Below are 139423 nucleotides of genomic sequence, written 5' to 3' on the forward strand. Positions count from 1 at the left end.
CCTGTCACAGCTTCTGGGACCCCAACACGTGAGTGTACAAAGACCTGTTCTCCTCAAAGTGTAAATAATACTGTAAGGAAGGGCTGATATTCATTGACCACCTACTGTGGACCAGGCGCTGCTCTGAGCACTTGACATACATTGTTTCATTCAATCCAAACCCCAATCCACTAGGTCAGTTTTATTCTTCCCATTTTACAGAGAAAGACAAGAAAGGTTAAGTCACATAGATGGAACAGGCTGATGCCAGAATGGACACCCTCAGCTTCCTCAGCCGCCCCCAGGTTGACTCCATCACCGAGGGCCAGGGTCCCAGTGCCCGCAGGCTCTAGGAGCTGCTATTTGGCTGGGGCTCCCAGGAGAAGGTGAAGCTTAATGATTTATGGGTGATTAGCTGCAAGAATGCAAACGCAGAAGACACAAACCTTTATGCCCTGGAAATCTGTCACAAGCCAACCAGTTGTTTTCCATCCCTGTGAAGCAGGAGTAATTGGAGGTCTGACAGAAGAACTTCCCAGTTACCAGAAGGAGCAGCACTCACGCACTCTTAGTTTTGTGTGAGGTATTGCCCCTGCCTTGGTCAACAGTTCGAGTCAGAGAGAGGGGCACTGGGCACAATCCCCACCAGAAGTTCCCATTCACAAGACCCCGTGGGGGCTGGGAGAGGCCCTGGGGCAGCAGCCCTGGGGTAACCAAGGGAACAAACACGGAAAACCAGGGACGTCAGTCCTTATCTGGAGCTCATTAAATGGGGAACATCAGTCAGCTGTGAAGGCTAAGATAGGGTGATAGGCACGTGGGTGGGCTGGGATGGGGCATGGGGGCAGAGGCCACCATGGAGAAGAGGTATTGGCCTCAACGACTCCACCTCCCCACCACGTGCCCAGATCCGGGATGGAAGTACCCTATAAATGCCCACAACCCAGCCTCCCCAGAGGCCTTGAGAAAGAGAGCGGTAGAGAGCGAAAGAGAGTGCCCAGAGCCTCCTGGCCCTGAGACAGCCCGGCCAGCCACGCAGGACTCCGCAGCATGTGGGAGCTCCGCTCCATAGCCTTCTCCAGGGCCGTGTTCGCAGAGTTCCTGGCCACACTCCTCTTCGTCTTCTTTGGCCTCGGCTCGGCCCTCAACTGGCCACAGGCCCTGCCCTCTGTGCTACAGATCGCCATGGCATTCGGCTTGGGTATTGGCACCCTGGTACAGGCTCTGGGCCACATAAGCGGGGCCCACATCAACCCAGCCGTGACTGTGGCCTGCCTGGTGGGCTGCCATGTCTCCTTTCTCCGAGCCACCTTCTACGTGGCTGCCCAGCTGCTGGGGGCTGTGGCCGGAGCCGCTCTGCTCCATGAGATCACGCCAGCAGACATCCGCGGGGACCTGGCTGTCAATGCTGTGAGTAGCCACTACTTTGCCATCCACAAGGGGCAGATCCTGGGGAATCCCTTGTAAGGGATGAGATGGGAGGGATGGGCTCTGGGTGAGGTGGGGAGAGAGATGGAGACAGAGGCAGAGAGACAGAGAGAGACAGAGCCTGGAGTCAGGAACATAGCCACCATAGGAGGGTCAGGATGAAAGGAGCAATGGTACCAGAGCAAAGGCAGGATGCAGACAGACTGCAGGCTTCTTCCACCCTGACCGTCGTGCAGGAAAAGCCTCATCTGGGTTTCTGTTGGACTCAATGCCTCTGTTATAGTGAGGACCAGGCTGTAACTCAGCAGGGGTTAGTGTCCCAAGCAGACATGCTTTCCAAGCTGCGGGGAGCCTTGGAGTGCTCATGACAGGGTCCTCAAGAGAGAAGAGGGGCCCAGCCTTTCTTCTGCTTTGAGGGTTTGCAGGCCCTATGGCAGGTGCTCCTTACAGGTCAGGCTCAGACACACCATAGCCCTACAAGCAGCAATGGGCATACTTCCTTCTCCAAACCCTGACAAGGTCCCCGGAGCCCATAAGCTGGCTGCTGATTACACGATACAGGTGCTAACTGGGCCCCGTGGGCCCTTCGGGAGCTGAGGGTGGTGCCACAGTCCCTTCCCCCATGTCCCACCCCCTTCCCCTCTTAGGTCTGTGTGGGCCCTGTGAATCCAAGAGACATGAGTGTGGAGGAACGACCTGTGCTCCCAACAGACCAACTCTCATTCTATACCCCCATCCTAAGCCAGGACAGCAAGTGCCTCTTTTGTGCCTCAGTCTCCAGTATTTCCTGGCCTGTTCCATCCCTGGGCCACTGGACAAGAGTCCTGATGTCTCTGACAAGTCCTGCACAATCTCTGTGGCCACCCGCGTCTCTGCACAGGTAGCCCTTCCTCATTTGTGGGACAGGGGTATCCCAGTTAGGGAACTTCTCTGTTTTGTTTTGTTTTTGAGATGGAGTCTCATTCTGTTGCCCAGGCTGGAGTGCAATGGTACAATCTCAGCTCACTGCAACCTCCACCTCAAGTCATTCGCTTGCCTCAGCCTCCCGAGTAGCTGGGATTACAGGCATGTGCCACCATACCCAGCTAATTTTTGTATTTTTAGTAGAGACAGGGTTCACCATGTTGGTAAGGCTGGTTTCGAACTCCTAACCTCAAGTGATCCACCCGTCTCCACCTCCCAAAGTGCTAGGATTACAGGTATGAGCCACCACACCAAGGCTCTGTTCTTTAAAGAGGAAAATGTGACAAGGTTGGGGGCCAGGGGCCAAGGACAGGCTAGGTGGGCAAGCAGAGGAGCGGGCTCTTTTCCTCTGAGAACAAAATTAGTTCAGTTTACAGCAAGAAGAGGTCTAGTTAGACTGAAAAAGGAACTTCCTGAGAGCATGACCAGGAAGTTCTTCTGTAATAGCAGGGCACTGGGAGTGAGAGGCCATGGGAAACATGCAGTCCTCCTCCTCCATCATTTCACAACTGACTGGGGCCCTCAGAAGAGAAAGGTCTGGGAGGACTCCTCCATGCCACTTCTCAGCATTTACCACCTTGAGGACCTGGGGAGAACCCTGCCTGGATGTAATGGGGCAGTGGTGGGACCAACTTGCCCTGAGGCTAAAGAGAGCCAGATGATCCTCAAGACCATCCCATGTGTCCTTTGAGGACACTAAGAGCCAGCCTGGCCACCAGGAATTTAATCATTGACATGCACCTGCCCTGTGCCAGGCCAGCTATCATCTCATCATTGGTACAATGCTATAAGGGAAATTCTGTGGTTCCCCCCTATTGTGAGTGGCAAATTGAGGCTCAATAGTGAATTGATCCAAGTCACAGAACCAATAAGTCATTTCCAGTACTCCCACCATCCTCCAGAATCCATTTTGTTATCCCATTTCGCAGAACGAGAAACTGAGGCCAAATTAAATAGTCTCATGGCAAGTCAGAGGCCTCTAAAGTGTCTGCTTCCAAAGCTCTTTTCACTGTCCTCTAGAGACTCTGCATTGGACAACAACAGGAGGGATTGAGGTTAGACCCTAGAGAGACCCAAGGGTTCTGACCTGATGTCTCGGACCCAGGGGTGGGGGTTCAGGGCCTGGAGAAAGAGCGTGGGAGCTGAGAGCTGTCACTGTTCCACCCAGCACGGTGCCCAGTCCCAGAAGGCAGGGCGTAGGGCACAGGGTGACAAAACCCAAGGAGAAATCCAGTGCTGGGTGTGGCCCAGTTATGAAATCACCTCTTTACTCAGCCCCGAGTTCTCTCCTTACCCAAGGCAGGGTCTGCTGAGACCATGGGCAACCTACATGGGTGTGGAGGCACTGTCCGACACAGCTCCAGGGCCCTCACCCCAACCTCCATAGGATGTGCAGGGAGCAAACCAACAGGGCAAAGCTGAGGCCTGAAAGGCAGTGGAGAATAGACAAGGGTTAGGGAAAAAGGTGTATAGTGGACTCATAGCAGAAAGGGGCACACTAGGACCATCCCCTAGACCCAAGTCCTGTCCCTGGGAGCCATTTGACCTCAGGAAGACAGACCACGGGCCTCTCATTGCACCAGGGCCTGATGGTCTAGAGAGAGGGGAAGGTCTTCCTGCTAACCAGTCCAAAGCTTCCTGAGGCCGTTGAAACCTCTTCCGTTCTTGTTCTTCAGGAAACAGAAATTCTGGATCTCAGCATCCTTTTTCTCTCACACTGAAGGATCCCAACCTCACCCCCAATCTAATGGGCTACAGAGTCAGTTTTCCTACCTCTGGCAGGGAAACCACGGGCATCCTGGGGGATCATGGGCTGCCTTTGGGCCAGGGCCCAACAAGAAGGGATCAGTTGTTCCAGCTAAGGTGTCTGGCAAGCCCAGGTGTTCTGGTTCCCAGCCCAGAGGCCCCCCTGGTGCCTTGACTGCAGGTGGACAGGAAGATGGAGCCAGAGAGGAGAGTGTGCTCAGTGTTCCCCTACCTGCCTCTTTGTCCCCAGCTCAGCAACAGCACGACAGCTGGCCAGGCGGTGACTGTGGAGCTCTTCCTGACGCTGCAGCTGGTGCTCTGCATCTTTGCCTCCACCGATGAGCGCCGTGGAGAGAACCCGGGCACCCCTGCTCTCTCCATAGGCTTCTCCGTGGCCCTGGGCCACCTCCTGGGGGTAGGTCATGGCCATAGGTTCCAGCCTCCCTGGAGGAACAGACACACAGACCACTCCAGAGACAGACACAGAGACCCCAAGAGGGACACATACACAGAACTCTCAAGAGGAACAGACACCCCAGAGGTTTGACTCCCAGATACCCCAGAGGGACAGATATCACTCCAGCCCCCAAAGAATACAGAGCTCTTTAAATAAAACGTGAAGTTAATTGTCCATCACGTGGGTTCCCTTTAGGCTGAGGTCAAGCACTGCAGTGCGGGACAAGGACTTTCTGCCCTGTCCTCACCTGCCTTCTCTCTGTGATACCCTCCTCCCACTGCAGATCCACTACACCGGCTGCTCTATGAATCCCGCCCGCTCCCTGGCTCCAGCTGTCGTCACTGGCAAATTTGATGACCACTGGGTAATGGCTGAAACCCACTGCCCTCCCCTTCCCTAAAAGCCCATTTTAGAGGGAGAACAAGAGCTGGAATAGCATGGGATTGGGGCTCAGCAGCGGTACCTCAAACCCACCACACTCCTCCTGGTCCTGGGGAGCCTTGGGTTTCACCCCTCAGATCTGATGCCAAAGACTCAGTTTCCACAACTGTGAATGAGGATGACAACAGCTTACCTCACTGGCTTCTTGGGAACAGTAAGTGAGGCTACCGGTGTAACCCAGATAATGCAGTGTCTGGCACTTAGAACTCTACAAGTGGTAGTATTTAGCACTTATCTAATGCTTAGAATGTGGTGAGCCTTGTTCTGAGTGCCTTGCAAACATTAACTCATTCAATTTTCACAACCACCCTAGGAGATAGGCATTCTTATAGTGAAAGGCACAGAGATGGTAAGTAACTTGTTGAAGTACACACAGCATCTAAGTGGTGGAATCAGGATTCACACACAGGCAGTGGCTTCAAAATTCGCACCCTTAACCTCGCACTGATAAGGCTTCCCCAGCAGCTGGCGTTGTCGTTGCTAATTACATAAATAAGCATTTCACTAGATTAATGGCGGGGAGGAGGGGTGCGGCCGCAGAGTGTGCCACCGGGGCCTGCGGGCTCCGCGTGCCGGTGTAGGCTCGGGTGCCAAGCCATTCTCTCCGCTCGCCCCCAGGTCTTCTGGATCGGACCCCTGGTGGGCGCCATCCTGGGCTCCCTCCTCTACAACTACGTGCTGTTCCCGCCAGCCAAGAGCCTGTCGGAGCGCCTGGCAGTGCTGAAGGGCCTGGAGCCGGACACAGACTGGGAGGAGCGCGAGGTGCGGCGGCGGCAGTCGGTGGAGCTGCACTCGCCGCAGAGCCTCCCACGGGGCACCAAGGCCTGAGGGCCGTCAGCGGCCTCTACGGCCCCGATGGACGCGTGTGAGGCCCGAAGCAGAAGGGCCCACCCCGTCCCTCTTCTCCCCCAGGTCTGAAGTTGGCCCCCAGCGCAGAGTAGCTGCTTCCTGTACGTGCGCGCCGAGGCCAGTGCTGTGAGCAAGCGTAGAGGAGGCTGCCGGAGGGAGCCCTGAGCCTGGCAGGCCCCCTGCCCCGAGGCTGTGAGCAGCCAGTAGTGGATCCTCCAGCCTTTTGCAGGGAACTGGGAACTTGGGGGACTGAGCTGCGGAGGGAGGCAGGTGGGTGGTAAGAGCGAAACTCTTGAGAGCCTGCACCCAGGTACCGGGTGGGGAGTGTACAGACCCCTGCCTTGGGGGTTCTGGAAAGAGTGCAACTGGTTTTATTAGTGTGCAAGTGTGTTCATCCCCGAGTTCTCCTTTGTCCTCACATGCAGGGTTGTGCATGCCCCTGAGTGTGAACAGGTTTGCCTACGTTGGTGCAAGTGTGCATGGCTGGGGAATTCTCACTTCCCCTTGCACCCCTTCCTCCCCAACCTGCAATAAATCCACTTCTGCAGTGGATAAGTGTGGGTGCCAGTCATCCTCAGGGGAAGGGAAGGAGGCCACTTTGAGAGGGCTGAAGGGAGGGCCTTGATTTCCAGCTGCAATCTGGCTTCTCCTGGAAAATGTCCCCTACCTGCAGCGCTGGGCCCCAGCGCTTTGGTGACCAAAGATTTCCTTTCTGTGGTGAGGGAGAACCTCTCCAAAGAGGAAGCAGGCATATGAGTGTGCACACCTTCACGTGTGTGTATGCTGTGTGTGCCCAGGACCCCCATCTCCAGGGGTGCCCCAGATCCAGAGATTAGCCTCCCACTTCCGCAGAGAAAACAAAAGCCCTTTGTGGGACCCGGGCCTTTGTCTTGGGAGAGGGGGAGATTTGCAACTAGACACTTCTTGAAAGGAGACACTCAGTTTCCCAAGTCAGCCCTCTTGCCCAGCACACACCTATGGCTGGCTGGGCAAGGCACTCAGGCATGCAACCATGGGCACCAGGCAACACCCCTTCATCACCCATCTCATTCTCCCCAGTCCTCGGGCAGCAGCTCCTCTGCCCCAGGAACCTCTGTTCCTTCTCTCTCTGCCTCTCCACAGCCTGTGATTCTCTGCTTCTGGCTCCTACCACTGAACAGTCATTGTGGATAGAGCAGCCTGTTGCGCTCAGGACCAGGGAAGGGAAATGACTTCTCCAGGCAGAGGCAGATCTGAGTCTAGAACCCAGGCTTCTAAATTTCTAGGCCAGTATGACTGTTCTCAAATGAGATTAACCGGGATTAAGTGAGATGACGCATGTAAAGATGCTGTGTAAACTGTAATTCTTAATACCATTAACACGCATTACTAGAATCATTTTCATTATTTCTGCTTCCTGGGGGAAGGATGCAGAAGGAGTTTGATGCTCAACATCCCTTACCTCCTTTCACTGATGGCCAAAGCAAAGGAGAGTCCTGGGAGCCTGCAAGATCCAGGCAGAAGGAGATGGGTTTGGGGCTGGCCCCATCCTGGTCCAGCCTCTTAACCTCTCCTTACCCTGCATGTGTGCCCTATCTTTTCTCCCACCTCCTTCCTCCCACCACCCAGCCCCATCCATTCTCTCCTTCCCTCTCCAGCCTGCTGTATAAGTAATATGTGGGTCATACCTTGAATCCCCCACCCTCATGCTCTCTGTGGCCTCCATGCCTTCAAGACTTCTGTCTATATCTAGCTCACACTGCACCAAGCACCCACTGTGCGCCAGGCACTGAGTCTCTAGCCTCTTTCTCCTTTCTGCTTCCATCCAAGAAAGACAGTGTATAAGGAACATCTCTGTAATTGTGTCTGATCTATGCTCTTTACTGTCTTCCTTGACCAAAGCTCTCTTTGAGGTCCAAAAAAGGCTGCCCCAGGCCATAGGTGCTATGGAGAGGACTCTCCCAAACCCCCAATAGCTAGTGACAGCCACTTGGCCTCACTACCAGAAGAGTGGGGGAGTCAGAAACCGAAGTGATCTCCACAGCTGTCCTCCTGGCACCTGAGTGTCCTTGCTCTAGAGGTTCAAAGGCAGCAAGGCAGTGAGCTATGAGCCCATCATGGATGTGTCTCAGGCACCTCGTCCCCACCCCACCTACCCCAACAAACTCCTCTAGAAGAAGCCAAGAATTTATCTCTATGTCTGTTTCACTTCTTGGATTGCATCTCCCCCAAAACTAAATATGAAATCCCTACCACTTCCAGCTTCTATTGCCCATTGGGGTCAGAGGTCAAAAAAGGATTCCAAGTGATGGAACTCCAGGAGTGAAGGGAAATTGGCAGTTCCTGGCATCTCTTGTGTACCAGCTGCTGTGCTGGGTGCCTTGCATGCAAGGGTTCATCTAATCTTCCTCAAACTTCTGATAGGTTAGGGAAGGACAAAGGCCCCCAGCCATAAAGGGTTTTGCTATTTCCAAAGCTTCCCCTTATCGTCCCCTGTGATTATCTCCCAACCCTGTGACAAAGGTAGAGCAAATATTGTTCTTCCCATTTTACAGGTTCAGAAACCAAGGCTAAGAGACTGGTCTAAAGTCTCACAGGTAGTGTATAGTGGAGCCAAGACTTGAACTCAGAGCTTTTTATGCAAAATCCCATGATTTTTCCACTGAGGCAAATCCTAGGCTCCTCCTGGGAGGCCCTTGCAGAAGCCAGAACACACGGCTGGACCTTTCCAGCCCAACCCACTGTCTTGCAGTGGACAGAGAACCTTGGCGAGGGCAGCAAGGTAGACAGGACAAAGAACGTGGGGCTGGTTTCTGCCCTTGAAGAGCACCTGGTTAGTCAGAGAACAGAGATCACTCACACCAAACCATACAGGCAGGGCAGTGTGGAGACAGGTGGACAGACCTCCAGGTCCCCAAGCTGGGCACAGAGAAGGTTGTGAGCTGTCCCATACTCCCACTTTGTGCCAAATGACGTTGCACCTGCAAATGGTGCTTCAATGTTGTTTTGTATCTTTAAGCTGTGATGTTGTATATATACGATGCCTCCTAGCTAGACTGTAAGCCCTTTGGGGACAGGGCTGCTTTCAGTTCTTAGATGGCATTCTCCTATCTACCTTCCTTCAACTGCTCTGCATATAATAAGCACTCAATAAATGCTCATTTGCCAATAAGTAGTGTTCTTCCACAACGTGGCAGTGGTCAATACAAATACAGTCCAAGGTACCAGAAGACAGGCAGAACTCCCTACCATTTCTACCCCAGCCCTCAAGTTCTCCCAGGGAACTCAGAGGTCCCCATATCAGGAGAGGAGGGGAAGGGCTCTCCCTGAGACATTCAAATTCCCCCTGCCACCAATGGGGAGACCCATCTCTCAACTAAGAAAGGTCCCGGGCATTCCTCTGGAGGTGACAGGGCAGGGCCTGAGTGCTTGAGCAAAGATAATTCCAAGCCATAATAGGAGTTTATTGTGATGACTTGGGGACAGAGGGACTCTAGTGGTTAGAGAGATGGAGGGGCCTCAGACGCAGGCCTGGGAAACAGAATCAGCTGCCCAATGTGAGTAACCTTGACAGATGAAGTCTCCTTCTTTGGCCTCACCAGGCCCACTTCTGGTGACCAAGTCTGCGTGGTGACCTGTAGTTCCTATCTCAGGTCACTGTGTGACCCTAGGCAAGTGATCTCTGAGTCTGGGTTTCTTCGTGGGTAGCTTGGAATGAAATCACACAGTGGAGGCCAATTATAATCTCTAACTTTGTAGATCATATGCTGAATCTCTAAAATGGCAAGAACAAGGTCTTGGCCTTTACAGTCCCTCATTAGCTCAAATCTTCAGGTTGGAGCTTCCCCTGGTAACCTAGCCTCTTGTGAGCACTTGTGAGCACTTGAGAGATGATGAGAAAGCAAGTGGAAGGGTGCAAACTGGAGGCAAGTTCAGCAGCGAAGGAGCCTGGCCCCCAATGATCTCTGGGGTCATCAGGGTCATTGTCCAGCCCAACCCTCAGACCCAGAAGAAAATCCTGCATACAGCTGGCATGATTGGCTGGGGACAGAGCGCTGGGACTCATGGAAGAAAGGACGAACGGACCTCTGGCCTTAAGAGGAGAGACTTGGGGGAGGAGCTGCTCCAGCAGGAAATGCCAGAACTGGGCAGGAACAATAGCGGGGTTTCTTTGGCCCTTGTTTTCTTTGGCATCTTAGCTGCCACGGAGCCCAGAGCCCACTCTTCCAAGTCCTTAGCATCCCTGCAGGCTCCTCCCCTCAGCCCTGCCTGACTGACAGGGGAGGCACCTGTTCTCTACTCCCTCTGTACCCTCCCACTGGACTCTTCCCCCAAGCTTAGCACCACACTAAACCCTCAAGGGGCTTTTAAAATTAACAGTCACAATGTAAGGAGACTTTACTAAGCCTATTCTGTGCCAAGCACTGTGCTAAGGGCTTCTCTAACACACATGGGGATGGAGGTCTTTAATGCAGCTCCTCTCCCGGGATCCTAGGGGTCTTCCCCCTCCTCTAAGCCCTGGAGAGCCCTCCAGCCTCATTCCCACATGCCCGACCTGGAGTGGGTGGGAAGAGGGAGGGGGTGGTATGGAAGGAGGTAGCAGGTCACAGAGGGGCTATAAGCTCAGAGGGAAGGGAGATGGGAACTGGAAGAAAGTGTCACCCAGACCAGGGGTAGAAAAACTTGACTTTGGGGAAACTGAAAAAGACCACATGTAAGACAGAGACATGGAAAATGAGGTAGAAACAGACAGAAACAAACAAAGGCACAGAAACTAAGAGGCAGAGGAAAGGTGAAAATAGCCAGGAGACAGAAACTGCAGGATGAGATAAATGAATAGAGAGAAAGAGACAGAGACACTAAGACAGCAAAAGGCAGGAAGGAAAAACAGAAAATGAGAAGGTGTGAGAGACACAGAGAGAGGGAGAGGTGGAAAACAGAGAGACTGAAATGAGAAAGAGACCTACGGAGAGAGACCGAGAGGAAGAGGCTGGCAGAGGTAGAGGGACAGAGACTAAAGACAGAGACAAAAAGAGAAACAAGATTTTGCAAAGACTGACTGGCAGAAACAGATTTCGAGGGGAGAGAGACCAAGACCAAGTGAGGGTTTGAAGGAGACTGAGGGGAGGTGGAGGAAGAGAAGGAGAGTCTTAGATCCGGGGTGAGGGGCTTCTAGCAGGAAGAGGGGAGACGCCAAGACCGCGCTTGGGAGGTCAGTGGTGTGCCTCTACCCTCCCTGCTCTCCCACTCCCATAGTCTCAAGGCCTCGCCTCACACCCCCCTCCCGTCAAGTCGACAAGGGGAACCCGGCCTGGGAGAGGGCGCCTCCAGGGGTCCATTGCCTAGTGCAGGTACTGCCCAGCTACAGGGCGTCGAGGATTGCAAAGCATCGGGGCAGGCTGGCACGGTGCCCACTTTTCCCAAAACGCCAGCCTTCCAAGCCCAGAAGCCCGCCCGGCCCAGGCCGGGAGCGGCCCACGACGGCCGGCCGGACCGCCTTGCAGGACCCAGCCCGGCCGCCCGCCCCCGCCGCCGGCGGTGAGGGAGGTGAGCGGCGCCGACCTGCGGGACGAGCATCACTCCGACCCAGCCGGGGGTGAGGCGGGTCAGGATGCTCCGGTCGCAGGAGGAAAAGGAGGAGCTGGACCAAAAGCCCGAAGAGAAGAAAAGGGGAAGCCCGCGCGCGGAGCGCGGTAAAGGCCGGAGGAGCTAGACGCCCGGAGGTAGGAGCTAAGCGCCGGGACCGAGCCCCGTCTCCCAGGGAGTCCGGGGCGCACTGCACCGAGGAGAGCGCGGGAGCCAACCTGGGCGCATCATGCGCGGGGTCCGGGACGCGGGGCCCGTCTACACCGCCGCCTGGGTCACGTGGCCCGGACGGGCAGGCGGCTGCCCGGCCAGGGGGGCGGGGGTCGCGCCGAGGTTGCGCTGGGCGGCGGGGAGCGGCGGGCCCGCGGCGGCCAGGAGCCTCCCAACCCGTGCGCAGCGCTGGCCCCTGAGCGTGGGAGCCGCCCCCTCCCCCCCCGCGCCGGCCCCGCGCCCGGCCCCCCGCCCCCTATATAGCGCGCCCCAGCAGGGCCCGAGCCAGGCCGCCAGCCTCGCAGTGGGCGCGGGACAGAGCGCGGCGCCACCCAGCCAGGCCCCCGTCCCCGCCGCCTCCACCTCGTCAGCCGCCTGCGACCCAACGGGCGCCCCCCGCCGCGGCCGCCGCCGCCGGGCCCCCGCGGCCACCATGAAGAAGGAGGTGTGCTCCGTGGCCTTCCTCAAGGCTGTGTTCGCCGAGTTCTTGGCCACCCTCATCTTCGTCTTCTTCGGCCTGGGCTCGGCCCTCAAGTGGCCGTCGGCGCTGCCCACCATCCTGCAGATCGCGCTGGCCTTTGGCCTGGCCATAGGCACGCTGGCCCAGGCCCTGGGACCCGTGAGCGGCGGCCACATCAACCCTGCCATCACCCTGGCCCTCTTGGTGGGCAACCAGATCTCGCTGCTCCGGGCTTTCTTCTACGTGGCGGCCCAGCTGGTGGGCGCCATTGCTGGGGCCGGCATCCTCTACGGTGTGGCACCGCTCAATGCCCGGGGCAATCTGGCCATCAACGCGGTGAGTGCCCTGGGGGGGTGGGAGTCGCGACCCTGGGGTGGGCTCAGGACCAGGCCTCTTACCTCACCTGGAAAAAGGGGTGTCATAGAGTGGTCCAGCCCACACCCTTCACCAGGAAGGCAAGAGCCTCCAGAGGCCAGGAAGGCGACTCTCCAGGCTGATGTGCGCCCCCTTCCTGCCCACCTCCTCTGCCCCTCACCACATGCTGGCCCACCCTCGTCTCTCTCCAATGCCTGCTGCCCCTCCTTTCCTGCCAGAAACTTCTGCCGCCTCCTGTCTCACCTTTGAGCGCCACCTTCCTCCTGGGCCCCTCACCTCTCCCATCTCCTCAGGGGAGCGTTTGAGTAGAACCACCAGAGAGAAGCGGGCTGTCATCCTGGCTTTGGGTGACCCTGGCCTGTCTGTGCTTCATTGTTCTCAGCCCCTCCATGGGGATGGTAGTGCCTGCCACAGCAGGTGTCAAGGGGCTCACATTTAGAAACCATAGATAGGAACCCCCTAACGTGGTGCCAGTGCAGAGCAGTCTCCGTTGAGTATTGGTTTCCGCTTTCCCCAACCTGTGCTCCTCCCCGCAACCCCACATCCCTGCCTCCCTCCCACCTCCTGCAGCCCCAGAGTCAGCCCCCAACCCCATGCAAACTGGGTTCATTAATCAAACACAGAGAAGGATTTGCTCGGCCATTGTCAAGCCGTGAGTCAGCCGCACTGGAGAGACGGGTTTAAGGTTGGCACTGGCATGGGGCCAGACACGGGCAGGAGGTGGGAATGGGGTGTGAAGCAGGCAAACTGGGCAGCTGCCCACAGGATGGAGGGTAAATGCCAGCTTATGGGGGCTGGGGGTTGGGCAGAGCCATTGATAGGACCATGTCCAGGAAAAGCTCCCCTGACACTCTGCCCTTTGGCTACAGGCCTGAGCTTCAAGCCTGTGCAAACTGTGAAATGTAGTGTTTTAACAAATGATTTCGCTGGGGTGATGTCCACGGGGCTTGGCTTCCAGGTGTCAAGCTGCTCTAAGTGTCCCTGAATGCCAAAAAGCCCTGCTCCCAGAGCCCCTGGCTATACTGCCAGAAGGTGGCCAGGGTCCTAACCCGCCATCCCCTTGCAGCTCAACAACAACACAACGCAGGGCCAGGCCATGGTGGTGGAGCTGATTCTGACCTTCCAGCTGGCACTCTGCATCTTCGCCTCCACTGACTCCCGTCGCACCAGCCCTGTGGGCTCCCCAGCCCTGTCCATTGGCCTGTCTGTCACCCTGGGCCACCTTGTCGGGGTGAGCAGTACTGACACTGGGCTGTGGTGAGGGTGGGGCAGGCACTCAAGGCAAATAATGGAGCCCCAGAGCGGAGCCCACTTCAGATTGATGAGTCCAGCAGAGTTTAAGGCCTGGATTTAGGGCTGCTGGACTCTGGCCCTACTGGGCCCCAGAATTGATCCCCCGAGAACCTCTGGGCTGAGGAAAGATGGGAGTAAGTAGGAGGTGGGATGGGACAGGAATCAAACCCAACCTCAGAGCAGAGAAGAGAAGAGGGCATAGTTAAGGGTCCATGGTTAACCGGGCAGCTGGGATCCTTGGAGGGAGGGGTTGCCAGCCCAGCAATCAGGAGACCTGAGTTTGAGACCTGGCTGAGCCCCTGGACTGCAGTGTAACCTTGGGAGAGTCCAGGTTCTGTGGGAGTGGACTGGGATGTTGCCTTTCTCTCCACCGCCCTGTCTCTATCCAGATCTACTTCACTGGCTGCTCCATGAACCCAGCACGTTCTTTTGGCCCTGCAGTGGTCATGAATCGGTTCAGCCCCGCTCACTGGGTGAGTCTGTCCCCTCCCCTGGCTCCCTGGAGATGAGGGCCTGGAGACCCAGCAGTGGCAGCTCAGAGCTCACCACAGAATCTTCTGGATTCTGTGGGCCCAGAGCTTGGGGGTGGGCCAGGGAGCGGTGGCTGAGAGAGAAAGGGGATGGGATTCAGCCACAGGGGCAGAGATGGCTTTGTATGGCCTGAACCCCTGGGGACAGGGAGTATAAGTATCTGTCCCCTTAGGGAAAAGGCTGGAGGTGCAGGGGGGCTCTGTGTCAATTCCCTTGAGGATTTGGTGTCTGTCGCTCTGGGTGTCTGTGTGCTGGTCCTCTCTGATGTTTTATTTATCTGTCCCTGTTGAGGGGGTTGGGAGAGTCTTCCTGTGGGTCTGTCCCTGTGGACAGTCTGTCTGCCCCCTCCTTTGAGAGCTCATGGTCACTCTCTCCAGGGTCTGTTTCTATCCCTATGTGGAGGGGAGAGGTGCTCTGTTCATCTCTCTCTCTGAGGACCCACGTGTCCCCTCTGAAGGTTTATTTGTTTCTCTTTCGGGTGTGGTTGGAGGGGGCCTGTCCCTCTGGGAATCTGTTTGCCTTCTTTGAGGGTCTGGGTGTCTGTGGTCCATGCCTCTTTCCCTGGGAGTGGTGTGTCAGTATATCCGTCCCCGTGGTGGGAGGAAGTCTTTCTTCCTGAAGGTCTGAAAGTCTGTGTGTCTGTCCCCTCTCAGGGTCCATGGGTCTGTCCTCTGTGGGGTGGGGGGCATCTGGTCTTCGAGGTCTAGGGCTCAACGCCCTGACTCCTGCCCTGTCTCCACCAGGTCTTCTGGGTAGGGCCCATCGTGGGGGCGGTCCTCGCTGCCATCCTCTACTTCTACCTGCTCTTCCCCAACTCCCTGAGCCTGAGTGAGCGTGTGGACATCATCAAAGGCACGTATGAGCCTGACGAGGACTGGGAGGAGCAGCGGGAGGAGCGGAAGAAGACCATGGAGCTGACTGCCCGCTGACCAGTGTCAGGCAGGGGCCAGCTCCTCAGCCCCTGAGCCAAGGGGGGAAAAAAGAAAAAGTACCTAACACAAGCTTCCTTTTTGCACAACCGGTCCTCTTGGCTGAGGAGGAGGTGCCGGTCCCCCTGGCTACACAGTTAGAGAGGGGAGAAGGAACCTATGGTGGAACTCCTGGGGTAGGGGCCAGGGGCTAGGGTCTGCTGGGGATGGGTCTCTCTGGGACAGACCTCAGAGATTGTGAACACAGTGCCAAGCTCACAGGCTGCAAGGGCCAAGCTAGAAAAGAGTGAGCCTGCAGCCTGCATCCCCCACCCCCGCTCAAGAGCCGAAGGGATCCCAGCCCCTAGGTGGGCAGTGGCAGACCCTCCCCAGAGCTCCTTAGGAAGAAGACAGACTGGTTCATTGAATGCTGCCTTATTTATTTCTAGTGAGGATGCATGCGTGGGGCTGCTGGTGTTTGGAGTGGGGGCTACCCAATAAATCTCTGATAACTCACGTTCCGCCTCTGTCTGTCCCCAGAGTGCCTTGAGACACTCTGGCCCATTGCTTCTCCTCTTTGTCATCCCACATGCTCCACCACGATCTCCATGGGATACCAGGGGACCCCAGGACAAGTGCTCTGTGGGAAGAAAGGGAGGCTGAGGCCATGGGAGGCCCAGAGAATCAGAGAGATGGGAACAGAGCAGGGAGAGACCGAGAGAGAGAAGACCGAATATCAAAATAGAGCTAGAGGCCAGGAAGGAGGGGTCCTCACTGCAGTCACCCTCCACCCCTCCCCCTCAGCCATGTCAAGTCCCTGCCACTTGAGGAGGGTTTGGCTGGCACTTGAGGGGAGTGCCAGGGTGTGACAGGCAGGGTGGAGGAGGAGTGAGCCAACCGCAGCCCCTCGAGATGGCAAGGGGGTGACCAGCCAGGTTCCATCACAGCCCTGGGCTCCTTTCTCTGCACTTTGACGTTTCAAAAAGGTGCCCTCCTGGGAGCCTGTGCCCAGAGGGAGCAGCTCCCCGATCCCCCCAAAAGCCACATGTGGCCCAGCCCCCTTTTCCAGGGCTTCTCTCTCATGCCTCGGCCCACCAGTGTCCCCACCGTCCTCTCCTCTGGGCCTGAGCTCTGCCCTAGCCTGCTGTTGTCCCACTGTCACTGACACTCCTTGGGTAATCTCCTTAAACTCTCAGAGCCTCCATCTCTTCATCTGTAAAATGGGGATAAAATATCACTTTCCTCACAAGATAGTTGTGGGGACTGGATGAGGCCATGAGATGCCCGGGACCGGTCAGCTTTCTGTGAGGAAAAGGCGGAGGTCATGCAGTGAACAGCTCCGCACAGAGCCCAGCCCGGAGTCAGTAACTACCCGAATTCCAATCTGGCCGCGGAACTTGGGGCAAAATAAGCTCTCTGAGCTTTAAGGACCTTCTCTGCAAAACAGGGGTGCTTTTCCCGACCTCACGTGCTGTCGTGAGGAGAAAATGAGAATGAGACCATGCCTGGAGGTAAAACGCTTGTACAAACGGTCAGGCGCCTTGGAGTGAGTGCTCAGTAAAGTGGTGTGAATAGACACCCACACGTACCTGCCTAGTCTGGGGCCCCAGCCACATACTTCTGCCCTCCTGGGGGTGTCTGGGCCTAAGCACCTGTCCAGCGGGGCCAGGAGATGGACTGAGAAGGGATGGGGGAAACCGTAGATCTTGGCCATTGAGAGGCAGTCCCAGGCGCTGGGGTGAGGAGCGGCAGACACCCAACCTCCTCCACACTTAAAGTCTAAGCATCTACAAGTGAGAGGTCAGCCACTCATGCCCGCCCCATAGGCTTACAGTAAACACCACGTGGTAGTGCATGAGAACCCCGAGAGCCCAGGGAAGGAGCAGCCCCCCACCCACCGTGTCCCTTCCCACTTCTTCCAACCTGCCCCAGGCTGGGGGAGCCGGGCTGCAAGAGCCAGCTCTGGCCAGTAGGGGGAGACGTCGTCCACCGAATCCACAGGGTGGCGCTTCCTCGTCCACAAGTCCTGGGTCTGGGTTCTAGCCAGATGGGGGTGGGGTGGAGGACACAGGGAGTCCCTCATGCTTGAGTCCCCTGGAGCCACCTTGAGGCAGCCTATCCCAATGCACCCCCGCCTCACTATCCGGGTGAGGCGCAGAAGAGAGGGGGGCCCTTCCCCGCTCAGTCTTCAGGAGACTAAGGTACAGACACAGCCATGACCAGGAGGCTGGGCTTTTCCACCAGCCCAATGGGGACCACGGCAGGGTGGACAGTGGACCCTTGGGAGACAGACCCGCGGGGGTGGGCGAGGCACCCAGTCAGAGGGGGCTACCGGCCCTGAGCTTCCTGCAGGTTGCCTCGCCTGGCCCTCGAACAAGTGTCCAGCTAGGGGCTTGGGGCTGACAAGTGCCGTGGTTGGGGCGGTGTGGCCAGCAGGGGTCGCTGTGTCTGCGTGTCGGATCTTGCAGGCGCGACAGGTCTGCCGGCTCACAAACTCCCGTGCACACGCGCGCACGCACACACCCCACACAGACCGGGGCTCGCGGCCACACACTGACCTTCGGTCGTGCCTGAGGGCTGCATCTTCTGGGTGTGAGCATCTCCTTCCCTCTGCACGCTCACTCGAGTGTGCAAAGCCACATCAGCCCTCCTCCAGCATTCGCTCACAGGGCCACCGCAGGCCCACACCTATGAGCCTGGCTCCAAGGGTTCTCAGAGGCACACCTGCGCGCCGTCCAACACAAGCACACACAGGCCCCGTCACCTCTGCTGCACCTAAAGACGGAACCTGGGGAGAGTCTGGATTCTCCTGTGGGAGGCTCCTTTCCCTTTTCTCCTCCTATTCCTCTCCCCAGGGGCTACCAGTTCTCACCAGCTGGGAGGTGAACAAGGTGATATGGGGAGAGATGGAAGAGGACCCGGAGGAGAGGGGGAGAGCGGACAGAGGGGGCTGGTTGTTGAGATGGGTGGACAGGAGGAAGGACGGCTGGGAGGACCAGGTCTCTCCGCTCCTCTTGGCCTCAGCTTCCTCCTCCGTCACGTGTGGATGAGGACATCAGACCTCCTGACCTTTCCAGGTGTTGTGGGGATCGGTGAGATGAGGCACGGGAAGCCACCTTGAATTCCCTCCCCATCAGTTTGTGTTCTCCCTCCTCTTCTCTCCCGGTACCTTCCTCCTTCCCCTCCCCTTCACCCCCCTTACTTTCCCCAATCTCTGGTAGGACCTCAGTCAGAGCTGCATTGACAGGCAGCCCTAGGCAGCCAGATATGGAACCTCGGCAAAAGGTTTTTGAGCATGAGTGAGCTTAAAGCTTGGCACTAGAGCCCAGTGCTGGCTGGGTCTGGGCAGGTGCTGTCTAGGACAGGAAGCCAGGCCTGGAGCAAGCCCTGGTCAATGCCCACCTGGCCTCAGGAGGTAAAGGACCTTGTCCCAGGCCCGGCAGAGGTCAGGAGACTCAGCCCTGGGCTAGCTGGGGACAAGGGCTGCTGCTGCACTTAGCGCTTTCAGGCTCCAGGGCCCAGGGCAGGTGCTGAGGTGCCTGTCTTGGAGCGGCCTTGCAGCCCCGTCCCCACAGCTGTCTCACAGCAGGGGGCGGGGAAGTTACAATCCTAATCATTCACATTTTCTGACTCGGAGACCCTCTCCTAGGTATCAGCACATTTACTCCTAACTACACACAGGAAGGAGGGCATTATTAGCATCATCCCCATTGTATAAATGAGGATCTTGAGGTTAAGCAACTGCTTAGGGTGCAATAAACATGGCAGTGTTCACAGTCCTTTCACTGGCCTCATCAGCAGCTCTCAGGTCAGCGTTACTGCCACTTGGCGCCCATTTAACAAGGGCAGAAACTGAGGCTAGGTCAGATGAAAGGACTGGTAAGTGCCTGTCCACCAAGCCCTCTACTGGCCCTGCTTGAGGTGAGGGAAGCAGACAAGTGCCCTTGAACTACCCTGGGACAGCCCCCAGCCAGGGAACCTTCTGTGCCAGGGAGGAACAGTGCCCACGCTGCCCCCACAGCCATGCCCTGTCATCCCCTGAACGTTTATTGAATGACTCCTCTATGCCAGCCAGGGATGGAAGTCTGCTGGAACAGTGGAGGCATTGAGGAGGCAGAGGCTACAACAGCCCCTGGCTTTGCTCAAGTCCTGCTTCTCTAAGAAGCTTGCCCTGATTCTGCTGGAGAGGGAAATCAGGGCAGGCTTCACAGAAGAACTGCACTTGAGCAAAGTCTTGAGAGACAAAAAGGAGAGGCATCCAAACTCCATAGCAAAGGGCTCGTTCTGGGGAACTATGTCTGGTCTGTTTGGAGTAAAGGGTGCAGGGTGGGCAGTGGGAGGGGAGGCTTCCTTGCATGTTAAACATGGGTATTCAGACCTGATTCTGAGGCAATGGGGAGCCATTGAAAGCTTTTGAGCAGAGGAGTAACGTGATGAGCTTTGCATTTTGGAAGGATCTCTCTGACAGTGAGTGGAAAGGAGAGTGGTGTGGAAGGGCACAGATATGTAGTGTAGTCTGAGAGCTCAGGAAGGAGGTTAATGCAGTCATCCTGGAGAGATGATAAGGGCTGCACTGGGCCAGTGGCAAGTGGGGATGGAAAGAGCTGTGAGAAAGAGCTACCAGGAACCTGGTACCAGGAACCTGTTTGCTGCGGGCTGGGGGAGGGGGAAGCATCAGATGATTCCTGTGTTCTGGCCTGGGCAACTGAGTGACAGTGGGGTGAGGAGAAGCAGGCCGGAGGGTCCAGTGAAAGGTGAGTGGGTCTGGTGTTCAGGAGAAAGATCTGGGCCAGAGGCAGTGTTGAGAGTCGACAGTATCTGCAGGGTGTGGAAGTCACAGGTGGGAACAGGGCTGCCCAGGCACATTCATCAGGAGTGAGGGGCCATTGGCCAGGAGTAGACAAGGCCTGGGCTTAAGGATCAGCAGAAGAGGAGCCAGCCACGGAGGCAGAGATGCCCTCACACAGGTGGGAGGACAGCCAGGAGATGTGCCTCAAAGGCAGGGAAAAAGGCGTCAGGAAGGAGATGGTCGGCAGCCACAGTGGGCTGGAGAGGAAATCATGCTGGCCTCTGCCAGAGCGGTTTCAGTAGCCGGGGGCTGGGAGCTGTTGTGCAGTTGATATGTGACTGGAACCTTGACTCCAAACCATGACCTTCCACTGCTCCGCGACTACGCAGGCACATTTATAGGGAAGAAGTCAAGAGAAGGGGAAGCCTGAAAGCCACAGGTGAGACTGGGAATGGCCAAGAGAGGGTCCCAGTCATTCAAAGGGAGCCAGAAGTCCAAGGAGGGTTCCCCGACCCCAAATTGTACACCAGAGAAGGGCTGCCTCTACTTCAAGGCCACAGGGCAGCTGGCAAGGACACGGGGCGGCTGCAGGTGAGTTTGACTGGGAGGGAGGATGGGAAGAAGTCTGGCCTGGTAGCTTGGCTTTCTAGGTAGGGTGGGAGGCAAGGGTGGGTGCTCTGCTGAGAGAAAGCCAGAGTGAGCCGAGTACTTGAAGAGAGTGGGGGAGGTTTAAAGAATGGGGGGAGAGCTGTGGAAGGATTGCTGAGCAGAGCTGCGATCCCTACTGGGGCCAGAGACCATGAACTTGTCATGGCAGTAGTCCGCACGGCTGGGCGAGTTTCTCCAGCAGTGCTCAGTAGCGCAGATGGAGGGCAGAAAGGCATGGAAGAGGATGAGAACAGAGACACGCAGCAGGGACGGGGTGGAGAGGACAGGGAGCCAGGACCATGGGGTGCTGGCAAGAGCCTGCTCAGGGTAAGATGGCCAGGAGTTCCCTGGAGAGGACAGGGTGAAGTCGAGACAGCAGGGAGAACAGAAGGGAATGAGTGAGGGATGTTACTGGGACTCAGACAGGGATCGGGAGGAACAGAGCCTGTGGTCCAGAGTTGAGATGTTTCTCTGGACGATATCAGAGGGATCAGTCCCCGGTGGGGGAAGGTATGAGTATGAGGCTGAAATGGAGCAGACATAGTCATCTGCCCTGGGAAGTCAAGAAGTTTTGTTCATTCATTTATTCATTCATTCAACAAATATTTCTTGGGCATTTACTATGCCAATCTCTGTGCAAGACACTACATGCAGGGGTGAACAAAACTTGGTTCCTGCCCCGCAAAGGCCTTCCTGCCTTGCCTCACTGGGGAGACACATTCACACCATGACAGCACCCTGTGGTGACTGCAGTGTAGGAGAACGCTTAGGTGTGGTGGGAGCACGCAGAAGGGTCCCCACCCAGGAAAGGACCAAGCGATGTCAAAGCTAAACCTTTGGGATGGGAGTTACCCAAGCAAAGGGAGTGCAAGGGATCTCCAAGAAGAGGAGAGAACTTTCTCCAAGCAGAGGCCAGCAAGGGTGTGCATTTGGTGAAACCAGAGGGTAACGGAATGGGGAGAGGTGAGGTAGAGCTGCAGGGTCCCTGAAGGCAGGCACAGAGCTTCCAAAGGGATGGGAGGCTTGGAAAGGATTTTAGCAGGGGAGCAGCATGATCAGATTTGCATTTTAGCACTTGGGCTGCAGTATGGAAAATTGATTGGAACGGAGCAAGGGAGCAGACAGAGAGACTGGTTAAAGGCTGCAGGGCAGCAGGAGTGGCAAAAAGAGGGCACAGTCAGGAGATATTTAGGATTCAAAATCAGCAGGACTTGATGCTTTTCCTGGATGGGGGAAGGAGGGAGAAAAGGGTCAAGGATGCTTCCCAGATGCCACCAGCTGAGCTGGAGAAAACAAGAGGAGAACATGGGGGTTGAGGGTGGGGGTACCAGGAGACAGGAGGATCACATCTGAAGACAGGCTGCATTTGAGGAGCCTGAGAACAACCAGGGTACATCTGTGGGCAGGTAGATATGCCAGGGATGAGGTCAGGACACCCAGCTGTGGTTAAGAGGGGAAGACTGTTATTTCAGTAGCTTGGCAGACTCTTCTTAGGGAAGAACACTTTTGTTTGAGAAAATACCTTGCTATCTGCTAGGGTTAAAAGGGGAAAGCCTAGGGCATGGGTGACCGTAGGGCCAGTGTAGCCACAAAAAAATGGTTAAGCTGCCTTGTGTGAGAAAGGAGTAAAATCTGTTTGGCTCCTGAGAGGAGGAGAGCAGAGAGGGAGGGGCTGAGAAGGGAGGGGAGCGCCGGGGAGGACAGGGAGGCAGGAGGAAGTGAGTGAAGGGCCAGTGGAAATTCCCACCGGTGGACAGCAGAGGTGCCCATGGCCTTGTGATCTGATGTGGTTTGAGTTGCTGTGGAATAAACCCCTTCTCCACCTGCCCCTCTGCAACCCCACAGGCCGCAGTGTCCACAGTGTCCTTGGTAAAGTGGACTCTATTCACATTTGCATTCTGTGAGTGCGGGTATAGGTGGGAGTGGAGGAGAGGATTTACTTTCTGGGTTTACAGGCATGGTGTGGTGTCAGCCCATTTGGAAGCAAAGCCTAGATATGGAGGGGGCCAGACGAACAGGACCTGGGAATGCACAGGACCCCCTGAAGCAGGCCGGGGATCTGAGTGATCTTGCTGTATCTAAGCTGACGTTGGAACATAAACAGTCTGAAATCCCATGACCCCCGCTGCCCTGAACCTGCGACCCTCAGGCCAGACCTTGGACTGTCTACAACACGAGTCAGGCCCAACCTGCCCTGGAAATCGTCCTAGGAGGTTCCAGCTCAGTGCCCAGAGACAGCCCCCACATCCCACCCCATCAGGTAAGCGCAGGCTGGAGCAGGCATATGAGCAACACCCCTCATTCCACCCCTCTACACACGCATAACCCCATCTGCCTGCTCCCTGCCAGTCTGACCAGCCCATTCCTGGGGACAAGAGCGTGGTGGAGGAGCTGCAGGTGGGGGCCAGAGAAGCCTCCACAGAGAGCAAAAGCCAAGGTCAGCCAGAGACAGGAGACCAGAAGAGACAAAGGAGATCAGAGACCAGAGGAAGGACAAGAGGCCTCAGAGCAAAGCAAGGAACAGCCAAGGCACCAGGACATGGATGCAGTGGATCCAGGGGGATGTGGCTGGGCCAACGTGTTGGCATGCAGGCTTTGGAGAGCCATCAGCAGGGCGCTGTTTGCAGAGTTCCTGGCCACGGGGCTGTATGTGTTCTTTGGCGTGGGCTCTGTCATGCGCTGGCCCACAGCACTTCCCTCCGTGCTGCAGATTGCCATCACCTTCAACCTGGTCACCGCCATGGCTGTGCAGGTCACCTGGAAGGCCAGTGGGGCCCACGCCAACCCCGCCGTGACGCTGGCCTTCCTCGTAGGCTCCCACATCTCTCTGCCCCGTGCTGTGGCCTATGTGGCTGCCCAGCTGGTGGGGGCCACGGTGGGGGCTGCTCTGCTTTATGGAGTCATGCCAGGAGACATCCGAGAGACCCTTGGGATCAACGTGGTAGGTGCAGGGAGGGGCACCTGGAGGGCCAGGAGGTGGGAATGTGCACAGGTGGTGCAGGCGGAGGCAGGACAGAGGCGAGGGAGCAGAGGAGGAAACAAGTCAGCTGCAGGCTCCACATCCCCCCAGGCTGGGCCCCAGGACCCAGAGGACTGAGACTTTGACCTCAGTCTAGGCAGAATAGAAATGGGATAGCGGCACGAAGAACAGGTGGAGAAGGAAGAAGCCACATAAAGGAGAAGGAATAGAAGGACCAGGCATTTAAGGGTAGACGCGGCCAAGGGAGTGTGGGGACTGTGGGCAGAGAGAAAGCCTGAGAGAAAGCAAAATAAGCTTTCTGCATCTTCGCCTTGACTTTGGGGAGCACTTTCAAGGGGAGAGAGGACTTCATTTTTCTCCCAGACTCCACCCACGTCCTCTGCTCTCCAATTGCTCCCAAGTTCTTCCCTCCACCTCAAGGCCTGCCTCACTCCCCCCTTCCCCATTTCCTAACCATCTGTGTTCCACCTTCTTCCCTCAAATCTCCTTCCACACCTGCTGCCAGTCTGCTCTCAAGCAAGCCTCCTGAACCACTGGCCCCAACCAACCCACTGGTGGGGTGGGAGGACTGCCACTCACTTCTACAGGGAGCAAGGGTCCACAGCAGATATGGACTCCTCTGCACAGACCTCCTGAAGTCCTGAAGCTGGGCGGCAGTGAGGTGTCACCCACTTCCAGCTGAGGAGACCAGGCCCAGTGGCAGGGGTTTCTCTGCCTGTCCGTGGGCAGAGCCCACGTCTAGTCCAGAGTAACTCCCTCTGCCCAGGTCCGGAACAGTGTTTCAACTGGCCAGGCGGTGGCAGTGGAGCTGCTTCTGACCCTGCAGCTGGTGCTCTGTGTCTTCGCTTCCACTGACAGCCGTCAGACATCGGGCTCCCCGGCCACCATGATTGGGATCTCTGTGGCACTGGGCCACCTCATTGGGGTAAGGAGCAGAGGGGACACTGTGCACATGCACATACCGGGTCCGTCCCTGGGGAAACTGTGGAGCCCTGAAGGCTAGACAGTGTCCCTCCCTGAGCCCCTCGTGCCTTGGAGCCAAAGTGGTACCCCCTGCACTCTAGGCCCAGGATGTGGCACTACAGAGGCTGTGGCTGCGGCTAAGGCTCTGAACCAGGACTGAGAAATGGTTCCCTCTCAGGCCTGCCTTAAACCTTCTCCCACCCTGACCCTGTACTTGCTCCCCAGATCCACTTCACTGGCTGCTCCATGAACCCGGCCCGCTCCTTCGGCCCTGCTGTCATCATTGGGAAGTTCACAGTCCACTGGGTGAGCCCCTCTGCCAGCAGCCCTGGGGAAGGGAGAGAGCCTGAGCTGGCGATAGATGGTGGGTTTCACTCGCAGCAGGTCCACACAGACGGGGTGATGGGGGCCCAAGACCTTTCTGAGCCTGAAGTGCAGCCTTCCCTAAGCTCAGAAGGCCAGGGTGAGTGTCCTGGCTGGGACTTCCATTCTTTTCAGCTTCAGTCGCCCGGGATACCCAGTAGACTGGCAAGAAATGGGCCAGGGCAGGAGCTGCAGCCTTGGCCCAGACTTTTAAGTCCTGGCTGTTTCCTTATTCACTTTCTCCAGCTGGACCAATTTTCAAACTTGGATAAAGATAAAGACAAACAGAAATAGACACACACCAGCAGAGACAGAAACAGCAATAGCCAGGACTCATGGCTAAAATGGGGGAAGCGAGAGGAAAGAGGCGGGGGTGGGTAAGGAGACTGGCCCCAGGCCCCAGCCATGGCTGCAGAGCCTGGGCTCAGCCCCAGGGAGGGCAGGGAGAGCAAGGGGCAAGGTCCCCTTACGTTGTGGGCTTGGGAAGCATGACTTGTGGTTCTCAAATTTAGCACCTTACAGACAGTTGAGGGAGACCTGGGAGATCAAGTTGGCACTAGGGAAGCAGGCAGCGGTCCCAGAGCCACCCTGTGGTCCTGATGGTTCCTGGGTGAGGTGACGACATCCTTCTCCTCAGGTCTTCTGGGTGGGGCCCCTGATAGGAGCCCTCCTGGCCTCACTAATCTACAACTTCATCCTGTTCCCCGACACCAAGACCCTGGCCCAGCGGCTGGCTATCCTCACAGGCACTGCAGAAGTGGGGACAGGGACAGGGACAGGGGCAGGGGCGGAACCCCCGAAGAAGGAATCCCAACCCAGTTCGGGAGCCGTGGAGATGGAGAGTGTGTGAAACAGCCGAGGCCTGGCTGCACCCTTGGGCTTCCTGCCTTGCAGGGCCTGCATGGAGGTTCTCCCTGGGGGTGGTGGGAGGGGGAGGCTTGACCTCTTGTCCTGACCAGGTGGGCCGGAGGGGACAAGCCCTGTCCCTGGCATTACATTTCTAGGTAGAATCTGGGAGTGAATTTGTCCCATTCCCTCTCCATAGGGCTTCCGTGCCTCTCAGTGGGACAGAACAGAGGAAGGCAGGGGACTTAGGACCGCCCTCCCCTCCTCTCACCCATTGGACCCTGTGGGAGTCCTGAACCCCCAGATGCTCGAGTCTTGGGGGAGAAAGGAATGGGAGCCCAGACAGCCACTCTGCTTAGACATTGGAGCTATAGGGACCTCAGGGAACCCCAACTTCGTACCCACCCAGGAAACCCTTGGTCCTGAGGGGACAGGCTCTTCTGGAGGAATCAGGCCCTGGGACAGCCTCTGAGCTTCTGGGGGGATTTCTCTGCCCTTGGGTGTGATTTTGGGGGCTATATTTCCTCCTTCAGACTGGGGGCTTCCTGAGGACAGAGACTGCTCTACCAATAGATCTTTATTTGTTTGTTCTGAGACAGAATCTTGATCTGTCGCCCAGGCTGGAGTACAGTGGTGTGATCTCGGCTCACTGCAACCTCTACCTCCCGGGTTCAAGGGATTCTCCTGCCTCAGCCTCCCAAGCAACTGGGATTACAGGCGCCTGCCACCATGCCCAGCTAATTTTTTGTATTTTTAGTAGACATGGGGTTTCGCCATGTTGGCAGGCTGGTCTTGAACTCCTGACCTCAGGCGATCTGCCCACCTCGGCCTCCCGAAGTGCTGGGATTACAGGCGTGAGCCATCACGCCTGTCTTCTCCCAATAGGTGTTTATTCCTCACTCCTCCAAATGCTCTGGAGAGGGCCCCACCCTTGAGAACAGCTGACACAGAGAACATTTTCTCAGGCTGGTAGAGGGGTGGGATAGAGGAAGGGAGGTTTGAGCCAGGCAGGCCTTTCCCAGGGAAGCCTCCTCCCAGGTGCTTGCCCCAGCTGCCACCCCACAGCCCACTCTCAGGCAGGAACAATCCTTAGAGGGAAGTGCCCATCTAGCCATTGACTCATGACCTGGGTCAAAGAAGCCATCTCCAGCCTCTCTGTCAGCATTACAGGATCCCCAAAAAGCTGTTGAATAAGCCCTAAGGGTGGTAGGAATCCAGGAGGGACCCAGGAAACTGAGATTTGAGATTCAGTGCCTCTGAAAGACTACCAAAGTCTCAATTGGTTTAATATTTAAAGGCTGCTATAGATTTATTCTGCCCACAACTTGGGGGTCCTATCTGGATCTCGGCTTCTCCAGCTGTAAAGTGGACACAATCCTCCTCCAGGCACTGCTGTGAAATCAAGAAATTGGAAAATACTTTTTGGAAGTTAAAATGCTAGAAAAACAACCCCAATAAATGATGATGATTGTTACTGTTACTGTAATTATTGGGTTTGAAGACAATTGCTGTTGGTAATGAGAGGGAGGAGGGAAAAAGACAGTAAGATGACTGAGAGAGAAGGAGGAGAGACTGGGTTTTCTCTCACATCATTGGATCTACTTAACCAAGGACCTGTCTCCTCTTCTCTGGGTCTGCTGACCTTGGGTCTTTGTGGGTGTGAGGGGCTGTGGGAGGGCCCTGGAATGAAGAGGCGAGCCAATAAAATCAGTTCTTATCTCTATGACGCCCATCACCACAGTACCCTAAGATGCAGCAGCCAAATTCATATAGAAGATGGGGGCCTGGCAGCCAGGCACGGTGGCTCACTCCTGTAATCCCAGCACTTTGGGAGGCTGGGGGGGGGTGAGATCACGAGGTCAGGAGATCGAGACCATCCTGGCCAACATGGTGAAACCCTGTCCCTACTAAAATATAAAAAATTAGCCAGGCATGGTGGCACGTGACTGTAGTCCCAGCTACTTGGGAGGCTGAGGCAGGGGAATCACTTGAACCCGGAAGGCAGAGGTTTCAGTGAGCCGAGATCATGCCGCTGCACTCCAGCCTGGTGACAGAACAAGACTCTGTCTCACAAAAAAAAAAAAAAAAAAAAAGATGGGTCCTGGCCTGGTGCAGTGGCTCCCACCTGTAATCCTAACACTTTGGGAGGCCAAAGTGGGAGGATTGCTTGAGGCCAGGAGTTCGAGACCAGCCTAGACAACATGGCAAAACCCTGCCTCTACAAAAAATTAAAAACAGCCAGGTGTGGCGGCTCACACCTGTAATCACCAACACGTTGGGTGGCCCAAGCAGGAGGATTGCTTAAAGCCAGGAGTTTGAGACCATCCTGGGCGGCATAGCGAAACTCCATCTCTATTATTTAAAATGAAAAATTAAACTATAATACAAACAAAAGATAGATCCTTTTTAATGATATCTCCTGAGGGACTGGGGATGGGGAAAAGGCTGCCTAAGTCTTCCAAGGGCAGCGTGACAGGCCCAGCCTGTGACCAGTGCAGTAGCTGAATCCCTGGTGCTCATGGCCCCCGTAGCTGTGCTCAGCATTCTGTAATATCAATGCAGATGCTACTCATATCTCTCCAAGCTGGGCCCCACTCATCCGTGTTCACAATCTCTCAGAGCCCAAGGCTGCCTATGTCCTTTTATGAGCAGGGAGAGCTGGGCGTCTGTATGTATGCATGTATGAGAGCGTATGTGTACACGGAGGACATGATTGACTTGCTCAAGGTCAGCCAGTTCAGGAGCACAAACACTTAAGGTCTCCCCACTCCCAGTTTAGAATCTTCCAAAACAGAGCTCCTGGGGGGCTCATACAAGCTGCAGCCCCAGGAAGGAAGGAAACAGGAACTGGAGGGTTGAAGGGGATGGGGGTGTGGAGCTCCTACTGTAGGCTCTTAAGCTCCTTGACAAATGATCACTGCTTTTTGTCCCCAGAGCCAAGCACACACTGGGTGCTCAATATAAGTTTGATAAATGAATAAGGCTGGGCAGCTGGGGAGGAGGGGAGGCAGTAATAGATCAAGAGGAGAAAATTTCAGGAGTTACAGTTCCAGATAAGCCAGTATGACAGCAGCTGAGAAGCCTATGCTTCCAGGTTTGGCTGGGGAGAGGGTGCATCGCCAGATATTTGCTGTTCCACCCACAATTTCAGAGCAGGCTTCACAACGTCTGTCCCAGAAACTTACAGGTCAAAATATGAGGGGTTGCCTGAAGAGAAAGTCGAGGGGCTATTTTCACTAACAGTTCTTCAAAGCAGTTCTCTGTCAGGACAGAGCAGGAGGAAACAAGGTTCCTGAGAAGTGGGGAATTAGGTTAGCCTCTGAAGAGCATCCAAGGTTAGATGTGGAAATAAGTAACCAAAGGTTCGCTTCCCCTTCTCTGGAGCCCTTTAATAGGACAGCAGGCCATCTGTTTGAATGAGGGAAGGGCTGGCCTTTGGAGAGCTGAATCTCAGTGGCTCCAGCTGGGGGAAGCAGGCTTCATTGGCATAGCCCCTGGGCCTGGGTGGGGGCAGGGGACGTGGGGAGGACAGAGACCCAACCAGGCCAGCCCTTGGTGTGCATTCCCTTCCTCCTGTTTGTCACGGAAGTTTTTAATTAATGGTGTGTAATCTGATCTGACCCTTCTCCCTGCTGAGCACTGCCTTCAATCAGTGGAGCCATCTGCAATTGCAATTCATAATTCTCCCAAAAGGGAGGGGGACTCAGGCCGGGTGCCTTGGTGATTAATACAATTAGCCTTTTATGTTGATGATTGTCTTAGCAGGAGCAGATGATGCTGCGCTGGGAGTCTGGGCGGTCGCCTCCCGATTGGCTGGCGGGAAGCCCCTCTCCACTTCCCACCCCCACTGCTCATCTTCAACCTACTCCCTCCAGATATAAAGAGGACAGGCCTCATCTGGGGCCATACTGTGCAAGGGGGAAAAGGCCAGGAAGGGGTCAGGCTCTGAGCCACATTTGGTCTCCTAGGACTGAAGGAATAGCAGAGTCACACCATGATCTGGGCGCTTTTACATTCCAAAGAAAATAACTTTCACCTAAAGGATTGTGCAGACCAAAGTTAAAAAAAAAACAAAACTGCATAAACGTAGACTAGGGGTTAACAGAGTTTAAATATAGGCTCAGGCACTTAGCAGCTGTGTGAACTTGGGCAAGTTACTTAACGATCCTGAGCCTCACTTTCCTCATCTGGAGGATGGAGTACAGTCAAAAGGGAGCTGGAAGAACTACATGAGATATGTGTGTGTTTCGCACCATGCCTGACGTGCAGTCAGATCTCAATCGGTGGTAGCTATTTTTACCACCATCATCATCGTGGTAGATTGCATTCTGTCTTCCATAAGTTCAGCTACTTCCCCTGCAGTTTCTAATGAAGCCTGGGCTATTACTAAAGAAGGGATCACATCCTTCCCATAACCCAGGCTTAGCGTGAGCTGAGGGGGGACGAGAGGAGAGAGTGTATGTGTGTATTTGGAGGAAAGGGGGAATGACAGAAGAGGGGTCAAGAATTAAAACATCAGAATTAAACACAAGAAAGAGGCCGGGCTCTGTGGTTCACAACTGTAATCCCAGCACTTTGGGAGGCCAAGGTGGGTGGATCACTTGAGGTCAGGAGTTTGAGACCAGCCTGACCTACAAGGTGAAACCCCATCTCTACTAAAAATACAAAAATTAACCGGGCGTGGTGGCACACGCCTGTAATCCCAGCTACTTGGGAGGCTGAGGCAGGAGAATTGCCTGAACCTTGGAGGCAGAGGTTGCAGTGAGTTGAGATCATACCACTGCACTCCAGCCTGGGCGACAGAGCAAGACTCAGTCTCAAAAAAAAAAAAAAAAAAAAAAAAAAAAAAGAGGAGAGTGAGAAATAAGGGCCTATCATAACGGAGAAGTGGAGCACTGAAGTGATCACACTGGGAGAGTTGGGAGACTCCGGGAATGGGGGTAAGAAGTCTGGGTGGAGTGGAAAAGAGGTGAAAAGAAGCAGAGCTTTGAAGATTTGGAATTTCACATGAAAGCTAAGTAAACAAAAAGGGAGCTGACATCAGAGCTGAGAGTTAAATGGGTAACACAGACCAAAATCACTGTGATCGATAATGAGGTCAAGTGATCTGAAACAAGCAGATCTGGGTTTTGATGGGAGACTCTACCAGGTCAGGGAAGGGGATCAACTCAGTCCCTCTGGCCCCACAGTGCTGTTTTCTGTGACCCGGAGCAACACCTGGGAGTGCAGGAAACAGACCCAAGGAGAAGAGAGCTCAATGCTTATACTGAGAGGGATTTTAACCTACAGCTTAGTGCAGGCCCTCTCAATGTCAGAGAGGAAGATGGGGAGGGAAGAAGGGAGGGAAGAAGTTAAGGGCTAATCAAGATGAAGCATCCGGCCAAGCTGTGACCTCTCTGGGCAGCTGTGGCAGGGGGTCAGCTCAGCCAAGATCTGTAATCACTTCTCACGGAGAGGCAGCTACACTACAGCGCAGTCATGTATTTAGCAAAAGCTGGGGAGGCAAAGCATGGTTAGTGAATGGGGTTTATGGGAGTGGGGAGTCCAATAGCACTAATTAATAGGCTGCAGTTAATTAGCGGAAAAGGGGGAAATGAAAAACAATGTTTCAGAGCTCTGATTAAAACCCATAAAGGGGCAGCTATTGCCAGAGCTGCAGGTGGAGGAGGCCAGAGACAGACGCAGGGACAAATAACTCCCGCTCCACCCCCATGGACAGATGAAACAAGCTCTAGCCAGGCCAGGGTGTGGCAGGCCAGGTCTCACTAACGCAGGCCTCCATAACAACTGTTTCGGTACTCACTGAGTGGTTAAATATTAAAAGCTAAGAGAGGCAGTGCCCTTATACAAAGGCTGGAATATAACAAAAGGCCGCCAAGAGTTTTGCCTAGGTTGCTGGGAGTGGTGGCTCACACCTGTAATCCCAACACTTTGGGAACCCGAGGCGGGCGGATCACGAGGTCAGGAGATCGAGACCATCCTGGCTAACATGGTGAAACCCCATCTCTACTAAAAATACAAAAAATTAGCCAGGCATGGTGGCGGGCGCCTGTAATCCCAGTTACTTGGGAGGCTGAGGCAGGAGACTCGTTTGAACCTGGGAGGCAGAGGTTTCGGTTAGCTGAGATCGCACCACTGCACTCCAGGCTGGGCAACAAGAGCGAAACCCCGTCTCAAAAAGAAAAAAAAAGAGTTTTGCCTAGGCCTTTCCTAGGCCTTAAAGCATGACAAAATAACGAAGGAATTCTTAACAGGACCTGTTTAGGATTAAACAAGTTCATTGGGGGTCTGAAGGAACTCCCCAAACCTCCATGATTTAGCAGGAGAGAAGGGTAATCACCCCATCACCTGAACCCATTTAGATTAAGTAAATTTACTGAGGTTCCGGAGGAAGGTCTTCAGGACTCAGATCCCAGTTGTAGATTAAAAGAAGTTATGTCTTTAGATGAATGCACACTTACAGACAGACATCTAGCTTAGAAGGTATATAAGTTGTGGAAAATTTTGTAATTTTGAGTCGGTATGGTGACAATTTCCAGGCCTTCTCCCCGTAACCGGTTACAGAAAACTCCCTTCTCTCCCAGTTCACCTGCGTCTCATTATTGGGCCACGAAAATAAGCATCCCAACCCTGGGTTTGATCCGGGAACAAGGGCCCAGCCTGTAGTGAGGGAAGAGGCCAGGATGGCAGTTAGGGGCGTTTGGTTCTGAAGCAGCAGGCTGGAGGGGCTTCTCTGTCTGGAAATACGCTCTGTCCCTCCCTAGCTGCCTGGCACAGCCCGAGTCCTAGCTCTCATGTCAGGACCTTAAAGCTCTGTGAGCTCCCCCAGCACTCTGCACCACCTCTATCCTGGCACTGAACACTTGACTTCATAGTTATTCAAACATCTGCCTCTAACAGGAATATCTCCTTAAACAAAATGATATATGTTTAGTCTACTTCTAATTTCAGGGCAATATATTCCTTATCTTTACTATCTGTCCTATGAGACAGGCTTCCTTTTTCCCCCAAATCATGGCCTTTCAGTTTCAAAAGAGGAAAGACCTTCCTCTGATATTCTAGACTTGATGAGTAAGATGGTCAAAGGATTGCAGCATACATTCCCAAAACCCAGCCAAAACAGAATGTCTAAAACCTCTCATCTCTCATGTGTTAAAGCAGCCTGGCATCCCCCAGGATGTACTGTTATTTTGGTCAGGTCATCACTGATTCACAGTGGCTTTCCCCTGATGGCTCTGGGGTCATGACTGGGTCCAATCTTGATGCTGCCCCACACATTGCTTGTCTGCTTCTTCATGCTATGTGTCTTGGACTGAGACTTGATTTCTCTGCTTTTCCTATACTGTAACTTCCTTTCAGACCAGGGGGAACTTCCTGTTTTAATCTCTCTTTGACCACAGCAAAGTCGCTGTTTTCTTGGCCTGCACAGCTAGTCCGTCCAACAGTCTATCTCACGTGAATAGCTAACACTTCCAACCCAAATAACATTGATTACAAGATACACTACTATATCATGAGCTACTGAGAAACACTGCATTATATTAGTAAGATGCCATTGATTGTAAGATGTCCCAATTCTCAGAGATATTAACAATATTTTCTAAACTGCATCTTTTCAATCAATGAAATGATCATTTCTTGGCTCTTTTTTTTGAGACAGCATTTCACTCTTGTTGCCGAGGCTGGAGTGCAATGGTGCAATCTTGGCTCACCGCAACCTCTGTCTCCCAGGTTCAAGTGATTCTCCTGCCTCAGCCTCCCAAGTAGCTGGGATTACAGGCACATGCCACCACGCCCGGCTGATTTTGTATTTTTGATAGAGACGGGGTTTCTCCATGTTGGTCAGGCTGGTCTTGAACTCCCGATCTCAGGTGATTCGCCTGCCTTGGCCTCCCAAAGTGCTGGGATTACAGGTGTGAGCCACTGTGCCCGGCCTAAATCTTGGCTCTTTACATCGGGTTTTAATGAAAAGAGGAATGGAAGGCTGAAGTGAGGACCATTTTAGGTGTCTTCCTCCTCCCAGGGGAATGGATACATTGCCCCCATACGCTCTCAACTCTGCACATCTGTTGCTGTACCAGCTTTTAAATACCCAGGCCACCCCTCACAGTGAATGTCTCCTCTCCCTCAGTGCCAGGGAGTCCACTGAAGAGAAGCCAGCCCCCTTTTTTCACAGAGGCAAAACAAACACAAATCACACCAAGCTGGGACCACAGTTTTAAGGAGATAGAGCCTCGCACTCGAGCACCATTTATCCAACCACTTCCCACCCCACTGGGTCATTTTCCCCCGAGCCTCCAGAGCAGTGTCATGAGAAGATGCAGAGATTAGTCATTTCCTCCTAATCGGGCTAAGACAGCTCCGCTAAGCTGCCGACTGCAGGCGATTCCCGTTAAAGCAAAGCAGCTGGAAAGGGCTTAGCCCTTTAATGCCAGCAGCTGTATCTTCACAGTGCGGCTGCTCAGCTGAGGGGCTGGACTCTGTCCAGAAGCACCAGGCGTTTAGCCCCATTCAATGTATATTAACCTAGGAGGAGAGAGCCAGCTCCCTGGGAGGAAGGGAGGTGGTTCCTTTAAGCACCTCCACCCCCGGGCTTTGCTTTCTAATGAGAAAGAAAAATCCCAGCCCCTTTGAATCTCTCTCTACCAAAATCCGGACAAACTATCATCTCACTGGCAAAAAGAGCTTTCTCTGTGGTGGGAGCAACTCAATTTTAAAAGCTAACCTAATAACAGATCCACTTGCTAGTTTTGACAACAAAAAGACTTCAGGTCACTAACCATGGAGACTCATTCTCCCTTGAGCGGGTTTTTTCCTTTGAGGTCTAAAGCAGTCTTCAGATCCCAGGTATGCATATGTGTGGACACGGCACACTGACCTCCCCTTCTTGGAGAGCACTGGGCCCTAGGGTTGATGAGGGAGAATGCTGCACAGCCCTACGGAAAGCCCTGGCGCAAAGCAGGCTGTGAAGAGAGATCACTCGAAGACTTCTTACTCAAAGCCAGATGGTGAGCATGAGACAGGGTGAGAGCTAATGCCACTCAGGGGGAAAGCTAGTAAGTTAATCCACTGACACGTTTCTAGAAGCAGGCTGATGGCTTTGGCTGAGACTTGCCTATCTTTGGCTTTGAGCATCAGAGCACACAGGATGCACAGGGGTGGCCTGGAAACAGACTGCCACCAGGAGCAACCTCAAGCACTCACACATCTCATCTTGCTCCTTCCACACAGAAAACAGCCCTACATCACCAAGCCCAGGTCTTCCACTCTCCCAGACAACCATTAGGAAATTCTGCCCCACATGCCTTCTCCAGCAGTCTGGGCCTCCCTGCTCTTTCTGGGTCATCTGCTGAGAATGCATAATGAGAATGCATACTACATCCACATACATACAGTCTTCAGTGCAATCTGCGGCTCTAGGTTGGGTGTGACTTAAAAAGTTCTTAGGATAATAGGGAGAACTCCTGCAATGTAAATGATCATCTCTTTTTACAGCCTGCTCATTTTATAGTTGCTCATTTTGCAGGACAAGATCCTTCCTTGCATGGAATGTAAATAACACTGGCTCCAAGCAAAGGCCATTTACTAGTACTTAAGAACCGAATAATACACTTACAGGCCCCACAATGCTCTCTGAAGTCTGAAATAGCAAGCACCAGGGCTAACCTTCAGACTAAGCTGTAACTCCTAGATTCTAACCCCAGGTAAGCTACACATTAGTTAGTAGGAGTTTGGGCCAAATCACCTCTCTGAATTTGTTAACTGGGATAGTATCACCTGTCCTGCCCCACCTCCCATTGAGTGAAGTGAGATCAAGTAAGATGATAAATGAAAGCGCTCTATATATGGTAAATCACCATATTAAATTCCCTAAAGACTTTATGGGGAATCAGTTCCTAATTCCATCTTCAGTGATGACCAGAGAAGATTTAACTGGTGCTTTATTATAAGTCTAAATATCCATTTACATGTGTTTGAGCCTAGCACACAGATGGTACCCAATTGTGTGAGATATGAGAGTAATGCTGCATAAAAAACAATGCAGCTAAATGAAGCCTGGCAAGAGTTATAGAGGGAGAAAGGTAGACAAAAGGAAAAATTCCTGCTTCCAACTAGGAGTCCCTGAAAAGTAGCCTCCTTCCCCATCCCACGCAATTGCAGAGGACAAAACTCCCACATGCTACAAGGTTATTCCTGGTGGCGTCAAGCTGTCTTCCACCTGACTTTGTGAACACAAACCATCAACAAATACAGCTCTGAGAACCAGTGTGTAATAAATTACTCAAGTTAGGGACCTCCTGGCCTGGCGCCTTCACTTATTTACAAAATATCCCCACTACAGGGGGCATATAAAAAAATTACCAAGTTCTTAGGTTAAGTGGCCATTCTCCAAACCCTGTTTACACTAAAAGCAGAATGGCTAACGTGCCCCAACTCTGCATGCTTGAAAGCTTTTTCCATCAGTGGCTGAAACCTGAGTCATCACCCAGACTATCGTCAAAGCACATTGATCAAGAACCTACTGTGTGAGCTGTGCCACCCTCACTTCTCACATCTGGGTATCCACACCAGCTCTTGCCCTGCCCATGCTGAAAGCCTAAGAAAAGGTGATGCACGATTGAACCCCTTGGCCTGCCAGGCATAGCAGTGGGGCCTCTAAATGCTTTTCCAACAGGAAATCATGTGTAATGTACGTGTGTGTGTATGTACCTATGTATTATTCCATTCTCACACTGCTAATAAATACATACCCAAGACTGGGTAATTTATAAAGGAGAGAGGTTTAATTGACTCACAGTTCAGCAGGGCTGGGGAGGCCTCAGGAAACTTACAATCATGGCAGAAGGGGAAGCAAAATGTCCTTCTTCAGATGGCAGCAGCAAGAAGTGCAGAGCAAAAGAGGGGGAAGCTCCTCATAAAACCATCAGATCTTGTGAGAACTTGCTATCAAGAGAACACCACGAGGGTAACTGTCCCCATGATTCAATTACCTCCCACTGGGTCCCTGCCACGACATGTGGGGATTATGGGAACTACAATTCAAGATGAGATTTGGGTGGTGACACAAACCACATCAATCTATCTGAAGCTAAATAGGTGTGCAGGTAGACCCTACCATAACAAAACAAAAACAGCAAGCCTGATACCTTTGCTCCCTGTACTCACTCGGCTCTCTTTGTCATTTTGTGCAGCCTAATAATTTAAGCATGCAAGAACTGGCTGGGCACAGTGGCTCATGCCTGTAATCCCAGCACTTTGTTGGGAGGCTGCAGCAGGAGGATCACTTAAGTCCAGGAATTTGAGACTAACCTGGGCAACATAGTGAGACCTCATCTCTATAAAAAAAATTAAAAATTAGCTGGGCATGGTGGGGCATGCCTGTTGTCCCAGCTACTTGGGAGGCATAAAATAAATAATAAAATAAAAAGAACACAAGACCACTTTCAATGCCACCGGTTCAGTTCATAACCAAAAATGACTACTTTTTTCCCCTAGTAAATCAATTGTGCACCCTAAACGTCCTCTGAACAAAACTCACATTCCTTCTTCTATCTCTGCAAGCAATGAATTCACCTTCTTAAGGAAGGCTAAGTTGTTAAACACCCAGTAATAAACTCAAATTGTTGCGGCTGAATCCAACCATGTAATGCTTGCCCAGTTAGATAAACATCAAATTCGGGAGTCTTGCATAGATCAGGGAGAATAGAGGTAAATGTCACAATTTAAAGATTCTGTTTATTAGCAAGTGTGACAGTAAAATTAAACTGCATTAAAAGAGAGGAACATCAGAAAGGGTTAGGAGTAAGAGATGGAGTGATGCCTACTCCAAAGCACTGGACCCCCTTCCACAGCCCTCACACTGAGGAGGTATAATTTAATTAAGAAGACCCTGGAAAGTCAGACTGTTCCGCAGGAAGTACTGTTAAAGAAGTTGAAGGTGGGTATATATTTCCCTTTGCTATCATCAGAATTATTTTCATGGCTAAGGTCTCTTGGCCTAGCCCAAAAACTGAGCAAATGGTTGCCAACATTTGACACACAGGACCATTTCCTTTTTCGTTAATGGACCATTGGTTCCTGCATAGGGTAGCCTTGCCTTCACTAATGTTACACAATCCATTTACTTCCTCTACATTAGTGACTTGAAATGCACCTTGGGGAGATACTACAGAACAGCAAATATGGAACCAGGCCAAGGCTAGGATTGCAAAGACATAAGAAAAGAGGTAGCATCTAGGGCAGAGTTTTAAAAAATAAGGCCTAGCCGGCATGTGTGAAAGGGGGTATGGGACCCATCCTCTGTCAATTTGCTGAGGCAGATGGGCCCTGCCGTGAAGCTGCCCCCTCCTGGGAAAAAAGCCAGTAGGTTGCCTCCTCTCTCCACAGTTACATATTAAGCCTGCAACTGTTTACGTTCAATCTCAGATACATTCTGTTCACCAGCTTCAGAGTTCCAAGTGCAGGTGCCCTCAGTTAATCATTCCAGCTCACTCCAGAGTCACTTCCAGCAGTGAAGGATGTTCTAGGCAGTCAGCCAGCCAGAGGCAATTTTTTTTTTATCTGCACCATTCTGGTCCCTAAAGACTTGTTTAAAAAGTTGTTGTTGTTATTTTTTAAGTACAGTCACACACTACATTACGTTTTGATTAACAATGCATCCCATATACAACAGTGGTCACATAAGATTATAATAACCATAGTTTTACTGTACCCTTTCTGTTTAGATACATACTTACCATGTGTTACAACTGCCTACAGTGTTCAGAACAGTCACATGCTGTACAGGTTTGTAGCCTAGGAGCAATAGGCTCTACCATATAGCCTAGGTGTGTAGTAGGTCACACCATCCAGGTTTGTGTAAGGACACTCAGGTTCACACAACAATGAAATCACGTAATGAAGCACCTCTCAATGTATCCCCGTCATTATGCAACTCATGACTGTGATTTCTTTAAACAACACAACAGGCATAGGACAACTCTACAACTCCAGTTTGGACAAAGAAAGACTGATGAGAAATGAAGAAACAAACTCCCGGTGGTGGTAAGACTGGGGTGGGTCCAGAGAGTGGGAAATGGGGATGAACAACAGAGTCAAGACACGTTGAAGGATGTAATTTTTTCTTTTTTTTTTTGAGACAGGGTCTCACACTCTGTCACCCAGGCTGGAGTGCAGTGGCACGATCTCAGCTCGCTGTAACCTCCGCCTCCCAGGCTCAATTTTCCCACATCAGCTTCCTGAGAGCTGGGATCACGGGTGTGTGCCACCACGCCCGGCTAATTTTGTATTTTTTGTAGAGACAGGGTTTGGCCATATCTCAAACTCTTGACCTCAGGTGATCCACCCATCTTGGCCTCCCAAAGTGCTGGGATTATAGGCATGAGTCACCATGCCCAGCCCCAGAAATGATTTTCTAAAAGGCATTGAAAATTACCTTCCAAGACAAGAAAACCAGCCTCATGTTCATTTTGAAAAAGCTATTTACTTTTTTTCCAAATATTATCCGAAATAGGTGTTTTACAGGTAAAGGTCAATATGAAGTCAAACATTCTATAGAAAAAAATCATTTTTACAGACATTAAGAATAATTTTAACAGAAGAAAAAGCTCACATTTATCTAGATGTGGCTATGTTCCATGGGAAAATTTCAGCATCCAAAGTGCAAAGAAAAAAATGACTGTGGCTTTTCTTACCACATAAAATATTGACAATCTTCCCTTATAGCCTACTCTTTATTGTTAGTTGGGATGCCAAAGGACATATTGACCTTTAGAAGTTGGGCTCCACTGGACAAGGTTGGGGGCATGGGGGTCAAGCATCAGAATGAATTCAATTTTATAAGAAAAACTGGCTTTGACCCCAAATGAACTCAAAGTTCAGCCAGTGGCACATTAGAGATAAATACAAGTTGTACTTTCACATTTACAAGGTTGTGCCACTCAACACTATTAAAGATCTAATCATCCAAATTAAAGCTATGCATATTCCCATCACTCGTTCTGTCCTCAATGTATCCCATTTTTATGAAAGCTCCATATTATAGCTCCGTTCATAATGGGGAATGAGAACTTCCGGTTCTTAGGAGGCACCCTAAATCCTCTGGTCTAATCCTTTATTTGCCCTGCCCTCCCACTTCCCACCCTGAGACAAGCCAATCTTATCAGATAAGTAAGGTTTCTGTCATTGTCTCATGGAAATCAGTTCTAAACGAAACTAGAGAAAGATCGTTCATTCTATGAGCAGCATTTGGCTTTAAGCCAAAGGAACAATAACCCCCTTCCCCAAAAAGAATCATAACCAATTCCATACTAACCCTTCTACCCCTGGAAAGATGTCTCATCTAAAAGCTCCCAACAACGACCAGCACAAAGTGCTGATATTATGTGACTTGAGGAGAAGGAAGGGAAGGTATACATAGTTTTAATAAAACGATCATGCACAATTAAACTTGAGTAAAAGCCTGGAGAATGCTAAAAGTAGTAATGAGTACAGGAGGCTGCAGAGCAGAGTACAGGTGTGTCCTTTCTTATAGTCAGTCAATGTTGGGAAGTAACAGGCAGATGTGACTTCACTTGAGCATTGGAGAAGCAAAAAAGTTGCCTTGTCGTCCTAGGTTAGTGGCAGACTTGCTTTTGCTCCCAAATCTACAAAAGAGAATGAACTGGACAAGTATTCTATAAAAAATGGTTGAATAAACAACTATAATATTACTTGATATGACCCACTATAAGTAGGAAACCCTAGACAACTATTTTGCAAGATACTCTTAGTCACCTACAATGAGGGCGGGGAAATAGTAAAGACTTTCAGAACCTCTTTAAAGAAGGAATCCTTATAGCTCCATGTTCCCTTTTATAAAGTCTAGTCGCTAGCTAAAATCTAATGCAATTTTTCTTTCAATAAGCTTCAATATAATAAGAAGTGTAAGAAAGCAAGTGTTTTTTATTTCCTAGGAAGGCCAATTCTGCATACCTGGGAGTGTTCTTGGTGAGGGTGGAACGGACTCTCTGTGACAGGGAACTAGATGAAGGAGTCTTGAGAAGCTGATGTTCAGGAGTGGTCACAGGTCCCAGTAAACTCACTTCAAAGTTCAGATATATTTTTAAGAAAGGTGGGAAAAAAGAAGGTATCTTTTTAGATGGCTAGTTTTAAGCTGATTACCCTCTGAAGCACTTAAGAGCTAAGGTTAGACATCTAGCAAAGTTCCAGAAATCATTTTTGTCATCATTCTGTAACATACTAGTGTATCTTTTGAACTCAATGAATAGCTGACACTTCCTGATTTAGGCCATTCTCTAACTCCACATTTCACAAATCTAACATCTAAACATCTGACTTTTAGCTATACTAGAAGAAACAATATGCTTCCTTAGAAGGAACTTGCAATAATGAAAGAATGGGTCTCCAATGACAGTGAGACTGGAGTGAAACCAGCCTATTCATATCAAATTGTTGGTTAGCAATAGAAATTGGAAAAGCCTATAAGAAATTTAAGAAATCAAGTTGGTAAAACATATCAAGATTCGTAAAAATGTTTAAGCCATTTAATTCAGTGATTCCCACTCTTGGGAATTTATCATTAAGGGAAAAGAGGATACATACATATAATATTGACTATAGCATTACTTGTAATTATGAAAAATTATAAAATAATGTTAATACCTACTAGAACATTTAAGCAAATAAGATTATATATGAGAAAAAGTTCTCACAACATGCTAAGTGAAATAAGACTGGATTATATTTAAACTATTATTATATCTTTTTTTTTTGGAGACAGAGTCTCACTGTTACCAGGCTGGAGTGCAGTGGCGCGATCTGAGCTTACTGCAAATTCCGCCTCCTGGGTTCCAGCGATTCTCGTGCCTCAGCAGCCCAGGTAGCTGGGATTACAGGCACGTGCCACCACACCCAGCTAATTTTTGTATTTTTAGTAGAGATGGGGTTTCACCATGTTGGCCAGGATGGTCTCAATCCCTTGACCTTGTGATCCGCCTGCCTCGGCTTCCCAAAGTGCTGGGACTACAGGTGTGAGTCAACATGCCCAGCCTATTATATCTATATTTAAAAAACATACATCCATATGGATAAAGAAAGGAGAACATGGAAAAGCAAAAAAAAATTACAATGGTAGAATTATACAAATTTTCCTTTAATGTTAGAATTTTCAAACAGCTCTAGCAAAGGCAGGAAGAGGGCACATGACTAAAACTAAAGAGGGAGCCAAGTCCCTGAAGAAGCACATCTTGGGCCTTACCTTTAATATCTGGTGTCTGTGGTGTTGAAAAGGCATTTGAGTTTTCAATGACATGTAGGGGGTCAATGTTCTCTTGCTCTACCATCATGAACTGACTCCAATACTCCAGGGGCAAGGAAAGCAGGCGCTCAACCACCTAAAAGCCAGCAGATCTGTTAGCAAACTTCCAAAGCCCAGGGCTTCTCGACTTTCTTTTATGTTATCACATTACACAAGTTCTCTCTCACACACACACACACACACACACACACACACACACACACACACCCTGCACCTGCCTACCTTGGGTTGACGCTTGATGTCCTGTAACATTGTTACTGGGTCTGGATTGGGCACAGCATGGGCCACTATTGTAGGGCCAAAGACTTTAGCCAGATTGGCAACATCCATTTTAGTATGTGGACTCTGAGCCACTCTAAGCAAAAGAATATTAAATTAGAAGTCTTGCTCCTTGCTTAAATGCAGACCAAAATATAAATTCTATAAGAAAACAATTCATCCCTTATACTCCCAAACACTCAACTCACATTATCTTCCCCTTGGAAAAAAATTCCCTAACTCCCAGAACAAGTTTCTGCGGTACTCACCTCTGCAAGTGAATCATGAGGAAAGCTAATGTGTCCCTGTTGGCCTGGGGCAGTTCACCAACAGCCTGGTACATGGCAGCTATGCTGTTGTCTTCATCTGTGATTTCTGTAATTGAAAAGAAAGCACCAAGAGGCCTAGACTTCTTTCCCTTGACAGCGGGCTTCCAAGTTATCGACCACAAAGTCTCATCTATACAGTAAGCTTCTGAAACTCCTGATTAGTTCATGACTACATCAGACTCTGGTTTCATTAACAAGCAGGATACTGGCCAACAGCTCAATATTAGAAGTCAGAACTTTTAAAAAATCGGCCTTTGAAGTTAGGGAAAGCAGTTGGCAACAGATGTGCTAGGAAGACAGGCATACAATTGCAGTGACTGCAATTACCAAGAAAGTATTCATTCATAAAACATATTTAAGGGCCTACGATGTGCCAGGTACAAGTGCCAAGGATAAAGGAGAATAAAGCCCTTACCTTATGTAACCTACATACTATTGGTGGAGTCAGTCAAAAAGCAAATACCTATCAGGTAGAGTCATACATAAATGAAGAAACAAGGCAGGCAAGAAGCTAGAAAGAAATGAGAGCCGTTAATCTAGATAAGGTTGTCAGAAAAGATGTTTCTGGGGACAAGGTATATGAAGAGAAATATGAAAGAAATAAAGGAGCAAACCATACAGTATCTAATGTAAGAGCATTCAGGCTGAGACAACAAATGTGAAGGCCTTACAGTAGGGAGTAAGATTGGTATAGTCTAAGAACTGAAAAAGCTCCAGCCTAACTGGAGAGGAAGGAAAGAAAGGAAGAGCACTGTGCATAATAACGTAATGAGAAAGGAAGAGGACAGGCAAAGGTGACACGCATACAGTTACCCATCCATCAAACTACTTGAGCACCTACTATATTTCAGGCACTGTACTAGGCAGGAGCTAATAAAAAGAGTAAGGTGGCCAGGAGTGGTGGCTCATGCCTGTAATCCCAGCACTTTGGGAGGCCGAGGTGGGTGGATCACCTGAGGTCAGGAGTTTGAAACCAGCCTGGCTAACATGGTGAAGTCCCGTTTCCACTAAAAATACAAAAAATTACCTGGGCGTGGTGGTGTGTGCCTGTAATCTCAGCTACTCAGGAGGTTGAGGCAGGAGAATCTCTTGAACCCAGGAGGCGGAGGTTACAGTGAACTGAGATAGTACCACTGCACTCCAGCCAGGGCAGCAGAGACACCGTCTTAAACAAACAAACAAACAAACAAACAAAAAAAAAAGAGGCCCGGCACGGTAGCTCACGCCTGTAATCGCAGCACTTTGGGAGGCTGAGGCGGGCGAATCACAGGGTCAGGAGATCGAGACCATCCTGGCTAACAGGGTGAAACCCCGTCTCTACTAAAAATACAAAAAATTAGCTGGGCGTGACGTCACACGCCTGTAATCCCAGCTACTCAGGAGGCTGAGGCAGGAGAATCGCTTGAACCTGGGAGACAGAGGTTGCAGTGAGCCTAGATCACGCCACTGACTTCAGCCTGAGCGACAGAGTGAGACTCTGTCTAAAAAAATAAAAAACAAATAAAAAAATAAAAAGAGTAAGAAAACTACTGCCGTGGAGGAATTCATATTCAAATGTTACATCTGCCCTTACCTGCTGCTTCCATAAAGGCTTTGTTTAGGCGAAAGGTCAGAAGAGGTTCTTTGAGGTTTCGAAGAAAGTCTTTTAGAAGGCTACAGATAGCATGGATATCATCCACTTTGCTGAGGAGGGGTACAGTTTTCACTCTGAGGAATTTCTCTTTCAGCTCTTTTACTGTGCGGTCACAGCCGGAGATCCTATACAGGCCTGTCTATTATCAAAATGACATTTTTATTTAAAAACCTCCTAATTAACACAAATAACAAATTCACCATCTCCTACGGTTGACTCTTACCTCAGTCAGACCTCTTTGCTCAATCTCATTTACACAATGCACAACAATGGAGGGGATCATTGGAGAAGTCTGGGACACAAAGTCTGCCAGCATTCCCTGGAAAAAAAGAGTTTTAAATTATTATTTACACCATGTAGACCAACAGATGAAGACGACATGTGAAGAACCACCTCCAATCTTATTCTCAGACTGGGACATCATGTCTACTTTTAAATTCCTATTCCCTGGCCGGGCGCGGTGGCTCAAGCCTGTAATCCCAGCACTTTGGGAGGCCGAGATGGGCGGATCACGAGGTCAGGAGATCGAGACCATCCTGGCGAACACAGTGAAACCCCGTCTCTACTAAGAAATACAAAAAATAGCCGGGCGAGATGGCGGGCGCCTGTAGTCCCAGCTACTCGGGAGGCTGAGGCCGGAGAATGGCGTGAACCCGGGAGGCGGAGCTTGCAGTGAGCTGAGATCCGGCCACTGCACTCCAGCCTGGGCTACAGAGCGAGACTCCGTCTCAAAAAAAAAAAAAAAAAAAAAAAATTTAAATTCCTATTCCCAAAGCATATATTAAAACAGAGACTATCAATTATTTTTCCTACCTCCATGCCAGGACTGATTTATTATCATACATGCCACACTTTTTTTTTTCTCTTTCACATATACCACACTCTTATGTGAACAAGGAATAAGACCACCAGCTATAACTACCTCCTTCTCATCCACTCAAGGGCAGCAGAAAAAAGCAATAATGAAGTTACAGGTATAGCCTTTAATATAAAATAATTTATTACTCTAAACGGATTTTTTTTTTCTAACAGAAGAAATCTGGAATAAGAGAAAAATAATTTTTTATACTTTCATTATCCTCAGTAAAAAAAATTACTTAACACATCTTATCACAGTTGATCATGACACAAACCTACCTGTAGGGGAGAACTCCATGGTTCTATATTAGAGTACAGAACATGTGTAAAAAAAAATGTACAGGTGGCCAGATGCGGTAGCTCACACCTGTAATCCCAGCACTGTAGGAGGCCGAGGTGGGCAGATCACCTGAGGTCAGGAGTTCGAGACCAGCCTGACCAACATGGAGAAACCCTGTCTCTACTAAAAATACAAAATCAGCCAGGCGTGGTGGCACATGCCTGTAATCCCAGGGAGACTGAGGCAGGAGAATCGCTTGAACCCAGGAGGTGGAGGTTGCGGTGAGCTGAGATTGCGCCATTGCACTCCAGCCTGGGCAACAAGAGCAAAACATCCTCTCAAAAAAAAAACAACAACCAAAAAAAGTACAGGCATGGATAAGAACTTGTAGGATTAGGGGAAAATAACATTTGATTTGCTGAAGAGTAGGTAGGAAGGTAGTCATTTTGATTCTTGCTAATGTTGCTTACATAATAAAATTTTTTTTTTTTTCGAGATAGGGTCTTGCTCTATTCCCTAGGCTGGAGTGCAGTGGTGTAATCATGGCTCACTGCAGTTTCAACCTCCCCACCTTAAGCAATAGTCCAACCTATCTCCCTGAGGAGCTATAAACACAGGCATACACCACTAATCTGGCTAACTTATTTATTTATTCTTTGTAGAGATGGAATCTTGCTTTGTTGTCCAGGCTGGTCTCAAACTCTTAGGCTCAAGTGATTTTCCTGCCTCAGCCTCCCAAAGTGCTGAGATTACAGGCATGAGCTACCATGCTCAGCAATAAATAATTTCTTTTTTTTTTTTTTTTTTGAGACGGAGTCTCGCTCTGTTGCCCGGGCTGGAGTGCAATGGCCGGATCTCAGCTCACTGCAAGCTCCGCCTCCCGGGTTCACGCCATTCTCCTGCCTCAGCCTCCCGAGTAGCTGGGACTACAGGCGCCCGCCACCTCGCCCGGCTAGTTTTTTGTATTTTTTAGTAGAGACGGGGTTTCACCATGTTAGCCAGGATGGTCTCGATCTCCTGACCTCGTGATCCGCCCGTCTCAGCCTCCCAAAGTGCTGGGATTACAGGCTTGAGCTACCGCGCCCGGCAATAAATAATTTCTTAATGGATTTAATCAGTTTGGATTAAACTGGTTAAATATTTGGAAATAAGCAACTTAATCTTGATACCCTATTATGAAGTATGTCTAACATAAAAGCAAGAATAAAAAGATAATTTTATCACAGATAAAATTATATGATAGCTGAGATTTGCTTCCAAGTAATTCATTGGACAGAGTTAGGAAGAGGCAACGACAGTATTGATAAATCAAGAACAGACATAAAGGCTGGGTGCCGTGGCTCACACCTAGAATCCCAACACTTTAAGAGGCCAAGGCAGGCAGATCACTTGAAGTCAGGAGTTCAAGACCAGCCTGGCCAACATGGCAAAACCCCATCTCTACTAAAAATACGAAAAAATTAGTTGAGCATGGTAGCACACGCCTGCAGTCCCAGCAACTTGGGAGGCTGAGGCATGAGAATCACTTGAGCCCAGGAGACAGAGGCTGCAGTGAGTCAAAGTTGCAATACCACACTCCAGCCTGGGCAACATGGAAACTCTGTCTCAAAAAAAAGAGACATTAAAAAAAGAATGGACATGGCCGGGCACGGTGGCTCATGCCTGTAGTCCCAGCACTTTGAGAGGCTGAGGTGGGCGGATCACTTCAAGTCAGGAGCTTGAGACCAGCCTGGCCAACATGGTGAAACCCCGTCTCTACTAAAAATACAACCAAAAAAAAATTAGCCGGGCATGGTGGTGGTACATGTCTGTAATTCCAGCTACTTGGGAGGCTGAGGCAAGAGAATCACTTGAGCCCAAGGGGGCAGAGGTTGCAGTGAGCTGAGATCGTGCCAGTGCACTCCAGCCTAGGCAGCAGAGGAAAAAAAAAAAAAAAAAAGAGAATGGACACAAGTTAGTAGTCATGGAAGTTAAATGATAAGAACCAGGGGTTAGTTACACTAATCTCTTTAGTTTGATATATGTCTGAAATTTTCCAAAATGGGATGAAGGGGAGGAAGGAAGGGAGAAGAGGAGGAAAGGAGAAGCAGGGAAGAGGAAAAAGGGGAGGGCAAAGAAGTTTGGTTTAGAAAGGTATTAGACAGACAAACCCAAATAGGACTCTTCAAGTAAATATCTTACAATTCTATTCATTGTTTGTGGAAAGAAATATATTTGAGATCATTAATTTTAGAACAAAAACTGATACTAAGCCTTTGAAAGGCAAATAAAGAGGCCGTAAAACAATGACGGCTCGTATAAGTCATACCTCTCCAATCTTGACAGGTGTTCCTATCAGGGTAGGAATGCAGGGAAGGGGACAGCGGTCCCGACATTCTGGATGAGAGACCACACGACAGTCTCGGCACTTCAGAGATAATTTGCCAAATTTTATTCGCTTTCCACATGGAACACAGGATTCAGGTTTAATAACCTGGGATAAAACAGAGCAGAAGAAACAGAGTGATATGAATTAGAAAATTATCATCATAATCAATTTTTTTTTTTTTTTTTTTTGAGACTGGAGTGCAGTTGTGCAATCTCAGCTCACTGCAACCTCTGCCTCCCGGGTTCAAGCGATTCTCCTGCCTCAGCCATTCAAGTAACTGGGATTACAGGTGCCCACCACTACGCCCAGCTAATCTTTTGTATTTTTAGTAGAGACAGGGTTTCACCATGTTGGCCAGGCTGGTCTTGAACTCCTGACCTTGTGATTCACCCACCTCGGCCTCCCAAAGTGCTAGGATTACAGGCGTGAGCCACTGGGCCTGGCCTTTTTCTGTCTTTTTTTGAGACAGAGTTTCACTCTTGTTGCCCAGGCTAGAGTGCAGTGGTGTGATGGAGATTGGCTCACTGCAACCTCCACCTCCCGGGTTCAAGCGATTCTCCTGCCTTAGCCTCCCAAGCAGCTGGGATTACAGGCATGCGCCACCACGCCCGGTTAATTTTTATATTGTTAGTAGAGACGGGGTTTCTCCACGTTGGTCAGGCTGGTCTTGAACTCCCGACCTCAGGTGATCCACCTGCCTCAGTCTCCCTAAGTGCTGGGATTACAGACATGAGCCACTGCTCCCAGCCATAATCAACTAACATTTACTGAGCACTTAGTATGTGCCAAAAAATTTTCTAAGCCCTTTACACATATTTACATATGTAATTCTCACAGTAATCCCATAAGATAGGTTTTGTTTTCTTCATTTTAAGATGAGGAAACAGAAGCAAAAAGAGTTTAAGTAACTCGTTTAAGGTCATCCAGCTGGAAGGCAGCAGTGTGAGGTAGTGGAAAGAACTTGTTTACAAAGAGCAGAAAACCTGGATGTTGGATGTTGGCAAGGCATGGTAGCTCATGCCTGTAATCCCAGCACTTTGGGAGGCTAAAGCGGGAGGATCACCTGAGGTCAGGAGTTCGAGACCAGCCTGGCCAACGTGGTGAAATCCCATCTCTACTAAAAGTACAAAAATTTGGCCAGGCATGGTGGCGGGCGCCTGTAATCCCAGCTACTTGGGAGGCTGAGGCAGGAGGATCATTTTAACCCAGGAGGCAGAGGTTGCAGTGAGCCGAAATCACGCCACTGCACTCCAGCCTGGGCAACAGAGTGATACTCCGTCTCAAATGAAAAAAAAGAAAAAAAGAAAACCTGGATGTTAAATGTGTCACTTACTATCATGTGGCTCAAAAATGTCAACTCCTCTGAGCCTCAGTTAATTTGCTTGGATTTTCATAAGGAAATCAAATGGTACAAAAGCAAAACATTTTGAAAATCTTAGGTGATATATTCAAGAAAAAATGTAAACATGTGTCACTAAAAAGTACTAACAATCGGCCAGGCACGGTAGCTCATGCCTGTAATCCCAGCACTTGGGGAGCTGAGGCAGGGGGAGCACTTGAGCCCAGGAGTTCGAGACCAGCCTGGGCAACATAGCAAGACCAGGTCTCTACAAAAAATTTAAAAATTAGCCGGGCATGGTGGCACACATCTGTATCCCAACTACTCAGGAGCTGAGGCGGGAGGATTGCTTGAGACTGGGAGGTTAAGGCTACAGTGAGCTATGATCACACCACTGCACTCCAGCCTGGGTGACACAGTAAGACTCTGTCTCAAAAAAAAAAAAAAAAGCACTAACAATTGCTTCAGAAAAGGTTGGTCTCTTTAATTTAGTATTACTCACAGAATGGAAAGAAACTTACCTCTGTAACCAATAGTTACTTCTGGAGAGTAAAATTGGAATGAGGAAGGAAATTTGACATTTAACTTTATAACACTAAAGTATTTAACTTTATTCCTGGTATTTATTACTTTCACAATTAAAAAATTAAAACATACCTAAAACAAAACGAACAATCACAGACTTACCGTCTTAGAAACAAAGTCATGCAGGCGCATCCCTCCATTACTCTGTGGCGTGCCCACACTGTCTGTCTCAGTTCTTGGCTCCAGCTGCCTGCTGTTCAGGGTGGAGTCACTGTTCCAAGGTTGTAAAGTACCTAGAAAACAAGCAACTTTTAAGCTTTGTTTCTTAAGTATTTTGCTGCTTCTAAATTTTAGCTCCAATTTTAATTGGGAGATAAACAGTAATCTGTCATCATAGCCAAAAGTGAGTACTAATGGCTATGTAAAAAAATAGTTTCAAGAAAAACTAAAGTTATGCAAGTGGGCTAGCAATTCAGAGGTAAAGCATGATACAAGCAGTTATCTGGTCCTCGGTATGCAGCAGTAAGAAACTACCCAATACATCCAATCCCTGCCTCAGGAGGGTTCTAAGAAACCAACTCTCCAAAATTTTACTAGCTGTTTTACACAGGCCAGTTTAGTCACAAATTCAATGGACCTGTTTTCCTTCGGCTCCTGGTCCAATATGGCACAGTCTCAATAGTGGACACAGCTTCGATGGGCCCACCATCATTGGGAACAGTCACTGTAGTTTTTGCAACTATGGATTCATTCCCCTGCAACAAAAGTAGTAATGAGAGAAAGACAAACAAAGCATCTAACTCACCTTCTACTATAGGGTATTTTGGAGCAGGTTAAAAATTCCTTAGTCTTAGCCAAGACTTAAGACCCCAGTCTGAAACTCTTTTTTTTTTTCACTCTATCGCCCAGGCTGGTGCACAGTGGCACAATCTCGGCTCACTGCAACCTCCACCTCCCAGGTTCAAGGGATTCTCCTGCCTCAGCCTCCTGAGTAGCTGTGATTACAAGCGTGTGCCACCACACCTGATTTTTTTTTTTTTTTTTTTGAGACGGAGTCTCGCGCTATCACCCAGGCTGGAGAACAGTGGCCCAATATCAGCTCACTGCAAGTTCCACCTCCCGGGTTCATGCCATTCTCCTGCCTCAGCCTCCCGAGTAGCTGGGACTACAGGCGTCCGCCACCACGCCCAGTTAATTTTTTGTAGTTTTAGTAGAGACGGGGTTTCACCGTGTTAGCCAGGATGGTCTCGATCTCCTGACCTCGTGATCCACCCGCCTCGGCCTCCTAAAGTGCTGGGATTACAGGCGTGAGCCACCGTGCCTGGCCGACTGATTTTTGTATTTTTAGTAGAGACGGGGTTTCGCCATGTTGACCAGGCTGGTCTCGAACTCCTGACCTCAGGTGATCATCCACCTGCCTAGGCCTCCCAAAGTGCAGGGATTACAGGTGTGAGCCACCACGCCCGACCTGAAACATTCTTATGTTGAAATCTCATGTTTGGCTGGGTGCAGTGGCTCATGCCTGTAATCCCAGCATTTTGGGAGGCCGAGGTGGGGAAAATCACGTGAGCCCAGCAGTTCGAGACCACCCTGGGCAGCAAGGAGAGACTCTCCCTCTACTTTAAAAAGTAAAAATAGGCCGGGCGCGGTGGCTCAAGCCTGTAATCCCAGCACTTTGGGAGGCCGAGACGGGCGGATCACGAGGTCAGGAGATCGAGACCATCCTGGCTAACACGATGAAACCCCGTCTCTACCAAAAGATACAAAAAACTAGCCGGGCGTGGTGGCGGGCACCTGTAGTCCCAGCTACTCCGGAGGCTGAGGCAGGAGAATGGCGTGAACCCGGGAGGCGGAGCTTGCAGTGAGCCGAGATCCGGCCACTGCAATCCAGCCTGGGCGACAGAGCGAGACTCCGTCTCAAAAAAAAAAAAAAAAAAAAGTAAAAATAAAGAAATCTCATACTTAAGAAGATAAACATAGGTGATGGGGGCATATATTCAAGCAACTAAGACTCACTCTGACAGTTATTTACTTAATCAGAGTAATTCCATTCACATGGATAAAGATTCTACTGCATAGAAAAACTTTAACCAAAGCCAGGCGCGGAGGCTCACGCCTGTAATCCCAGCACTTTGGGAGGCTGAGGCGGGCGGATCACCTGAGGTCAGGAGCTCAAGCCCAGCCTGACCAATATGATGAAACCCCCTGTCTACTAAAAACACAAAAATTAGCCAGGCGTGGTGGCATGCGCCTGTTATCCCAGCTACCTGGGAGGCTGAGACAAGAGAATCACTTGAACTGGGAGGCGGAGGTTACAGTGAGCCAAGATCACGCCATTGCACTCCAGCCTGGGCAACAAGAACAAAACTCTCTCAAAAAAAACAAACAAAAACTGTAACCAAACATCATCTCTCTCAAAACAATGCTGCAATACTGACTCAGAGGAGTTTTAATGCTTGGGGCCTGTAATCTCTGTTATCTTGGCCTGACTATTCTTACCTGGTCTACTGTGGAGCCAATGGAACGAGTTTTCTTTACAGGTCCAGGGGGACCATCAACAAACTGTCGGCTACTAGAGCGCTAAAAAGGAGACAAAGACCCGTAACTTTAGTGCCAAGCAGAACTGAAGCACAGAAGATAAAATTATTCCGTCAGACAACCTGGATACAGGTCCTAGGGATTAGGGCTACAGTAAATAACAAACAATGTGCTCGCTCTCTCTCTCTTTGCCTATTTCCACATGAAGAATAAGCTGTTCCAAAAGAATATGTTGTACAAAAATGCTCTCAGTGCCCTAGAAAAAATGAGCAAGCTGTGGAGAAATTTAGATGACACTACCAGAAAAAGTACAGCTGTAATCCTAACTAAGGACATGAAGTCTTGGAAACACATTAAGTACCCTAAACAAGCATACACAGATAGATCTCTATATATCCCATTATACATGCATTTCATCTGAAGCTTATATTAGAGCACAAAAGTTCTGTGTAAAAATTCATATGACAATTCAAAACAAACTTAAGTTTATCCTTTTCCACTGTACGAATGAATTGAAATGCAGCCTAAACAGTGAAATGGACAAGATCCTGTCCTAAGTTACTACTTCAAAGAGTACCAATACTGGTTGGGAGCAGTGGCTCACGCCTGTAATCCCAGCACTTTGGGAGGTCAAGGCAGGTGGATCACCTGAGGTCAGGAGTTCGAGACCAGCCTGGCCAACACGGTGAAACCCCATTTCTACTAAAAATACAAAAATTAGCTGGGCGTGGTGGCGGGCACCTGCAATCCTAGCTGCTTGGGAGGCCAAGGCAGGAGAATTGCTTGAACCCAGGAGGCGGAGGTTGCAGTCAGCCGAGATTGCGCCATTGCACTTCAGCCTGCGCAACAAGAGCAAAACTCCATCTCAAAAAAAAGAGAATAGCAATACTGTCTCCACAGCATGAATTCATTTGTACTATGTGCTTAACAATGGCTAGGGCAACATGTCAGGAATGCAGTATTATGGCAAAATTTGCAAAAATAACTCTATTAATACTATGTTTACAAAAAAGACTAAACAAACCATACATACCCTCTTTTCTCTCTTCTTCAGTTTGAAAGTCTTCACCAAAGAAGAGTCCCAATCCTGTTGACAATTACACTGTATTAATTTCTTTTTTTGGTTAGGCCTTCCCTAAACCCTGTACAAATAAATTTACAGAGAACTTTAAAGGCTTCGTCAGTCAGGCTACCTAATGTACAATTCGGGGAGAGTTAAAGAAGGGAAGGTCTCAAGTGTTTGAGCTATAGAGCTATAGTAAGTTAATGTGCTTTCTTTCAAAAATTGAAGCTATTATTATAAAATCAGGAATCAATACCACAGAGGCAAGAAAAGGTTAAAGAATCAACTTCTGCCGTGATTATTTCCGGTGGCTGATCCTTTATTTCTGATTATTTTTGTAATTAGTTTTAAAACTTACAGAATGTTAGGCACTATACTGATCGTGTTAGATGTGATTCTTGCCCCCAAGGGACTGCCATTGTCTAATCAGATACTCTGCATAATGTGGCCACTTAAAAAGTTCTACAGTTTAGGAACTTGGGCCCGAAAACATGTTCACCACTAAAGAACTATTTGTCTTTTATTGTGGTCACATTTCAATTCACCTATTTTAACTATTTGCATTCATTTTAGTAGTTACCTGTGATTTCCTTACTCCTGATTATCCCTGAAAACAGTATCTAGAAATAGCGGTATACAGCAAATAATAGCTTAGCTAAATAAATTTAACTTCCCCAATTCATGGTCCAGTAATGTAGTTACTGGTTGTTTGATTCAGCTTCAGTTACAACAAATATCATATCATACGTAGGTCTAGCTCAAAAATCAACTGATAATATGATCTAGTTTTATTATATATTCGAGACCTCCACTATATCATTCCCTATTTGAAAAAGACGATGCCTAATATTTTTATCTATAAAATGGCCATATTTTCCCTGGTCAAATACTGAATTTGAACAGAAAACTCCTAGCCACGTAATAAGTAGTTGTCACTTGTTTTGCTATATCAGAAAACCAGTCACCAAAAACATCCTGATTTGCTTTGTTTGCTAGTTTTCAGCTAGCAACAGAAAAGATGTACAAATCAATGAACTATATCAAAGACTGTATCAGGAGATGACCTTTTATGCAGAAGCATCACTATAAGTAAAAAGAAGTGTGCCGCCCCATAAAAGCAGGGCAACAAATAGTTTAACATGTTAACCATTGTTGATGAAAGCATTATATAGTGCCTAGAAACTCTAATCACACTTTTCTGGGTGAAATCCCAAAACCTTGGTTTCCTTCTAATTGTGAAGTACGACTATGCTTTCCCCAAGAACCAAACTAATTCAGAAATAAGGCACAAATCTATTTAAGAGCGGCAAATAAACGCTGCCGACATACAGTCTTGCTAATATTTTCATTACTAGCTGGGCTTTAATAAGTCAAAATATAATCAATTAGTACAAGTGGCACACAGAGATCTATTAAATGAACTCAACTCATGCCAAATTCTGAATTCTATATTCTCACTTCAGAAACTAATACAAAAGCCAGTCTCTTATAGCTCATGTGGATTTACATTTTAAATTGCTAGCTCAGAATCTGTAACACATCAGCTAATAAAATAGTAATATAAGATGTTCAGAAGAGAGGACAGGAGAGATATTTCTGGGGAAGCAGAGGTAAGAAAAGTAGGTAATTCTCAGAGATCAAATGTTTATTACCAGTGATTCATCAGTCTTGTCAAAGCTGATATCTGATAAAATGGAACCAGATTCATCAATGGTTGATAGTCTAGATCAGTGAAACAATACAATGTTAGACATAGTAGACCGTGGAATGTAAAATTCACCAACATTCAGAACAAGTCCTACTGGTCAGGTAATCAGTTAATTTCATAGCAAAATCTTCACTATAGAGACAACTACAATCTCAAACCCTGTGGTAGGCTACTTTGTATGGTTTCCACGGAGGAGTGTGTGTGCATGAGTACAGGTGCAGCACAGTTGCTTTTTCAGCAAAGACCTTATAACAGCAGTTGAAAGTTAGTCAGGGTTATGGGTGCTATTCTCTATTGAGTTTGTATTACAGGTTACTCAAAATTCACAAAATCAAGGGAATGAAGTTTAATTAGATCCCAACTATGCTAGTTTCTACAAACGAGAGTATTACCCAGCACTGACTTTTTAAGAAATTAAGCCTGTACGTCTTCTTAGTTATAAAGATTCCCCATAAAACAACCAGGCAACAAAACAAATAGCTGACCTTTCCCTACGTATTGTACTGGGGATGTTAAATTCAAAGCCTGGTTGAGACTATTTTAAACAGTGGTGCAGTGGAACCAAAATTATTGTCTCGTCTTGGCTCACAGAGGCCTTTCTAAACCAGAAGAGCTGTAAGAGCTCTCTGGAGAGTAAACACTGAAAGTATTGCTGAACTGCCACTTTCACCTTTGGGTTTCTTAGCAATGCGCAGGATTAGTTATTGATGCACAATTTAGCACCAATATCAAAATTTTATCCATGGCAAAACAACATCCTTAGGAAAGATTTAAAAATAAAATAAAATAAATAGGGACGTCCCTGTGCCTTTATTCCCCACCTACTCTTCCCCTCAAAATCTTTTTCTGCCTTTTTAAGCACACATTCTAGAAGCAGTATATTTAAGAATTCAGATAACAAGAATATCTGACAGCTGTGTTGCTTGTGATCGGATAACAACAGATGCAGTTCCTCCACCTTTTGTTCCCAGCATTGCTGCTGGATGGTTGGCCTCTGTTGAGAAAAGCCAGAGCTGATTTTTGCTCCTCGCTTAGTTGAATGCTGCCAGATGTGTCACACATGAGCATCTCTCGAATCAGCTGAATCTGTCGTTCCTACAGACCAAAGCAGAGTAAAGCATCATAACTAGCCAGGGGAGAAAGCTTCACCTCAAATTTATGGGACGGGCAGACCAGAAGACATTAAAATACAGCATTATGCAAATAGGCCTTTAGGAAGGCTGCTACACCAATAGCATATTAATTCACATCAAACCCAGATTGTGTCTCTGATTTCTGACTGGCAAAATGAACTACATCTAGAATAGCGAAGTTTCTGCTAGAAGACTTTTGGATTAACCTGGTAATCCAAGAGAAGAATAATGCAAAATGAGAGTCCCAAAATAGATTTCACATAGCAAAAACACTTTAGTGTCATTTTATCAGAACAAATATTGGCTTCTACGGATCAAAGCAGCCACCCACCTCTCTAAGTAGTGGAGCAAAATGCATTAAAATGGATACAAAGCTATAAAGCACTGGAACCAGACAATTTGAGTTTACTGAGGCATCTAACACTGTATACCAAGATGGATTAGTCCCTCCCAGTAAAGGCTTTCTTTTGCACTATGACCCATCCTGACACATAAAAATGGTAGTGTTCTGTGTCAGTCACATTGCTCAACTGGTGGAATACATCTAACCTTTTACTCTGAATTAGAGAGCGGTGATGAAAAGAGTCACAGTTGTTTTGCCTGTATGAATGACAAAGTACCAGCTACTCATATAAGGATGGATATTCCGGGTAGCACTTAAAATAAACAATGAAGGATGGCTAATATCTTGTGACAGATCAAGTATGTTAGGATCTCCCTCCCTCCCTTTTCCTCTGATTCTTTAAGTTCTCATTTGAAATCTGTCTGTTAAGTAATAGTTTCAAGTCTAAATGACAAAAACATTTAAATTTCAAATTACGAAGAACAAGATTCCTAGTCTGCAATTTCAGCTCTAATCATGGGCAAGCTGTTAAAGAACAGGTCACTTTCAGTTCTTTAATGTGGAAGAAGAAACTAGGTATATTTGGCAAGTGGAAACTGTCAGACAATGCTTTCCCCCTCCCGCATCATCACTGTTCTAGCATGGAAAACAATACACACCAGTTTTTCGCAGTCAGCCTCAGCTCTCTGTCTCCGTTTGATCTCTACGTCCACCTGATTACGTGCATGCTTCAGCTTAACGTCCAGAGCACTTCGCTCAGTCTCTGCTTTCATCAAAAGATCCTTGTATTTCCCCAGCTCATGGTCAGTCCTCTGCCACTTTTTACGGAAATCCTCAAAGTCCTTCGCCAACTGGATAAATTCTGAGGAAAGGGGGAATCTTTAATAATTCAAGCACCAAACAGTATAATTGCTCTAATAAATGAATCCTACGGTTAGCTTTATTTGAAATTCATAATTAAGGAACTAGCTGAACTATGGGCAAATACAGCTGAAAATAACCGGGTGCAGATCTTGGATATATTTATCACTCTGATGAGAACTTTGTGGGTAGCAATTCCTATTTCGATAGGCCACTTACTTTTGGCTTAGCCAGTGGCATCTGCTATGGAATATGTAACTCATTAGTCACCTGGCTCCAGATGTAACACTAACACTGAAAGCTCCTGAACAGAAGGCAATCAAAGGGGGATACCTTTGAGGCAGCTGTCACGCACCAGGACAGTTATAGCTATAAAACAAAAACAGCTTCCTTTACAGTCACGCATTGCTGCACCAGAGAGATGTTAAACAGCAGATTCAAATGTAACTGCTGTAATATGCTCCAGTAGATGTAGATTAATATTACAGATGTCTAGACCTACAATTCCGTTTGACTATATAATTATACAAATATTGATTTGAAAGTAAAAAGCCAATTTGCTTTTGCTGTTTAACACTGCCCTGAAGGGTATGTAAACATTCCAGTTGAAAAAAAAAAAAAAAGAGGAAGAGAAGAACATACTAGCTTTCGGAACATCCCTGATAGCACAATGTGAAGTCTCTTCAAATGTCTGCAAAGAGAGCATCACTTCCAAGGCAGCATCTCAAAGGAAGAAGATAACCCTGGTGGCATTCATTCTTATCTCCTGCTATTGGCAAAGCTGTTCTTCTGCAATGTATTTGCAAAAGTGCCTTACAATTTTCTACTTAACCTCCATCTATCTCTAAGGATCACTCTCCACCAACATCAAGGAAGAAGATCTCAAGGTGTACATCTGCTGCTGGTCAAACTAACCCAGTTTACAGCTGAAACTAGGCCAAATTCACACACAGTTAGCAGATTCTTAGGTAGTAAGGGCACTTTTCCCATATGAATTTAACCTAAGAGCATAGAAACAATACATAGTCCTTTTTAAACAATTTTAATAATTTGACCAAATATCGAACTTACAAATTAGGATACCAATTTGTTCCAGAGAAACCAAGTCATTAAGAAAACTTTAGTTTTTAGCAAACAACAAATTTCAGCAAAATAGGTTATTATGACCTAGTTATCTTAAACAATGCAAATATCAACAATAAAAAAAAAGTATGGCTGGGCACGGTGACTCACACCTGTAATCCCAGCACTTTGGGAGGCTGAGGCAGACGGATCACGAGATCAGGAGATCAAGACCATCCTGGCTAACATGGTGAAACCCCGTCTCTACTAAAAATACAAAAAAATTAGCCGGGCATGGTGGCGGGCGCCTGTAGTACCAGCTACTCGGGAAGCTGAGGCAGGAGAATGGCGTGAACCTGGGAGGCGGAGCTTGAAGAGAGCTGAGATCCGGCCACTGCACTCCAGCCTGGGCAACAGAGACTCCTTCTCAAAAATAAATAAATAAAGTATTACAATTCAAATAGTTTTAAGAAATAATATGTTGGGTTAGTCTGGAACATGCTACTTTTTTGTGGGTTTTTTTTTTTTAAAGAAAAAACCTATCTGTTTGCAAACTAAATACTGTACACATACACACTCAAAATATTTACCAAACTGAAAAACAATTTTGAAAATAAAAAGATTTTCATCTGACCTAATTTTGCTGGTTTGTTTGTTCTTTAGGATACTCCTTTTACTAAATTACTGCTTCAGCTTAGTTTAAGTCAGACCCAAAGCAGAACATTTACATACCTGATTAATATATTACTTTTTGTGTGTGCAAGTGAGAAATGTGGGAAAAAAAAAAAAAAGACATTACTTTTTTTTTTTTTTTTTGAGACAGTTTCACTCTTGTTGCCCAGGCAGAAGTGCAATGGCACAATCTTGGATCACTGCAATCTCCGCCTCCTGGGTTCAAGCAATTCTCCTGCCTCAGCCTCATGAGTGACTGGGATTACAGGTGTGGGCCACCATGCCCAGCTGATTTTTGTATTTTTAGTAGAGACGGGGTTTCACTATGTTGGCCAGGCTGGTCTCAAACTCCTAACCTCAGGTGATCCACCGGCCTTGGCCTCCAAAAGTGCTAGGATTACAGGCGTGAGGCACTGTGCCCGGCATACTTTTTACTTGAGACAGTCTTCCTCTGTCACCCAGACTGGAGTGCAGTAGCACAATCTCAGCTCATTGCAACGCCGCCTCCCAGGTTCAAGCAACTCTCCTGCCTCAGCCTCTTGAGTAACTGGGACTACAGGCGTACGCCACCACGCCCAGCTAATTTTTGTATTTTAACTAGAGATGGGGTTTTACCATGTTGGCTAGGCTGGTCTCAAACTCCTGACCTCAAGTGATTCACCCGCCTCAGCCTCCCAAAGTGCTAGGATTATACGCATAAGCCACCACGCCCGGCCGAAAGACACGACTTTTATGTACAATTCTACTATGAGCAAAGTTTGCTAGGATCGGGTCAGAAGGCATTTTGACTATAGATCAGAAACAATTTTGATGTTGAAGACCAATAATCATGGCACTGTTTTGGTCAGTTGGTGAATCACAATTCAGCTTGGTACTTGCCTTTCATGAAGTGCACATTAAAAGATTTATAAAATTCAGGTCGGGCATGGTGGCTCTCGCCTGTAATCCCAGCACTTTGGGAGGCTGAGGCGGGCAGATCACTTGAGGCCAGTAGTTCAAGACCAGTCTGGCCAACATGGTGAAACCCTGTCTCTACTTAAACACAAAAATTAGCTGGGCTTAGTGGTATGCGCCTGTAATCCCAACTACTCCAGGAGGCAAAGGTCGCAGTGAGCTGAGATTGTGCCACTGCACTCCAGCCTGGGCAGCAGAGTGAGATGCTGTCTCAAAAAAAAAGACTTATAAAATCCAAATTACAGTACCTCCTTTAAAAAGTTATATACACCCTAAACTATGAAGTGTACCTATGAAAAAGGAGGAAAGAGAAGGGAAATTTCCAAATTGAGGGTTATCTTTGATTTATTTAAAATTTAAAAATCAGGATTTGGTTCATAGCTCAGCAAGCAGATTTAAGTGGGTCCAGAAATCTTGATTTTTTTTTTCCGTTTACTCCCCCAGGCCTTTGAACAGGCTCTTCCATTTGTCTTCCCCACTACCCTCTCTAAGTTTCTTAAGGACAAAGACCCTATGTCTCCTTTGCTCTTTTATCTCCAGTGTTGTAACCTGCCTAACACACAGTAGACACTTGAAATATCTGTTGAACAAATGAATGAATGAAAAGCCGCTGTTCAAATTAAATTTACCAGCATCCAAGACCACCTTACCAGTTTAAACAAACTTACCTCCCACCACTATGCAATACCCACCTAGCTAAACCGGTCTGCCCCTGCCCACAGAACAGAGGCCTTCTCACTTGTGACCAAGCTATGTACTTCAAATGGAATGCCCTACCTACTCTTCTTAACATACCCATTTACCAAGTCCCATCTGGTCTGTGAATCTTTTCCTAATCAGTTTGCAACACATTAAATTTTTCTAGATTACCCAAAAGCATGTATTTTGATACTTGTACTATCTTCTGTTTCATGAGAAAAAAAATCCTGTCTCTGAAACTAAAATACCATAATCTTCTTGAAGACAGGCAATATATCATATATACTTCAGTATTTGATACTGTGCATAGTGTAGTACAAACCTAGTATGTCACTGGCACACAATAAGCACCTGATAAATGTTAAATTATACTTATTCCTAATTTATACACCAATGATATTTTTTTAAAAAGCTCAGGCAGCTTATGACAAATTAAAAATAGAACATAAAAAACTGTGTGGACTGGAGAAAACAAGACAACAAAATATACTATTAAAGTCATCTTTTTTAAAATATTAACTTTCATTCTGATCTTCCCGTAACTTGGACTTAGCTCTCTCTTTTTTTTTTTTTTTTTAAAGAGACGGCATCTCACTCTGTTGCCCAGGCTGTAGTGCAATGACATGATCTTGGCTGACTGCAACCTCCATCTCCCGGGTTCAAGTGATTCTCATCCCTCAGTCTCCCAAGTAACAGGGATTACAGGTAAACACTACCATGCCTGGCTAACTTTTTGTATTTTTAGTAGAGAAGGGGTTTCACCACGTTGGTCAGGCTGGTCTTGAACTCCTGACCAAGTGATCCGCCCGCCTTGGCCTCCCAAAGTGCTGGGAATTACAGGTGTGAGCCGCTTTGCCCGGCTCAGACTTAAGCTTTTTAAAAAACAATACATGCCGAGCATGGTGGCTCTCACTTGTAATCCCAGCACTTTGGGAGGCCAGGGCAGGTGGATCACCTGAGGTCGGGAGTTGGAGACCAGCCTGACCGACATGGAGAAACCCCATCTCTACAAAAAATACAAAATTAGCCAGGTGTGGTGGCACATGCCTAATTCAGCTACTCGGGAGGCTGAGGCAGGAGAATCACTTGAACCCAGGAGGCGGAGGTTGCGGTGAGCCGAGATTGCACCACTGCACTCCAGCCTGGGCAACAAAGAGTGAAAAACTCTGTCTCAAAAAAAAAAAAAAAAAAATCAATACAAAAAAGAGAAAGAGGAATGAAGTTAATGATGAAAGGCAAGAGTAAGGAGTCAAGGGATACTTAGGCACGCGGGGAATTCCTAATGATCTAAGGAGAGTATAGGCCAGGCACAGTGGCTCACGACTGTAATCCTAGCACTTTGCAGGGCCAAGGCAGGTGGATCACTTGAGGTCAGGAGTTCAAGACCAGCCTGGCCAACATGGTGAAACATTGCTACTAAAAATACAAAAACTAGCCGGCTTGGTGGCACGCACCTGTAATCCCAGCTAGTTGGGAGGCTGAGGCAGGAGGATCACTTGAACCCAGGAGACAGAGGTTGTAGTGAGCTGAGATCGCACCACTGCACCCCAGCCTGGGCGACAGAATGAGACTGTCTCAAAAAAAAAAAAGAAAAAGAAAAAGAAAAAGAGGACAGACACTGGGGTGGATGCATGAAGTTGATTCTAGTGTCTGAAAAACACACGGCTACTTTAGTTCCGCAAAAGCCAACATTTGCCAGGCGCACTGGCTCACACCTATAATCCCAGCACTTTGGGAGGCTAAGGTAGGAGGATCACCTGAGCCCAGGAGTTCAAGACCAGCCTGGAAAACATGGCAAGACCTTGTCTCTACAAAAAATAGAATTAAAACAAAAGTAGTGCTTACAGTAGTTTGGGAGAAAAAGTAAATAATAAAAATTCAAAATAAAATAATAAAAATAAATATAAAAATTAGCCTGTGTGGGCCAGGCATGGTGGCTCACGCCTGTAATCCTAGCACTTCGGGAAGACGAGGCGGGCAGATCATGAGGTCAGGAGATCGAGACCATCCTGGTTAATAGGGTGAAACCCCGTCTCTACTAAAAATACAAAAAATTAGCCGGGCGTGGTGGCAGGCGCCTATAGTCCCAGTCACGCAGGAGAATGGCATGAACCCGTGAGGCGGAGCTTGCAGTGAGCCAAGATTGTGCCACTGCACTCCAGCCTGGGCAACAGAGTGAGTTTCCATCTCAAAAAAAAAAAAAAAATTAGCCGGTGTGGTAGCACAAGCCTATAGTCCCAGCTACTCAGGAGGCTGAGGTAGGAGGATTGCTTGAGCTCAGGAGTTCAACGCTGCAGTAAACTATGATTGCACCACTGTACTCCAGCCTGGGCAACAGAGCAAGACCTTGTCTCCAAAAAACAAAAACTAGGCTGGGCACGGTGGTTCACACCTGTAATCCCAGCACTTTGGGAGCCAAGGTGGGTGGATCACCTGAGGTCAGGAGTTCAATACCAGCCTGGCCAACGTGATGAAACCCTTTCTCTACTAAAAATACAAAAATTAGCCAGGTATGGTGGCAGACACCTGTAACCCCAGCTACTCAGGAGGCTGAAGCAGGAAAATTGCTTGAACCTGGGAGGCAGAAGTTGTAGTGAGCCGAGATCCTGCCACTGCACTCCAACCTGGGCAACAGAGTGAGACACTGTTTCAAAAATAAATAAATAAATGAGGGCTGGGCGCGGTGGCTCATGCCTGTAATCCCAGCACTTTGGGAAGGCAAGGCAGACGGATCACCTGAGGTCAGCAGTTCGAGACCAGCCTGACCAACATGGAGAAACCCCGTCTCTACCAAAAATACAAAATTAGCCAGGCGTGGTGGCGCATGCCTGTAATCCCAGCTACTTGGGAGACTGAGGCAGGAGAATCTTTTGAACCCAGGAGGCGGAGGTTGCGGTGAGCCGAGATCGCACCATTGCACTCCAGCCTGGGCAATAAGAGTGAAACTCTTGTTTCAAAAAATAAAAATAAAAAATAAAAAAAGCCAACATTCCAAATTAGAGATTTGGAGAAGGAGGTAAAATGTACCTCTATTTTATAAGAGAAATAAATGGGAAGGTAAAAATTTGCTTATATAATAAAATCAGGATTTCTTTAAAAATAAACATTTTGGGGAGGAGATTTCTGGCATAATCATTTCCCAAAGTATTTCACAACATCTCAATTTATGCTCAAATCCTCATAGCACTCTCACAAAGAAAATAGAGATGTTTAAATTCCTATTTTATAGGTGGAGAAACAGACACAGAAATAACAGGTAAAAGCCAACACTAGTTATCAACACTCTAAACCACAGAGTCTTCCCTCTGCCCCCATATTTTATCAGTTGCCCCCTTCTATAGGTCTTATTATCACAATCTCTTCTACCCATTTCTCCCTGCTTCCATCGTCACAACTACCATTCCAGTTAGGGCTGTTATTGCCTCTTTCCTGAGCTATGACAACCATGTCATTCCTAGTCAGTCTCCCAGCATCCACCTCTAATGCAGCCTACACCTCTGCCAGGGTAATCTTCCCAAAGCACAGTTCTGATTATGTCACTCCCCCTTACTCCTATTTCCCTCAAGTCCCACACCTTCTTGCCTCCGCTCAGGCTGTCGCCTGATCTAAAATACCCCCTTTCATCTCTGCCTGTTGGGATTCTACCCTATAGCTAAAGCTCAGCTCAAACCCTTTCCCCCATAACACCATTTAGTCATCCCTTTCCCTCAATTCAAAAATGCTAAAAGCCCTGATAGGTTCTCACAAAATATTTGCTGAATGAACCTGAGTATTAAGATCTCTTATTCCACACTCTAGTCCCCACCACACTCTAAAGTAATCCATCTTCTGAGATGATGTGACCTCAAAGAGAAGCCTAATTAGTATGCCATTGTGGTTACTGAGCTGGTACCAGATGATAGGGTCATGCAGCAGCTATTAGAGACAGAAAATAGAATATTGTTTTGAAAGGCCTGTAAGTGGATAAGAGCTATTAAAAACATCAATCAATTCAAAGAAAATATTGAATGGCATAAGCAAGATACCACAGTAAGTACTATAGAAATAAAAAAAAGTTCAAGACACAGTTCTTACATTACTTTAACACCAGTAAGGCTGACTCGAGAACAACATTTACTAAATTAGGTATTAATGAAAGTCTGAAATAGGAGAGGATGGTAATACAAAGAGAAGCTGGTATAGAATAATTCCCTTAGATCACATGTCAGTACCATCAGCCCCATTTTTCTTTCTTGCTAATTTATTTCCCAGACGGTTCCTCTATTAGCACCTCCTTTTTCTCCCCAGTTCGCCACCCCATCTCAATCCTTTATTCTTTCCCCCGGGGAGATGGAGTCTCACTCTGTCACCCAGGCTTGAGTGCAGTGGCACAATCATAGTTCACTGTAGCCTCAAACTCCTGGGCTCAAGCAATCCTTCAGCCTCCTGAGTATCTGGGACCATAGGCGTGTGTCACCACACCCAGCTAATTCTTTTGTTTTTGAAATAGGGTCTCGCTCTGTCCTAGGTTGGAGTACACGAGTGTGATCTCAGCTCACTGCAACCTCCGCCTTCCCAGCGATCCTCCCACCTCAGCCTCCGAGGTAGCTGGGATCACAGGAGCATGCCACCACACCAGCTTTTTCTTTTTCTTTTTCTTTTTTTTTCTGTAGAGATGGGGTTTTTGTGGTCAGGCGCTCAAACCTGTAATCCCAGCACTTCGGGAGGAGGCTGTGGTGGGTGGATCATTTGAGGTCAGGAGTTCAAGACCAGCCCGGCCAACATGACAAAACCCCATCTCTACTAAAAATACAAAAATTAGCTGAGTGTGGTGGCGGACGCTTACAATCCCAGCTACCTGGGAGGCTGAGGCAGGACAATTGCTTGAGCCCAGAAGGTGGAGGTTGCAGTGAGCCGAGATCACGCCACTGCACTCCAACCTGGGTGACAGAGTGATATTTCATCTCAAAAAAAAAAAATAGGGCCGGGCGCGGTGGCTCAAGCCTGTAATCTCAGCACTCTGGGAGGCCGAGACGGGCGGATCACGAGGTCAGGAGATCGAGACCATCCTGGCTAATGCGGTGAAACCCCGTCTCTACTAAAAAATACAAAAAACTAGCCGGGCGAGGTGGCGGGCGCCTGTAGTCCCAGCTACTCGGGAGGCTGAGGCAGGAGAATGGCGTAAACCCGGGAGGCGGAGCTTGCAGTGAGCTGAGATCCGGCCACTGCACTCCAGCCTGGGCGACAGAGCGAGACTCCGTCTCAAAAAAAATAAAAATAAAAAAAAATAAAAAAAAAAAAAATAAAACCAGAGATGGGGTTTTGCCATGTTGCCCAGGATGGTCTCAAACTCCTGGACTCAATCGATCCACTCATCTCAGCCCTACAAAGTGCTAAGATTATAGGCATGAGCCACTATGCCCGACCGCTAATGTTTTCAGAGACAGTCTTGCTATGTTGCCCAAGCTGGTCTCAAACTCCTGGCATCAAGTGATTCTCCTGCCTCAGCCTCCTGAGTAGCTGGGATTACAGGTGCAAGCCACCAAACTTGGCTCTCAATCATTAATTACTCAGCATCAAATATATGAATTAGGTGAAAGCAGATACCTAGTATCTCCTTCAAAAAGAAATTGTGGACTGGGCCTGGTGGCTCATACCTATAATCCCAGCACTTTGGGAGGCAGAAGTGAGAGGATTGCTTGAGGCCAAGAGGTGGACACCAGCCTGGGTAAAATAGGGAGACCTTATCTCTATAAAAAATTTTGAAAAAGTAGCAGGGCATGGTGGTGCAACCTGGGAGACAGAGTGACATTCTTTAAAAAAAAAAAAAAAAGAAAAAAGAAAGAAGAAATTATGACTTTTTCCCACTTCAACTGAAAATGCTTTTATAGAACACAAAGAAAATCCAGGATAAAAAGTATAGCCAACTGCTACTCTAAAGAAAAAAGCAATATCCTAGTAAATTTTTCCCAGTTCATGGCACAGAAAATAGTGCCAACTATTCAGCAGAAAAAGAATCTTGATAATAAAAAAGCGGCCAGGCACAGTGGCTGACGCCTGTAATCCCAGCACTTTGGGAGGCCGAGGCAGGCGGATCACCTGAGGTCAGGAGTTTGAGAATAGCCTGGTTAACATGCAAAACCCTGTCTCTACTAAAAATACAAAAAATTAGCCGGGCTTGGTGGCATGTGCCTGTAATCCCTGCTACTCGAGAGGCTGAGACAGGGAATCGCTTGAACCTGGGGAGCAGAGGTTGCAGTGAGCCGCGATGTCGCCACTGCGCTCCAGCCTGGGTGACAGAGAGAGACTCCATCTCAAAAAAATAAATAAAGATAATAAAAAAGCCTGGCTAAAACCTATTAAGAGCAGCTACAGAAAAGAATTTTAGTGACCATTTAGAATGAGTGCTGTTAGGCTTTGACCACGTAAGTGACCACTGCTTTATTTTTAGGTAACCCAAATGAAAAACAACTTTAAGACTGGAAAATACTTCAGCTTTGTAAAAATCCCAAATTTGAAATCTGTTTTTCCTTTTGGACAGGCCAGCTCAGAATGACTTACGGAGTTCATTTCCTTCACTGAGAATCTCTGCCCGGCGCACAAGCTGCTCAAACAGATTCCGCATATTCAGCATCATAGTATCCATCTTTCTGCCAAGAAATCAAATATACATTAGGGGTCCTGCCTTCTCACCCACGACAGAAGATTCTATAGCAATCCAGCCATCAGTGACCAACATCTGGACTCTTCCATTTGTAACTACCATTATAAGAATCTCAAGCTAACAACAGATGTTTTGTGTGATTCTTATTATAAAAACAAACTTGGAATATTTAAGACTCATCTTAAAATTAGAAAACCATTTCAGACCTTTGAATATAACAGCCCCTCCAATCACTTTGTAGCAGAAAACAAATAGGAAAAAGCATGTCAGTTGATTACTAAGTGACTGACCAACAACAAAATGTGGTTCTTCAAGTCAAGCCTATTGATTAATATAATACTTTTGCCAGTTTATTCCTTGCGGGCCTTGAAGACCTACAATGTGACTTAAAATATCTATTTTTAATTTCATTTTTAGCTAATGCCCCGGTTGCAACTGCCTTTTAAAATGCAGGACATGGTCAGCACATTTCCTACCAACAGCACAGATGACGTCACACGAATGATTAAGTGGGAAAATCGCCAGCTCAGCAGCACAAGAATTATTTCTGTAATGCAGGGCTCTCTGCTGGGCTGCGTGGAGGAACTATGTCTAACAAATTTATACTAAGTAGAGGCAAAGGATTATGTTGTACCACATTCTGGCATCAGAGAGACAATACACCACCTTCATAGTTCGAAGGGCAAAGCAAAAATCATTTGCTACTGTGTTCTGTATAGTGAATTTCAGGCTTCGTATTTCCCCCCAAAGGCCTGCTGATACTACAGAAAAAACAGTGTCATTACAGGCAGTTATATTCCAAATAGACTTTAACTGGGAACACTTTGAGGAAATAAGATCTTCACTTAACAGTCAAGAAAGAAACACATTAACTGGATGTTATGAAAACTATCAAGGAAATGAAATAAAAAGTCAAATTTCATTAGAAATGTAATGTCCTCAGAAATACCATTAAAGGATTCTTATGTTTCTCTTAACCAATGCTTCAACATTCTAGTCCAGGTCCTTATTTCCTAAATAAAATTTTAAGAACTCTTATGAAGGGTTAGTGATTTTGCAATGTTTATAAGATTGTACCACAAGCTATGAGAGCAAGAAAAAATATATTAAAAAGCACAAAGGACAAAGATATGAACATAGGCTGGGCACGGTGGCTCACACCTATAATCCCAGCACTTTGGGAGGCCAAGGTGGGTGGATCACTTGAGGTCAGGAGTTCGAGACCAGCCTGGGCCAACATGGCGAAACCCTGTCTCTAGTAAAAACACAAAAATTAGCTGGGCACAGTGATGCGTGCCTATAATCCCAGCTACTTGGGAGGCTGAGGCAGGAGGATTGCTTGAACCTGGGAGGCAGAGGTTGCAATGAGCTGAGATGGTGCCACTGCACTCCAGCCTGGGTGCCAGAGCAAAAAAACAAAAAAGAATATATAAACATAAGATATTTTCTATTAAGTGCTGCAGAATTATTCATTTATATTCATATGATAATTGCTATAATAGAAAAAAAGTTTTCAGTTCCAAGCCTGGATGCAATATATACCTGAATCAGGGCCGGAAACCAAGATTTTCAAATGGCAAGTATCTGTTCCAAGCTACATAATCACAGCAAGCTGCTAAGCAACCAGACCAACAAATGTATTACAAAGATCTTTCTCTAAACTAAGAACAAAACTAAAAGGATAGCATTAAAACCGGCAGGAAGAGCTGTGGAATTCATAGAGACTCCATGGATTTAACAATATAACGAAATAAGCAACATACCCCAAGTGCTACAGGACAGAAATGGGCAGGACATTGGGTAGTCAATTCAAATGTTGATTTCCTTTGGCTCTCATGAGGTAAAAATGGAAGACTCTAATCAGTAGTTTTAATATAAGGTATTGCTTTCTGTCATCTCGGCACTCACTCACATATTGTGAGACTGTAAGACAGTGAGCTCAGTACCACAGCAAAACTTCTAATCTGTCCAAGAATTCAAAAAGGAAAATTTCATGGTGCTAGGATGTTGAAAACTGGTTGTTTAAAAAAAAGCTTTTTTTGCCGGGCGCGGTGGCTCTAGCCTGTAATCCCAGCACTTTGGGAGGCTGAGACGGGCGGATCACGAGGTCAGGAGATCGAGACCATCCTGGCTAACACAGTGAAACCCCGTCTCTACTAAAAATACAAAAAACTAGCCGGGCGAGGTGGCGGGCGCCTGTAGTCCCAGCTACTCGGGAGGCTGAGGCAGGAGAATGGCCTAAACCCGGGAGGCAGAGCTTGCAGTGAGCTGAGATCTGGCCACTGCACTCCAGCCCCAGCGGCAGAGCAAGACTCTGTCTCAACTTTAAGTCTTAAATTACAATATAACCTGTTCTTTTGTTCTTTTTTTTTTTTTTTTTTTTTAATTTTTTGAGACAGAGTCTTGCTCTGTCCTCCAGGCCAGAGTACACTGGCGCCACCTCAGCTCACTGCAACCTCTGCCTCCCGGGTTCAAGTGATTCTCTGGCCTCAGCCTCCTTACATTGTTCTACCCTTCCTGTTTATGTACATCAACTATCCTACTCACTGACCTACCCTATCCCACACCCTACTGACTTCCAATTTTGATTTCCCTATTTTTATCATTCTCTCAGTCGCTCAGTTCCAAACTTCAGAATCACCTCTGGTTCCTCCCTTTCCCACAGCATAATCACTAAACCTTGTGTACTCTTCTCTCATGTATCTACCATACCTACCCCCTCATCACTTGCAGCTTGTCACCACTCACTTCAATTGCGTTCCCTGCCTCCAGTCTTTCCCTCACTGCTTCAGGCAGTTGCCATTCAGATACAAACTCTTGGCACTTGAATTAAACTTTACCATATGATTCTGTCCTGTGTCCCAAGTAGACTGTAAATTTGAGGGGAAAATCCTTACATGTAGCACTTCTATATTACACACACAAGCATGTAGTATTTAATACGATGCTCACAAAAAAAATTGATATATGTTAATTCAGAGAGGAAACACACACAGATATCTGTGATGCTATGGTCAAAAGAATTTCCATTCTCCCTCAACATCAACGTGTAATATAGCTTAAAGCAAAAAGAAGAGTTAAAACAGGGAGAGGGAGCAGAAGTCCTGGGACAAGCTGGGTGTGGTGGTGTGTGCCTGTAGTCCCAGCTACTCAGGAGGCTGAGGCAGGAGGATCACTTGAGTCTAGGAGTTTGAGACCACCCTGATCATCACAAGACTCCCTTCTCTTAAAATAAATAAATAAATAAAAGTCCTGGGACAAACCTTTAGCTCTTCTATCTACCAGTAGTATAATCTTCAGTAAATCACTTAAATTCCAAGACTTATCTATGAAGTAGATAACACTTGCTCTATTTACCTCACAGAATATTATAAAAATTTTTAAATGTATAAGTTGAGAATCTTACTACCAAAATATAAGGTATCTTTTAGTTGGTATGAAGTGAGTTTCTTTTGTTTAGGTTTGGTTTTGGTCTGATAGTTGTTACTTCCATCCTAAAACAGTGATTCTCAAATCTAGGTGTTTTTTCCCCCTAGGCTGTCTCCAAATAAGGATATCACTAAATTCAGAATTTTAGACCACTTTTTAAAATAGTGCTATACAATTAGAAAGAAAAGTATCCAGTATTTACTAGGTGCTTTGAAATGATTCGGGCACTAAACTAGACACTTCACATATACTTTTTCTTTAAGTGAATTTGACTTCTTTTTGAGATGGAGTCATGCTCCGTCACCCAGGCTGGACTGCAATGGTGCCACCTTGGTTCACTGCAACTTCCGTTTTCAGGGTTCAAGTGATTCTCCTGCCTCAGCCTCCTGAGTAGCTGGGATTAGAGGTGCCTACCACCATGCCCGGCTAATTTTTTTTGTATTTTTAGTAGAGACTGAGTTTCACCATGTTGGCCAGGCTGGTCTCGAACTCCTGACCTCTAGCAATCTGCTTGCCTCTGCCTCCCAAAGTGCTGGGATTACAGGCGTGAGCCACCATGCCTGGCCTCACTAACTTAATTATCTCCATTTTACAGACAATGGGCAACTAAGGCCAGAGACCTTAAATTGACTAATAAATGTCGAGCTCTTATTGAAACCCAGGTCTGAGTCCAAAATCCATATTATCTCCAACCCAACATATAGAAGAGATGATATGTTACAAAAATACCAATTAGACCATACATGTTGCAGACCTACTCAGAGACCTCCCCCAAATCATGTCATACAAACAGCAACACATATAAAACATAAATTATAGCTGGAATCCAGACCAAGAAGAATCAAGGAAATAGCAAAATTCGACCAGGTCTGGGCTTTTAAACAAGCTATTCTAGATGAGGTTTGCTGTTTCTGAAGAGTTATTTTTTCCTCTAACATAGATTTACTTAGGGTAATCCAAAAATTGCACTAGCAGAATATAATCCTCTTCTCTTTATATGCTAGGGGACCATATATTTTTATTAACATTCTACAGAAGTGACTCTCAGGAATTATTTATAGATGACAAAAATATCTTTCTATATCAGTACTAACTCTGGTATCTCAGCCAAATTGTAACTCAAAAAGCTAAAATTTACTCACCCTATTCAACGTCAATTGAAAATAGTTGTAATTTTCCTGCTGGGTCACATTTTCACCCTCATGAATACTTGTTTATTTCCCCCCATGTATTATTTAGTCCATAGCTAGGAGATACACTAATGTGAAAGGAAACAAAAACAAAGTCATATTGTAGTACATTGCTTTTGCAGCTGTAAAACAGCTGTCACTTTCCACAACAGAGACTGCTGCCTTTCGGGAAAGCTGAAACTATCCCTGTGTGCAGCAAGAAAATCAGTTTGTGGAGCACTTTAAACCAAAAGGTGTTAGAGAATCTCAGCTGTTATTGATGGGGAGCCCCAGAGGTGGAGAAGTCACTATGTTACAGATTCCCAATCTGTAAGTATCCCTAAGGGGGCAATTTGGCAACACCATCAAAGAGTCTCAGCTGGATGTGATTGCTTTGAGCCCCCAATTTAATTTCAATCACCCAGCCAAGAGACAGATATCGTCCTTCAGAATAACAGACTATTACAGATCTTACTGCAGGGTATCCTAGGAAAAGTCTCTATCCTCTTCTTCCTCCACCTTCAAACAACATTATTAAGAGACCTATATATCAGGTTTTTTAGATGCATCAAGGGTGTTAAATACTTTAAGACAAAGCAATGAAAGGCTGCTGGAGTTTTTCAGGAAAGTGTTTTAATGAAAAACTTTCCCACAAACATTGCTAAATCTGGAGATTTCCAAGAAATCAACAATATAGATTCCTTGCTGTCAAGGAAAACCATTCTCAAAGATAATCTCAGTACTTTAAGATCCTGTCACAGGAACATATTTGAGGACAATGTGAAGACAATTCTTTTCCTGAAATGTCCAGCTTCTGCTTCACTGTATCAAAAGTCTCTAATACAACTGGTGGGCAGAAGGATTATCTTGAAACCAAATGTTCTTTATAAGCAAATCACTTGCAGAGAGTAAACAAAATGTTCTCAATCCAGCATGAATGAAGACTAAGGGAAGATTTGAATTGTGATTTTTCAGAAAATTACTATCAGTTCAGCATACTAAATACCTCTTTTTTTCCCTGTGAATTCTTCCTATTCTGGTCTTCCATCCTTCAAGGTCTAGAATAAGTCTCACCAATTCACTGAAGCCTTCCCTAACCATTTCAGTCCAAAATGATTTCCTTTATTATCTATAACATTCATTTAGCAGATACAAAAATACTGTTTATTATTAATCTTCTATGTTCAAAAAAATTAACAGTAAAACAGGCCAGGTGCAGTGGCTCACACTTGTAATCGCAGCACTTTGGGAGGCCAAGGCAGGTAGTTCACCTGAGGTTGGGAGTTCAAGACCGGCCTGACCAACATGGAGAAACCCCATCTCTACTAAAAATACAAAATTAGCCGGGTGTGGTGGTGCATGCCTGTAATCCCAGCTACTCGGGAGGCTGAGGCAGGAGAATCGCTTGAACCCGGGAGGTGGAGGTTGCGGTGACCCAAGATCACATGATTGCACTCCAGCCTGGGAAACAAGAGGGAAACTCTGTCTACCAAAAAAAAAAAAATTAATAGCAAAACAAAAATCTCACTACCCTAAACAACTATATGTACCACCTGATTTAATCTTTGTCCATTATATACTCATATTTCATGGTGTTACAATCATACATTACATATAATTTTGTGTTTTGCTTCTTTTTATCATGTTTCCATTAAGTTCTAAAGAGTTGATGAACAACTGTTTAACTATTCTCTTCTTTGGACGTTTAGGTCATTTCCAGTTTTTCACTTACCTCTGCCTGGAATCTCTTGCATGGTCATTCTCTCACCTCAAATATCTTTACTGAAATGCCACTTTCTCAGTGAGGTCTTTCCAATCATCCTATTGTAAATGGCAGCCTTTCTCTAACATTACCCTGCTTTACTTTGTTCCAAAGCACTTCTCTCCATCTAACATATTTACATATTTATTCAGTTTATTGTCTGTTTCCCCTCTAGCTTAAGTTCCAAGAAAGCAGAGATTTGTGTGTTTTCTTCCCTGATGCCTAGAACAGTACCCGACATTTGGTAAATGACTAATAAATATTTGGGGAATAAATGAATTGAGCATTCCTATGGACAATATTTTTCTTCAGGTGACTGTGTTCCTTAGAATAGATTTCCAAGACTAGGATTGCTATATTAGGGTGTAAAAACCATTATATGGCTGTTAATAGTGCCAAAATGTTTTCTAAAAGGGATGTACTAATGTACAGTACTCTCAACAGTGTATATATAGGCTTACTAGACTCACCAGTTATCTAAAGTTCTATTACCCCCAAATTAACTGCACATTCTTTAAGACCAAATAAGACTGTGTTCTACTTACACTTTGCACTTAAGAAATACCTATTGAATGAAAGTAAGCAGACCGGGTACGGTGGCTGACACCTCTAATCCCAGCACTTTGGCAGGCCAAGGCAGGCTGATCACATGAGGCCAGGAGTTCAAGACCAGCCTGGCCAACATGGTGAAACCGTATCTCCATTAGAAACAAAAAATTAGCCGGGCATGGTGGTGCACACCTGCAATTCCAGCTACTCCGGAGGCTGAGGCAGGAGAATCACTTGAACCCGGGAGGCAGAGTTTGCAGTAAGCCGAGATCGTACCACTGCACTTCAGCCTGGGCCACAGAGCAAGACTCAGTCTCAAAAAAGAAAAAAGAAAGCAAGCTAGTACAACCTTTATGGAAAACAGTATGGAGATTTCTCAAAGAACTAAAAATAGAATTATCATTCGATCCAGCAATCCCACTAATGGGTATAAGGGTAAGAAATCAGTATATCAAAAAGACTCCTGCACTCATATGTTTATCGCAGCAGAATTTACAATAGCAAAGACGGCCGGGCACGGTGGCTCAAGCCTGTAATCCCAGCACTTTGGGAGGCCGAGATGGGCGGATCACGAGGTCAGGAGATCGAGACCATGCTGGCTAACACGGTGAAACCCCGTCTCTACTAAAAAATACAAAAAATTAGCCTGGCGAGGTGGCGGGCGCCTGTAGTCCCAGCTACTCGGGAGGCTGAGGCAGGAGAATGGCGTGAACCCAGGAGGCGGAGCTTGCAGTGAGCTGAGATCCGGCCACTGCACTCCAGCCTGGGCGACAGAGCAAAACTCCGTCTCAAAAAAAAACAAAAAAACAAAAAAAAAAACAATACAATAGCAAAGACACAGTATCAACCTAAGTGTTCATCAACGGAGGACTGGATAAAGAAAATGTGATATATAAATAGACAGACATACACCACAGAATACTACTCAGCCATAAAAAAGAATGAAATCACATCTTTTGCAGCAACATGGATAGAACTGGAGGCCATTCTCCTCAGTGAAATAACTCAGAATGTCAAATACCGCATGTTCTCACTTATAAGTGGAAGCTAATCAATGGGTACACAGACATACAGAGTGGAATAATACACATTGGAGACTACAAAAGATGGGAAGGTGGAAGCGGAAGCTGAGGGTTGAAAAACTACGTATTGGGTACAATGTTCACTATTTGAGTGATGGGGACACTAAGAATCCAGACCTCACCACGACGCAATATATGCATGTAAGAAATCTGCACCTGTACCCCCTAAATATACAAATTTTTTTTTAATCCCCTCCAAAAAATAAATACCTATTGAATGATTAAGCTACAGGAAAGGTGCCTTCTCTGAACACCTACAATAACTCGGAAAGCTTATTTACCCGACACATTCGAGAGAAAGATAATGCTTAAAAAAAAGAAAAGAAAAGAAAAGAAAAAGGCTTATCTCCCCACCTACCCCCACTTTTCCTACACACACCTTTCGGCCTACGAATGAAATCCTGTGAAGAGAAATATACGTGAAAGTGCACAAGTAAGGCCTCGTTGTCACTGAGGCTAAGAATTAGGATGAGAAGGACAAGATGTCATTGCCTCGGCCTGCATCCCTAGACACACGCGACCCACTGAGGAGAGGGGCTCCACTGCAGGCTGCCCGGGTCTCTCCAACACCAGGGTGCTTCCCTTCGAAAAAGATGGGGTGTCATTCCAACCACTCTTAAACTCGTATTTGACTGAGAGACTCTTCTTCGGGATGGCTCCTGCCCCGCTCCAGCCATCACCTCAAAAAGACGCCCCCGGCTTTCCACAAAACCCGGCGCCAAGACAGAAGCCCCCTACCCTCCCAGGCTGCGTCCATTCGGCCTGCCCCGACCCCCGCCCCAGAAAAGCCCGAGTGGACAGGCTGTGGCTGCCGGCCTGTCCCGCTGTCCCGGACCCCCGCGGCGTCCACGGCTCACCACACGAACGCTCTGTTTCCTACCACAATCCAGCGCCAGACGCACTTGGTCTGGCACCCCGACTACTCACTTCAGTCAGCCTGGCCCCACCTGGGCTGCCCTTCACTTCGCTCCGCGCCTCACCCAACGGCAGAACAGCGCCGCACCGCGCCGCGCCGCCAGCTCCCGTTTGAAATCCTTCACCAACCAATCACAGAGAAATTTATTCCTCCCGCGCCGTCCCTCTACGGTGTGACGTACGCGTCAGGGACACGCAGAGGTGACGGGAACGGGAATGGGCATGCGCATTCTGACAAAGCGAAGCCAAAGATGGCCATTTTGACTAATGTCAACGGTTTGGGGTTTTTTTGCGGTGCCCTTTCCTGAAGTCATTCAGGATGCCATATTGCCTAAGGGCAAGTGGTACTTCTTAAGTGCAAATTATTCTTGGTCTCACTGTCTGCGGGACTAGGGCCCTTGGAAAAGATTAATTGAACAATGTTAAGTCTCAGTAGAATCGGAAGAATACCAGGAGTTAGAACAGCAGTTATTTTCAAGCACATTCACTGAGCTATATTATCCCTTCCATTGATGTATCCATTCAGACTTTTATTTGACACATATTAAGTGAGCCCACATCATCACAGGCACTCCACTGGTAATCGGAAAAATAAAGATGGTATGGTCTCTGCTGTCCAGTAGCTACGAATGGAGGCGATAGCTCGAGGAAACAAAAATAAATACAAAATGAAAATAAAATACTATAATTCCATTTAATAAACGTTATTTAGAACTTGGCATTGTGCTAGCACAGGAGCTTTCATGCTTTTTAAAAAATCTGGACCCACAGTGAGAAATACATTTTACATTACAACCGGGTAATGAAAACTCTGCTCATCCTTACTATATGCAACGTACTCAGAACTTACTACTCAACAACGTATGGCTACCCGCAATTTGGAAAAATACTGGCTGGAGCATACAAGAAGCGCTGTGGTTTAAAGGAAAGAGCACTTACTGTCACATTGGTCCTTAAGCTAAAAAAAAAAAAAAAAAAAAGACAGAAAGAAAGATCACAGATTTGGAGGAGGGAGATTAGGGAGATATTGGTCAAGAGATATAAAATTTCGGTTAGAGGAAAATTTAGATCTATTGTACAACACGGTGACTGTAGTTAATAACAATGTATAATACATTTGAAAAATTGCTAAGAGTAGATCTTAAATGCTCTAACCACACACCCCAAAAAAGTATGTGAGGTAATGGGTATGTTAATTTGCTTGATTTAGTCATTCCACAGTGTATACATATATCAAAACATCACCATAAATATATAAAATTGTATTTTATCAAAAAACACACCACAAATTTTGTAACCCAAAAACTTGACTCCACTTTTATTTTAGAGGCAGGGTCTGTCTTACTCTGTCACCCAGGCTGGAGTGCAGTGGCACAATCATAGCTCACTGCAAATACGAACTCCTAGGCTCAAGGGATCCTCCCTCATACCTAGGACTACAGGCACATGCTCAAGGTAATTCTGTTTGCTTGTTTATCTTTTGTAGAGAAGGATCTCACTATATTGTCTAGACTAGTCTTGAGCTCCTGGCCTTAGGTGATCCTTCCACCTGAGCCTCCCAAAGCACTGGGATTACAGGCACTAGCACTCTACCTGGCCTTGAACAATAGCAGGCATTCCACTGACCCACCCGTATTATCACTTTTTAATGCTTCTGTACTTCACTACTTCCAAGTATAAAATAGAAATAATAATCCCATCTCTATCTCACAGGTTTATTCCCAGATCAACTGAAACACAGTGTGGTACATTATCGAAGTTTATACTTGGTAAATTGTAATACAGATTATTATTAATATTATTATGAAAGGGATGAAGAAAGAAAATATGAACTGTAATTTGTTATCCCATTTAATCCTCCTAACAACCTTTCAAGGTCAGGAGCATTCACTGATTGCATTAGCCTGTGCCTCCTTAGATACCTATAATACAATGAAATAAGTACTAGGACAAAGACATGTATAAAGTGCTTTAGGAACACAGACAAGGAAGCAATTAATCCTATCTGGGGAGTGGGAGTGTTAAAAAAGCCTACGGAGACTTGATATCTGAGCTGGGTCTTGAAATGTGAATAGGAATTTACAGGAGAGAAGGGAGTGGGAAATTACTAGCAATAGGAAGATCATGTGACCTCTGAAGAATGAGGCAAGCATATATTTAATAAATACACAAGGCCAGGCGCGGTGGCTCATGCCTGTAATCCTGGCACTTTGGGAGGCTGAGGCGGGTGGATCACGAGGTCAGGAGTTTGAGACCAGCCTGGCCAACATAGTGAAACCCCATCTCTACTAAAAATACAAAAATTAGCCAGGTGTGGTGACAGATGCCTGTAATCCCAGCTACTTGGGAGGCTGAGGCAGGAAAATCGTTTGAACCCGGGAGGCAGAGGTTGCAGTGAGCCGAGATCGCGCCATTGCACTTCAGCCAGGGCAACAGGGTGTGACTCTGTCTCAAATCAATCAATCAATCAATCAATCAATCAATACACAAGAAAGCATTTATGAAGGTTTAGGCTGCGAAGGAACATTTACTTCAACTTTCAGGTGATGTTGGGGGTTCAGTGAGTATGATGCTTCTTGAGTAGCTTTGGCCTGATAATGAAAAGGAGAGACTGGCAAAGTAGGATGAGACCACACTAGGAAGGGATTGGACTTGATCCTGTAATAGACACAGCGACAAGACAATGGGACTTAGACTGACTTGACTGATTTGTCTTTGGATAGAACATACACTAAAATGGCAAGTAGGATTGTCTGGAAAGGGAAAAATGTAAAGGTAGACTATTTAGGCCAGTGGCAGTGGGGATGACAAGGAGGGGACAGGTAGGAAAGATATTTATTAAATCAATCAATGAAATGAAATGGATGTATTAAATGATCGGACCTCAGGGGTGAGAGAGAGAAGCATGAGAGTGTAGAATGCCTCAGCTTTCCCTCTTTCCCTTACACCTCAATTACTGAGTGAAACTCCTAAGTACTGATCTCTTGTGTGTGCCCACTTTTCTCCTTCCCCCTGTCACCACCCTTGCCCAATTTGGTAGTCCAACCCCAATGAAACTGTTCGCCCTCCCTTGCATTCTTTACTCTTCAAGTGATCTTTTAAAAATGCAATTATGGGCCGGGCGCGGTGGCTCACTCCTGTAATCCCAGCACTTTGGGAGGCCGAGGCGGGCAGATCACGAGGTCAAGAGATCGAGACCATTCTGGCTAACACGGTGAAACTCCGTCTCTACTAAAACTTCAAAAAATGAGCCGGGAGTGGTGGTGGGTGCCTGTAGTCCCAGCTACTCGGGAGGCTGAGGCAGGAGAATGGTGTGAATCCAGGAGGCGGAGCTTGCAGTGAGCCAAGATTGCACCACTGCACTCCAGCCTGGGCGACAGAGCGAGACTCTGACTCAAAAAAAAAAAAAAAATGCAATTTTGGCTGAGCGAGGTGGCTCACGCCTATAATCCCAGCACTTTGGGAGGCCGAGGCCTGCAGATCTCCTGTGGTCAGGAGTTCGAGACCAGCCTGTCCAACATGGTGAAAACCCATCTCTACTAAAAATACAAAAAAATTAGCCGGGCGTGCTGGCAGGCGCCTGTAATCCCAGCTACTTGGGAGGCTGAGGCAGGAGAATTGGTTGAACCTGGGAGGCAGAGGTCGCAGTGAGCTGAGATCGTGCCATTGCACCCCAGCCTGGGTGACAGAGCAAGACTCTGTCTCAAAAAATAAAAATAAAAATGCAATTATGGCTGGGCACAGTGGCTCACACTTGTAATCTCAGCACTTTGGGAGGCCAGGGCAGGCAGATCACCTGAGGTCAAGAGTTCAAGACCAGCCTGGCCAACATGGCAAAACCCTGTCTCTACTAACAACACAAAAGTTAGGCCGGACACGGTGGCTCATGCTTGTATTCCCAGCACTTTGGGAGGCCGAGGTGGGTGGATCACGAGGTCAAGAGATTGAGACCATCCTGGCCAACATGGTAAAACCCTGTCTGTACTAAAATACAAAAAATTATCCAGGCATGGCGGCGTGCGCCTGTAGTCCCAGCTACTCGCGAGGCTGAGGCAGAAGAATTCCTTGAACCTGGGTGGCAAAGGTTGCAGTAACCCGAGATTGTGCCACTGCACTCCAGCCTGGGCAACAGCGTGAGACTTCGTCTCAAAAAAAAAAAAAAAAAAATTAAAAATTAAGGTGCAATTCTACCACAGAAATGATAATTATGTGAAGTAATGCATAGCTTAATTAATGAGCTAGATTTGGCCAGACATGCTGTGGCTCACGCCTGTAATCCCAGTGCTTTGGGAGGCTGAGATGACAGGATCACTAGAGGCCAGGAGTTCAAGACCATCCTGGGCAATATATTGAGACCTCCTCACTACAAAAAACTGAAAAATTAGGCTCCTGTGCCTATGGAGTAGCCATTCATTTATTCCTTTACTTTCTTAATAAACTTGCTTTCATTTAAAACAAACAAACTAGCTGAATGTAGTGGGCTTGCCTGTAGTCCAGCTACTTGGAAGCCTGAGGCAGGAAGATCATTTGAGTCCAGGGGTTCAAGGCTGCAGTGAGCTATGACTGTACCACTGCACTTCAGCCTGAGTGACATAGCAAGATCTTGTCTCAAAAAAAAAAGAAAGAAAGAAAAGGAAAAGAAAAAGAAGCTATATTTAATCATTCCATAATATATATACAGGCCGGGCACACACGGTAGCTCATGCCTGTAATCACTTTGGGAGGTTGAGGAGGGTGGATCACTTAAGGCCAGGAGTTTGAGAACAGCCTGGCCAATATGGTGAAGCCCTGTCTCTACTAAAAATACAAAAATTAGTCAGGCGTGGTAGCACATGCCTATAATCCCAGCTACTCGGGAGGCTGAGGCAGGAGAATTGCTTGAACTCGGAAGGCAGAGGTTGCAGTAACCCGCGATCGCGCCACTGCACTCCAGACTGGGCGACAGAGTGAGACTCTGTCTCAGAAACAAAACAAAAAAAAACCATAATATATACACATTATACTTCAAAACATCATGTTGTACATGATAAATACATACAATTTTATGTCTTTTTTTTTTTTTTTTTTTTGAGATGGAGTTTTGCTCTTTCGCCCAGGCTGGAGTGCAATGGCGCGATCTCTGCTCACTGCAACCTCCGCCTCCCAGGTTCAAGAGATTCTCCTGCCTCAGCCTCCAGAGTAGCTGGGATTTCAGGCACCCGCCACCATGCCTGGCTACTTTTTCTATTTTTAGTAGAGATGGGCTTTCGCCACATTGGCCAGGCTGGTCTCAAACTTGGTGACCTCAGGTGATCCATCTGCCTTGGCCTTCCAAAGTGCTAGGATTACAGACGACACTGCGTCCAGCCAATTTTTAAAAATAAACTTGAAAAAAAAATGTTTAAAGTAAAAATGTTATTCTAATCATATATCTCCCTTACTTAAAATCCTTAATGACTTCAACTTGCCTTCTAATAAAGATCAAAATTCTGCTGTGCTCAGTGGCTCACGCCTGTGATCCCAACACTTTGGGAGGCTGAGGCGGGCGGATCACTTGAGGTCAGGAGTTCAAGACCAGCCTGGCCAACATGGCGAAACCCTGTCTCTACTAAAACTACAAAAAAATTAACCAGGCATTGTGGTGTGTGCCCATAATCCCAGCTACTCAGGAGGCTGAGGCAGGAGAATTGCTTGAACCTGGGAGGTGGAGGTTGCAGTGAGCCAAGATTGTGCCACCGCACTCCAGCCTGGGCAACAGAGCAAGACTCTATCTCAAAAAAAAAAAAAAAAAAATCCTTCACAAGGCCCTCCTGGGCTGCTTTTGCTCGCCCCTCTAGCTGCACTGCCCAACCCTCGTTTGCAGTTCCTCCGCGCACCTGGCTACCATTTCCACCTGGGGCCTTTACCCTTCCCTGTGCCCCAGCACTCTCCCAAACTTCCAGTGCCTCTTCACCAGGATAAGTTCTACTCACCCTTTAGACAGCTTAAACTTAAACGCTGATGCCTGGGTCCGTGCCTTTACTATAAACTCCCGCAGCACTGTGTTCTCTCCCTTTCATACTCCTGATTCGTTTAGTCTTCCTGGTTCTTCCAGTCACTGTTACATGGCCTTTCACAAGTCAGCTGTGGCTTGACTCGCTCATCTATAAATGGAAATAATAATAATAATACCGCACTTTGGGAGGCCAAGGTGGCTGAATCACAAGGTCAGGAGTTCAAGACCAGCCTGGCCAACATGATGAAATCCTATCTCTACTAAAAATACAAAAATTAGCTGAGCGTGGTGGCACGTGACTGTAGTCCCAGCTACTTGGGAGGCTGAGGCAGGAGAATTGCTTAACCTGGGAGGCAGAGATTGCAGTGAGCCAAGATCGTGTCACGGCACTCCAGCCTGGGTGACAGAGCGAGACTCTGTCTCAAAAATAAATAATAACAATAATAATACCTATTTCCTGGGGTTGTCAAGAGAAATAAATGAGTTATCTTTATAAAACATTTAGCACAGTTCCTGGCCCACCCTAAGCACTCTGCAGTGCCTATTTTCTCTACTAGACTATGAACTTCCAGAGAAGAAGGGATGGTACTCCTTCCATGTACTAGTCTTGCTTTTGCAGCTCCAATAAAGAGCTGTGTAATGGAGGTGAGTTAAGTTCAGTAGGACGGTGTCCCAAATAATGGATGGGGGTTGGAGACGTTGTCTCTCTCACACCTCCCTCTCCCCCAAATACCACCCACCCTTCCAATTCCTCTCAATCTCCTTCCCTGCTGCACCCGCCCCAGCGAGAAGGCAGCAAAGGAAAAGGTGAGTGTGTGTGGCATCTGGGGGCGGGGTCGCGGGTTCCTAACTCCCTTTCTTCCCAAACTGTAGCCCCCAGGGTAGGGAGGGATCCTGGGGCTGCACTTGTAACCGAAGAAGCTTGAGAGCTTTGAGAGCTGGTGCCAGAAAGCTTGGGTTCGACTCCCGGCTCTGCCACTTAGGAGAGGTGCACTCTCAGGTTATTTAATCTCTCGCGTCTGGCGAGACCGGCGCTCTGGGTGCTTCCGAGGTGCGGGAGAGGTCAGGCTGAAACGCGCCTGTTATCCCGCGCGGGGGCAGCAAGCGGGGGCGCCCGCCTCCCACCTGCTCCCCGGCGCCCTGGCACCAATGATGGGGTTGGTGCTAATAGGTGTTTGCGGGTGACCTCCCGAGGGCGCCAGTGCCCCACCGGCCCCCACCTCCCCAGGGGCAGCCGCCTGATCCGATGTCCTGACTGTCATCGTTGATCCCTGGACGCGGGCGTCCCGGGGCAGGGAGGCTCGGTTTGGTCCCTGGCTGCCACCCATCTGGCCACAGCCCGATGCGTGTCTTCATTCTCTCGCCTTCGCTGGGTTCCGCCTCCCATGGCCTTCTCACTTGCCTTCTGGAGGTCTGGCTCCCTACCTCCCATCCGGGATTATCGTTCCCCTGTGAATTACACCAAGAAGCTTTGAGCCCTTCTGCTTTCCAGGCTGTGCGCTAAGCCCAGGGTCCGGGATGGGGCGACGGGGAGTGCAAGGCCAGGGCCTGCAGAGCAGAGTGCGGAAGTTGGGACTGTGTTCTGGGGGTCTAGGGAGGGCGGGCCCACCTCTGGCTGGGACTCAAGACTGTCAAAGAAGAGACCTCTGAGTTGAGCTTTGAAGGATGAATAGGACCCCAACAGGCAGGAAGCTGGGGGCTGAAGTTGGCAGGAAGTGCTGAGAGAAATGGGGAAGTCAGTCCAGCCTGACTGGAGTGAGAGGATCTTTTGGTTGGGGGGCGGGTAAGGCTGGAAGGACTCTTTTTTTTTTTTTGAGACAGAGTCTCGCTCTGTTGCCCAGCCTGGAGTGCAGTGGTGAGATCTCAGTTTTCTGGAAACTCCACCTCCCAGGTTCAAGCAATTTTCCCACCTCAGCCTCCTGAGTAGTTGAGATTACAGGCACGCACCATCACGCCCAGCTGATTTTTGTATTTTTAGTAGAAATGGACTTTCACCATGTTGACCAGGTTGGTCTCGAACTCCTGACCTCAGGTGATCCTCCCACCTCGGCCTCCCAAAGTGCTGGGATTACAGGCCTGAGCCACCACAGCCCACCAGCTGGAAGGACTTTTGAGAGCAGAGCTGAGGTACCTTGAATGCCAGGCCAGATAAATTCAGTGTAATTCCTGAGGCGCTAGTGAGCCATTGAAAGTTTTCTTCCTATTTCTCTAAGAGAAGTGGTAAGCATAGTGGGTAGACACACAGGTCTGGAGTCATTTTGGCCCTGGGTGAAGGTCTACTTCCACCACTTACGACCTGTGTAGTGGGCAACTTAACTTCTCTGTCCCTCCATTTCCACATCTATTAAATGGGGATGATAATAATAGTGTAAAGCACTGTTGGGAGCAATAAATGAGAGAGTGTTTGCAAAACTCTTAGCACAGTGCCTGCCACATTGTAACTCCATGAGTATTACTTATAATTATTTTGCATCCCTCTGTCTTCCTCTCTGTAGAAAGTAAAAAGTTCCTCTTCAAAGTTTCCCTTCTTGTTAAAAAAAATAAATCATAAGTGTTATAAATAATAGTTTCTTTTAAAGACTAACTTCCTTTAAGCCTCCTTACTTTATGGTAATAACTCTTTGTTGGGCCCTATCCTATCCAATGTAGCTGTTAAACATGCTCACAGGCATATAGTACATTCTATGTCCTTGTACTTTAACCAAAATATTTGTGCTGGATGTGCTCACAGGCAGGTACCAGCTCGTAGCCTATGCCCCTTCCCTATTTGGCATAAGCAACTTCCTCTTTTCCTTTATCCTTCCATTACTTTCACCTATTTAGAAAAGTTTTAAACGGTTAGACAATCAGGTTTTAAATTGTGCAGTCTGGCTCCAGCCAATGGAGACAGGACACAGTAGCAGGAAAAAACTGCGTAAGGAATAAAAATTGCTTCCCTCCTTTGTTCAAATGTGCTCTCGCCATTGTTCCATCTGCGATGAGCACCCTTTCTGCAGAAAGTAAAAATGGCTTTGCTAAGAGACTTAAATTTACGTTTAAGTGCTATTTCTTTGTGGCACCGGGGAACAAGCATTTTATTTCTAAATAAGCATTTACATATAACACTCTCTGTTTCTTTCCTCTTTCTTTTGATGTTCTCTCTCTCTCATCAAAAAAAAAAAAAAAATCAAAAACAATGTTTCCCTGCCCCATGCCTAGGAATCACCCTCTCATACTCAATAAAGTATTGAACTAAATCAAACTGTAATAGACAAAGCAAGACTCTGTTTCAAAAAATACAAAACAAAACAAACCACTGACAAAACAATAACAACAAAACTCTAATAGGAACAAATAGAAACAAGTCCCCCTTTAGAAACACACCTGTGTCTCTCCTGGGTGTCCAGGCTCTGGGGAGCCCTGCTTGGAGGAGGGGGTGTAGTTACTGACATGCTGAACTCATCTCTGCTGAAGTCCAACCTCTTTAAGAACAGAGACCGCCGGGAGCGATGGCTTACGCGTGTAGTCCCAACAATTTATGAGGCCGAGGCAGGTGGATCACCTGAGGTCGGGAGTTTGAGACCAGCCTGACCAACATGGAGAAACCCTGTCTCCACTAAAAATACAAAATTAGCTGGGGGTGGTGGTGCATGCCTGTAATCCCAGCTACTCAGGAGGCTGAGGCAGGAGAATCGCTTGCACCCAGGAGGCAGAGGTTGCGGTGAGCTGAGACTGCACCATTGCACTCCAGCCTGAGCAGCAAGAGCAAAACTCCATCTCAAAAGAGAAAATAAAATAAAATAACAAAAATAGAGACCATAGGCCAGGCATGGTGGCTCACACCTGTTATTTCAGCACTTTGGGAGGCCGAGGTGGGCAGATTACCTGAGGTCAGGAGCTCGAGACCAGCCTGGCCAACATGGCGAAACTCCGTCTCTACTAAAAACACAAAAATTAGCTGGGCATGGTGGCATAAGCCTGTAATCCTAGCTACTCAGGAGGCTGAGGCAGAAAAATCGCTTGAACCTGGGGGGCGGAGGTTGCAGTGAGCCGAGATCCCCCACTGCACTTCAGCCTGGATGACAGAGCAAGACTCCGTCTCAAAAAAAAAAAAAAAAAAACAGAGACGGTAGCTTATTCACCCCAGCCTGCCTAACAATGTGTCTGATTCACAGTAAGTCCCTGTTCTACACCAGTGCTTCTCAAACCTTAGCATGCATCAGAATCCCCTGGAGAGCTTGGTAACATACAGATTGCTGGGGCCCATCATGGAGTTTCTCATTCCATCTGTCTTCCATGGGCCCCTAGGAATTTCAAACGCATTCCTAGATGATGCTGATGCTGCAGATCTGGGAACCACATTTGGAACCACCGCTCTATAACAACAGGTTGAATGGCTGTATCTAAGACGGTAAAGTGGCCTCACCGAACCCTTCCCAAACTCAGCTGGTCATCAGCATTGAAAATACAGGTCCAAAGCTGAGAATCACAAAGTGTAGGACTAAGGGATTTTCCAAAAATCATCTTCCCAGGTGTTGTGTGCAGATAGGTTTGGCATTCTACTGCCACACACAGTCCTGTACTCTGCCCACCTCAGCTAACTCCTGCCTCAAGCAAAGGCCACTGCCTGTCTGCACTTTATTCAGGACACACCTTGCTGCTCTGGGTTCAAGATGGCTGGAACTATAGAGGAATGGGCAGCCAAGAGTGACAGGAAAGTAGCTGGTTCTAAAAAGCAGACCAGAGATTTATATAAATTGTAACAAGTGCCACTTCTAACTGTTAACTCTGAAAGACAAGCTAGGAGTTAGTTCTCCCCAGTCTGACCTGGAGTCAAATTCAGCTCTCTTCCTATTCAACTTCTCTCCGTTTCTGAGTTACACTCTGCTTCTCTTACCTCCAGTGTGAAATGAAAATAACATAACCTACTTCACAGGGTTGAGCTGAAGATTACATAAGAGGTTATGGGGCCAGGCACGGTGGCTCACGCCTATAATCCCAGCACTTTGGGAGGCCAAGGCAGGCAGATCCCAGCACTTTCGAGACCAGCCTGACCAACATGGAGAACTCCTGTCTCGACTAAAAATACAAAATTAGCCAGGCACGGTAGCACATTCCTGTAATCCCACTACTCAGGAGACTGAGGCAGGAAAATCACTTGAACCCATGAGGCGGAGGTTGCGGTGAGCTGAGATCATGGCACTGCACTCAGGAGAATTGCTTGAGCCTGGGAGGCAGAGGTTGCAGTGAGCTGAGATTGCGCCACTGCCCTCCAGCTTGGGCGACAGAGCGAGACTCCATCTCAAATAAATAAATAAATAAATAAACAAATAAAAAATAGCAAAGTGACTGGGGAAAGGAACTTGGCATCCATAACCTTTTTTTTCTTTTCTTTTCTTTTCTTTTTTTTTTTGAGACGGAGTCTTGCTCCATCGCCCAGGCTGTGGTGCGATCTCAGCTCACCGCAACCTCCGCCTTCCGGGTTCAAGCGATTCTCCAGCCTCAGCCTATCAAGTAGCTGGGATTACAGGCATGCGCCACCACGCCCAGCTAATTTTTGTATTTTTAGTAGAGATGGGGTTTCATGATGTTGACCAGGCTGGTCTCAAACTCCTGACCTCGTGATTCGCCCGCCTCAGCCTCCCAAAGTGCTGGGATTACAGGCATGAGCCACCACACCCAGCCGTCACTTTGCTATTTACCAAAACTTCCATACATATTTAATTGGGTTTTCACAACAGTCATGAGGAGTAAGAAAGACATTATGATTCACTCTCATTTTGCCATTGAGAAAGCTGAGTCTCAGACAGGTTAAGTGACTTGCCTAGACGGGTGGATCACCTGAGGTCAGGAGTTCGAGACCAGCCTGACCAACATGGTGAAACTCTGTCTCTACTAAAAATACAAAATTAGCTGGGCATGAGGGCGGGCACCTGTAATCCCAGCTACTTGGGAGGCTGAGGCAAGAGAATCGCTTGAAACTGGGAGGCGGAGGTTGCAGTGAGTCAAGGCCCTGCCACTGCACTCCAGCCTGGGCAACAGAGCAAGACTCTGTCTCAAAAAAAAAAAAATTACTCGCCTAGAGGTTAAATGACTCTTTTTTTTTTTTTTTTTTTTTTGGACAGAGTCTTACTCTGTTGCTCAGGCTGGAGCGCAGTGGCGCAATCTCAGCTCACTGCAATCTCCGCCTCCTGGGTTCAAGTGATTTTCCTGCCTCAGCCTCTTGAGTAACTGGGATTACAGGCGCCCACCACTACGCCCAGCTAATTTTTTGTATTTTTAGTAGAGATGGGGTTTCACCATGTTGGCCAGGCTTGTCTCAAACTCCTAACCTTGTGATTCGCCCGCCTCAGCCTCCCAAAGTGCTGGCATTACAGGCATGAGCCACTGCGCCCAGCCGAGGTTAAATAACTCTTAACCTAGAGGTTAAATGACCTGCACAGTCTGGGTATGTAGGGGAAGGGGCTTTAAGCAGAGCTGGTTGCTCCTCTCCACTCATCCCTGTATTTGTTCGTTTGACATCTCCTTCCATAGGTCATTTTTTTATGGGCATATCTTACCTGAATCTAAGTGGTAAGGAAATAAGGTGAGGGTTCCCTGCCCCTATTGGAGACAGCCCTGTTCTGCTGCCCCCTCCTCCGAGCCCTGTCTGCTTCCTCCCTATTTAAGCCCCTGTGGTCCCTTTGACAAACATCTATCTTGAATTCAAATTCTGGCGCAACTTCTGTAGCTGTGTGAATTTTATCAGGTCTCTTCCTCTTTCTAGGCCTCATCTGTGACATAAGAAGAATATAGATCTGTGGTTCCCAAACTGTAGTAACCTTGGAGTGAACATGAGAGACTCAACCCCTGGCCTCCACAAAGACTGAGTAGCCCATCTGTGTGTAACTGACTGTGTAACTGTGTGATTGCTGGGAGATGAGATCCAAATGAGCTTTCATGATGCGATCCAGAACTCAATCATTCTATATTTTCTCAGTCAAAAGATAACAGAAGTACAACTATTCCCATATGGTCATGGTCAGGGAAATTTTTTTGGAAATAGCAAGGTTAGGCTGGGTTCTGTAAGTTACCTAGAATAATTAAAAATAAAAAATAAATTAAAAATTTAAAAGGTTGGGCGAGGCATGGTGGCTCACGTCTGTAATCTGAGCACTTTCAGAGGCTGAGGCAGGAGGATTGCTTGAGGCCAGGTGTTCCATGGCAACATAGTGAGACCCCAACACTGCAAAAAAAAAAAAAAATTACAATTATTATTATGAATTATTATTATTGAGACAGAGTCTTGCTCTGTCACCCAGGTTGAAGTGCAATGGCGGGATCTCAGCTCACTGCAACCCCTGCCTCCCGGGTTCAAGTGATTCTCCTGCCTCAGCCTCCTGAGGAGCTCAGATTACGGGCGAGTGCTACCATGCCCAGCAAATTTTGTGTTTTTAGTAGAGATGAGTTTTACCATGTTGACCAAGCTGGTCTGGAACTCCTCAGCTCAAGCGATCCGCCCGCCTCAGCCTCCCAAAGTGCTGGGATTACAGGAGTGAGCCACTGCTCCCCACTTAAGTTAAAAAATAAAAGAATAAAAAGGTTGGAAGCCTCTGGTGTAGATACTCTCTAAAGGCCTTATCAGCCACATGGGAGAAAGGGCTTTGGGCCACCAGGGGGCGCTGCAGCCCTTGTGCAACGTGGAAGCTGAGGCCCATGGTGAACAGGCTACTCTAAAGGGAGAGAGGGGTGGGGTCAAGGTTCATGGCCCAGGCTGTGTAGACCACAGTTGAGACCTGTTAGACCTAAGCACTCTGTAAGAGAGGTGTCGCTCTAGAGCTGGAGGAGGTAAGGGGCCCCAGGTGGGGTGACCTCTCCTAGGTCGGAAGCACTGGACTCACACCTGCATGGGGGCCCCTGTGGCAGCCGGTGGTCATTCCTGTCTGGTTGAACCTTGGAGGCATAGAAACAGAGAATTTCTCAAATTCCACTTCAGCTGTCCTCAGGCAAGAAGGGACTGTGAGGAGGAAAGGTTCCTAACAGGGCAGGATGACCATCCCAAGTAAGTAGCTTCCCATGAACTTCGCAAGTGCAGGGAATGGATGGAGACCTATGGAGTCAGGGAAGCTGTTCTGAAGGTGGAGCTGGGGACAATCAGAGGAGAGAAGGAAGATCATGCCAGGCAGGAAGGTCTGTCTAGAAAGGTAATAATTCTGAGATCTTTGCTGACATGCAGGGCCTGCGTTGCCCAGCAGTAGAAGGCAGCAGCTTACTGCCAGAAGGGAGGACTGGGACACAGAACCCTCCTTCCATTCCCTTCCCTCCCCTGCTGAACCCTGGGCAGAGCTCCACCCAGCTCTGCTGCTCCAGCCAGGACTTTCTCCCTGGGAGGGGCCAGAGAGCCTCAAAGGGAAAAGGCAGCTCACACCTACCCACTGCCAGAGGCTGAGGCCTTCTCCACTCATAAACCGTTAGGATCCAGAAAACTTTCTGGCCCAACCCGAAGATACACTCAGACAGAGGGATGCCCACCATGATGGGGCACAGGGACTCTACCGTCCCCTGGGAGAGACAGACAGACAGACAGACACACACACACGTATACACACGCTCAGGGCTGATTTTAGCAGAACAAATGAAGTAGGATCCAGGGCCTCTGGCCTCCCAGCTTCTCAGGCCAGAGCACTGGATTCTGCCTGCCTCACTCTTCTCTAGAGGTGCCACCCTTCCCCTTCCCAGCCAAGCCCCACTCATCTGCTCTTCCCTTCTCATGGACCCCAGCTGACTCTGAGCTGCTAATTCTTTCCCACAACCCTTCTGCCCTATCTGCCCCTCCACCCCTTGCCTGGGCTCTGGGCACGATCCCTGTCCCTCAGGCTGAGTGCCTCCCAGGACTCTTTCTCCCACCCTCCCACACCTCTGATTCTCCTACAATGCCTGTCTGAGGTTTGCCAAGTGAGTGCTTCTCAGCAGAGAAGGCCATAAGGAGAGGCAGGCAAAAGAGCAGGGCCATTCATGTTGGCAAGGCTTCCTGGGTGGCAGAGGACAGCGGGACAGGCAGGCAGGCCAGCCACTCTGGAAAGGGTGCACACACACAACCTACCCCCTTCTCAATAGGACAGTCCCCCAAGCTTGGAATTTTGGCTCCAGCATCCACCCCCACACGCCCACACACACCCAGCCTCGTCTGTTTCTCCGGGGCCCCAGGGCCTGCTTCCTTACTGCCTACCAAGCTTTTCCCATCTGCTTTCCCTGGGAAACCCTCAGTCAGGGAACACAGAGGAACTGACTTCCTCCAAATTCAAAGTATCTTCCAGCCTTCTAGAGACAGGCCATATGAAACCTGGTGCGGCTGCCCCATTTACAGCCCGAGCCCTGCTCCTCCCTCCTATCTCATTCCTCCTGCTCCCCCGTGCCTCCCTCCTGCCTCTGTGAAGCCTTCAAGGCTGGGAGGGAGGTCAGAATGGAGCCCATCCTGGCAAAATGAGAAAAGATTAGAGCAATACATTTGCTGTCAATGGCAATAAGCCTGCCTGAGCAGGGGAGGAGGAATATTTGATTTCATACTCTCCGGGGGTCTTGATGGAAGAGCACTGGCAGCCTGCAGCCCCAAGCCTGACAGAGTGAGGAGGGCTGGTCCCAGGCCCTGCCACCTGGGGACCCTGGTGTCCCAACCCTCCCATTTCTATATCGACCCCATCCTCCGCTGTCACCAGCAGGACCCAAGCTCCCTCCTCCTCCCCTCCCCTCCTTTCTCCCTCTCGACTGCCACACACGTTTCCCCGCAGCAGTTTTTCTAGCCAGTGCAGGGTGATGGAGCAGAAGGAACACTGCTCTGGGGGCTGGAGAGGAGGCCTGGGTTCTAACCCCCCTACTGCTTCCAAGTGCAGGGATTTCGTGCAAGTCACTGAGCCTCTCTAAGCCTTGGGTCAGTGCGGGTGAGGGACAGAACAAAGGCATTCAGCATCCCTAGACCCTAGCGGATGCTCAGCCACTCGCTGCTTCACTGGTCTTGGGCAACATCATTTAACCTCTCCGAGCTCTGGTGTATTCATCTATAAAATGTGGGTGACTCAAATATAAGGCCTGCGTCCTAAGGTGATAGTGAGTATCAACAAAACCGGAGATAGGAAAGTTGTAAACAATTGTGCCGAAAGCGTTGTCCTGTTACAAGACAATGGGATTCCTGGTGTGTTCCCTGGCTGAAGGCTGGGCCTGGACATGGCTCCACAGGGTTCCTTCTTGTCTTAAGATCCCAGTTCTGGGCCCTGCCCTCCCAAAGTGGGGTGAGGGCACAGTCTGTCTAGGAAAGGAGATAAGGCAATTTCTTGGACAAACAATCCTGAACTGAGGGGAGTAGCTGTCAACTCTCCTCAGACCAATGCGGAACGACATTCTGGAAGGGGAGGTTTGAGAGGTAGTTGGTCAATAGTATCTCCCTCCTAACTCCTCCTACCCTCATGTCCCCCTGTGAATGGTGCCCCCCGGAGTGGTGCAGGATGGCAGGCCTGCCTGGATGCAGAATGAGACAACTTCCACCCAGCCTCCAGTGAGTGGACATCTCCATCAGGGAGAGGAGACAGAGGAGGGAGGCTAGGGGATGGATTAATATTTATTACCAGGCTGCCATGTGCCAAGCGCCATGCAGATATAGGAAGTGTTTTCATATATCTGGCCCATACTACAGCCTGAGAAGTAGGTATAGTTGATGTGGCCATTGAATAATTGCCCGTTGTTACCAGCTGGAAGGAACTGAGACACAGGTTGGATGGATCCCATCACTCCACATTGCCTCCTATTGGAGCAGAGGGTTGGAGGCCTCAGCCCCAGGCCTGTCTCCCCATGCCTGAGCTAGAAACTGGACAGATCTTTAAATTGCTCTAAACCACAGTTTTCTCATCTGTTAAAGAGGATGGCGCAGAGAATGCTCTGGAAAGTATAGAGTCATGCACAAACTTACAATGCATTATACCTTCATATGCTTCTTTTCTGGTTCCAACCTCATCTCTCACTGCTCTCCTGCTTGGCCTTCCCTTTGGCTAGATCTCCTCACTTCATTTTTCACATGAACCATCAGGCTGACTCATGTCTTCCCCTTCCTCGTCTGCCTATCCAGATCTCTTTGATTCCCTGGATTTGAGGTCCCCTCCTCCATGAAGCCTTCCCTCCCACTCTGACACACAGTGGCAGTAAGCATAGGCTTTCTTGACTTACCATTCACTTTTTTTTTTTTTTGAGACAGAGTCTCACTCTGTTGCCCAGGCTGGAGTGCAGTGGCATGATCTCGGCTCACTGCAGCCTCCACCTCCCGGTTTCAAGTGATTTTCCTGTCTCAGCCTTCCAAGTAGCTGGGATTACAGGCACCTGCCACCATGCCTGGCTAATTTTTTTGTACTTTTAGTAGACACGGTTTTCACCACGTTGTCCAGGCTGGTCTCAAACTCCTGACTTTAAGTGATCTGCCTGCCTTGGCCTCCCAAAGTGCTGGGATCATAGGCATGAGCCACTTTTCATGAATGCGTTTTAATCTCTTAACTAGAGTCCCCAGCTGATTCTCTGAGGGCACAGACTATGTCTTTTGCCTCTTCATAACCTTGGGGCTTACATAACTGGCACATATTAGATACTAGGATGAAGTTTGCAGCTAGTGATGATGATTGTGGTCATGATGCTCATGATAGAATCCATATTTGAGTATGAAGTAGTGGTGGTGATGGCTGTGATGGCAGTTTTGTTGGTGAGTTTGAGAGCATGGTAGTGTTGGGAGTGGTGATGGTGATACTGATGGTGTGAATTTGAAGATAGCCGTGGTGATGGTGGCTGTATTAGTTACCTATTGCTGCATAACAAATTACCCCCAAAACTTAGGAGCTCAAAACAACATATATTTATCGCCTCATAGTTCACATAGGTTAGAAATTGGAGCATGGCTCAGGGCTGGGTGCCTCTGGCTCAGGGGCTCTCACAAAGCTGCTACCAAGGTGTCAGCAGGGGCTACAGCCTCATCTGTTGTCTCAACTGGAAGCAGCCTTCTTCCAAGTTCACACACATGATTATTGGCAGGATTCAGTTCATTTGAGGCTCTTGGACCTTGATGAGTGTTGGCCTGGGGTCTTCCTCAGTTCCTTGCCATGTGGGCTTCTCCATGGGGTAGCTGACAACATGGCAGCTGACTTTCCTCAGTGCAAGTGAGAGAGTAACCAAGACGGAAGCCACAGTGTTTTTGTAGCCTAATCATGAAGTGACATCCCATCACCTCTGCTGAAGTCTATTCACTAGAAGTGAGTCATTAAATACAACCCACACTCAAAGGGATAGGATTGCATGAATACAATGCAATGAAGGGCATGAATGCCAGGAGGCAGGGGTCACTGGGAGCCGTCTTAGAGGCTGCCTACCACAATGGCGATGGTGGTGATAACGACAGTAGAGAAGTTGGAGAGTGGTGATTAGATCAGGGATGCTAGGGTATTTGAGAGTGAAAGCATTGGTGGCCTATTAGAATTGAAAAGTGGTTCCTTCACACTGGATCTGAGCAGGGTATTCAGTTGGCCCGAGCCAGATGTACGAGACCCACTTTCCCCCATAATGTTCTAGTCCCATTCTAGGTCCAGGCCCACATCCATTCCCCTAGAGTCCTCGCTACCCATTGCTTTCTCTGCCAACCACTCTCACTCCAGGCTGCTCTTCTCCTTTACACAATTAATGAGCTAAGTAATGGCCAAATGGAGAGCAATTATCTCCAGTAGTCCAAGGGGGGATGGGGAAAGAGTGGTCAGAGGCCCAGAGGGGATGAAGAGGTGCTGCCAGTTTTGGGGCTGGACTGTGGTTCTTTCAACTTGGATAAAGCCATCTACCCTATTCTATACTGAACCCCATGTCCTTGGTCTACCACGACGCTGTAGACACCACCCACCCCACCATCACTTTATCTTCCCTCTCTCAGTCCTTCACATGGGGTTTAGATCAGAGATTCCCTGAGCCCAAGGGAGCCCATCCACTCTAGCCCCAGCCTCTATCTCCTACCTCTAATCTCTCCCTACTTCTGATGATCTACTATTTCTTGAAATTCCCCAACACCCTTGCTGTTTTTGTTGTTGTTGTTGTTGTTTGTTTTTTGAGACAGAGTCTTGCTGTGTTGCCCAGGCTGGGGCTGGAGTGCAGTGGTGTGATCTTGGCTCACTGCAACCTTCGCCTCCTGGATTCAAGCGATTCTTCTGCCTCAGCCTCCCAAGTAGCTGGGATTACAGGGACCCACCACCACGCCCAGCTAATTTTTGTATTTTTGGTAGAGACAGGGTTTCACCATGTTGGCCAAGCTGGTCTCAAACTCCTGACCTCAAGCGATCTGCCTGCCTCAGCCTCCCAAAGTGCTGGGATTACAGGCATGAGCCATTGGGCCTGGCCCACCCCTGTTTTTGATAAGCACAGAAAGTGGTCATCTTTTCTTTTCTTTTCCTTTTTTTTTTTTAGATGGAGTTTCGCTCTTCTTGCCCAGGCTGGAGTGCAGTGTTGCAATCTTGGCTCTCCGCAACCTCTGCCCCCAGGGTTCTAGCAATTCTCCTACCTGAGCCTCCTGACTAGCTGGGATTACAGGCACCCACCACCATGCCTGGCTAATTTTTTTGTATTTTTACTAGAGACGGGTTTTACCACGTTGGCTAGGTTGGTCTCCAACTCCCGACCTCAGGAGATTCGCCTGCCTCAGCCTCCCAAAGTGCAGGGATTACAGGCGTGAGCCACCATGCACAGCCAGGGCTCATCTTTTCTGAAGGCTTATCCCTGCAATGATCACCACAAGCCCCTAATAAGACCCCAGTGCCAGGGCTTTTAGGCCTAGCAAGCCATAATAAGGACTAATTATGTAGAAAAATCTCTTCAGGCAGCCAGGTGATAATGGGTAATACGGGGGCCAAGTTCTCTTGCAGTAGAGTCACCGGGGGAAAAGATATTAGACAAGGAGTCAAGAGAACAGGATTTTAATCCCAGTTTTGTCACTAATCATGCCTGTGATGCTCTCTGGCCTCAGTATCCTTGTCTGTTAAATGATAAAGGTGAAAGATGGATTAGACCATTTCTTTCTTTCTTTTTTTTTTTTAGACGTAGTCTCGCTCTGTCACCCAGGCTGGAGTGCACTGGTGTGATCTCGGCTCACTGCAAGCTCCACCTCCCGGGTTCACACCATTCTCCTGCCTCAGCCTCCCAAGTAGCTGGGACTACAGGTGCCCGCCACCACGCCCGGCTAATTTTTTGTATTTTTAGTAGAGACGGGGTTTCACCATGTTAGCCAGGATGGTCTCAGTCTCCTGACCTCATGATCCGCCCACCTTGGCCTCCCAAAGTGATGGGATTACAGGCATGAGCCACTGCGCCCGGCCTGGATTAGACCATTTCTAAAGACCCTGCCAGTTCCATAAACACATGCCTGTAATCCCAGCTACTCAGGAGGCTGAGGTGAGAGGATCCCTTGAGCCCAGGAGTTCAAGTCCAGCCTGGGTAACATAGAGAGACCCTGTCTCAAATACATACATAAATAAAGGGAGGAAGGAAAAAAGGTTAATACTTACATAGATAACCTTGCAATTTATACCAATTTTTTTGTTTGTTTGTTTTGTTTTTGAGATGGAGACTCGCTCTGTTGCCCAGGCTGGAGTGCAGTGGTGCGATCTTGGCTCACTGCAGCCTCTACCTCCCAAGTTCAAGTGATTCTCCTGCCTCAGCCTCCTGAGTAGCAGGAATTTACAGGCACGCACTACCACACCCAGCTAATTTTTGTATTTTTAATAGAGACAGGGTTTCACCATGTTGGTCAGGCTGGTCTCAAACTCCTGACCTCAAGTGATCCTCCTCCCTCGGCCTCCCAAAGTGCTAGGATTATAGGCATGAGCCACCGTGCCTGGCTAAAAATTTTAAGACAAATATTATACTAGAAAAAAAAATAGGTCGGGCACGATGGCTCATGCCTAAAATCCCAACACTTTACGAAGCCAAGGCAGGCAGATCACTTGAGCTCAGGAGTTCAAGACCAGCCTAGACAACAGGGCGAAAGCCCGTCTCTACAAAAAATACAAAAATTAACCAGGTGTGGTGGCATGTGCTCGTAGTTCCAGCTACTCAGGAGGCTGAGATGAAAGGATCACCTGAGTCTGGCAGGTTGAGGCTGCAGTGAACCATGATTGTGCCCCTGCACTCCAGCCTGTGTGTCAGTGTGAGATTCTATCTCACAAGAAAAAAAAGGAAAAAAGAAAGAAAAAGAAAAAAATAAACTTCTATTATTCTACTTCCCAGGAAAAGGGTGGAGGTTAAGCAGAAGGTGCTAGCTATACTAGAAGGCTGAGGACCACATGGTTGAGACAGTAGTTTCTGTTTGCAAAGGAGAGTCAAGCCTAGTCACAATAGGGTGCCTTTTTTTCTGTGCATTGTAGGAACCTAGGGCCACCCCAACCTTCTTTTTCTGTGCCTGGCCAGGCCCCAGGTACATGAACTTACAATTGCCAGCTTCCCCTCACACTCATCAATGCGTCCAGTCAGCCACCATCTGCAATTCCCCCTCAGATATTCCTTTGTTTCATCAACTGCTAAGACCAACAAACAGCCCAGGTGTGTCCCAGGAGACATCCTAACACACCCAGATGGTTCCCACCTAGCTCAGGCCTTCACCACCTTCCTCCTGGGCCTCTGTAACTATTCCCTTGCCTCCCACCCTCTTGGCTTAAGGGACATTCCTCCCCTCCTGTTTTTCTCACATGTCTTTGGTCAATCTTTCTCAGGTCCCTTTGTCTTTCAGCCTGTTACCTGCCTCCCCTTTCTGTTTACCCCTTAAATTTGGATGAAGCCCTGATGGTTTCCTCCTTGACCATCTATGTAATAGTAACATAACAAAAGTGGAAACAACTAGGACTTAATGGCGCTTATAAGGTACAAAGGACTTCACATGTGTTTTCATTTGATTCTATGAGGTAAGCTATTATCCCCCATTTAAAAGAAGTCAATGTTGCCTTCATGGAGTGTCTGAAAACTGTCATTTCCTTTTTATTTCCATTGCCACTGCCCTAATTCGAGCTCTTAATACCGCGTCTTAGACCCTTGCTTCAGCGCCCTAGCTGACAATATTGTAGGTCTTAGCGGTTGATGAGAAGGAAGGGATGTAGTTCCAGTTAACCAATTGACCAAGGGCTTTCGACTTAAGTGAACCAGACCAGGCTCCACTCAGAACAGTGGTTACGTGGTGGGCTGTGCTGTAAAGATAAGGTACTCAAAACTAGAATTATTTGGAGAAAAGATTAGGGTCACATGCACACAAAACTAAAACCTATGATTGGTCTGAGCATAAAGAGGACAATTTCTGATGAAATAGGTGAAGAGCTGCATAATGAACTCCCTGAGAGTCTCCTTGGAAGCCCCACCCTGCCAGGATTTGTGTGCCCGGTTCCCAAACCATCTCCAATCAACCCCTTCTGGAGCCTCAGCCTGTTGGAGAAGGTAAACCTGTACTCCCTAGTTTAAGTCACAAAAAAGTCCTATCTCTGAAAAGAAAAAAGAATAAAAATAAAGAACGTAATATTAGAAATATTAAACAGAGAGGGCCGGGCGCGGTGGCTCACGCCTGTAATCCCAGCACTTTGGGAGGCTGAGGCAGGTCGATCACGAGGTCAGGAGTTCAAGACCAGCCTGGCCAATATGGTGAAACCCTGTCTCTACTTAAAATACAAAAATTAGCTGGGCGTGGAGGTGTGCACCTATAATCCCAAGTACTCTGGAGGCTGAGGCAGGAGAATTGCTTGAACCCAGGAGGTGGAGGTTGCAGTGAGCCGAGATCACGCCACTGCACTCCAGCCTGGGTGACAGGGTGAGACTTCATCTCAAAAAAAAAAAAAAAAAAGAAAGAAAGAAAAGAAAAGAAATATTAAACAGATAAATTTAAATTCATAGTGGGTGGGGTTGATTTTTTTGCAATAATTGTATGTTTTGTCTGCTTTGAAAGGTGTTTAAAGCTTATAAGCAAAACTGACGCAGGAGGATTGCTTGAGGCCAGGAGTTTGGGCAATATAGCAAGACCTATATTGCTCGATTAACCTGTACTGACCGACCTGTATCGGGCAATACAGCAAGACCAACTTGGGCAATACAGCAAGACCTGGTCTCTACAAAACACACTAAAATTAGCCAAGAGTAGTGGCACAAGTCTGTAACGCTAGCTACTTGGAAGGCTGAGGAGGAAGAGGAGGATGGCTTGAGCCCAGGAGCTTGAGGCTGCAGTGAACTATGATTGTGCCACTGCACTCCAGACAGGGCAACACAGTAAGATCCTGTCTCTGAAAAAAAAAAGAAGAGGCCGGGTGCAGTGGCTTACGCCTGTAATCCCAGCACTTTGGGAGGCCGAGGTGGGCGGATCACAAGGTCAGGAGATCGAGACCACAGTGAAACCCCGTCTCTATTAAAAATACAAAAAATTAGCTGGGCGCGGTGGCGGGCGCCTGTAGTCCCAGCTACTCAGGAGGCTGAGGCAGAAGAATGGCGTGAACCCGTGAGGTGGAACTTGCAGTGAGCCGAGATTGCACCACTGCACTCCAGCCTGGGGCACAGAGCAAGACTCTGTCTCAAAAAAAAAAAAAAGAAAAAGAAAAAGAAAAAAAAAGAAGAAAGAAAATAAAAACAGATAAATTTATGAAGAGTTTGATGTTTGATTTCATTTGCAATCAGTGTTTAAATATTTGAGGAAACATAACCTGGTAAATTTGTGAGTTTTTGATTTACTGGTTGTATAAATAGTATGGGAGTATTTGGGGAATATTACTTGAATAGAGATTAATAAATTGGACATCAAAGTACAAAAAATAAATATTTTTTCCATACCCAAAAGCACCTGGGATGTTAAAGAATTTATCCTAAGCTTCCTGTCTCTGATTTCTGGGTCTTCAATTGATCCCCATTCTGTTGCTTGCATCTGTGACTCTATTTCCTTATCTATAAAATGGGATGATACTGCCTAAGAAGGTGGCTGTGAGGATTTAATAACTCCTTCTGAAGCACTTACTACAATGCCTGCACATACTTGCTAAATAAATGTTGGCTGTCTTTATTTTATCCCAATATTACCTTGATTATGCCACCTCCTGCTCAAAACCCTTTAATTACTCTCCAGTGACCCCGGGGCAAATCCAAGTTCCTTTCACTTGTGTCCTAACTTCTTCCTGCTTCCCAGCCTTGGCCCTCACTATTTATTCCCTGCCACCTCCAGCCCACCAGACAGATTAAATTCCTCCCTATGCTTCACCTGGTACCCCATCATCATCATTTCTTTCATACTATTCCTCCACCTGAAATGCCTTGCCTCCCTCCCATGCCATTATGGCCAGTGCAAACTCCTATTATCCTTCAAAACCCATCTCAAATACTACTTCTTCCAATATGCTTTCATGGTCATCTCCAACTCTCTCCTGCCTCTGAACTCTTTATTAGTACCTCTTTCCCGGCAAGCATAACATTCTTTACTGCATCAGAGCCAGTCACCTACATGTCTGGTCATCCCTGCTGACCCATAAGCTCCTTGAAGGCAGGACCCACTTCTGATTGATCTTGGGAAACACTAGGCTGCCCGGCCCAAGGCCTGGCATGTAATAGGTGCTCAGCTAACAGATGGTGGATTCTACTAGCTCTGGGTAGTTGTGTCATCTAAGCAGAAACAGCAGGAACCTGCAGGTTTCCCAGGCCACCCTCACTGACCTGTGTAGACTACGAGGGCACAGAAAACCAAGGAAGCCAGCAGTCTGCACATGCAGGGTCCACCGAGCAGATGGCAAGAAGACGGCAGAGCCAGATTCCAGCAGCATGTGGAGCTGTGTGTGCTCAGTTCATCAACATTCTCCCAGACATTTAGCCCCTCAGTCAGTCAACATTTATTTTATTTTATTTTATTTTATTTTATTTTATTTTTTGGTCTATTCTGTGCCAGGCACTGTGTGAGGTGCAGCAGACACCAGCCTGGTGTCAGTTCCCAAAGAGGTATGCCTATGTGCCCAGAGCTCCTGTGTGTGCACATACATGTGCCCACGTGCACGCCCCACACGGCCTCGAGTTCCAGCTCCCGACAAGTTGAGCCGCCTGTGAGCCGAGGCTGAGAGGGCTGCCTATTACCCTGTTTCCAAACAACTCCCCTTTCTGCGCCAGCGCCGCTGCCTCTCCCGTCTGTTTGCCCCTCGCCGCCTCCTCCCTCTGTTGGGGCTGCCGCTGATGATGAAATTTGGCTTGCAACACCCTCTTCCTCCCCTTCCTGCAGGCCTGGGAGAGGATTAAGCCGCTGGAGTCTGAAATCGGAAAGATCCCAGCTTCTGCTCCCCAGCACCTCCCCTCGCCCCCTCCCCCTCCCCGCCCATGCAAAACCAGAAAATTAATCTCCCCTTCTGCCTGTGATATGGCGGGCTGCATTACAAGCTGGGCGTCGAGATAAAGCGGGGAGCCGCGGGACGACGGCCCAGTGCCGGGGCCCCGGGTGGGGCCGGCCAGGGAGATAAGGGCCTCCCAGCCCCATGAATTATTCACCGGCGCTGCCTCCTCCGGCTCAGCGGCCGCCCTGGGCGCTGAGATTGCGCCTTCCAGAGGGGCCTGGGTAGGGTGGGAGTGGGGTCCGTGGGGAAGGATAGCAGGCTATAGAGGGGTCTTCCTATGGGGGATGGGGAGAGAGGAAGACTGTACTTAGCTGGGGGACAACTCAGAGACACAAGCGCTTTGAAGAGCCAACTGATGCAGGGGAAGAAGGTGTCCCCAGGCCCTGGGAAGCCCAGACTCAGCCAGAACCTCCGCAGATGTGCTCCTTATTTTACAACTCATTAAACGCTATTGAGAGGCTACAATTGCCAGACTCAGGCCAGGTCCCAGCACCCCAGAGCTAGAGAGCTAGTCCCACCTGAGGGCGCCCTCAATACAATGCACCTACCAAATGCGGGCTGTGTTTGGACCTGGGCGCATTCCACTCACAGGGCCTGTCTCAGCCACATTCCTCCCCCCTCCCCTCCTCTGGTAGTCAAGACAGCCGCTGCTTGCTCTGGGGGAGCACCCCGACTTGAGGGGGTACAAGAGGAGGAGAGAGGACAGATCTGCTCCCAGGCCAGCCAGAGCTCCCCAAACAGAGAAGCCAGGGCAGGTGGTGTAGGGGGAAAGTGGTGGTGTAGGGGGAAAGTGGGGGTCAATGCTAGGATAGGGAGATAACCAGGGAAGTTTCCTGCGAGAGGAAATAACCCCAGGCACTATGTGAACCTTTTGTTTCTCTCCTTTCTTGCTTATTCTCAAAGACCCAGAATTTGAAAGCAGGGAAGGGCCTTAACAGTCTCTTCCCTATCTCGAAGTCTCTATCTTTCCGCCTTCTCCCTACCTTCTCTCTCCTCTCTCCTCTCAATCTCTGTCTCCAATCCTCCCTCTCACTGCATATTGTGTGTCCATCTGCCCTTTGAAGTTCTGCCTTGGCCCCGATGTCTCCACCTCTCTTCTCACTGTATATTCTCTCTCTCTCTCTGTATATTCTCTCTCTCTCTCTCTCACTGTATATTCTCTCTCTCTCTCTCTCTCTCTCTCTGTATATTCTCTCTCTCTCTCTCTCTCTCTGTGTTTTCTCTCTCTCTCTCTCTCTTTGAGATGCAGTCTCGCTCTGTCTCCCAGGCTGGAGTGCAGTGGCACGATCTCGGCTCACTGCAAACCCCGCTTCCCGGGTTCAAGCAGTTCTCCCTGCCTTGGCCTCCTGAGTAGCTGGGATTACAGGTGCCCACTACCATGCCTGGTTAATTTTTGTATTTTAAGTAGAGATGGGGTTTCGCCATGTTGGCCAATTCCTGCCCTCAAGTGATCCACCTGCCTTAGCCTCCCAAAATGCTTGGATTACAGGCATGAGCCACTGTGCCCAGCCTATTGTCTCTTTAATGATCCCTCCCTTCTGAAGTATTGACTCCCCCAAATGATATGTTGACACACAAATTGTAATGTGTCATAGAGGGAAGGTGGCTATCTGCTGTACCCCACCCCCCTAACTGGGGAGAAAAAAGAAGGGTTCAACATGGTCCTGGATGTTCAGACAAACTGCTGAGACCCAGACAGAGGCAGCAGTATGGGAAGAGAGCCCCCCAGAGATGCACTGGCACAAGAAAGAGAGCCTGAGACACCTAGAGAGCCAGGAATGAGAGGTGCTGGGGGACAGTGAGGACCAGAGGTCACTCCTTCAGGATTGCAGAGGCAGACACCTGCCTGACAGGCAACCTGGAACCCATGGACTCCTGTAGCAGATACAGAGCCCCATGTTCATGAACCAGTGGACAAGGCACATTTGTTGAGACCCATATTCAAGTTGGAGAGGGAAAGGTGATGAATAGGAGAGGAAGAAGAGATGGAGAATGAAGAGGGGGCTAGATTAGAAGGAGGAAGTGGGGAGGAGGGAAGGGTGAGTCCCAGAAGGATGGAGAAGACAGAGACTTGAGTGGGAAAAGGGAGAAAAGTTAAGTGGAGGAGAGAGGAGATTAGAGAGAGGAATGAGAGAAAAGAGACAGGATAGCATAGGGCGGGGAGAAAGGGTGAGGATAGCAGATAAGTGTGGGAGTGGGGTAAGAGGAGCATTTGGACCAGTAAAAAGAGAAAGCAGTGGAGAAGATGAGGGTTACGGGTGGAAGGGGGGGCCGCAACGTTGAATGTGGAGGGTGGGGGAGGCTGTGTTGCTGGGTCCCGTCAGCCTTAGGTCCCCAGCCCCTTCCCAATGCGTGCTAATTAACTCCTTAATTGTCTCTGCATTTGCTGAGCTGGCAGATGAAGTGCATGCAGACAGATTGGGGCGCGTGTGATTTCATGCACGGGGGAGCGGAGAAGAGCTGCCTGGAAATCCCAGAGGGCCTTGTCCCCCCTTTACCCTCCCTCTTCACCCATCTCTGAGAGGCTGGAGGGCGCTTCTGCACCTAGAGCAGATGGGGCCATCTGCAAGGGAAGCATCCATGGGGAATTTGCCCCCATCAGCCTTTCAGGGATGATCATAATGCTTGCCACTATTGATGGAACACCCCCTACTGTTTTCAAGACACACATTGTTTCAACAGCATGGGCATTAGCTGGGTTTTATGGTTTCTGGAGAAAAGTGAGACTCAGGCTAGGTTACTTGCCCAGGACCACACAGCACTAGTGTGACAGCTGAGATTTGAACCCAGGTGAGCACAAGGCCAAAGTCCTAAGTGGGTCCTGGCTAGATGCCTCCAGCCAGCAGAGGGAGGAATATCTTCAGGCCTGTTTCCCTCTCAGTCCCTGGTGGGGATAAAGGGTACTGAGGTCTAAGGACCGCAGGGGCCAGAGAAAATGAAGCATGGAGAAGAAGCTGGGAGGATGCTGAAGGAGCCAGTATCCTCTGTCAGGACTTGGACAAGGGGTGGGTGGGCCAGAGAAGCAGAAAGAAGTAATGAGACACTAATCACAGCCCTTGGATCCCTCAAGTGTTATCTTACTGAGGCCCTGCCAACATCAACTTCCTCTTTTCCTCATCCCTGTCCCACAAACCCCTGTCAGAGTGACTGCCCCCCTGCCTCTCCCTGCTGGCAGCCCTGGCTCAGCCCTCTATTTCACTCCCGGCCCTTGCACTAGAGTCACTGCTCAACATGTTTGTCTCTCTTTTCACACTGGGCTACTTTGAGGGCAAGAACTCTGCCAATCCTCACCATGTCCACAGGGCCAATCTTGGGGCTTCATCCAGGAAAAGCCGCGGTGAAGGTTTGCTGCGATGTACAGGGTAAGGATGAGGGGATATGCGTGTGCAAGGATCCATCACTTCTCAAATGAAGAAGCAGCAACAGCATGAGGGATTTAGGTTGTATGTAAGAAAGAACTTCCTAAGACTGGGGCCTGTGACGCTATGAAACCATAATTCAGACCTATAGGTTCTGAAGAGCAAGGTTGCTCAAGATTGGCTACATGTTAAAGGCCTCAAAAAATTGGGCAATTGGCCAGGCACAGTGGCTCACGCCTGTGATCCCAGCACTTTGGGAGGCCAAGGTGGGTGGATGAGCTGAGGTTGGGAGTTCGAGACCAGCCTGGCCTACATGGTGAAACCCCAACTCTACAAAAGATACAAAAAAATTAGCCGGGCATGGTGGCGTGCGCCTGTAATACCAGCTACTCGGGAGGCTGAGGCAGAAGAACCTCTTGAACCGGGAAGGCAGAGGTTGCGGGAAGGCAGAGGGTGCAGTGAGCCGAGATCGTGCCATTGCACTCCAGCCTGGGAGACAGGGTGAAACTCTGTCTTAAAAAAAAAACAAAACACAGTTGGGTGATCTGGGCCCCAGCCCCAGAGATTCTGATTTAATTGGTCTAAAGTGGAGCCATGGCATTGCAGTGTTTGTGTTTTTTTTTTTTTTTTTTTTTTTTTTTTGTGACCGAGTCTCGCTCTGTTGTCCAGGCTGGAGTGCAGTGGCACTATCTCTGATCACTGCAACCTCTGTCTCCTGGGTTCAAGCGCTTCTCCTGCCTCAGCCTCCTGAGTAGCTGGGATTACGGGTGCGTGCCACCACGCCTGGCTGATTTTTGTATTTTCTGTTGAGATGGGGTTTCACCACGTTGGTCAGGTTGGTCTCCTGACCTAAGTGATTCACCAGCCCCGGCCTCCCAAAGTGCTGGGATTCCGGTCTCCCAAAGTGCTGGGATTGCAGGCGTGAGCCACCACACCTGGCCAGCATTGTAGTTTTATCTTATTATTTTTATTTTTTGAAATCGAGTTTCGCTCTTGTGCCCCGGCTAGAGTGCAATAGCACAATCTCGGCTCACTGTAACTTCTGTCTTTCGGGTTCAAACGATTCTCCTGCCTCAGCCTCCTGAGTAGCTGGGATTACAGGCGCTTGCCACCACGCCCAGCTAGTTTTTGCATTTTTACTAGAGACGGGTTTCACCATGTTGGCCAGGCTGGTCTCAAACTCCTGACCTCAGGTGATCCACCCTCCTCAGCCTCCCAAAGTGCTGGGATTACAGGAGTGAGCCACCGCGCCCAGCTGGCATTGCAGTTTTTAAAGCTCCCCAGGTGATTCAAATGTGCAGCCTGGGTTAAGAACCAGTGCCTTAGATTCTGCCCTGGTTTGGCTGCACTGGTGGTTTTACCACTGGATCCAAATGCTACTGCTATTGATAGTTATTTACTTATTGGGGGATTTACTAGGTACATGCCAATGTACTAAGCACTTTCCATGCATTAGCTCATGTAATCCTCAGAAAAATCCTGTGAAATATCTCTGCCTTACGGATGAGGAATATTATCTCTGCCTTACAGATGAGGAAACCGAGGCCCAGAGAAGTCAAGGGACCTGCCTATGCTAATGAATGGCAGGGCCAGGTCTGGAAGCTGATTCTCCTGATTCATACCTTCTGTCTTCCCCCAGACTCCTCCTGAGGCTGCTCCTTGGCCTCAATCAGTCCTCGCCTGCCTCCACCTCACCTCATCACCTTCCCTCCACCCCCGCTGCTCCCTCAGTAACATCCCAGGTGACTGAAGCAATTTGCAGCCATTTGAAGAGGCTCCACGTGTCAGTCAGCCTGCGAGCGTGGGGAGGTGGGGAAATTACAGATGCTCCAAGATGGTGTTCCCCTCCCCCTGAGGATATTTGGAATTCAGGAATCAGACTCTGCCTGATGCTTCCTCAGGTCTCTGGGACCCTCCCAGGTGATTTCCCACTCCCAAATGCCCCCACGAGTTGATTCTAAGTATCTGGGAGAGGGCTGCCACCCAGTGGCTGCCCGGGGGCATGGCAACCTTCCAGCACTGCCTGGTTCCGCTGAACAGCTCCCCAACCAAAGACCTGAATCCAAGATCCTCCCTTCCTTTTGGCAGCTCCGTGTCCAGTCCCCTAGTAAATGGATCTCGACCTCCCTCCTCCACAGTCTTAAGTCCACCCTCCCACTAGGGATCTCCAGACCCCTTCTCTGGTTTCCTACATGTCTACTACTCCCAATGCCTCACAACTTCTCATCCAACTTCTTTCCAATGTGCCATCCCCTTCTCATTACAGGTTCTTTCTTCCAACTTAAAGCCCGGCACCATGTCCTAGGAATACACCTCTCACTGTCCTTCTCCCAGAGTCGCACCAGCCTGCAAGTAGAGCAAAGGAGCCACTAGAGACAGAATTCTGGTCCCCCGCACCCTCCTCCTCATCATCTGACACCATCAGACCTCAACAGCCTCTGTGCTAAGAGCCCCTAATGAGCATCAGCAAATTAACAACTTCCCCTTGATTGCTCCTTCTCTGTTAATTGGATAGGGAGGGCCCCCCAAGGCCTCTCAGAGAAGAGGAGGGAGGCAGGGAAGGAGAAAGGTGAGAGCCACAGGAGCAGTCCCCAGGCCTGGGTTCTCTGCTGAGACTTCTGCTCCATCCCTGAGCATAGCTCCCTGTTCCAACCCTTCCTCACCCTGTCCCCCTCACTCCCTTTGCCCCCTTCCTTCTGTCCAAATTCCCTTGACCTCTGGCTATTTTTCCTTCCTTTTCTCTGCTCCTTCTTTGGAGATTTGGCAGTAAGGGGTTGCGACGATGCCCCCCACAAGCCCAAAGCTACAAGGATGGGATCTAAGTGGTCAAGGCTGCGTGTTGGCTGACATATGTGCACGTGTATATGTGTCACATGTAGGTGGGGAGCAGGGATAAAAGCAGGTTAGTGCTTGCCATGTGGGTCAGGCCCCCGGGATACGTGGACATCTGTTGGTGGGGGGTGTGGTTGTGAATGGTGTGCTGTGACTCTGGTCGGTATGTGTGTCTGTCTCCATATGGGCTAAGTGCTTGAATTAGTCAAGTGTGACTCCGAGTGTGTGTGTGTGTGTGTACGAGCGTGTGTGCCACCAGAGGAAGCAGCAGCAAGAGGCAAGTGCATCGATCCGAAGGAGACAGCGCGGGGAGGGGGACGCTAGGGGCAGACACCCTCCCTCCTGCGCGCACACACGCGCGCGCGCACACACACCACACACCGAGTCACACACACAAGCCATAGGGCCTCGCAGGCAGGGAGACGGCTCCGGGACTGGAGAGAGGCAGCTCCGCCGAAAGCTGCCGCGAGGAGGGGCGAGGCTGTGCGGGGAGTCCTGGCTCCCGCTCCCCGGTCCGGAGCCCCGCGTGCACACCGGCCCAGAGACAGCCTCGCAGACACTCGTAGGCGCGCACGCGCACCCTCTTCCCTCCCCCTCCCCTCCCCCTCCCCTCCCGCCGCCTCTCGGCCGGACGATGGATCCCTGCAGATCCCAGGGCTGAGAGCACCGCGCACCGCGCCGAGCCCGGGCGGACCGAGCCGAGGCGAGCGAGAGAGCGAGCTAGCGCGCGCGGGCGGGCGGACAGATCGGAGCCGAGCGGGGCCGGGCGGGCCGCTCCCTGCAGGGCTCTGCGCGGCGCGCCGCGGCGGCCCCGGGCTCCGGCCCCGGGCCATGAGCTCCTCCGCGACTCGGCGCTGAGCCCGCGACCGGTCCAGCGCCCCAGGACCCGCCGCCGGCTGCCGGCTTCCCGAAGCCCCCTCAGGTGGGTTTCTGATCCCCCTGCCTTTGGCTGCGGGGCTCCTCAGCACCCCGAAGCCAGGACTCTCCTCCCTCTGGATTTCCCTTGCTGCTGGGGCGGCTCGGTGGCTGGGGAGGGGGGCGGGGGCCGAGCAGGGGATCTGACTGCGACGAGAAGCTGGACTGGGAGGGGGGGTGCGTCCGGGGCGGGGACAGCTCGCTGTCATAGGGAACCGCGCCCCCCCTCCATACATCCACCTCGGGCAGCCCGCCACCCCCCACTCCCAACATACACACACACAGCCTGCTCTTATTTCAGAACTGGAGACACCCGCAGGTGAGGACTCAGGCTGGGCCCCTCCCCAGAGGTAGCCACCTCCCTGGGGGTTTTTTGGCCCCAGTTTAGCTCTTAGGACCACAGCCCCGTCCTGTGAATACCCATGAGCAGGAGAGGAGCTCCTTACCCCGGGGTCAGCCCATCTGGGCCAGTTTTCATCTCCAGGATGGGGTGGACATTCTTGTCCCAGAGTGACCCCACATCTGGAGGGAACTCCTGCGCCTGCCTATGGGTGCATCAGGACTTCCCCCTCAATCTTGGATGACTGTATCTGGGGTCTCCCCGGGCCTGGGAAGCTTCTCTGGGAGAGCATTTTCTTGGCCTGACCTGACCCCTGTTCCTGTGTATTTGGAGGAACCCTGGATGTGTCCCTTGGTCGGCCACCTCTGGGCTTGCAAAGCAGGGAAGTCTTCTGCCTGAGGAGTGGTGACCTCTGGAGATGAGGATTCTGGATGGGCACATGTGGAGGGGCCCCATGTGTACTTCCATCCCAGGACAATGACAGACTGTCCCTCTCCCCTCCCCCAGAATCCCCTCAACAAGGATGGAACTGAAGGCCGAGGAGGAGGAGGTGGGTGGCGTCCAGCCGGTGAGCATCCAGGCCTTCGCCAGCAGCTCCACGCTGCACGGCCTGGCCCACATCTTCTCCTACGAGCGGCTGTCTCTGAAGCGGGCATTGTGGGCCCTGTGCTTCCTGGGCTCGCTGGCTGTGCTGCTGTGTGTGTGCACGGAGCGTGTGCAGTACTACTTCCACTACCACCATGTCACCAAGCTCGACGAGGTGGCTGCCTCTCAGCTTACTTTCCCTGCTGTCACGCTGTGCAACCTCAACGAGTTCCGCTTTAGCCAAGTCTCCAAGAATGACCTGTATCATGCCGGGGAGCTTCTGGCCCTGCTCAACAACAGGTGGGTGGCTCCCACCCTCCCTCAGCTCTGCTCCTGGAGTTGTGTGAGTTCCAGTCAGGGTGTCTGCCTCCCTAACCCACCATAGAGGCCAGCCATGCCTGCCCTTCAACCCACCCCCACCCCAAAACCTGCCACTCACAGCAGAGGAGTTAGGGTGCTGCTGAGCACCCAATTAAGGACATCCAGCCTCTGATCCCAGCATAGTCCAGAACAGCTTGACCCCTACCCAGCCTGAGATATGAGACATTGTCACCCTCTCTGGAGTGAGCTTTACCCTTATTCTGGCCACTCTGTCTTGACCTTCTCGTCAGCTGGGGGATGGGCACAGACCATCTTTGAAGGGTAGAGACTATAGTATAAAAGCCACAGCCCCTGCCTTGTCTCTCTGCCCACCTTATCCATGCTTCCTCTCACCCATATACTGGGATGCCCTGCCACTGCGCAGCCACTACAGATCCTTCTGTCATTTCAGACCCATGTGGTAGATCCTCTGCATGCCCAGCTCTCCTTCCTTGCCTATACCTGGGCCTGATCCCCAGGGCTGGAGGCTGCCCCCATCACCCAAGTTGGGTGTGGGACACTGATGGCTGTACTGACCCGTGTGCCACTCACCCCCGGGCCCCAGGTATGAGATACCAGACACACAGATGGCAGACGAAAAGCAGCTGGAGATATTGCAGGACAAAGCCAACTTCCGCAGCTTCAAACCCAAACCCTTCAACATGCGTGAGTTCTATGACCGAGCTGGGCACGACATTCGAGACATGCTGCTGTCCTGCCACTTCCGGGGAGAGGTCTGCAGCGCTGAAGACTTCAAGGTGGTGAGTCCCCTGGTGTGGGGTGTGAGTCAGCCTGGCCCACAGAGGAGGAGGAGGAGACAAGGAGCAGGCTGGGCCTCTCCAGGTGCTTGCTACTCTGGGAGAGGAAGTTGTGTGTCCTGGGGTTTGCTTCTGGTAGAAGGGGAGTTTGTTCAGCATAGGGACACATTTACACTCACTGAGGGCCTGAGCCTCAGCCTTGCAGCCATGATGGCCGGAAAGAGAGCCTACAGTGCACAACACACACATATATACACAAACGTGGCCTGACATAGCCACAAACCCACCAAGCTTACCTTCTAGGCCACAGGTGTCAGAGCTGAGCAGAGAGGTGGGTAAGCTATAGCCTTGTTACTTGTAGTGAGCTCCAGGACCATCAATTGGGAGCTTGAAAGGAATGCAGGACTTTGCCACCCCACTTCCCAGACCTACTGAACCAGAATCTGCATCTAATGAGATCCTCAGGTGATTGGAGTGTACACTAAAGTTTGAGAAGCACCGTGAAGGACAAGTAAGGGAAACCTTCTCTTAAATAGCCTGACAGTAACTCCCTCTGTGCCATCTGCACCCCATACATAGACACATACACTGGTTAGGTTCCCTGCTTACCAGGAAGAGCCACAGAGCCAGGGTCTGAGGAAAGGAAGGCCATCAGGACACCCAGTCATGGCTGCCCTGGAGGCTTCCTTTGCATCTTAAAATGGAGATACCCCACAGATGTGGCTGCCTCAGGCCAGCACCTCAGGGAGGGCATAGGGAAACTGATTTTGGCATCTGATGTGCTGGGCGACCCTGGGCAAGTCACACAGATTCCTGAGGGTTAAGACCTGGACCCGGATGGCAAAGAGACCAGAGGCTCTGGAGCCATGTAGTAACAATAACACCAAATGAATGGACAATGTTCATAACTCTTTCACGTGCTTTCTAGGCTCCCCTCAATTGCCTTGATACATAATCACATTAGCTCTATTTTACAAATGCATGAACTGAGACACAGAAAGGCAGAATGATTTACCCAAGCTCACACAGTTAGTGACAGGTGACAGGTTCAGGATTAGAACTCATGTCTCCTTAAGCTGAAAATGTCCTTTACTCTTTTAATTAATATTATGGACCCTGGAGTTATTGTGTCCACTTCACATTCTTTTCCAGGACCCTTTTCTCTCCATGCCTACTCAGCTCTCAGATCCTCTCCCTTTTTCCTGCCCATTTTCTCCCTGTTTGCTTGCTTCCTCCTGCAGTATGGGAACATGAACTGTATTTGTGCAGAAAGGATGGCACCATGGTCACGTTTAGTGTTTCTTGCTGTGCAAGACTTCCCAATCTCTTTAAGCCTTGCTCTGCAGACCAGTTTCATGGGCCTTTGTCAATCCTGCTGGACAAAGTTTACCTGATCGCACTCTTTACTGAGCCAAGCTGATGGGGAGCTTAGCCAAGATGCAAGAACCACTTCCTTCCCTCTCTTACTTCTTCATAGCAGGAGAGTCTTGGATTCCCCAGAGCTCGAGACCAGAGGGTTCCCAGTCTCACAAGTGATGCTCCCAAGAGTAATAGGACTGTAGGTGAAGGTGGAAGCAAAAGTCAGAGCCCCCTCTCTCCAACACACCCAACATACAAGCAGGAGGGACCGCTGAGAAAGATGGAGAAAATGTATTTGTTTGAGTGGTTTGTAGTGTTGAATGAGGGAGGGAAGTGCTTGGCTCAATCTGAGGAGGTGCTAAGATATAAATCTGGGCACAGTTAGTCCATAGAAAGTGTTCAGTTGAGGCTCCATCTGTCCATCATGTCCAGAAAGATTCCAAATGGTGATGCTAAGATAACGTTTGGTCAATAATGGAGATGTTGAGATGTGATTGGTCCATGCCGTCTGAGGGGACCATTCTAAGTAGTCAGATGGAGATGTGATTGGCTCACAAAGTTCTGGAGCAGTCTGAGTTGTTCCTCTTACTCTGGGGAAGAGACACACAGGCTAGCACCCTGCAGCCCCAGCTGTGCCCCTTCTTGCTTCTGGGTTGTCAGGGAAGACCAGGTTTTTGCTGTTTTGCAGCCCGTATCAAAGACCTGACCCTGAATTTTGCTGGACCCGAAACTCTCACCCCTCCCTCTGCTCTCTTTAGTTGATTTCATTGCCAGCCCCTCTCCATGTCAAGAGCTCTGCCCATAGGGATGTTCCCACACAGATGGGCGTCTGGCCGGAGTCCATGTCTGACACCTCCCCACTGGAGAAGGGCCTGGCAGGCTCTCTCCTCCAGCTCCCCAGTCCTAAGGGCTCCCACACTCCTTGCCTGATGCTCCACCCTCTCCCTTCTCTCCTCAGTCTTGTGATTAACATCCTTGACATTCTCTGCTAGGCTCAGAGGTGTGTTGGGAGTGTGTCTCCAGCCCTGGACAGATGTAGCACTGACAGAAAACAGTTGTCTATAGGGTCAGGGTCTAAGGGAAACCATCTTGGCATCTTCTGCAGCCTTCAGAGCAGAGGTTCTTCACTGAGGAAAGGAGGTAGTGACGGAAGAGAGGCTTTGTGGTTAGGGCTTTGTTTGCTCTTTCAGTGGCTCAGGAAGAAGCTGCTGGGGCCCATCCAACAGGATTGCTGTGGGGATACAACCCCCCACTGTCCAAGACCTTGCTCAACACGTTTGCAAAATATAGTGTGTGGGAGCACATGTGGACTCTTTTGTAGATTTCTAAGGGCAACCCTCATCTCAACAATAAGAACCCTGTTTCTAAAGGCTGGTTGGGGGAGGCATAAGAAGACAATTCAGGGAGGCTGCTCTGGTCACTCAAAGACCCCAGCTCCCCTGATGAGGATCTGCAGTAACAGGCATATCTCCAGATGTGCTCCTGGATCCAGCTCAACCCCAGGGAGTAGTTGGTGGTCACAGAGCATTTGGCCAGGGTCCATCCCCCAGGTGTGGCTGAGTCAGCTTGGGAGGGTGGGGGTGAATATGGGGAGCCTGAGCTGAATCTGGGAGGGACTGGTTTGGAAATCTTTCAGGATTGAAGAGACAGAAGGGCAGGGCAGGGAGTATCCCCACAGCAACCTGGCTGGGAAGGTCTCAATAGCTGCCTCCTGAGCAACCATAGTGACCCAACTACAAGGCCCCCTCTTCCCGGCCACCTCCTTTTCTTCCTGGTAGGGTGCTTTGTTGCCAAGGCAACGGGGTCTGCGGCTCCTCTCTCCTGCCCCACCTTGAGGCCAGTCAGGCCAAGGCAGGGCAGGGGTTCCATGGAGGGGGGCTGGGGTGCAGCTGTCTGCTGGTGTCTGGGTGGGGGCCAGGGGAGTGAGCACAGTCGCAGCTGGTGCCAGCCTCCAGCTGCACCTTATCTGTCCCTGGCAGTGGGAGCAGCTGATGTGGCCGGAATGCTGAGCAGCAGCAAGGGGAGGGGGCTGGCAGATGGTCACCCAGTCTGCCCTATGCCACCCCCTCCTCCGCTGAGACCTAGACCCTTTGCCTAGGGGAGAGAGAAGCAGGAATTCATTTCTGGGGCCTGAAAGAGAAGGAAGAGGAGGGCAGAGAGTGGAAATGCTGGGGTGGGCATGTGGTGTGGCTCATAATCTCTCTCAGGAGGGTGAAACTGGGGGACAAGAATGCCTGGGAGGGGTCCACAAGAGTACTTCTCAGGACCCTGGATTGGAGACCAGAATCTCCCAGGGAAGAGGTGGGGTGAATGAGCACAGAAGCCTCCCCCGCAACCCACTGCAAGGTTCCGAAGGGGCCTGGGCGTCCCCTGGAGCACCTAGGGAAGTAAGATCCTGCAATGAGAGGTGGCTGTGGGTGGCTGATCCTGGGACCCAAAGTGGGGAGAGAGAGGTCATCTAAAAGCAGGAGAGCCAGGGATGGCAGCGCCTGGCAAGAGCCAGGACTAGCACGGAGCTTCTTCATCTCCAGGTTTCACCCCTCATCCCCACACCCCATGCTGCCCCATAGAAGCTCAGACCAGAAGTCCCTTGGAAGGGCCTGACCTTACTGCCAGGGTCTGCACCCTCCAGCTAGGCAGGGAGTGGAGGGGCCGCTGAGGGGAGAAGCTGCCCAGACTGCTGTGCAGAGAGGGGAAGAGGAGTCTTGGGCAGCCCCACCCAGAGGCCTGGTGGTCTTCAGGGGTGGGAAGGGGGAACATGCACAGATTGCAGAAGGATAGAAGAGGCTGACCTGGAGACAGTAACTTTGGAGGAGGGGTTCATGGGCTTCATGAACTTTGGGGGAAGGGTTCCTGCCCTAGGTGTTCATGGCTACTGCCTCCTACCTTATCCTTCTCATCTGTTCCTCCCTCCCAGAAAGTGCCTAATCTGAACACAGGCAGGTGGAGAGAGGAGACGGGAGCAGAGCCCATTGCAGTTGCAGGAATCCAGTGGGTGGGCCCTGGGTTGGGGTCTCAGATGGCTCCTTTTCCCTCTGTCTCAGACACAGATACACACAAACATCCTTCAGGTAGCCCAGTTTTCTCCCTCACCTCTTCCCCTTCTCCCCAGACCCCAGCCATTTCTGACTCCACCCCTCTCTCAGACTGGCTATCAGCTGAGAGCTACTCTAAGCTAATTGATCTCTGGGCTGCTGGCTAAAGTAATAGGGAATTCAGTAACTAAGTGCCTCTGGGGGCCAAGCCTGGAAGTGGAGGGCTGGTCTCGTGCCTTTGTCACTGCCCAGCCAGTGGAGAACTGGGGTGGCCACTGCATGCCCAGTGTGTCCTGGAGACAGAGGGGGAGGCCCACAGAGAAGCTTGGAATGTTCTGCTGTGGGTGGAGGTTGCTTCTGAGTGTGCTTCGGTTTTGTGGAAAGTAATTTCAAATCTCAGGGGATGGCAAGGGAGACAGAATATTCAGAATGAGAAGCTGGGATTAGGGGAGTGTTAAGCTCCACTGGATTCATTCCCATAGCAGACAGTGCCACTTCCGTGTGCCAGGTCCTGCACTGGGGCAGTGAAGTGCAGCATGGGAGGTTCAGGGCTGAGAGCCATGGGGGTGGTACTAAAGGAGGCCAGGTGGGGTGGGCTTCAGAACAAGGGGGAACATGCTGGGGATGAGCAGACTCTCAACATCCAAGGGGAGTCCTCTCAATCTCCCCAGCCAAACTCAGCCTCTCGGAGAACGCCAGGTTCGTAGAATGTGTTGGTGTCTCCCCAGCTAACTAAATCAACCGGCCAATTCTCTCCGGCAAGGGCCATTCTTCTGAGCCTTGGCCAGCCCCTGCCCACCCCCACCCCCAAGCTTTCCCTCACTTCTATGTTTGAGGTGGCCAATCTAGAAGCCTCTACCTTCTGACCTATGACGTCCCAGTCAGGACCCTTGGGTGCACATTCTGGGAGGCAAAGCTGGAAGGAGACAGCAAGAATGAGAAGGGGTGCCTAGCTGGGTGGAGGATGGGACTGGGCATTAGGGCTCCTGGTCTCTATTTTGGGCAAAGTTCCACCTGGCCCCACTTCTTAGCTTCTAAGCCCAATCTCCTTTAAGGAGGTTGTAAGAGTATTCTCTATCGAGGGGCAGCCCTTCCTCTGGGACTCTCTGACCAAGTGCACACTGCCCCATGTGTAATGGATGTGCAGCGCCAGCCTACCTGGACACAGGAATTGGACATCTTCCTCACAGAATATTTAAAAATGAGCATGAAGCTGCTGTGTATTCACCTTAAAGGGAAGTTCCCTTAAGGAACTGTCAGGACAGACACTCTGCCACCCCAGGCTCTCCAAGGCCACTCTCCAGGGAGAGACAGGGCCAGTTGTGATCTTTCTGAGATCCCATGAGTTCTTGGATAGAAAATGCTTTCCCACCCTTCTGCATGCCCTCTGTGTGACTGACAGTCCTGTGGGCCCAGGAGGTTGGGCTGTGCAGCTTAGTGCTTTGTGTCTCTAGTTGGTATCACACCAGTATGCCAGGCTGAGAACATCCCTGGGGGTGAGACTGCTGCAGTGGCCTTGGCCCTGGACAGCAGCTGTCTCAGACTTCCTCACAACACCCTCATCACATGTGCGCCCCAAGCGTGCAAGCACACATGTGCACCTCTGTGTGTGTCTGGGGTAGAGTGTGGATGTAGAGTGTGAAGCGGAAGCATGTGGAGGTATATGGGGGCCCATGCAGCTTGGTGTGTGTGGCTGTGGGAGAAAGCTTTTGTGCAGGCAAACCTCTGGTTGCATGCAGAGCACATACCAGCAAAATTAATCATCTCTTTCAGTTGTGCTTTGCAATTTACAGATTCCCTTTACTTTAGCTCATGTGAGCTTCATAATTCTTGTAGGTAGGAAATTGTTAACATCTTCATTGGAAAGATGAGAAAAATGAGGCTCAGAGGAGTTGTGTGACTTGCCTGAGGTCACACAGCTGGGAAATGACAGAGTGGGACCCTGACTTCAGATCTTCTGAGTCCAGGTTCTTTGTGTATGACTGTAGGAGCAGGAACGTGTTTAGAAGAGGGTGCTCTGTTGAGAAACAGTGTGGGGAGGCAGGAAGGGCAAGAAAGGGTGCAGAGAAGAGACCTTAGGAATCCTGTTCCCAAGTTGAGTAGGCCTAGTTTTTTGATGCTTCTGTCTTTTCATTGCACCATCAGGCCAAGCGCCTATCTTAGGTGAACCCACCACTGGCTTTCCCCAGGGTCACACCAGGGCAGCCAGGACCTCCCTGAGGAACTCACATACCAGGGCAGCTTAGTATTGCATTGCGTACATGCTCAACATCCTTAAATGGGCGTGCAGTGCTGCCTGGCAACCCCACTGCGTTTTCCTGGTCAACTTGCTCTCCCTGATGACTACTGCAAACTTCTCCACTCTTCTCAGTCACCCTTCCTAGCTCCTGTCACCCTCAGCAGATGACCTTGCCTCTCACTTACTTCACTGAGAAAATAGAAGCCTCAGACAAGATCTTGTCCTTCTTCTGGGTACCAAGCCCTAGAAGGGAACATTCATCTTATCTAGGATAAAGTCTCAACCTAGAATTTTCATCTTATTCCCTTCTGCCTTTTTAAGATCTTTCTCTTGCTAATTCTGTCTCTCCCTGCTCTACAGTTGGTCGCTCCTTCTCAAGTGGAACCCCATTGACAATGAAACATGCTGAAGATGCTCCTGTCTTAAAATACATAGCTGTAACGACAGCTAACATATACTGAGCACTTGCTATGTATTGGTCTTTGTGCTAAGATAAAAACTAAAACATATGTGTCTCTCAACTCCACAGCACCTGCCAGCTCCTATAGTGTCTCTGCTTCCCTTTACAAAGTTCCTAAAAGTGATGTGTTTATTTCACTGTTTTCATTTCCTCATCTCTAACTCACTTTCTGATCCAGGCTGCTTTCTTCCCCTGTCATTGCCATTCCTCCTAAATGGTTCTAGCTAAAGCCAGTGGTCACCTTCATGTTGCCAAATCCAGCAAATTTTTTTTTTTTTTTTTTTTTTTTTTTTTTTTTTTTTTTTTTTTGAGACGGAGTCTCGCTCTGTAGCCCAGGCTAGAGTGCAGTGGCCGGATCTCAGCTCACTGCAAGCTCCGCCTCCCGGGTTCAAGCCATTCTCCGGCCTCAGCCTCCCGAGTAGCTGGGACTACAGGTGCCCGCCACCTCGCCCGGCTAGTTTTTTGTATTTCTTAGTAGAGACGGGGTTTCACCGTGTTAGCCAGGATGGTCGATCTCCTGACCTCATGATCCACCCGTCTCGGCCTCCCAAAGTGCTGGGATTACAGGCTTGAGCCACCGCGCCCGGCCCAAATATTTTTTCTTTAATTCTTGATCTCTCAATAGCATTCAAAATAGTTGCCCACCACCTCTTTTTTTTTTTTGAGGCGGAGTTTTGCTCTTGTTGCTCAGGCTGGAGTGCAGTGGCACCATCTCGGCTCACTGCAACCTCCGTCTCCTGGGTTCAAGCAATTCTCCTGCCTCAGCTGCCTGAGTAGCTGGGATTACAGGCACGTGCCACCATGCGTGGCTTTTTTTTTTTTTTTTTTTTTTTTTTTGTATTTTTAGTAGAGACAGGGTTTCTTCATGTTGGTCAGGCTGGTCTCAAACTCCCGACCTCAGGTGATCCGCCTGCCTTGGCCTCCCAAAGTGCTGGGATTACAGGTGTGAGCCACTGCGCCTGGCCCCCACCACCTCTTTTTTGAACTACTCCCTTTCCTGACGATCATACTCTCTTTGTTTTCCTTCTCTGTCTACCCACTCCTCTGTCTCTTTGCCAGTTCATTTTCTTCTGCTTGGCCATTTAGTGTCATCACTACTCAAGGCTCAGTCCCAAGCTTTAATCTTCTTTTAAATCATAAGAGTACAATGCACCGTATTGTAGCTTGAAGAATTTTTACACTGGTATGTCTTACAGTGTAGTATTTTGCATATTACACTGGTATGTATTTACATTGGTGTAAAACATTTCCAGTAGCCCAGAAAGTTCCTTCAGGCTGTTTCCTAGTCAATGCTACCCCACAAGAGTTAACCACTGTTCTATCAGTATAGACTAATTTCACTCGTTCTGGAACTTCCTGGAGTATATGTATCCTCCGTACGGTGTATACTCTTTTGTGTCTGTTTGTTCTGTTTTGTTTTGCTTGTGATTATGTCTGTGAGATTTAGCCATGTTGTTGTGTGTGGCAGTGGTTGGTTCTTTTTTGATGCTATATAGTATCTCATTATATGAATATGCCACAATTGATCCATTCTACTGATGCTAGACATTTGGGTTGTTACTAGTTTTTGGCTCTTATCTATAAAGCTACTATGAACATTCTTGTTCATGTTTTTTAGTTGACATATACACTAATTTCTCCTGGGCATATGACTAGCTATGGAGCTATGGTTAAGTCATAGGGTATGATTCTGTTTAGCTTTAGTGGATACTGCCAAATCAGACCTTTTTTCTATTTTTTTTTTAACTTTATATTCTATTCTTGGGCAGTCTCATCTTCACTCATGACTTCAATTACCATCTACACACTGACAACTGCCAAATTTATGTCTCAGCCCAGCTCTCTCCTCTTAGCATCAGCTCCAGTCGCCAATTTTCCACTTAACGTCTGTACTTGGATGTCCCTAAGACTCCTCAAAACCAGCATGTGCAAAACCAAAGTCATCATCTTACCTCCCAAACTAGTTCTTTACCTGTGCGCCTGATCTAGTGAGCCACCCCACTGTTCACCCCATCATGCAAACCAGAAATCATCCCTGACACTCCATCTCCCTCACCTGCCTTGACAGGATCTGCCAATTTTGCCTCATAAACATCTCCACTCTACCCCTGTTCCAGGCCGTCCCACCACTGCATGTCTCACTGGGCCACTGCAATGGCTCCTCAACAGGCCTCCCAGCAGTCCCTCTGTATCCTTCACTCTGCAGCCATAGTTGTCTTTTCAAATCAAAGCTCTGATCACGTGAACTCCTTCCATGGGGAGTCTTTAATTATCCCTGAGCCAGAATCCTCACTGTGGCCTTTAAGACCCTGAGTGACCTGGGTTCTCCCTGCCTTCACCCACCTCCCCAGCTACGCTTGCCCCTTCTCATCTCTGTCCTTCAGGGCCCTTGCACACACTCTGTTCTCTCTCTGGAATATCCTCCCTCCTCCACAGGGGCACGTGCACACGCACACACACACACCATTACCTAATTACTCCTCTTTATTTATTTTTTATTTTATTTTATTTGTATTTATTTTTTTGAGACAGAATCTCCTTCTGTCACCTGGGCTGGAGTGCAGTGGTGCAATCTTAGCTCATTGCAACTTCCACGTCCTTGGTTCAAGCAAGTCTCGTGCCTCAGCCTCCTAAGTAGCTGAGATGACAGTCTTGTGTCACCATGCCTGGCTAATTTTGTATTTTTAGTAGATATGGGGTTTTGCCATGGTGGCCAGGCTGGTCTTGAACTCCTGGCCTCAAGTGATCCACCCACCTCGGCCTTCCAAAGTGCTGGGATTACAGGTGTAAGCCACTGCGCCCAGCCTCCTCTCTATTCTTTAGACTGTAATTCAAACATCATTTCCTCAGAGAAAGCTTCCTTGATTCCCCAGTCTGGGTCAAGTCCCTCTGCCATTCACTCTGATAGAGCTATATTTTTTTTTATAGCACTTACCATGGTTTGTAATTAGATATTTATTTTTTTCATTTTTGAATTAATGTCTGTCTCCCCTCTTCGACAGTAAGCTCCTTGAGGGCAGGTCCGTGATGTGTTCTCCACTGTGGCAATGAGTAAATGAAAGAATGAAGAAGCAAGGGATTTGGAGACAGATGACCTCATTCCAGCCTCCAGCCCACTTCTTGCTCTCCCTGAGACTTGAATAGGCTGGTGTGGCTCAGTTTTCTCACTTGTCAGATGGGAATGAAGTTACTCATACCTGCTTATTTCACTGGGTTGTATAAGGATCCCATGAGATAACAATTGAAAACCATGGGCCGAGCGTGGTGGTTCACACCTGCAATCCCAGCACTTTGGGAGGCTGAGGCGGGTGGATCACCTGAGGTCAGGAGTTCGAGACCAGCCTCAACATGGAGAAACCCTGTCTCTACTAAAAATACAAAATTAGCCGGGTGTGGTAGTGTATACCTGTAATCCCAGCTACTTGGGAGGCTGAGACAGGAGAATTGCTTGAAACTGGGAGGCAGAGGTTGCGGTGAGCCGAGATCACCGCACCGTTGCACTCCAGCCTGAGCAACAAAGAGTGAAAAACTCTGTCAACAAAACAAAACAAAACAAAACAAAAAACACCATGGAGCATTACACAGATGTAAGGGGTGGCTGGAATGAAGAAAGAGATACAGAAAAAGTCAGAAACCACTCAGCACACACTGCTGAAGAGAAGGTCTGGATGGGGAGGGCTGCATGTTTGGACAGAGGGTTCAGAACTGAGTGCAGCTCTGTGTGTGTGTCTGCTTGGGCACCTCTCCAGGGGCCCTCTGTGTATGCCCTTTGACATTTTCCTCATCCTCCAATTACTTGAACAAGATGAAGATGAGAAAGAATGTTAGAAGAATAAGCATTTGTTTGAACAAGCATACAGGTGATGGAGGAGACAGGACGTGCAGTGGGGGGGTGTGTAAGTGTGTTGGGGTGCATGTGTGTGTTGGGGTGTATGTGTTGGGGTTTGTGTGTGTTGGGGTGTGTGTGTCGCCCCACACCAGGGCTGTGTGTCTGTGTGGTAATGTGCAAGTGTGCAGTGTGGTCTTGGTTGCTGTAAGGGAAGAGGTATTCAGTTGCACCCAACTTACTGTCCTTTGGCGCTGTCTGTGTATGCACACTCTTCTCTTTGCTGGGGCTCCCAAGCTGGAAGCTCTCACTGCCTTTGCTGCTTCCTTCTGGAAATCAACCTACTTCCCCTTCCAAAATATCTGAAGGAGAGGGACAGTGCCCTCTAGTGGGAATGCATGGGCAGCTGCAGCTTCCTCAGCCCAAGCCTCAGCCCACTCCATTCGTCTGGAAGTCCTCTCTGAAGCACTTCCTGGGGAATGCAAAGGAGGAGGCCCCTACCCTCTGAGAGCTCAAGATCTGGCAGGCAGGAAAAAGATGCACACAGGAGAGGACACACAGGTTCATGCAGGAGAAGCCTGAGGACAGCAGCTCAAGGTTGGGGGGTGGTCTCTCCTCATCTGTGCAATGACTTGTCTCTGGTTGCCCAGGGTGTTCCTGGCTTTCCTTGCTTCCTGTTCCCGCACATGGTCTCTTGGTCCTGCTCTTTTACTCTTGGTCATTACTCATAGCTGTAGGGCCTTGAGCAGAACTGGACCCTTCAGTCTATTCCCTGGGTGGGCACTCACGCGCTCTGTGGAGTTGGGGGAGGCTTCTTGGAGGAGGTAACATGTGAGTAGGGTCTTGAAAAATGAGTAGGAATTCTCCAGATGGAGTCCAGGGAAGGCACAGGACTGTGGATGAGCCTTGTGTGTCTGGGGATGGGTGGTGGCGGCTGGATGCTGGCCTGAGGTGGAGGGTACATTGCTTTCAGCTTTGTGGGGCCACAAGAGATGCCTAAATTTTCACAGGAGGCAGTGGGAAGTGAGAGAAGATCTTTACTTTTTTGAGACAGAGCCTTGCTCTGTCACCCAGGCTGGAGTGCAGTGGCACGATCTCGGCTCACTGCAATCTCCACCTCCCGGGTTCAAGCGATTCTTGTGCCTCAGCCTCCCAAGCAGCTGGAACTACAGGCATATGCCACCACGCCTGGCTAGAGAAAAGGTCTTTAAGCAGAAGAATGGTCAGAGTCACAAAACATGGACTAAAGGTGGGGAGAAACCGCAGGGAGGCAGGGAGACCAGTTGAGAGGCTGTTGTTTAGGCAAAAGAGCAGGGCAGTGGCAGAAAGAGGAGGGCAGTGGCTGTTGTTTAGCCCAATCTGAGGGCAGGGGCAGAAGGATGGAGGGGGCGAGAGGTCAAGACTCCAATTCTGGGGCCTCTTTGTCCCTGGCAGCAAAGCTGAGGCCAAAAGTTCCACATCACTCAGTTCTGCTAGAACCTGGCACTCTGCCTCCCATCCCCAACACACTCTAGGGTCTCTGCAAATGGAGAAGGGAAGATGGTGGGAGCAGGGAGGGAGAAGAGAGGAGGAGGAGGGGGAACACAGCCTGGGACTAGGGGATGCTTAAGGAATGGGGAGGCCCAAGCAGACCCACCTAGCCCCAGTCTAGCCCTACTGCTCCTCCTCTGGCCCTGCAGAGAAAGAGTTAATCTGCTACACCTCCCTCCCCAACCTTCCCCTCCTCCCCTCAGGTCACCTTCTTGGCCCTGGAGACTTGGCTGGTGGCTCAAGTTCCTCAACCAGTGTCCCTGAGTAATCAGAGCACATAGAGGGACCAGGGGCCTGGGGGCAGGGAATGGTAAATTAGGGGCAGGGGAGCCTCAGAGACTGAGGCCGGGAGTCTGCAAGGCTGAGGGTTTGGCGGGAACCCCAAGTTGGTTCCCAATACTGTCTACCTGACCCAGGTCCCCCTGCCCCACCCCCAGCACTGATCTCAATTTCTTCCATCCACCAGAGAATTCCTCAAACTCCTAAACTGTTGAGGGGTGCAGGGGGCAAGCTGAAAGGGGTAGTGGTGATCTGCCAGGAAGCTTTCCCACTGCAGGAGACAGGGTCCCTCCCCTTAGTGCCGGGAACTGGTCAGAAATGAGTCTGTGGTCAGTGAGAGACTGCTGCTAATGGAACCTGGGCTGGCCCACAAGCCACAGGAGGGTAGGAGAGAGGAAAGGAACCAAAATACAGCTCAGCATAGGGGGTGGGACTAGGGCTGGTAATGCTGTCCTGAAGTAGAGCTGGGGCCAGGGAGGGAGGGGAAGAGAAACAGGGTTGGGGACTGGAATTGGAGGTCTGAGAGAGTGCCTGGTGGTGGGGCACGGAGGGGTTAAGGTATCCCAGAGGAATAACTGGATGAAGGGAGAATAAGGGAGAGGACCCAGAATTGGGATGCGGGCACTGAGGGACATGATGAGGAACAGACTGGAGGATGACAGAGAGCATGAGTATGTGTTATGTGTGTCCTGGGGGGTGGGGACTGTTGTCACTGCGATCATCATGGCAGTGGGCGCAAAGGATGGTGCCGGGTCCCTCCTCACCGGCAGGGGTGGGTTCCAGGAGTCCCAGCCCTAGGCTTTTCCACGGTTTCCACTCTGTCCTAAACCCTCTCTGTGCTGCTGGAGCGGGTGACAGGAAAGGGGCTCCAGCCCCCTGCTCTCCATCAGCCTCCCTTTCCCACTGCCATCAATTATTCATCAGCCCAGACACCCGCCCTCCCTGGCAGGGCAGGCTGGTCCTCCTCCCATGCCCCGCCCCAGCCACACTGCCACAGAGGCCCTGGTGAGGAAGGACAGCCAGCCAGGCTGTGGATACCTGACTGACAAGCTGGGTGGCTAGCTCTGCCGGACTCTGCCTGGGGTCACATCGCCTTCCCCTCTGGCACCTTCCCCCTTCCTCCTGCCAATCCCTGGCACCAGGAAGCCCCTGGAGAAAATGCCCATTCGGATCTTCTGCTCTGTGTCATTCTCCTCTGGAGAGGAGGCCCCAGGGCCCTTGGGAGATATTTGGGGTCCCCACCACCATCAGCAGCAGCAGGACATCTCAGAATCAGAAGAGGAGGAAGAAGAGAAGGAAAAGGAGGCAGTGAGGAAGGAGACCAGCAAGAGGCATTCACCCATGGACTTGGTGGCCTTTGCCAACAGCTGCACCCTCCACGGCACCAACCACATTTTTGTGGAGGGGGGTCCAGGACCAAGGCAGGCGCTGTGGGCGGTGGCCTTTGTCCTGGCACTGGGTGCCTTCCTGTGCCAGGTAGGGGACCGCGTTGCTTATTACCTCAGCTACCCACACGTGACCCTGCTAAACGAAGTGGCCACCACGGAGCTGGCCTTCCCGGCGGTCACCCTCTGCAACACTAATGCCGTGCGGCTGTCCCAGCTCAGCTACCCTGACTTGCTTTATCTGGCCCCCATGCTGGGACTGGATGAAAGTGATGACCCTGGGGTGCCCCTTGCTCCACCGGGCCCTGAGGCCTTCTCTGGGGAGCCCTTTAACCTGTACCGCTTCTACAATCGCTCCTGCCACCGGCTGGAGGACATGCTGCTCTATTGCTCCTACCAAGGGGGGCCCTGTGGCCCTCACAACTTCTCAGTGGTGAGTGGGGCCCCATGCCTGCCACAGTACCCCAAGAGTGTCTGCCATGGCTCTCCCTGACTGTCACCTCCTGGGGTTGGGGCTGGGGCTGGGGCTGATGACTGTGCTGCCCTCTCCTCACCTGGCTGACCCAGGCCAGAGCTTACCCAGGAGTCCAGGGCCTGAAGCTAGGCTGATATTCCCAGGTCCATACCAGCACTGCTTTTCCCGTTAGAATCTTGAAACACATCTGTCTTAGTTGGTGTTTCCTCCCTACATGTCCTCCAGTCTCACCTGCCCTTCCCAAGACCTCCTCATGGTCCAGCAGGGCCTGGGACCTTGCTCCATCTGTGAGGTCAACCTTTGATCTGTTGGTGGACACCAATGCCTGGCCAGTTGCTCACTATTTTGACTAGCACCCGTGGACTGAAGCTGGGGTGGGTGCTGCCTGGTTTCTGGTGGTACAAGAGAAGGGAGTGAGAGGGAGACAGTAAAGGGGTGGGGACATCCCCCACCACCCCCACCTCACCATGCTGCTTGTCAGCAGCTCCCACAGCAGGGACTTCAATGCGTCTTTGCTTGGTCTTCCTGTGCCCTCCTACGGGTGCCCCACCCCCACCAGCTCTGTGTGTGTGTGTGTGTGTGTGTGTGTGTGTGTGTGTGTGTCTGTCTGAGGGTAAATAACAGGTCTTTAAGTCATATCCCTCTCCCCAGCTTTAAGTGGCCAGCGACCCTCTTCCTAGGGGAAGCTGTCACTGGGAACTGTCCTCCTGCTTGGCCCCCCACCCAGGGGTCTAGGGCCTTCCCTGCTGGAGGGCCACCTGGCACCCCACTGTCTCTCCTAAGTTCATCTTCCAGGTCTGTCTGGCCTGACTGCTCTCCTGCTCCACCAGCTCCAGGTACCAGGCCTTCCCTGCCCCACACACCCATCCCTCAGTCTTCCACCCCCTCCCTAGTGTAGGGGCAGGGGGTGTCATCATTCCAGTGCATCATGGGATGACTGCAGGCATACAGGGGCCTGGGGGTTTGGACCACTGGGCCTCAGGGAGGCCAGGAGCCATAGGAACGTGGCTTCCTCTGGGCCTGAGGGTAGAGCAGACACTTCTCACCCAGGCCCACCAGGTGGCAGCAGCAATCCACTGTACAGCAGCCCAGTCCTCTGAGCCAGCGCAAGGCAGGGCTGCTAGCCGGCCTCAGACACCTGTAATCCCATACAGCTCTGGATGGAGTGTAGGCATGAGCGTATGTCCAGCCTGGAGCCTGTGGCTGGGTGCCGCAAGACCTGGTCGTGGGGCTGGGGATTAGGAGCCCTTGGAGTTCTCTCTTTGCCTCATCCCTAGACCTCACCCACAAAGTGGGGAGAGCAGTATGTTTCCTTTTCTGGAGGGCAATGGAGGAGGCTGTTCTAGGAAGGGGGAAGGGGACAAAGACCCTATTCCCTAGTAACCTACTGCCATTGCGGCTTCAGTCTGGCCTGAAACTCTTTTGTCTGTCCCCTGCTCTGGGCTGTGTTGACTCACCTTATGACCTGTTTTGTGGACTTTGTCACCATCCAGCAGTAGTAAAAGCACGGCCACCCCAACTTGGGGACATTCAAGGAGGCTGTGGGGAAAAGGCCAAGAATAACTGGTTTACTTTTCTCTTTGCAGCTTTTTAATCAGCACTGTGACCAGGGCTGCACTGGGGCATGGAGCGGGGAGAAGACTGGGGAGACAGCCCCCAGGGCTGAGATATCTCCTGAGGCCCTCCTAGTTTTGCAAAAGCATTAACACACGCACCATGCCCTGGGGGCTCAGTCCCAAGTGCTGGGAGAAGAGGTGCTGGTGCTTGGTTGAGCGTGGTCCTTGGCATGGCAACTGGGTCTACTTTCAGGTTCTGCTGATAATAGAATAATGATAGACCCAAGGGGCTAGGGGCTGAAGGAAACCAAAAAACTGAGTTTGGCTGGGCACGGTGGCTCACGCCTATAATCCCAACACTTTGGAAGGCTGAGGCAGGCGGATCACCTGAGGTCAGGAGTTTGAGACCAGCCTGGCCAACATGGTGAAACCCCGTCTCTACTAAAAATACAAAAATTAGCCAGGTGTGATGTTGTGCGCTTGTAATCCCAGCTACTCGAGAGGCTGAGGTGGAGGTTGCAGTGAGCCGAGATTGCACCATTGCACTCCAGCCTGGGCAACAGAGTAAGACTCCATCTCAAAAAACAAAAAAAAACTAAGTTTGGGTCTTGGGGAAAGCAGAATTTCAGATTCCCAGAGTGAAATCTAGGAGAAGAGAAGGTATGTCTCAGAGGCCTCAGGAGCTTGGGCCTGAGGAAAGGGTCCCAAGGAGGGGCCAGGGATCTGGCTATGTTGGGATCCTGGTGATGAAAATGCATATGTCAGGTTCCTGGCAGGAAAAAGACAGCTACCTGATGATTTAGTTGAAGACTTTAACAAAGGGACTGCTGACAGATCTGTGGGCAGGGTTAAGAAAACCAGTGAGAGGGGCTGAGGCAGCGAGCAGTACTATGAAATCGTTATCACTTCTAGGCCGAAGAAGCACAAAAGAAGACAGTGCTGTGTAGGGAGCCCTGACCGGATTTGTAATCATGGAGAGCGTAAGCCACTACTAGAGCTACAGAGGGGCGAGGGCTGGAGAAGGATTCATACCCCAATCTTTCCTCCTGCCTTCTGATCCATTACCAATACCTCCCAACTGTGAAACCCAACTAGAAGCCCATGCAGGTGGCAAAGGAGCTCAGGCTATGCACCCTACCAGGAACAGTTTTCCAGGGCACACAGAGGGCAAGGAAGGGCGGGAAACAGGTGGGAGAGGGGAGCAAATGGAGAACAGGCTGCACAGGAGGAACCGCTCCCAAAGGGTGTTGAGATTCCAACAGCTGGGGTGACTAGGAACAGCCCTTGGTGAGTAGAGGGTGCTGGCAGGACTCAGGCTCTCCACTCTGCCCCCGCCAGGTCTTCACACGCTATGGAAAGTGCTACACGTTCAACTCAGGCCGAGATGGGCGGCCGCGGCTGAAGACCATGAAGGGTGGGACAGGCAATGGGCTGGAAATCATGCTGGACATCCAGCAGGACGAGTACCTGCCTGTGTGGGGGGAGACTGGTATGTCACCCGCTTCAGGGGCCCCTCTGCATGGCTCTAGGCCCCAGCCTCTGCCAGGGGATTCCTGGGCTTCTCTGTGAGACCCGGGCAGGGCCCGGGCTTTCCCCTCTCCCCCCAGCATCTCACCATCTCCATTGCTGACTCTACCTGACTTCCACACTCACATCTCTCTGGCTCCCCCTTCCTGGCTCAGTTACTCTCCAAGGTAACCAGCCCTCCTTTTCCATCAGCGCCACCACCACTCTATAAATAACTCCCTCTCTTCTCAGGCTGCCTGCCTGTCTGGTCTCGGGGGGCCTTGGGGCAGAGAGAGATGGGGGAAAAGGGAGAAAGGGAGGGGGAGAAATGGAGAGCATCTGAAACAGTGACACTCTGGGAGAAAGTATTTGAAACACCAAGATGCAGCGCAGAAGCCAGGTAAGAAAAGAAGTGTATAGGATGCAGGGGTCGTCAGAGCAGCTCAGAGCTGGTAAACCCAGAAGGAGGCTGGGGGATGGGCTAGGACCCTATAGACCTCCGCCACCCCAGTCCCAGTGTATGCTATGCTTATTCCCAGGAGAGGTAGGATGCCCCCAGGTCTGAGGGGGGTTAGGGAGTCAGGAGTCCTCCCAACTCACACACCCCTCATTCCCCTAGATGAGACGTCCTTCGAAGCAGGCATCAAAGTGCAGATCCATAGTCAGGATGAACCTCCTTTCATCGACCAGCTGGGCTTTGGTGTGGCCCCAGGCTTCCAGACCTTTGTGGCCTGCCAGGAGCAGCGGGTGAGAGGGCCATGGGAGGCTGGTCCTGGGGTGGGGTGTTGAGGGGTCCAGATGGAGTGGTGGGCAATCAAGCATGGGAAGGACAGGTGAGTGAGGACCTGGGTGGTAGTCTGGCTAGTCCGAAGCATGAGTGATCGAATGGACAAGAATGCTCTGTAAACTCTGAGACCTTCAGAGGCTACAGAGAGAGAGGGGGGCAGAACTCCAGAGATCTATATCTTGTCAGAGGAGTCCATCAAGCTGATTTGGGGAGAAGTCCCTGCACTCCCCCAGCTCCCCGGCTTTCCCAGCAGCTCATCTACCTGCCCCCGCCCTGGGGCACCTGCAAAGCTGTTACCATGGACTCGGATTTGGATTTCTTCGACTCCTACAGCATCACCGCCTGCCGCATCGACTGTGAGACGCGCTACCTGGTGGAGAACTGCAACTGCCGCATGGTGCACATGCCAGGTCAGGCCCAGGGCTCCAAGCATACTCCTGGGGTCCCTGGGCCTTTACTGCCCCTCACTAGCTCCCCATCCGTATCAATCTCCCAACCCCAGTTCTAGCCCACCCCATCCCACACCCATCTGGCTCTTGTCTCTCTGACCTCAGTTCCTGCCTGCACCTCTAGGGATGGGTGGGAAGGGTCTAGAAGGTATAGACTGGGAGTGAGTCACTTCTAGGGCAGCGTGGGGGCCCACCAGTCCTCCCCTCCCATCCTCTCCCAGCTTACACCTTCTAGGCCTTTGGTAATACCACCATCACCAGACCCCTTGAATCCCCATCCTGCATCATTGTCTTTTCTCCTCTGTAGGGGATGCCCCATACTGTACTCCAGAGCAGTACAAGGAGTGTGCAGATCCTGCTCTGGGTGAGCGCCCCTGGCCTGGGGCAGTCTGGGGGAGGGAAAAGGTGCTGCCAGCCATGTGCACAGGAGTTTCAGGTCAAGCTCCCAGAAGTCTCACATAACTCCTGGACTGGGCTGCACCCTCTCTTGTGTCTGATACTAAAGCTGAGAATGGTCAGGCATGGTGGCTCACACCTGTAATCCCAGCACTCTGGGAGGCCGAGGTGGGCAAATGGCTTGAGCCCAGGAGTTCGAGACCAGCCTGGGTAACATGGTGAAACCCTGACTCTATGAAAAATACAAAACAAAAATTATGTGGGCATGGTGGCATGTGCCTCTAGTCCCAGCTACTCCGGAGGCTGAGGTGGGAGAATTGCTTGAACCTGGGAGATGAGGTTGCAGTGAGCCAAGATTGTACCACTGCACTCCAGCCTGGGTGACAGAGCAAGACCCTGTCTCAAATTAATAATAATAATAATCGGCCAGGCGCGGTGGCTCACGCTTGTAATCCCAGCACTTTGGGAGGCCGAGGTGGGTGGATCACGAGGTCAGGAGATCGAGACCATCCTGGCTAACACCGTGAAACCCCGTCTCTACTAAAAATACAAAAAAATTAGCCGGGCGTGGTGGCGGGCGCCTGTAGTCCCAGCTATTCAGGAGGCTGAGGCAGGAGAATGGCGTGAACCTGGGAGGCAGAGCTTGCAGTGAGCCGAGATTGCGCCACTGCACTCCAGCCTGGGCGACAGCGAGACTCCGCCTCAAAAATAATAATAATAATAAATAAAGTTGAGAAAAGCATCTTCAGAGGACCCTATGAAAAATGAACAGAGGTCACCTGGGAATGACCTTCATCTTCTTTCATCAGCCCCTCAGCTGGTTGACCCTGGAGATATAAGAGTAAGAAATATCCATGGTGAGGCTTGGTGAGAATTAGCTCAAGGTGGACACAGCTGTGAGGGGGCAGCTGGGGTTCTCCTCACTCTTCTGTTCTCTCCATCTACATCGTTGGTTCAGTGGCCTGCAGGGTTCAGCAGGTAAAGTCCTCAAACATGCCTCAGGCTGGATGGTGAGGTAGGATGTTGGCAGAGTTTGGCATCCAGGCAGGTCATGGAAAAAGAAAGGGGCCCAGGGTTTCTCTGGGCAGAGCTAGGATGTGCATGTGGGAAGGTGCTGGCAGAAGGGCACCACTCAACTGGGACCTCTCACCTGGCTGAGTGCAGACTTCCTGGTGGAGAAGGACCAGGAGTACTGCGTGTGTGAAATGCCTTGCAACCTGACCCGCTATGGCAAGGAGCTGTCCATGGTCAAGATCCCCAGCAAAGCCTCAGCCAAGTACCTGGCCAAGAAGTTCAACAAATCTGAGCAATACATAGGGTAAGGGCTCTGACTGGGTACAGCAAGGCCCTTGGGTTGGGACTGTGAAATGGATGAGTGGGGTTTGATGGGGGCGGGGGCTGGCAGGCAGGGGGAAGTTGAGATAACACGGGGAAGGTCCAAAAGGCAAGCAAAGAGTCTAGGGTGGGTATGCAGGGAAGATCAAGCCAGAATAAGCAGGAAAGCACCCCTTTCTCTTCCCTCTTCATCCTCATTGTTGTAACAGTAGTCACTTTATACTTAATACATACTGCATATGGTACAGAACATTTCTCCCTATATGCCGTCTCATTTAATCCTAAAAGGCAGGTATCTCCATCAGCGTCTCATTTTATGGATATGGAAACAGATTCAGAGAGGCTGCCTTGCTAAGGTCACCTGGTTAGTAAGAGACAGAGATATGACTTGAACCTAGGTCTCCTCCCCCAACCCCTGTGCAGGGAGAACATCCTGGTGCTGGACATTTTCTTTGAAGTCCTCAACTATGAGACCATTGAACAGAAGAAGGCCTATGAGATTGCAGGGCTCCTGGGTGAGCTGCTGATGGCACCTGTCCCCTTCCCATGCCATGGGCATGGCATGGCTCCCTATCATCCAAAAGCAGGGTGCTCACTTCTGTCCCATGAGGGTCCTCCACCCCAGAGGCCCTTCCCCAAACCCTGTTGTCTTGGTAAGTGGTGAGGGAAGGGAACTGAGCCTTCTCTTAGGGCAAAGTGGAAAAGAGAAAAGACAGGCCTGTGGTCATGAGGGAGGGGTAGGCATGGAAGTGGAGACTATTTTATACGCTCCTAAAATCGGCCCAGAAATTAAGAGTTTTGTGGTATTTTGTAAACGATTATTTTTCTTGAAAAGCACCTGCTCGTTTTAGAAAGGTAGAAAAACGCAGAAAAGCATAGAGAAGAAAATAAAACTTCCACCCGAATCTGGCTTTGCGATCCTTCTGTGCGAAGGCTGCCAATCTCTTTGAGAATACAACTTGCCTGCCCCAGTCCCAGTAAACCCTGCTGCCCCCACGGCGTCCTGACCCCACTGACCCCCCTGGCCCCTGCCCCCGCAGGTGACATCGGGGGCCAGATGGGGCTGTTCATCGGCGCCAGCATCCTCACGGTGCTGGAGCTCTTTGACTACGCCTACGAGGTAAGCGGGGGCGGGGCCCGGCGCAGGGCCACGTGGGGGCGGGGTCCAGCCCGCCCACCTGCCCCGTCCCGGTCCTAGGTCATTAAGCACAAGCTGTGCCGACGAGGAAAGTGCCAGAAGGAGGCCAAAAGGAGCAGTGCGGACAAGGGCGTGGCCCTCAGCCTGGACGACGTCAAAAGACACGTGAGGGAGCGAGCGAGGGCGCCCTCTAGCCCGCCCCTGCCTCCACCACCCCAGGAACCCCTGTCAACCCCTGCCCACCCGCCTCTGCCACCACCTTCTCTCCTTTGTCTCCTGAATGCCCCAGCACTACCGGAAGCCCTTCCGAGGGATAACCCATCCCTGTCCTGTGCCCTTCCCCTAGAACCCGTGCGAGAGCCTCCGGGGCCACCCTGCCGGGATGACATACGCTGCCAACATCCTACCTCACCATCCGGCCCGAGGCACGTTCGAGGACTTTACCTGCTGAGCCCCGCAGGCCGCTGAACCAAAGGCCTAGATGGGGAGGACTAGGAGAGCGAGGGGGCCCCCAGCTGCCTCCTCACATCTGCCCTGGGGACTCCCCACACTCCGGGGCAGATCTTTCCTCTTGTCTGTGGTAAGGAAGGAGTCTTGACCATAGAGTCCTCTCCCTGCCTCTATCCCATTCTTTTTACGTTTAACAAAACTAATCTAAGAAAGAACTAAAAAGGGAGAACGGGGTAAGGGACCTCAGGCTGCCCCTCTCTCCATGCTGCCTCCCCTAGCTCCCAGCCTGAATTCTGTCTTGTCTAGCTGTCTGTCATCTGAGTGTCCACCTACATTCTGCTGCCACCAGTCACCAAAGGCCCTTCCCAGTGAGGGGTGGAAGGGATCCCTGGGGTCTGGAATTTGGCCCCAAACCAGAGAATGTACCTTAAGGGGGAGGGCTAGTGTGGGGGAGGGAGGCTTCCCCAGCCTTAAGAGACCCTCTCAGCCCAGTGACTGTCCCCAAACCCAAGTCTCCTGGCAGGAACTAAAACCTCTGCCCCACTCTTTCACACCATGTGGAATCTCGTGGGGGTCGGGGATCCCCTTAAGAAGTGGTAATGGGGTCAAGATGCGGCCCTGGTGCTGTAGGCGACATCCTGATACCTATAAGTTCACCCCCACCCCACAGCTGCTGGAGAGAAATCCCAAGAGGCAGCCCTCCCTCACCATCCCACAAAAGACCTGGCTGGTTAACATCCAGCTCAGGGAGAAGGGCACTGGTGCCTAACCTCACTAGTCCCTCTCCCGGAGGCCCTTGTAGAGGGCCACGTCCATAAATTTTCTTATGGAACTCTCCCACATCCTCTTCTCCAACTTCATTTGCTTCTCTCAACAACCTCATCTGCACTTTCTATTTCTATATGATACAGACTCTATATTGCTATATCTCTGTATATACTTTCCCCAGCCCTGTCTGTCTTCACCCCATCCCCTCTTGTCTCTGAGAACCATTCTCCCACCCCAAGTTCCACCTTCTATGTTTCTGCCCCTTCCCTGGTCTCTGAATGCCTTCGCCTGTATAAAGAGTTGGACTCTCTCCCCTGGTGTCTGTACTGTGTACACACATCCCTCTGAGAAGCACAAGGAGACGACACGCGCATTGTAACCTTTGCACTGTCTCAGTGGCGACAAAGGAAGCTGTGAATCACAAGCTCTGCCTCTTTCTGGCCTCACCCTCTCCCCCAACCCGGGCACCCTCGACCCTCCCTGCAGCCTTAACATTCTCTTCCCCTGCTCCTCCTATCCCATTGCCCTTTACCCAGCTGACAGTAGCATCCCCAGGGAAGGGGTTGTTGTAGAGATAGCCCCCACCCAGGGGATGGAGGTCTGCCCTGGACACTAAGCCAAGTGTGTCAGAGACAGAAGGGAGCTGGGGATTGGTGACTCCTAAAGCTGGGGCAGTGGGATGCTAACAGGCAGAAGCTGAGGTCCTCAGTCAGTGGCCTTTCCTCCTTCTGGGTGCCCAGCCCCCTTTCCTCACCTGATACCCAAGCCCGCCACTTTTATTTTCTGGTGAGGTGGGTTTGGTAGGAAAGAGAGGCCTAGAGGAGGAGTTGAAAGCTCTGCTGTTGTCCCTCCCTATCTTAATGAGAGACAAGTGAGGTGGAGGGCCTGCCCCCTCCCTCCACCAGACACTCCTTCCAGGCCTAAGCCCCAACCCCTCTCCAGGCCTTCCTTCCCCAGCTGTGTCTTGGTCTTCAATCCCAGAACAGGACCTGTGAGCAGGTCACCTGTGCATTGGCCTGGAGCTGGAGAGTAAGGCTATAGGATCTTTGGAATCTCTTGGTTCCTGGGAGTTCCTCAGAGATCATACCTCCCCAGAGGGAAGCAGGAATGAGGCCAAAAAGTGTGCATTGGATAGGGGAACAGCAGGCAGGGCTTTGGGTGACGCATGCCTCTGGTCTAATAAACTGGGTTTCAACCATCTCCTCTTCAGTGTTGTTCACTTATTTGAAAACATATTTAGGTATTCTCACTAAGTGCCTAGAGCTGAGCTTGGTTTGGGGCCAAACAATTAGGGGATGAGTAAGGAGAAGGTTTGAGTAGGGAGACTGTGGTCCTCCTGGGATGGGACGGCTGACCATCGTATCAGGAATAGTTTGAACCACTGGGCAGGGAAAGAGGGAGGAGTCAAAGGCAACAAAGGTCCAAAACAGAATCCCCATCACAAACAATGCTTTAGAGAGAGAGCAGAGTCAAAATTCAAGATAAACTGGAACTTATTATAAAATCTGGAAGCAGGCTGGCACGGTAGCTCACGCCTGTAATCCCAACACTTTGGGAGGCTGAGATGGGCGGATCACTTGAGGCCAGGAGTTCGAGACCAGCCTACGCAACATAATGAAACCCCCATCCCTATTTTTTAATATTAAAAAAAAACTGAGGCCAGGCACAATGGCTCACACCTGTAATCCCAGCATTTTGGGAGGCTGAGGCGCGCAGACCACTTGAGCTTAGGAGTTTGAAACCAACATGGGCAACATGGTGAAACCCCGTCTCTACCAAAAATACAAAACAGCGTGGCATGGTGGTGCATGCCTGTGATCCCAGCTACTCGGGAGGCTGAGGTGGGAGGATCACTTGAGCTTGGGAGGCGGAGGTTGCAGTGAGCTGAGATGGTGCCACTGTGACAAAGACAGACCTCATCTCGGAAAAAAAAAAAAAAATCCGGAAGCAGGTTAGGTCGGAGACAAAGTTAGGTTGAAGTTCCCACGTGAGGTAGTTATTGAGGCACTTTATCTGTGGAATGAGTCCTGGGCTATGAGCAAGAAGACCTGGAATCTTGGCTTCGGCTTTATGACTAACTTGCTGGTTGACCTTTGCCAAGTCGTTCACCTGTGAGTTCAGCTTTCCCATTTGGAAAATGGAATAAACTGTGTTTCCCTCCTCAGCCCCTGATAGTTATAGCAGTAAGAAAATGAAACGAAAAGCAATCAAAGCGTTTTGGGAAGTTAATGCCATGCGCCAAGATGAAGCTATTACTCCAAGCACCTCTTCATCAGCGGGCTGGAGTCGGGGTTGAGACGGGCTGAGGCTGTGGTCCGTCCCCCTTTCCAGGTCCTTGTCTACCTCCCGTCGGTCTGGGGGCGCCCGCTCACGGGGCCTCTCTATCCCAGAGTTCTTCTCTATGGTTTTCCCTCCAGGACCGTGAAGGCGGGAGGGCGTGGCCAGCACGCCTTTTCCGCTAGTCGCTCCTCTCTAGGCGACAGTCTCGCTGCCCTGAGCCTCCCGTGCCGGCCAGCCGGCCGGGGGAACAGGCGGGCGCTCGGGGGGCGCTCGGGGGGCGGGGGGAGTTCCGGTTCCGGTTCTTTGTGCAGCTGCATCGGCGGCTCCGGGAAGATGGCGGCCCGGGCGGGTTTCCAGTCTGTGGCTCCGAGCGGCGGCGCCGGAGCCTCGGGAGGGGCGGGCGCGGCTGCTGCCCTGGGCCCGGGCGGAACTCCGGGGCCTCCCGTGCGAATGGGCCCGGCTCCGGGTCAAGGGCTGTACCGCTCCCCGATGCCCGGAGCGGCCTATCCGGTGAGTGGGGCAGGAGGAGGGACGCGCGGGCCGGGGGCGGGGCCGAGCGGGGACGTGGGAGTGACAGGGGTGGGGGGAGAAGTAGGAGGGACTCCCTTGGGAGGGGTTCGGGCTCTGGGTGGGGGTTGGGGGAGGCAGTGCGCAGGAAGAGAGGGGGAGGCAGTTGGCGTCCACACCTGCTCCTAGGGGCATTGTTTCCGTGGGGAGTCGGTAGAGAACCAGGGTGGGTGAAGTGGGTCCAGGGATACCTATACGAGGGCCGGAGTGCAGAGGGGCTTGAGCAGCTCCAGTGATCAAAGGAACACAGAACGTGTAGTTGACAAATTGAGGTCAGCTTCTAAAGAGATAGGAGCTAGCAGAGTAAATGTGGAACTGGCGATGTCCGATGTGTCCGATCCAAAATAGACCGATAATTTGAGTATAATCTGGCTCTCGCTTAGCTTTTGGACTCTTATTTTTCTGTGGAGTCACTGCTGGAGCAGAGGGTTCTCGTCTCGTTGTCCTCCATTCCATCCGTAAACCTTACTTCATTCAAAGAACTCAGGCGTTCCCTGCTTTCTTTCTTGGTGGGGTTTAGCAGGTGAAACCATGACATCTCTGGGTCCTCTCCCCTCTGTAGAGACCAGGTATGTTGCCAGGCAGCCGAATGACACCTCAGGGACCTTCCATGGGACCCCCTGGCTATGGGGGGAACCCTTCAGTCCGACCTGGCCTGGCCCAGTCAGGGATGGATCAGTCCCGCAAGAGACCTGCCCCTCAGCAGATCCAGCAGGTCCAGCAGCAGGCTGTCCAAAATCGAAACCACAAGTAAGATGATCCTGGGGCAGAGGGAGGGAGGGAGGGAGCCTGGGAGTACACAGGTGGTGGGATTACCTGAACCAAGAAGTGGTGGTGCTGTGTCAGCAGATGGTGCTACAGGATGATTGAGAATGCTTGGTGGTGGTGGTGGTGGTAGTTCTTTGATTTGAGAGAAGCTTTGCAGTCCCTTCACATTACTATAAATGGACATGCTGACAGCTTATTTTCACGTTCTGACTAGTTCTGTCCCAACCTGATAATAGTGTTTATTCCCAACAGTGCAAAGAAAAAGAAGATGGCTGACAAAATTCTACCTCAAAGGGTGAGTCCAGGCTATCTGTTTTCTGGAAAGTGTGGTGAGTTTGAGTATAGAGATGAATCATCCTAGATTTCAATTAATTTTTCTGTTCCTAAGATTCGTGAACTGGTACCAGAATCCCAGGCCTATATGGATCTCTTGGCTTTTGAAAGGAAACTGGACCAGACTATCATGAGGAAACGACTAGATATCCAAGAGGCCTTGAAACGTCCCATCAAGGTAACACAGGAAGTTACTAAGCAGAGAGCCAAAGGAGAGGACCCAGGAACCTTCAGCAGGCTTAGGATGAGAAATCAAAGGCACAGCACAACTCTCCTTGGCATTTAAATTGCATCTCTCCCTTCCGCCTACAAACTGAGAATTACATTAGGAGGATAAGAACAGAATGGCAAAGGGGGAGGGGCTCTTGATGTCTCTTGCACTACAAATATACCCTTGTCCATGTTTTTGCTGTAACTGCTCTGCTACCTTGGGAACCTGGCACCTTGCATGACTTTGTCCACCTGGCATCCCACTGTATGCACTTGTACTTAGGCTGATGGCCAGTACTCCTCTTCTAAATGGAATCTTCATCCACCCACCCAAGGGACTGGGTAGACAGTAAGCCAGTCTGTTAGGAATAATTTTGGGGTTTGGGGAGACTCTTGTCTTCAACATTAGACCACTGAAGCCCCACGATCAATCCTGTTTCTGCCTTCCTCAGCAAAAACGGAAGCTGCGAATTTTCATTTCTAACACTTTCAATCCGGCTAAGTCAGATGCCGAGGATGGGGAAGGGACGGTGGCTTCCTGGGAGCTTCGGGTAGAAGGACGGCTCCTGGAGGATGTGAGTTCAAGGTCCACAGTGGTTGGCGTCTAGGGTGGGAGCTGCTGGGAATGAACAGTGTTGTCTGGTCAGCAGGAAGCCTAACTGGTGCTCACAGCTCCTTTTGGGAGCAGTAGGGAGAGGGACAGTGTTCCCTGCACTGAAAGACAATGGTCCTTTGTATTTGCCCCCACACCTTTGGCCCTCACTGGTACCATATGGAGAACCTTATTGTCCTGGGATCTGATTTGTGATTTACCTTCCTCTTGGTGCTGCTGGCCATTGGATTTAGCCGTATCTGTAGATTATTTAGTTTTTGTTTTGTTTTGTTTTTAGTCGAGTTTGCACTTAATTTGAGGCCATGTTTCCTCTCTGAGTTCCTGTGGTATCTCCATCTTCTCAACTTTCATTGGAGGCACCCCATAGTTTAAGTAGGATAGATTTCTCTTGACAGGCTCTTTGTTGCTTCCTGGGGAGCATCAGCTGACAGGTGATAGCCCCCAAACTTCCCAACCCAGAAGCTCCTCGGGGAAGCTCACCTTTCTCTCATTCCCTTACATTCTCTTGCTCTATTTTTAGCTGCTCGCAGGAAGCTAATTGGAATGCACTTTTGCAGGAGAACCAGGGCTCAGTGTCAGAGCCTCCTTCTCTATATAGGTCCGGTCCATCTGCTGGTGGTGTCATTCTGTCCAAATAAAGCTGTTTTTGTTCTGGCTGCTTATTGCCTGTGATTCATTTCCCCTCTAGAGTCAGACTTTTCTCTGCTCAAACTCGCTTAGTTATATGCAATGGTTTGCTTAACTTGCCTCATTTCCCTTGGGCAAATGAGGTGGGTAAAACTGACCCTGTATGTGTTCTAGGCTGCTTCTTCAGGGTTCTGTTGTTACCATGACTGGTTTAATACCTGCAGCTGCCTACTTTGCCTATCTCTCCTAAGAGATATTCAGAAAATATTTTTTGAGTTTTTTCTCATTGTGTTGGGGTT

At 49.6% G+C, this 139423-nt stretch overlaps 6 protein-coding genes and 1 pseudogene across 20 annotated transcripts in view; 6 read left to right on the forward strand and 1 right to left on the reverse strand.

Moving 5' to 3' along the window:
• Positions 1-173: 173 nt before the first annotated feature.
• AQP2 (aquaporin 2) lies at positions 174-6409 on the forward strand. Its single transcript, XM_025402907.1, has 4 exons — positions 174-1389; positions 4367-4531; positions 4857-4937; positions 5633-6409. The coding sequence occupies exons 1-4, from the start codon at positions 1030-1032 to the stop codon at positions 5840-5842; spliced, it is 816 nt and encodes a 271-aa protein (XP_025258692.1). The 5' UTR covers positions 174-1029; the 3' UTR covers positions 5843-6409.
• Positions 6410-11549: 5140 nt separating this feature from the next.
• Positions 11550-15722, forward strand: LOC112634532 (aquaporin-5). Its single transcript, XM_025402092.1, has 4 exons — positions 11550-12434; positions 13540-13704; positions 14156-14239; positions 15041-15722. The coding sequence occupies exons 1-4, from the start codon at positions 11658-11660 to the stop codon at positions 15224-15226; spliced, it is 1212 nt and encodes a 403-aa protein (XP_025257877.1). The 5' UTR covers positions 11550-11657; the 3' UTR covers positions 15227-15722.
• Positions 15723-22849: 7127 nt separating this feature from the next.
• AQP6 (aquaporin 6) lies at positions 22850-27262 on the forward strand. Its single transcript, XM_025402653.1, has 4 exons — positions 22850-23583; positions 24389-24547; positions 24811-24891; positions 25586-27262. The coding sequence occupies exons 1-4, from the start codon at positions 22927-22929 to the stop codon at positions 25796-25798; spliced, it is 1110 nt and encodes a 369-aa protein (XP_025258438.1). The 5' UTR covers positions 22850-22926; the 3' UTR covers positions 25799-27262.
• Positions 27263-39257: 11995 nt separating this feature from the next.
• Positions 39258-76466, reverse strand: RACGAP1 (Rac GTPase activating protein 1). 10 transcript variants are annotated; one of them, XM_025402648.1, is made up of 19 exons: positions 76297-76466; positions 71950-72065; positions 70642-70704; positions 67276-67364; positions 57147-57349; positions 55970-56106; positions 54956-55025; positions 53274-53327; positions 52202-52282; positions 50340-50457; positions 49865-49995; positions 47779-47943; positions 44556-44651; positions 44273-44471; positions 42640-42745; positions 42335-42467; positions 42053-42188; positions 40768-40876; positions 39258-40439 (listed from the first exon to the last, which is right to left on the reverse strand). In XM_025402648.1, exons 4-19 carry the CDS (start codon positions 67358-67360, stop codon positions 40364-40366), a joined length of 1899 nt encoding a protein of 632 aa, XP_025258433.1. In that variant the 5' UTR covers positions 67361-67364; positions 70642-70704; positions 71950-72065; positions 76297-76466; the 3' UTR covers positions 39258-40363. The 10 variants fall into 10 exon arrangements, with proteins under 10 accessions (XP_025258433.1, XP_025258435.1, XP_025258434.1 ...); XM_025402650.1 differs by lacking the exons at positions 70642-70704; positions 71950-72065 and having other exon boundaries at positions 76350-76466; XM_025402649.1 differs by lacking the exons at positions 70642-70704; positions 71950-72065 and having other exon boundaries at positions 67276-67360.
• A 31791-nt stretch (positions 76467-108257) lies between these two features.
• On the forward strand, positions 108258-134935 carry ASIC1 (acid sensing ion channel subunit 1). 4 transcript variants are annotated; one of them, XM_025403666.1, is made up of 13 exons: positions 108258-108717; positions 109558-109935; positions 110561-110756; positions 127993-128085; positions 128236-128386; positions 129023-129150; positions 129444-129600; positions 129947-130003; positions 131200-131353; positions 131794-132023; positions 132411-132490; positions 132569-132673; positions 132855-134926. In XM_025403666.1, the coding sequence occupies exons 2-13, from the start codon at positions 109574-109576 to the stop codon at positions 132957-132959; spliced, it is 1818 nt and encodes a 605-aa protein (XP_025259451.1). In that variant the 5' UTR covers positions 108258-108717; positions 109558-109573; the 3' UTR covers positions 132960-134926. The 4 variants fall into 4 exon arrangements, with proteins under 4 accessions (XP_025259451.1, XP_025259452.1, XP_025259455.1 ...); XM_025403667.1 differs by lacking the exon at positions 127993-128085 and having other exon boundaries at positions 132855-134935; XM_025403670.1 differs by lacking the exon at positions 127993-128085 and having other exon boundaries at positions 131794-131885; positions 132855-134935.
• LOC112635498 lies at positions 133202-134926 on the forward strand (annotated as a pseudogene). The gene has a single exon (XR_003121922.1). The product of XR_003121922.1 is annotated as an uncharacterized LOC112635498 (transcript).
• A 1240-nt stretch (positions 134936-136175) lies between the features above and the next one.
• The window catches only part of SMARCD1 (SWI/SNF related, matrix associated, actin dependent regulator of chromatin, subfamily d, member 1), a 15231-nt gene continuing 11983 nt past the window's right edge, over positions 136176-139423 (forward strand). For both annotated transcript variants that reach the window (XM_025402612.1, XM_025402613.1), the window contains exons 1-5: positions 136176-136516; positions 137136-137323; positions 137594-137636; positions 137730-137852; positions 138337-138459. In XM_025402612.1, the coding sequence (XP_025258397.1) occupies positions 136340-136516; positions 137136-137323; positions 137594-137636; positions 137730-137852; positions 138337-138459 (654 nt within the window). In that variant the 5' untranslated portion in view covers positions 136176-136339. The remainder of the gene's footprint in view (positions 136517-137135; positions 137324-137593; positions 137637-137729; positions 137853-138336; positions 138460-139423) is intronic.

This window comes from Theropithecus gelada, chromosome 11 (assembly GCF_003255815.1).
Source record: "Theropithecus gelada isolate Dixy chromosome 11, Tgel_1.0, whole genome shotgun sequence".
In the NCBI taxonomy this organism is placed as follows: Eukaryota; Metazoa; Chordata; class Mammalia; order Primates; family Cercopithecidae; genus Theropithecus; species Theropithecus gelada.

Excerpts from the sequence above, each read along its gene's own strand:
- AQP2 (XM_025402907.1), top strand. The coding sequence starts at position 1,030 with ATGTGGGAGCTCCGCTCCATAGCCTTCTCCAGGGCCGTGTTCGCAGAG. Across the intron at positions 1,390-4,366 it reads GGGACCTGGCTGTCAATGCT|CTCAGCAACAGCACGACAGC; the intron begins GTGAGTAGCCAC and ends CTTTGTCCCCAG. Across the intron at positions 4,532-4,856 it reads CCCTGGGCCACCTCCTGGGG|ATCCACTACACCGGCTGCTC; the intron begins GTAGGTCATGGC and ends CTCCCACTGCAG.
- LOC112634532 (XM_025402092.1), top strand. The coding sequence starts at position 11,658 with ATGCGCGGGGTCCGGGACGCGGGGCCCGTCTACACCGCCGCCTGGGTC. Across the intron at positions 12,435-13,539 it reads GCAATCTGGCCATCAACGCG|CTCAACAACAACACAACGCA; the intron begins GTGAGTGCCCTG and ends ATCCCCTTGCAG. Across the intron at positions 14,240-15,040 it reads GGTTCAGCCCCGCTCACTGG|GTCTTCTGGGTAGGGCCCAT; the intron begins GTGAGTCTGTCC and ends TGTCTCCACCAG.
- AQP6 (XM_025402653.1), top strand. The coding sequence starts at position 22,927 with ATGAGCAACACCCCTCATTCCACCCCTCTACACACGCATAACCCCATC. Across the intron at positions 23,584-24,388 it reads AGACCCTTGGGATCAACGTG|GTCCGGAACAGTGTTTCAAC; the intron begins GTAGGTGCAGGG and ends CCCTCTGCCCAG. Across the intron at positions 24,892-25,585 it reads GGAAGTTCACAGTCCACTGG|GTCTTCTGGGTGGGGCCCCT; the intron begins GTGAGCCCCTCT and ends CCTTCTCCTCAG.
- RACGAP1 (XM_025402643.1), bottom strand. The coding sequence starts at position 67,643 with ATGCTTTTTCCTATTTGTTTTCTGCTACAAAGTGATTGGAGGGGCTGT. Across the intron at positions 49,996-50,339 it reads CAGGAGCCGAAGGAAAACAG|GTACTTTACAACCTTGGAAC; the intron begins GTCCATTGAATT and ends CTTGTTTTCTAG. Across the intron at positions 40,877-42,052 it reads ACAGACACCAGATATTAAAG|TGAGTTTACTGGGACCTGTG; the intron begins GTAAGGCCCAAG and ends TGAACTTTGAAG.
- ASIC1 (XM_025403666.1), top strand. The coding sequence starts at position 109,574 with ATGGAACTGAAGGCCGAGGAGGAGGAGGTGGGTGGCGTCCAGCCGGTG. Across the intron at positions 129,151-129,443 it reads TGGCCTGCCAGGAGCAGCGG|CTCATCTACCTGCCCCCGCC; the intron begins GTGAGAGGGCCA and ends CTTTCCCAGCAG. Across the intron at positions 130,004-131,199 it reads GTGTGCAGATCCTGCTCTGG|ACTTCCTGGTGGAGAAGGAC; the intron begins GTGAGCGCCCCT and ends GGCTGAGTGCAG.